Here is a 144,179-nt window from a genome sequence, read left to right as displayed (position 1 = left end):
AATCCTTTTGGAAATAATAATCTGGTAAAGTATCTGCAGGTTGCAAGTCACTTCATGCAGTGCTATTTCCCAAATGCTAATGTGTAAATATGAGTGTCCTGAATTGCTTCCAATCAACACTTTCGCAGAGTGGCAAGACAGGATCTTATTGCAGATAAGAAGTGTTCTGCTGATGGTGCCTTTCTTTTCATTAACAGCCTATCTGAATCGATGGGGGACGGGAGAGGAGGGGAATACAAAGGAGGCAAAAGAAGAAGAGGGGGGAAGGAAAGTACTTTCAGAAAACTGGCAAGAAAAAAGCAGGTCTTTGAGCTTCCTCAAAAGCCCAAGCATAAGGGTATTTTTTTATGTCAGTTGCTACTGGAAGACGTCACACTGTGCACCAGGGTGAAACAATATTTTTATCTCTTCACTTTCACTTTGATCCATAAATCAAACCTGGTCAACAACTCTTTCAAGTACGTGTATTCTTAAAAATATTGACGTAAATAACTTCATGAAGGCTATACTAACTCAAAAACCACTTCTTTTAAAATCACCTTGGCAGGAAGGCATTCAGTAGGCAGTAGTATAAACAATAACAAATAAGAAAGGTTCGTGACACATTACTGTTATGTCACATGGCTGTAGGAGAAGACAAAGTGATCATCCTCTTAAAAAGTCTGCCTGCCATAAACCAAAAAGTAACACCTTGTGAAACTCATTGGAGAAGAATTCTTGAAAGAGAATAAACATAACAACTTACTTCATGCCTCCTCTTACTCAGATGTGCACTGCACTTAGAAGAATCCATCTGTGATGTTGCACTCCATTATGTTTTATGGAAATATGCTTATAATGTAACTGGAATATGCTTTATGCAAAAGGTCTCATGTAAGGTATCAACAAAAGTTATAACCTATTGAATATATTCCTCTTATTTGTATGTATGTATCATTCTTGTATCTGAAGCTAAAAATATGAAGTATAACTCTGAGGTCCTATTGTAATTATGCAAAATGTGGGCCATTAAAAGTGGTTTAGAATCTTGATGGCTCCCATTGACTAGGACAATTGGTTGTAGATGGCTCTGTTTACTTGCAAACCTTCCTGGGTACAGTGCGGGCCAGCCCTGGAAGAATGAAGGCTGGGGTCTCACAGGACATGTGAACATGTCACCTGAACTGGAATCCATATTAAACCTGGTGCTTTTCCATTTAGAAGGAAGGGTGGGAACCCAGAGAGACAAAAGATTCCCATCTGTTGCCAAAGCTGTAAAAGAAGGTGGAACAAAACAAAAGGGGCTGCAGTCATGAGAACACCCCTGCTTTTCACCTAAAATGTCTGCTGGAACTAACAAGGGCTGTACCAGGGTAAAGGGTTGGGCCCAAACTAGGAAGATGTCTAGTGTGTGAAAGAAGCTTATTGAAACATCTCTGAGGGTGAGATTTTATTTGTACTCAGTTTCTTAATGTATTAGGCTTAGACTTGCGTGTTTTTGCTTAATTTGCTTGAGAGCTTACTATGTTCTGTCTCTTATTACTTGAAACCATTTAAATCCTACTTTTTATACTTAATAAAATCACTTTTGTTTATTAATTAAGCCAGAGTAAGTGATTAATACCTGGGGGAGCAAACAGCTGTGCATCTCTCTATCAGTGTTATAGAGGGTGGACTATTTATGAGTTTACTCTGTATAAGCTTTACACAGAATAAAACAGATTTATTTGGGATTTGGATACCATTGGGAACTGGGTGTCTGGGCGCTGGAGATAGGTGACCTGCTGAGTAACTTTTGGTTAAAATCTGCAGCTTTGGGAGCATGGACCAGACCTGGGTCTGTGTTGCAGCAGGCTCGCATGTCTGGCTTAACAAGGCAGGGGTCTGGAGTCCCAAGCTGGCAGGGAAAATGGGCTCAGTGGTAACTTCAGCACATCAGGTGACAGTCCCAAAGGGGTCTCTGTGACCAAACCTGTCACACCATCCACACAAAGCTCATGGCCATTCACTACATCGTGCATGTGCTTTAAAGCAACTGAACCCCGAAGGAGGGGGTGATTTAAAGTATCCTGGTTTAGCTCATAGCTTTTCAAATTACCTCCCACTGCCCAACACTGCAGCAGTGAGTTGGCTTAAAGCACATTACATCCTCAGAAAGCACAACGCTCCCACCAGTCTTGTTTCTGACTCAGAAACCAATAAGCTACCTTTTTTGTTATAAAAGATGATAGCAGGAAAGCAGAATGAAAAAGGCCATCTGTCTCCTTAAATCCTACAGTTAGCATTACTATCAGTTTTAAAATGGGGTCTGTAAACAAGGCAGAGTGGGGGGTTGCATGTTTGTCTTCTCCCAAAGATTCCCAGATCAAACTTGATCAATATGCAAATAAAAGGGCGTTTTCTTCCAATTGCCAGTCCTATGAACTCACCCAGGGAACTGGAAAGTCAAGCTGTTTTTGTTTCCAGTTCACACATCATCACTGGTAATAAAGGTTTTGCAAACCACGTTTAACTCTTAGTTGTCTTTTTGTAATTTTATTGTCTTCAAATTATGCTTTCTGTTATACCTACACCAGACTAATTGTGTTGAGTAAGTATGACTGAGAGAATACTTTAAAGTTTATCAGAGATGAGCGTGTCTGGGTGTTAGGCCTATGCTCATGCACCCAACTTCTACTATATTTCTGTCAGGAATAGTTGGGACCAAATCTTTAACAAAAACATGCAACCTGGCTGGCAATCTCGGGAGACAGGTTGAAAATGAATGAGCATGGAAACCCCTTCACTCCAAGGCAATCAATATCTCTCATTATGTCAGTGTTGAGGTATACTGATGAGGCAGGACAATGAAGCCCATACATGCAGAATCTGTCTCCAGGGCTGCCAGTCTGGCACATTTCATGAACACTAATTTCACTTTTAAAAACCCACAATTATCTGGTTTGTAGGCAAGCACTCAAAAGCTTGTCTCTGTCACCAACAGAAGCTGGTCAAATAAAATATATTACCTCACCCACCTTGTCTCTCTGTTTTATAATTAAGCAGACTAGAGGACCAGAATGAGGCAAAAACCACAGAAATCCAGTTGATCTTGGTGCTTATTTTGGATGCACAAGCTCCACAACACATTATATATGCCAGAAATCCATGAAGACAACAACTCATATGTATTTGTTCAGGATTACAGACTTGGATTGCCGCTGCTAACTTACTTATAACTACTGCCATTGCAAATGCTTGCCAGAGAGACTATCTTCTAGGGACTATACATTATTTTAAAAAAAAGAATGAGAAGTACTTGCGGCACCTTAGAGACTAAAAATTTATGTGGGCATAAGCTTTTATGGGCTAAAACCCACTTCATCAGATGCATGCAGTGGAAAATACAATAGGAAGATATATATACACAGAGAACATGAAAAAATAGGGGTTGCCATACCAACTCTAATGAGACTAATCAATTAAGGGCTATTATCAGCAGGAGGAAAAAAAAGTTTAGTGATAATCAGGATGGCCTATTTCAGACAGTTGACAAGAAGATGTGAGTAACAGTAGAGGAAAAATTAGCAGGGGGAAATAGTTTTTAGTTTATGTAATGACCCATCCACTCCCAGTCTTTATTCAAGCCTAATTTAATGGTGTCCAGTTTGCAAATTAATTCCAGTTCTGCAATTTCTCGTTGGAGTCTGTTTTTGAAGTTTTTTTGTTGAAGAATTACAACTTTTAGGTCTGTAATTGAGTTTCCGGGGAAGCTGAAGTGTTCTCCGACTGGTTTTTGAATGTTATAATTCTTGACATCTGATTTGTGTCCATTTATTCTTCTGCGTATGTTTGGCCAATGTACCTGGCAATGAGGCATTGCTGGCACATGATGACATATATCACATTGGAGATATGCAGGTGAACAAGCTCCAGATGGTGTGGCTGACATGATTAGGTCCTACGTTGGTGTCCCTTGAATAGATGTGTGGACAAAGTTGGTAACAGGCTTTGTTGAAAGGATAGGTTCCTGGGTTAGTGTTTTTGTTGTGTGGCGTTTGGTTGCTAGTGAGTATTTGCTTCAGGTTGAGGGGCTGTCTGTAAGCGAGGACTGGCCTATCTACCAAGATCTTTGAGAGTGAGGGATCATCCTTCGAGATAGGTTGTAGTTTTGTCGATCCTTGATGATACGCTGGAGAGGTTTTAGTTGGAGGCTGAAGGTGACAGATAGTAGTGTTCTGTTACTTTACATTGCCAACTCTGTCCACATATCTATTTTTCCCTACTGTTACTCACACCTTCTTGTCAACTGTCTGAAATAGGCCATCCTGATTATCACTACAAAAGTTTTTTTCCCTCCTGATGATAATAGCCCTTAATTGATTAGTCTCATTAGAGTTGGTAGGGCAACCCCCATTTTTTCATGTTCTCTGTGTATATATATCTTCCTATTGTATTTTCCACTGCATGCATCTGATGAAGTGGGTTTTAGCCCACAAAAGCTTATGCCAAATGATTTTTTTAGTCTCTAAGTTGCCACAAGTACTCCTCATTCTTTTTGCTGATACAGACTAACACAGCTACCACTCTGAAACCTGTACTTTATTTATTCTCCAATGCTTTAAAATGATACGGTGCCATTCAATTTATTGGTAGGCAGTTTTCCCAAATGTATTCAAATTCATCAAATTCAACAGTTTCATTCAGCATTTAAGTGATTTTTATGGCAGGAAATTCACAAGCACACTTTGGGAACCTGACTTTTGAAAAGGAGACTTCACTGAGTCTCCATGTTATGTCCAAACATAAAAGTTACCATTGCAACAAATAATACCTGTAGCTGATAGTTCTGACAATGTTAAGCTTCTTAAAATAAAACAAATGACTTTAATCTACCCTCTTCTTTATATTCCTTTAGGCATAGAGAGAACTAGTATGGTCATCTTTTTTGATTCATCGCTCTTTTTACTGGTCAGCTGCCAGTACATTCTGAGTCCCAGATGTTCAGGATATAGTAGTATATCACTAAACAAACATATTTCAATGCGCAAGGAAGAGGGGATATTTTTAAAGATTACAGAACTAAAGTTCAGATGTTATATCATTTTAAGCATGCAAAAACTCATCCTTACATCGATAAATAGGGTATTAAGAGCTTTATGAAATTTAGCAAGACTTTTAAGAGTTCCACAGATTTCCACGGAAGCTGTTTGTGAATACTTATTGTTAAATTCAGATTACTGACTACATGGCATAATCTATAGGAGGTTTTATGTTGTTGTTTTTTTGTAAACCAAGGCATCACCTTAACAGCAAATGTTTTTGTAGTATCCTAACATTGAATATGGCTTGTAAATTCCTATCCATTTTATTCTGACTTTATGTAACAATACTATAAACGTTGCTTGGAAATATAATAATGTAGCTAACCGCAGGTTTAGAGAAAAGACTAAGGCCCAGATTTAGCAAGGTACCTAAGCATGTGCCTAACTTTAAGCTCTTGAAGTCAATGGGGTTACTCCTCTGCTTAAAGTTAGACATGTACTTAAGTAACTTAGTGAATCAGATCCTAACAAAGCATAACAATTTGAATTCATGTGTTCAAATCTAGTCATCTTCTCTGTTCCTCCTTCTCTTTAGCTCCTTCAAACAAACAGAAGCCAGTGGTTTGAGCATTGGCCTGCTAAACCTAGGGTTGGCAGTTCAGTCCTTGAGGGGGACATTTAGGGATTTGGGGCAAAAAAATCTGTTTGGGGATTAGTCCTGCTTTGAGCAGGGGTTGGACTAGATGACTTCCTGAGGTCCCTTCCAAACTGATATTCTATGATACTTCTATGAAAATTCAGTTGTCAGAGAGTTTAATGTGTAGAACACTTACTACAGAAAATCTTGCCTAACTGACTGCAGCATAACCCTTCACAGTTTTAGTCTTAGAATACTGTGAGGAACATTCTAAATAGAGTGTACGTGTTACCTGAATTTCTGAAGAATAACGTGGGTTCAAGGATGTAGAAAAGCAAATGTATTCATTAGAACAGAGCTGGGTTTTGAGAGCAAACTTGTGCAAACAACCGCCTTTGAAAAAGAAGGTCTAGACAAATACAGTAATTCTACGTGATACATCAGTAAGTAGCATTCTGAAGGGCCAGCAGCCTCATTATTTTGTCCCTAATGTTTTAAACAAAAGAAGAGTATCTGCAGTATTTATTACTGCATCTCTTCTTTATTACTGGCATTTAAAAAGTGGAGGAGAGAGAAATCCTGCTCCAGTCTTCAAATAATTAATGCTGTCTGGCCAGCATTGGGCAAGAAAACCCTTATTTCTATTCCAAAAGAGCTAACTGGGAAAGAAAGTGTACTGTAACTGCTGAACCTTCGAAGTCTCTAAAATCCTATCTAAGTGATGTTAGGCTCACCACAACAGCTGGCTGCCCCACAGCCAACCAGACACATTTTATGAATATCTAAATTGGGAGATTGATATACAAGATTTTGTGATGCTCAGTGACACTACTGTATAATCAAGGGAGCAGTGCTGCTGAGATCTGAAAGTGCCAAAGGCAGAAGACATTTAAACAAAAATCTTTTTTGTCACCCATGGGACAGATGGAAACGTTTTTATTTTTACATATCCTCTGAGTTGATGATATTTCTCTTACTGTTTATTTGCACTTTCCAGAGAAGAAGGCTGACTTGCCAGCTGCAGTTGTGTTACTTAAAGCACAGATCAGCAGGAATATTCCTTCTTCTTTTAAATGCAGCGCAGGACTCTGTTAGATGCTCCTGAATATGTGTAGCAGGACTTTTTTGTGGGCAACAATGGCAGAAACCCTTAAGCAGCAGTAAGTACAGATATCTCACCATTCTAGGCAAATATTAAAAATTAGAAAACAGGAGGAAGGGTGTGATATGGAGTGGCCAATGTACTATCTCCAAGCAAAGTACAGGTAAGGAACATGGATATAATAAACACACAGTACAAGGTCAACTGACGGGGATACATTACAAGTGCATAACAGTGCAGAATTCACTCCTGAACTCATGAAAAGGCATTTTTTCTCTATTGTCTATTTGACTACAGAAATTATTCTACACACATGATATTTGACAACACTAAAACCTCTCCCGGGAATCCTTAGATTTGGTGTATTTTGCAACCTATTGAATTTACAACCTCTCTCTTATCTAACCTAAGATTATTAGTGTTCACAGTAATATAGTAACAGGCAATTCCTCTCACTATGGACCTGATCCTATGGAATTTAACATGAGTTATGCTATTGATTCTAAAGGAAAAATCACTGAGCCCTGAATTAGTTATGCATTAAAGCAGCACTTATCTGCCTCTCAGACATTTCAGACACTGTGCTGTCTCCTTACTTAACTCTCCCAGCACCTAAACTGCAATTTTGAAACTGTCTGATTCTCACCTGATCATTCTAAAGTCAGCAGTTTGTTTCTGTAGCTAATTTAATGTGAAAACACCCCTTAACAACTCACTCTTAAAATGCCCTTAGTAACTGCCAGCATACAATATTTAAAACTGTGTATGTTGGAAAAAATCTAGTTCTTAAGTGTAGAGGTTGTTGTGCACAGAGTTCTCATCAGTTCCTCTCAAACTTTTTATTCTTGAACTCTCAGCAGTAATTTGAGCCTTGTGGGTGTAAGTGCTGCAAATCAAATAAAAGTTCCAAAATAATGTTTTCGTCTACAGAGAGCATCCTTGAAAATATAATCAAGGGAATTCTGGTCAATTTACCTTTCTGTTTACCTGCCTGCCAGCCACTGATAAAAAGGCAGTCTATACTCAGTCCCCATTACTTAAACTGTTCAGCTATGCCAGCATCCCATTAATGTTAATCCATTAATTTCATCTAATTTTGCCAACATGAATCTATTCTACAGGAGAGGAGGACTGACAAATAATGGCACATAATTATTGTTTGTTGTTTTCAAGGAGTTATGCTGCTGACCTGCTCCCTCTCTCGCAGTATCAAATGTTTCTCTCACTATAGATCTTCTTCTCCCAATGTGTAGTCAGTCCAGGTCTTATTTCCCATTGTGTTAGATTACTAGAAGCCCAATTCTGCCACCCTTCCTCATGTCAAGTAGCACTTTACCACATGAGCAGTCCCATTGAAGTCAATTGCGCTGTTCATATAATAAGATGTTACTTAACCTGAGTCAGGGTCACAGAATTGAGCCTTATTTGTATAAATAGGGCCTGATTCTAACATAGCGCAAGCCCCATTTGCAGTGTTCTGGCAATATAAAGGAGTCTTAAAGTGAATACAGATGTAATTACAGACAGCAATATAAAAATCAGGCCAGCTTATATATGCACATTATGAATGCACTTTGAGTTTGAGAGACCAGATGATGTGAAATACTAAGAGAGTGAGGACAAAACAGAGCATGTCCTTATAAGGAGTTAGATGATGAGTGGTTGAATGGATGTGAGAGACCAAAGCACTGGGAGTTTAAAACAATACAATAAACAGTCAGTGGTATTTACAGTAAGCAGAAAGACAAAAATAGATACAATCCTTAGGTAAATTAAAGAGGGAGACAATAGAATTCCTAGATTCCAGTAAAAGAAAAGCATCATTAAAAGTAAGCATCATATTATAAACAAAATAGGTTCTGAAAGAACCAGAGCAGTTTTCTACAAATAATGCGCAATGTTCTATCATTTACGTGAAGACAAAAGGGTTAAATACACACAAAGTGCAAGTTTGTTTCCATTCTGGGGAAAAGACTGAAGGGACTCAAACAGCAGCTGCAATTATTGAAGAAAACTAGAGATAGGTTATGGAAAGAGGTATAATAAGGAGAGACATTATGGGTGGACATGAGGTTAGGAGAAAAAATGGCAGGCTGGAAGCAGTATGATGGATGTGGAAGATAAAAGAATAGCCAAAAATGAGTCTTTGGAAAATATGAATGGAAAAGTTCAGGCTTGAGTTGGAGGCTGATCAGATGGAAAAGGAATGAACAGTGAGTCCTCTGACCACTAGCTAAGGGTTAATGTTTTACCTGTAAAGGGTTAAGACAGGGAACCAAACACCTGACCAGAGGACCAATCAGGAAACAAGACTTTTTCAAATCTGGGTGGAGGGAAGTTTTGGGTGTGAGTTCTTTGTTCTTTTTCTTCGGTCTGACCCTCTCGGCTCTGAGAGTGATTTTGCTATCTCCTGGCTTTCTAATCTTCTGTTTCCAAGTTGTAAGTACAAGGATAGCAAGACAATAGGTTTATATTGTTTTCTTTTGTATTTACATGTGTGTAGTTGCTGGAATGTTTTAAATTGTATTCTTTTTGAATAAGGCTGTTTATTCATTTTTCTTTTAAGCAATTGACCCTGTATATTGTCACCGTAATACAGAGATATTTTTAATGTCCTTTTTCTTTCTTTTTTTATAAAGCTTTCTTTTTAAGACCTGTTGGAGTTTTTCTTTAGTGAGGACTCCAGGGAATTGAGTCTGCAGCTCACCAGGGAATTGGTGGGAGGAAGAAATCAGGGGGAAAAATCTCTTTGTGTTAGATTTACTAAGCCTGACTTTGCATACCCTCTGGGTGAGGGGGGAAGAGAGATTAGCTCTCTCGGTACTTGTGTTTCCAGGACTGGAAACAGGGAGGGTGGAATCCCTCTGGTTAGATTCATGGAGCTTGCTTCTGTATATCTCTCCAGGAACCCAGGGAGGGAACACCTGGAGGGGAGGAGGGGGAAGGGAAATGGTTTATTCCCCTTTGTTGTGAGACTCAAGGAATCTGAGTCTTGGGGTCCCCCAGGGAAGGTTTTGGGGAGACCACAGTGAGCTAGGCACTGTATAATTCTTAGCTGGTGGCAGTGATACCAGGTCCAAGCTGGTAACTAAGCTTGGAGGTTTTCATGCTAACACCCATATTTTGGACGCTAAGGTCCAGATCTGGGAAGAAATGTTATGACATGGTGTGCAGCGTTGTGGGAAAGATAGAATACAGAAGCCAGTAGGAATATTATATTTTTCTTTCTCTGCTAGGGGCTTTTAAGCACAGAGGGTTTGGTTTTAAACAGAGCCAGAGAGAATTTTTTTTTCTGTTCTCTCTTGCAGTTTTTGGCTTGCATATTAAGCAAGGAACCATTAAGCTGTGACATAGGGTCTTTTGTTAGACTATAGCACTCCCATTGAGAGTCAAGTACCCAGCACAATACACATGCAAATAAAGTAGTTTTTCTGGTTGACTTTACATTTAAAAGATTAGCTAGAAAATAAAAGGCACTGTTGCTAGGCAGACCCCAGGAGGCAACAGAGAACCTGCATTTCAGGCAGTAAACACCAGAGGGCGCCTCAGCACAAGAAAGCAGGAACCACGAGTTCCAAGGAAAGCCTGAGACAGGAGCGAGCACGGCAACAAGCCATGGAAAAAGAAAATGAACATTGGAGACAGATGGAACTAATTAATGCAGAACTAGCCAAGGAAGAGGCAGCCCACAAAAGAAAACAACAAGAAGAAGAGGCAGCACACAAAAGAAAACTACAAGAAGAAGAGGTGGCCCACAAAATAAAACAAGCAGAAGAAGAGGCAGCCTACCGCCGAGAAATGGAAAAACAACAAAAAGAAAGTGAAGAGAGGGAAAAACAGAGAAAACATGAACTGGACTTAGCGCAGGCTGGGAAGCATGCTCCAGCCAATCCTAACAACCCTTCGCCAATTATGGTTCCACATCCCAAGAAATTTCCCACCTACAAGGCAGGTGATGACACCGAGGCCTTCTTAGAAAATTTTGAAAGAGCCTGTCTTGGGTACAGCATCCCTGAAGACCAGTACATGGTGGAATTGAGGCCACAGCTCAGTGGACCTTTAGCAGAGGTGGCGGCTCAAATGCCAAAGGACCGAATGAACGATTATAAACTGTTTCAAAACAAGGCCAGATTAAGAATGGGGATAACCCCGGATAATGCCCGTCGGCGTTTCAGAACCCAAAAGTGGAAACCAGATGTGTCATTTCCCAGACACGCCTACTACGTTGGGAAAAATTATGAGGCCTGGATATCCGGAAACAATGTTAAATCCTTGGATGAACTGCACTTCCTCATACAAATGGAGCAGTTCTTGGATGGTGTTCCTAAGGACGTAACACAGTACATACAAGATGGAAAACCCAAAAATCTCACCGAGGTGGGGGAGATTGGAGCCAGATGGATGGAAGTAGCAGAAAGCAAGAAAGCTACTGTCAAGGGGAACGAATACCCCAGAGGGCACACCGACAATAAACCCTACAACCGAGGGCAACCAAAGACCCCACCTACAACCCAAGGAAAGCCACAGACACCCTATTCTTCCACCTCACCAGTCTCCAGTAACTCACCTCAACCCAGTGACCAGTCAGCTGGAAGATGCTTTAAGTGTTATGAACTGGGACATATAAAGGCCAACTGCCCAAAGAACCCCAACCGAGTGCAGTTCATTACACCACCATCACACCAAAGATCCCCAGGCCCAGATGCCTCTCAAATACCATTGGAGCGAAGGGAAACTTTGAGAGTGGGCGGAAAGAAGTTTACTTTGGGACAGGCCACTTTTGGATAGCATGCACCTTGGCCTGTAGGGGGTTTATGGTTCCTCGAGCCACCTGGTGTGCCAGGTAAGTAACTCTGTTTTGGCCTATTTGACACTTTTTGGCCTTAACAGTTAGTCTGGCCTGCCTGATGTGCTCAAAGACCTTTTCCAGGTGCAGTAGGTGTTAGGGCCAGGAGTGTGAAAAAATGGCCACATCATTGAGGTAGGCAACTGCATATTCTCCCAGTACTGCTAATAGACCATCTACCAGCCTCTGGAAGGTGGCGGGTGCATTTCGAAGCCCGAAGGGAAGGACATTAAATTCATACACCCCCGCATGGGTGACGAATGCTGACCTTTCCTTGGCAGGTTCGTTTAGCGGTACTTGCCAGTACCCCTTGGTTAAGTCTATTGTAGAGATGAACTAGGCACGTTCCAACTTTTTTAATAGCTTATTGGTGCGTGGCATTGGATAGTTGTCCGGATGAGTTACCACATTTAGTTTACGGTAGTCCACGCAAAAGTGTATTTTTCCATTTGGTTTGGGTACCAGAACCACTGGAGATGCCCATGCACTGGTAGATGAGTGGATTAAACCCATCTGTAGCATGTTTTGGATTTCCTGTTCTATAGCAGCTTGGGCATGAGGAGACACCCGGTAGGGTGGGGTTCTAATTGGGCGAGCATTACCTGTGTTAATGGAGTGGTATGCCCCTTCAGTCCATCCTGGGGTGGCTGAGAACAATGGGGCGAAGCTAGTGCACAGCTCCTTGATTTCTTGCAGCTGCAGACGTTCCAGGGTTGTGGAGAGGTTCACCTCTTCCATGCCACCGTCTTTGTATATAGGCATCTAAGATACTGGTTTGATCTTGCCTCCCAGCTTTGCCCTGACCCTCCTTTCTCTCTGCCATTATAGCCCGTGCTCCCTCGTGTTTCCAACCCATCTCCCAGGTCTTGTTCTCCACTTACCTGTGGGGTTTGCTCACCTGTCCCCGTCGAACCTAGTTTAAAGCCCTCCTTACTAGGTTAGCCAGTCTGTGCGCAAATAAGGCCTTTCCCCTCCTCAAAAGGTGAAATCCATCTGTGCCTAGCAGTCCTTCCTCGACTAGCATCCCCGTGGTCGAGGAAGCCAAAGCCCTCCTGGCGACACCATCTTCGCAGCCAGGCATTCACCTCCACGATGCATCTGTCTCTGCCCGGGCCCCTACCTTCGATAGGAAGAATCGAAGAGAATACCACCTGCGCTCCAAACTCCTTAACCCGTACTCCCAGAGCCCTGTAGTCACTCTTGATCTGCTCAGTGTCACATCTCACAGTATCATTTGTGCCCACATGGATGAGTAGCATGGGGTAGTAGTCAGAAGGCCGGATAATCCTTGACAATGCCTCTGTAACATCTCGGATACGGGCCCCTGGCAGGCAGCATACCTCCCGGGATGCACGGTCAGGGCGACAGATGGGTGTCTCCGTCCCCCTCAGCAGAGAGTCTTATCAGTGGTGGCAGCAGACCTCCCAGCCTTAGGGGTACGAGGTTTGGTGTCCTTAACTGTTGGGGGTGATTCCTTCTCTCCTGTATCAAGAAGAGCATAACAGTTATCTATTACCACAGCAGGAGGGTTCGCAGCAGGGGTGGAGCACTGCCTGGTGCCAGAAGTAACCAGATGCCAGTGTCCACCCTGAGCCATCTCCTTCTCCACTGGTGTGTCAGAGACACCCTGAGCCATCTCCTCCTCCACTGGTGTGTCAGTAGTCCTGTGAACTGGGACAGCTACGTCAGCTGTCTCCACATGGATACTGTCCAGGAATTGCTCATGGATACGGATGTTCCTCAGCCTAGCCACCTCCTCCTGTAGCTCTCCCACCTGCTGCCTGAGAGATTCCACTAGTAGACACCTTTCACATTCTATGCCACCCCCAGCCTGGATATCAGTAAGTGGAAATTGCAAGTTACAGTCTTTGCAAGCTGTCATAAACAGATAGCTAAGGGTTAATGTCTCTTTCACCTGAAGCACCTGACCAGAGGACCAATCAGGAAACCGGATTTTTTCAACTTTGGGTGGAGGGAATTGAGTGTCTGAGTCTTTGTCTGTCTGCCTGCTTTCTCTGAGCTTTGGAGAAGTAGTCTCTACTTTCTAGTCTTCTGTTCCTAAGTGTAAGGACAAAGAGATCAGATAGTAAGTTCTATGGTTTCTTTTCTTTGGTATTTGCATGAATATAAGTGCTGGAGTGCTTTGATTTGTATTCTTTTTGAATAAGGCTGTTTATTCAATATTCTTTTAAGCAATCGACCCTGTATTATATCATCTAAATACAGAGAGAGCATTTGTATGTATTTTTCTTTCTTTTTATATAAAGCTTTCTTTTAAGACCTGTTGGAGTTTTTCTTTACCTCAGGGAAATTGAGTCTGTACTCACCAGGGAATTGGTGGGAGGAAGAAATCAAGGGGAGATCTGTGTGTTGGATTGCTAGCCTGATTTTGTATTCCCTCTGGGGGAATAGGAAAGTACTTTTTGTTTCCAGGATTGGGAACAGAGAGGGGGAATCTCTCTGTGTAGTTTCACAGAGCTTGTGTCTGTGTATCTCTCCAGGAGCACCTGGAGGGGGGAAGGGAAAAAGGATTATTTCCCTTTGTTGTGAGACTCAAGGGATTTGGGTCTTGGGGTCCCCAGGGAAGGTTTTTCAGAGGGACCAGAGTGCCCCAAAACACTCTAATTTTTTGGGTGGTGGCAGCAGGTACCAGGTCCAAGCTGGTAACTAAGCTTGGAGGTTTTCATGCTAACCCCCATATTTTGGACGCTAAGGTCCAAATCTGGGACTAAGGTTATGATACAAGCCCACACCAGAATCTGGGTAAAAGCATCCATGCTTTGGTGCTCTGTCTGGCTACAGGCGCAGGTGGAGGAGACAGAAGCAGTGCTGCCACAAGTGTTGCGGATCCTCCTCACCATCGTAAGCCTCCCTCTGTCAAACTCTCAAATTCCCATCTGCAGCTCCCTGTCCACTTCGCTCTGCTTTAAACAGACAGGTTTTGGATGTGGCTTGGATTATAGGTTCAGGGGACCAATGAGTCACAGATGAGACCGACAAGGGACCCCCACTCCCTTCTTCCTCCCCTTCCAAACTCCCTTGCGAAACTCCCTGTTAGCAGCTCCTGTTCGCTAAGCTCCCTGGTCACTTGTGCGCAGCTTTATAAAGCCCTGGCCTGAGTGAATGCCTCACCCACTAGTTAAGGCTCAGCCAATTACCGAAGGCTTCTAGCTTTCAAACCTTCCTTGGTAGCTCCACCTCCAACTGCCAGCTACAGCACACGGTCCTTCAAACAAACAAACCACCACAAGAACCAAACAGACTGACAAACACAAGCTCAGCACAGCAAGTAACCCCCAAACACAAACACACACATTGCAGACAGTCACTTACCCCACAGATGCTGTATGTGCTCCTCCTTCACCTGGAGAACTCCCTTGCGAAACTCCCTGTTAGCAGCTCCTGTCCGCTAAGCTCTCCTGGCTTTCTAATCTTCTGTTTCCAAGTTGTAAGTACAAGGATAGTAAGACAATAGGTTTATATTGTTTTCTTTTGTATTTACATGTGTGTAGTTGCTGAAATGTTTTAAATTATATTCTTTTTGAATAAGGCTGTTTATTCATTTTTCTTTTAAGCAATTGACCCTGTACATTGTCACCGTGATACAGAGCCTATTTTTAATGTCCTTTTTCTTTCTTTTTATATAAAGCTTTCTTTTTAAGACTTGTTGGAGTTTTTCTTTAGTGGGGACTCCAGGGAATTGAGTCTGCAGCTCACCAGGGAATTGGTGGGAGGAAGAAGTCAGGGGGAAAAATCTCTTTGTGTTAGATTTACTAAGCCTGACTTTGCATACCCTCTGGGTGAGGGGGGAAGAGAGATTAGCTCTCTCGGTACTTGTGTTTCCAGGACTGGAAACAGGGAGGGTGGAATCCCTCTGGTTAGATTCACGAAGCTTGCTTCTGTATATCTCTCCAGGAACCCAGGGAGGGAACACCTGGAGGGGAGGAGGGGGAAGGGAAATGGTTTATTCTCCTTTGTTGTGAGACTCAAGGAATCTGAGTCTTGGGGTCCCCCAGGGAAGGTTTTGGGGAGACCACAGTGAGCTAGGCACTGTATAATTCTTAGCTGGTGGCAGTGATACCAGGTCCAAGCTGGTAACTAAGCTTGGAGGTTTTCATGCTAACACCCATATTTTGGACGCTAAGGTCCAGATCTGGGAAGAAATGTTATGACAGATGTGGAAGATAAAAGAATAGCCAAAAATGAGTCTTTGGAAAATATGAATGGAAAAGTTCAGACTTGAGTTGTAGGCTGATCAGATGGAAAAGGAATGAACAGAGAGTCCCCTGACCACTGATCAAAATGCAAACACAGGAAGATAAAAGAGAGTATGTGATTCTAACTAGTGAATTAGTAGTGACGAACATATCTTGGTCTGCGAATGTGACTCATATGGGGGATATTTCAATATACCTGAAGGTAAATTCAATGGGAAGAAGATATTTGGCTATAATGGGTTGCAAATTACTATAGATTTAAGCTTAAGAATGGCAAAAATAAAATGCAATATTGGCCTGCATATACAGTTCCTGGTGATACACTAGAATCCTGAGAACAATTCTGACCATTGCAATACAAGAATGATGCTCACAAATTAAAAGAAATAAGAGAAGAGCAACCAAAACAGCCCTGGGGCTGGAGGCACTAATTTGAGTAAAGAATATAATAGCTAAATATGTTTCATATTATTAAATGATGAGTGAGGGACATATGATAACTCTGTACAGGTACATGAAGAATATGAGCTTTAGAGGCTTGTGCAAAACTTTCACAGTAAGGCTTTTCTGGTTTCTGGGTTTGAAGCAAAAGGCAAAATTCTAAGAGATTCAAGCAAGTATCTCATCTTAGTGAGAGGTCTGTGCAAGATTTAGCTGTCCCTGAAGGCTCCAGCCCCACTTCATTAAGGTCACAGGACCTATGGCTGTCTTCACACAACTTTCTCTCCTAAAAAAGGCCCTACCAATCTTGATCTGTTTTGGGTGCCCTCTGGATAAAGAGGGAGTAGCCCTTGCATCTCTCACCTTGAAACCTTGTGTGAGGCTGGATGAATATTTTGAGGTGATCATTTGAGTCATTCCCCCATGAACAAATATTTTTGTTAGTGCCAACAAGTAGACTTGTTACCCCAATTGACTATAAAAGACTTGTCCAGGAGTGGGAAGCCTGTTTTCAGGCCCTAGCCTGATTACAGCAGCAGAAACAGGACTGTCTTGGGAAATCTTCTAAGGAAACAATTAGGGTGAAATCTTGCCCTCTGTGACAGGACTCCCTTCTCTACCCTTTAGGCCACCACAAACAGGTTGGACACTTTCCAGGTTTATAAGCACCAGCCTGACCCAGAATATCTGTCTACACTGCAGCTTTCTAGCCCCACAGCCTAAGCTCCACAAGCCTAAGGGGGCTAATCATTAGTGTTTTCTTGTAGTGTACACATACCCTCAGTGTCTAATAGGTTTCTCTCTTTGAAAGCATCCCCATGTGCTTGGAGAAGGAATGGGAGGTAGAAGTATTATTGTACCTTAATGTAAAATTACATAATATTACTTTTATATTTCTCCATTAAAACTGGTAATAGCTTAGTGGACTTGATTTGGAAAATTTAGTTTAACAGGATTAAACAGGAGGAAAAGAACAATTTCAGCCTAGGTCAGGGTGGTACCTTTTATTTAACAATGCCTTTAGACCACCGTGGGATGTTTGTGTGTCTAAACAAACCAGCTTGATGTGAGATTTTTTTTCTTTTAAAGGCCTTTAAAGAAATGGAAAGGAAAACAGGCAAAAGGAAAAATATAGATTGTTTAAATGTCTTGGAAAGTGGCCAAATTGCTAGATGATACTTAATTGGAAACATAGCAAATGATGATGAACAATGCAATCAAGTACAGAAGGATTTAGACTAAATCCCTAGGCAAGCAGACAACACAGGCAGTTAAATGGAGATAATTTAGAATGAGACTGACAGCAAAAAACAAAATGTCTGTTGAACAGAAAAATGCTACAGCATTCTGATTGAGCTACAGAGAAAGAGAGATTCAGGATTTTTTAAAAGAAAACTGTGTTAGGTTGCTACAAGTCAGTAACGATCCTATGCCATTAGTTGTTAGACCCCACTACACTTCTATAAGCAGAGCTAGTTAACATATCCTAAGGTCAAATTCTGCTCACAAATGCACATTTGTAGTTCCCAGTGAGAATAGGAGATGGGGGCATAAATATCCGAATACGCAATGTGGCCCGTAGAAAAGTAATCACTCTTTTTGAAGTAGAGTATAAGTACTGAAGGTGAGTTGGAAATCTAAAAAGTTATCATTTACATAATGTAACTGACAGCAGAATGTGATCCTGTGTTCTTATATCCAATAGGCTTGTGTTTTCATTAGAAATCCTTTTTTAAAATCACTTCAGTGAAGTCATTTATTAACCAATGCCACCTTTTTACGATGCGTTTGGGTGACTAAGATGTTTACATAGTATTTATATTATTTTTTATATTTGAATATACTTTATATTTTAATTATATTGCCTTTTTGATGATAATTCTTTCATTTTCATATCTGTCATATGTGCGCTAATATACGGTAGTTACAGCTTTCAACAGAGGTAGCACAATGTTTTTTTCAATAACAGGAAAGAAGCAAATTTGTTAGCAGGGTGAAGTGTTTGCATATTGTTCTGTCTTCAACAGAGTTGGCTCTGCCCTGAGACACAGCCCTGGGGATTAATGGGCTTGCCCTCCAGCAGAACCCTCAGCACATTCTGTAGGGGTAGGGGAGATAATTTGGAGGAAGAGGAGACTGTCTTTTAGGGAACCTCACAGAGATTTCCTCTCCTTGCTCCCAAGTTAATAAAGACAGTTAGAGTTTACTGGAATCCCTGTTTTCTCTTATGAGGATTTACAAACTCAAACTTGAGATCTAAAGAAAATCTAATACCAGTTGTGATAGAGAGAAAAGGGGGTTGGGGTCCTTTAAGCCACCCAGACAGCTGTGCTACTTTATCTTCCTCCGTGAGTCCAGACAGCGTAGTTACTCCATAACAATAGGGTATTAGCTTGGAAAGAGCTAGTCCCTTAATTTAGCACAGTTTTGTGAGAACAGTTTTCTTTCACTGTTGGAGAAAGATAGAAAAATAGTACCCTTAGTGTGTTATTGTGAAGAGAGTGTAGTGATATCTGCAGTAATTCCCTGCATGGTATTGATGTTATAAATTACAAAATAGCAACTCAGCAAAGGACACCGAGATGTACTTTAGGAAACTATAGTGAAACTAGACAGACTTTCAATCCATCTATCAAAGTGACTGCAGATGGCATTTCAAGGCAGGGGAAACAATAATAAATACTATAAAAGCAGACTCATCTGTCTCCGGATTACATTAATAAATAATACTTTAAAAAAAAATCAGTGCTGACCTGCTGGTTCTTGCTAACATATGTTTCTTCATAACTCCCGGTACAGGATGGGGTCTACAATATGCTCTTCAATAAAGAAAACTGTCAGTTTTACAAATGCACATCTGTGAGGTTTGAAGCAAGAATGGACTTTCACACAGAAATCAATCATGTTATGGTTAGTTACCCTTTTCATCACTAAGAGGACTGGCAGTAGAGCAAACATCTGGTCCAGACACATGGATCTTTAATCAGACAAGGTAATAATTTGTTTTCCAATTCTCAGTAACAACAAAATATATAATCAATGAGCACACTCAAGAGTAACCTTTCTCTGCTTTTTTTTTGTCTTTATGAAAATTCATTTATTTAGGGCTACACTAAAAAGGATAGGTTCAAAAGATGCAACTGCAAAATGTGAGTGTACCCAGTATATGATTATTTGCTCATGAAAATTGGATAAATGCACACATGTAGTCTGCACAAGCTGCTATCTCAGGTACACACAGTAAGATGCCAGGGCATGCTTGACCCACCAAGTGGGAAGAGCAGGACCTTGCTGTGTGGTAGTGGTGGCAATTCAGGTAATGACATGTGTAGATGCAGGGATCAGGCAACAGTCCAAGGGTGGAGCCAGAGTCAGAGTAGAGATCATCTTTAAATCAAGGAATTGCTGATGATGATGATGATATGATGATGATGCATGTCAGTGACCCAAGTGAATTTGGCCCACTTCTTGAAGAGGGATGTTAAGGGGGAACCAGGTTGGAAAACCCTTTAATGTATTTCCTGTTAAAGTTTGCAAAAATCAAGAATTGCTGTTTTCCTGCACAGTTGAAATTGCCTTCCACTCTGTGATTGCCACTACCTTGCAGGGGTCCAAGGCAAGTCCTGCTAAGCAGATGATATAACTCAGGAACTCCGCTGTGTCCTGGTCAAGTTCACATTTTGGGGGCTTGCCTTTGAGATGATTCTGACTAAATTGATCTAAAATGATATATTCATGGCAGTTTTGGAGCTCTTGATTGTCAGAGAAGATGAGACTGTCATCTAAAGAGATGACCACAAATTGATCAAGGATATCCCTAAAGGCATCACTCAAAATGCTGGAAGGTAGAGGAAGAGTTACGGAGGCCAAACGACATAATTAAATATTCAAAGTGGCCATACCTAGATCATAACACCATCTTCCACTCATCCTCTTGTTAGTTTCTGGCTAAATTATACTCTCCATGCAGGTCTAATTCTGTGATGATCTGGGCTGAGCAGAGACTCTCCAGATCTCATTAAGGGGAAGAGACTATCAATTGCATACCATGATTTGATATAGTTCTTAGTAATCAATGCTAGGTTGGATAGAGCCGTTGTTCTTGGCTAAAAAGGGTGCCAGCTGGGGAGGTGTAGGGACAAATAAATCCCTTCTGCGGGTTTCCTTCTAAATATTCCTGGAGGGCTTGTAGCTCTGGCTCAGAAAGCACATAAATGTTTCTGAAGGGAAAATCCATTCTTGGAGGCAATTCAATAGGTCAGTTTTATCTGAGATGCATTGTCTACTTTCTTTTATCAAACATCTTGGAAAATTCCAGGTATTTGACAGGAACGTTTGGTGTGTCTGGGCTCACTGCTTGCCTCTCTGGGAGTCTCAGAAGCTGGAGCACACCACAGAGTGTTGTAAACTGTGGACAAGAGATAGGGATGCATTCTCATTGGCACCACAGGGAGCATAAGAGCACCATTCTTGATTGCCAGCTGATTAGGGTGTCATGGGCAACAAGCCAAAGGGCACTAAGGACAACTAGTAATGTGGGGCACAGATCACCCTGAATTGCATGATTTCTGGGTGATGGCTTCCAGGGGTGCTGTTTGATATGTTACAGGTCCTGAAGAGAGAGGTGACCTGTTGATGGTCTTGACGAGCTTGGGGAAGTCCTTGGGGAGAGTAGGACTCAGATGACCCTTGACAACTTCTTGGTCAATGAAGTTAACAGTGACGCCCGAGTGGTCCAATGCCTCAAAGCAGAGCTTGGGCATTGCAGGGTGTCTGACATGGAGGGGAACATGAAGTGTGTGTGGGGGGGTGCTGATTAGAGGTTGTCAGGATTCCAGCAGAGTGGTGGCAAAGCAGCTCCCAGTGGGGCAGAGCCAAGTATGGATCCAGTTCCAGGCCTGATGCTGGGGCTGGGTCCTGGAGTTTCCCAACTCGAGGGGCAGCACCTCTTGGCTAGGCAACCTGCCACAAAATGACTGGATTCCCCACAGTCAAGCAGAGTCACAGAGCCCACTGCCGGTTCTTTTCATCAGCAGAAGGCAGGGTTGAACTTGGTTCATCTGCATTGGCTCAGGGTGTGGTAAATTACCTGAAGTTGCCTGGGCCAGAAGGGTCCAGTTCAGTGAGGACTGGGGGATGTGCTTCTTTTCCTGGTCTCATTCTGTTAGCTGGTCATCAATCTTGATGCACAGATTCAATCAGGGTCCCTTGGCTAGGCAAGGTTTCCACCTGAGCTAATTCATCTTTGAATAGTATCATTGAGTCCTTGCTGGAAGTGGTGTCATTGTGCGGCCTCATTCCAATGGGTATCAGCTGCAAGGCATGAAAACTTGGCTGCATATCTGGCAACAGGCTGGGACCCTTGTTGGGGTGGCGGGGGTGTGGCGAGCAGCCTCTGCAAAGCACTGTTAGGGCCATCAAAAATACCTGCCACTGCCTGGACAAACTCCTCAAAACATTCAAGAAGAGGGCTAGATGTCTCCAATAGTATGGAAACCCATGCCAGGTCCTCTCTGGTAAGCAGGCTAATCATGAGCCCTGCTCGAGACTGGTCTGTGGGTCTGATAGCAGTCACAGTATGAACAGCAGGGTACATTGATTCAAGAAACCCTTGAATTTGGTCCAGTTCCCAGAGATCTCATCCAGTAGGGGATCTTTGGGCTTGCAGACAGTAGGTGTGCAGGTCATTGGGGCTATAGCCACTGCCTGGGCTTGCACCTGGGACTGGAGGGCAGTTGCATGGGCCTGCATTTCATGGGAATACACTTGGACCTTCAGGACTGCATTCTGCTATTGAATGCAGCAATCTGGGCCTGCGGTTCCTGTAAGGCACCTTACTAAGTGCGTAAGGCTGAGTTGTGCTCCTGCAGTGGTCATTCCAGAAGAGAGCTCCCTGTCATTAAGCCCATTAAACTACATCTGATCTTTTGTGGGCTGCCTATCTAGTGGGTGGAGCAGGACTTGCCTGGTGATTGTGGTGGCAATTTGGGTAATGACAAGCATAGGGATTAGACACCAGTCCAAGAGTGGAACCAGAGTGAGGGTCTAGGAACCAAGCTGGAGGTCAGAACCAGAGTCAGAAGTCAAAGCCTCAGATGAAGGATAAGCCAGAGAAGTAGACAGAGACATAGCCAGGAGTCAAAGTCTAAGCCAAAGGATAAGCCATAGTCATAGTCAGGGACTGTCATAAACAGATAGCTAAGGGTTAATGTCTCTTTCACCTATAAAGGGTTAACAAACAGTGACCTGCAAACACCTGACCAGAGGACCAATCAGGAGACAAGATACTTTCAAATCTCGTGGAGGGAAGCCTTTGTTTGTGGGTTTGGGGTTTGGCTTTGTTCTCTCTGGGTCCTGGATGGGGCTAGAGGTGCAACCAGGTTTCTGCCTATCTCCCTGCTACAGTCTCTTATCTATTCAGAATTGTAAGTAAGAAAAGGCGGTCATAGTCTTTTAATTTGTTTTTTTTTCATTTGCATATATGTACTTGCTGGAAGTAGCTTGAATTGTATTTCTGCTGGAGAAAGTTTCTTTCTATTGTTTATAAGTTGAAAGACCCTGTAACTTTTTACCATCTAAAGTGCAGAGATAAACCTTTTACTTTTTTCTTTCTTTTTTATTAAAAGTTTTGCTTTTTAAGACCTGTTTGATTTTTTTTCTCCTAGTTAAGGTTCAAGGAAATTGGTGGGGAGAAGGGAAGGATAAATTTTCTCTTTGTGTTATATTCACGCAGCTTGTATTGCCTCTGGGTGAGGGGGAAGGTAACACTCCTCTCGGTGTGGTGATTGCCTAATTCAACTTCTTGAATCTCCTAGTGTTCCCAGGGCGGGAAGGAGCTGGGAGGAAGAAGGGAGGGGGAAGGGAATGGTTTATTTCCCTTTGTTGTGAGACTCAAGGAATCTGGGTCTTGGGGTCCCCTGGGAAGGTTTTGGGGGGACCAGAGGGTATCAGGCCCTAAAAATTCCTGATTGGTGGCAGCGCTACAGAATCTAAGCTGGTAATTAAGCTTAGAGAACTTTATGCTAGTACCCATATCCTGGACGCTAAGGTCCAGATTTGGGAATTATACTACGACAGGGACTTAGCCCAGAGTCGGAGCCAGGAGCCAGAAACCAGAATGGAGAAGGCAGGTTGCGGCTGGATCAGAAGCAGGAATGGGGCTGAGACCAAGGCAGAAGTATGGCTTGAAGCAAAGACTGGAAACAGGCTGGAGCAGGAAACAGACCTGAGAGCAGGATAAGCACAGCTGTGAGCATGGCATGCACTGACCAGCTGCTGTGCTGTAGCTGCTGCAAGGCTCAAATAGTAGATTGCTGGCTGCCCTGCCCAATCAGGAAGCCCAACCATTTGGAGAAGGCTCATTGGGCCTAGTTGAGCTTGCTGGATTGCCTAGCAACCAGGCTGGGAGCCAACTGTGCCCTTGACACATATATACCCAACCATACTGACAATGCAAACACTGCTTTTTGCAAGTGCAGCACATACATTATAGTTTTCATCTTTAATATGCTTTAGCTATGCATTATTATCCCCATTTTAGTGATGGAGAAACCAAAACAGAGTTAAGTGACTTGCCCTAATCCACAGAGTCAGTATCACAGCCAGGACTAGTAGAAAATGTTACTCGTATGCTTTCTTCCATAAAAATGAATTGCATTGGTATTTTTAATATGAATGTTAAATATCTATTAAAATGCTATCCCAATTTGCCATGGATGTATGGAGAGACCTAGGGCTCTCTTGAACATGGAATATTTTGAATGTCACTCACCTAAACTACAGAAGTTGCTCGGGAACAAATTACCTCACCCTTTTGTTTCACAGAGATGCCTTACTTAGGCTTTCCTTTCAAATCATGAGAACAGAGGCTGAGGTTGAAACTCCCATAATCCTTTAGAGGGGAGTAATAATGTGTAGATTTTACTACTGATGAGAAGCACTAGCTGGACAACCTGGAGAATTAAGTCTTTCAGTAATTCACACAACAGGTGCAAGGGGACTGTGAATCCTGGATTCCTTGCTAACACTAAGCACTCACACACACCTCTACCTCGATATAATGCTGTCCTCAGGATCCAAAAAATCTTACCGCATTATAGGTGAAACCGTGTTATATCAAACTTGCTTTGATCCACTGCAATACGCAGCCCCGCCACTCTCGGAGCGCTGCTTTACCGTGTTATATCCAAATTTGTGGTATATTGGGTTGCGTTATATTGAGATAGAGGTGTGGTAGCATTTACCACCTCTCCTTGGCTAGGAGACTCCATCCCATCCTCATAGACCTGGCCTCAGTTATACACACCTTTGTTACCTCCCATCTGAACTACAGCAATGCACTGCACCTAGGCATGAAGCCGTCAGTACTGCAGAATGATATAGCATGTGTCCTTAGCAGCACAGGCTACCACAAGCACAGCAAACCTGTCCTCTGCTCTCTACACTGGCTTCCCAGAGTATATAGAGTCAAGTGTGAGGTCTTGGTACTTATTTTCAAGGCACCCAATGGCTTAACCATCATCTAAAGCTTCAGGATGAGGACCATGGTCAATAACTCCACTCCTCAAGCACAATAGAACTTTCTTGCCAAAAGGGTAAACTTATCTGTGTAGGAGACACAGCTTTCTTGGGGTTCAGTCTGAGACTGTGGAACAAACTGCTCAGGAACTAAAAACCGTCGCAAAGCTCAGCACCCTCCTCTCTAAGTGCAAAGCACACTTCTTCAGCCAGGAATTTTCTATCATATACACATAGCAATGTGTTAAACAAAAATAAATAAATAAACCCAAATCCTACCAAAACAAAACACTGCACTGCAAACACAGTTTCTCCCCCTGAGGATGTGATGACAGACAACACAAATCACACATGACAAATATTAGACATGTCACTTAACATATTACTAGAAGGCAGTTGGATGAGGTGACAAAAGGTGGTATTAGAACCTGAATAGAGCAGAACAGAATAGAACAGAATCTAGACAGTGGGGGACAAGCTTTCCCACAATGCCCAACAATGTATTTTAACACTTTCCTGAGGGGATTATCATCAAGGCGGAGAAGATGATTTTATCGCTGTGAATAATCCTCAGCCTCTTCTCAGACTGCCCCCAAAGGTGTTGATTTAAGTATTGCTCTTTATTATGTAAACATCTGTCTATTAAGAACCAGAATGAGACAACCAATTCATTTCACATAAACCACTGAAGAGTCTTTAGATGGTCTACTCCTATTGACAAGGGTTGGGAAAGAATCATAACCCAATGAGAGACTCTTTATGACATTGCTAATCCCTTGTGCCCTTCACTCCTCCAGACCCTATCATTTTAACACTTACAACAAGGAATGAGGTTAATGAAAAAAAGATGGCTCTTGGTACAGTAATTTTATTTCCTATCAAAGAGGATTGTAATATTTCGTTAAAGTTCAGTTTTAACCATATTTTGCATCTAACATTCATACCCCAAATTATTTATTGCTCAAGCAGCAGCTTAAGTCATTTGAACAAATTTGTGAGCAATAACCTTTACCTCATTTCTTCAGATCTTTGCAGTAATTTCATAGGTGCTAGTTCTTTTCATTATTTTCTAGCTCATCACCTTTAGTATCATTTTGACTCAGAGCTCATTTCTTTGATGTATAATAATTTGTTGTAAGAACATAGAGTATCAAGAGACAAGAAAACCTTCATCATTCAACATGAAAAGTGAATTGGATTTGATGATCAGAAGGAAACTGAAACGAATTATTTATGATTCATCTCAACTATTTCTCTTTCACATAAGTCAGATTGCTACCATTTAAATTACAATGCTGGATTTATTTCACTCCAAAGAAATGCCATTTTGTTTAATACCAAAGGAAGACAAGTATGGAGGGTTCCTACATTGAGCACCCATTCCAGTTCTATTAAAGACAATGGGAGTTTTAGGCACTGTCGGAAGCAGGACTGGGCCATGTGTGTTTTAAAGCTATCTAGATGTGGTGCACATATGTGGAGGTATGTACTCACACCTAGTGTGAAGAAGGTTATTTGTGTTTCATTACTGTTTAAAAATATTCTTATTTCCTATTGTCTTAGCACCAACATGTGCTATGCCTACTTACATAACCTGTGACAGATTTGATGGTAAAAAAAACTCAGTCTTTCTATAATGATGCAACATCAAAGTCCCATTTGTCCACTTTTTTCATTCCCATCTCCATGCCTTTCTCCACCCCATGCTCATACCTGATATGTCCTCCTATTTTCAGTCTGCCCAGGCACTGTAGTTTCTTTATTCAAAAACATCTTTCCTTAAGACTAATTTCTTCCTCAGTGCTCTCAAAAAGTTATTCAGTTTTGTGAGTGTCATCTCATCACTGGATGATTGAAATGATTGAAAAGGTATTTTGCAACATGAACCACACAGCAGTGCTTCTCAGCCTGCCCTCAAACTGGGACTTTCCTACTTGAGACTCTCTCTCTCTCTCTCTCTCACTGCATGCAAAACTGTCACAGCTGAGATCAATGGACGCACTCAGGTGGAGCTGTTTAAAAGAGGGAATCTTTGTGTAATGTCATCATCATTGTCAGATATTTTGTATGGTTACAAAAATATGCAAATCCCAACACCGAGTAATTGCTTGATCTTCCTGTGGTAACCCTTGTCCTCCCTCAACTTGTTTTGTTCCCCTCTCAACTGTCTGTTACCATCTCTTTCTCATCACATCTAAAAGAAAATTGTAGGACTGGTAGAAGAGTGACCACAGTTTTTCTGTGGCTTCTGCAAATCATGTAGCACACTTTAGGGTCTGCAAAATAAAGAGTAATAATAATAATAATTAATAATATCATCCAGCCCCACAACAACCTGGAGGTTTCTGTTCTGAACTGGCATCCCCACATGCACCCACAATTAGGCACCCAAATACAATAGTAAAGGATGAAATGTAAAAATGTAGATAAATACAGAGGGATACACGTGGAATTCTTAGGAGCATGGAGCCATCTTTTAGGGAGTTCACATATATTAAGTGCCTTTTAAACTACTTGGTGTGCTTTTGCATAAAATTGTATATGTTATTCAAAGTCTATTAAAATAATCCCCAAAAATGAAATTTTGGGCCACATAATGCCTCTATCGTGGACAGAGTGCAGAGAGTTTGGCCCTCTGGAGCCTATAGAGACAGATGTATAGATATGTATTTCAAGTGTAACAATATTCCAAACTGTTCTTAATATATTATACAGGCAAAAGAAGTGAAAACTACCACAATTCTGGCACATGAAACACAAAGGAAAGAACTCAGTGCACCTACACGCCAACTCCAGTGTAAAAGCTACTTGTTGCGGCATAAGAATTCTGGAGCTGAGGGAAGCACAAGATGTGCTTATTTGCATATCACTATGCAGCATGCTCATCCAGGGCAGAGCTGTTTCGCAGTGCTGGCGTGTGAGCTTGGAAACAAATTAAAAGCTTTGGGTATTGTTAAAAACAATGAAACTCAGATAATTTGCATGTTACCATTTATAGGACTGCATTGGTAAGGACACATAGAAACAGCTAATTTTAACAGCAATCATCAAACTTTAAGGTTGAACTCATGTATAATGCATCCAAGTTCAGTGCTACTTTAGATTCAGAACAAATAGCCTTGAAAAATAATTCTTTGTAATAATACTTTGCAATGTTGTGACATCTTCCATCCAGGTCTTAAAGCATTTTGCAGACTATTCTCACCACACCTATGTAAGGTAGGTTAGTAATATTATTCCTATTTTCAAGACTGGCAAACTAAGCAGAGAAATCAAGTGACTTTCCCAAGGTCATGCAGGAAGCCTGTGGGACAGCTGGGAATAGAGCCCAGATGCTCTGATTCCCACGTGTTTTAACTATAAAATCATTCTTTTTAGATCCCCTGGGAAGTGGGGGGCTTTTTATACCTCTCATAGGCCAATTAAGTAAATAATTGTGTCACAAGAAGTACCAAGCTGCCAAATTTTATGAGGGAAAACAATAGTCCTACCATACAGGAAGTTTCAAGGAATCAAAATCTTTGCCAAATTAATATATTTCTCAGGGCTTCACTCTGCCCAGAAGCTACTACTGAAAATGAACAGCCTGTTCTCTGTACACTTCACAATGACCTGAAAAGGAAAGAAAGTGGATGTGTCAATGTTTTTAAAATAAAGAACATTTCAAATCACTTCTTCTAGCTAAGCGCAAACAAGATTTTTTAACTAAGATCTTCAAGTGTCTATAATAAGGTCATTATTGCACCTGAATATTACTCCTCAATCAAATTGCTTCCAACCTCTGCCATAATAATTTGATTTAGATTGAAAAGAAACAACAATAGCCTACTTTCAATTGACAGTGATTCTTTATTCTCCACTCCCCACTTTCGCTCTCAATTCTCTTTTCCTTTAATATTTACTACAGGCAAAAATATTCATATTCAGAAATTAAGCATCGCCAATTTGCTACAAGTTGAATTTTGTCTCTTCACACAAATTGAAAGGAAAAAAACAAATTCTACTTCCCTCCCTCTCTTTTATTTAAAGCAATACATCTTCAAAGGAAATAGAAACTGAAGATATATCTTGTCATTCTGCAGCAGCAGGATAGTGGTGATGCAGTACCATAGTGCAGTTATCATTCAAGAATTCAAAACGTTACATGGTTAGTGTACTAAATACTATTGTCTAGTGAAAGTGGGATACCAAGGGAGTATTGAAAAGGAATCCACCTATTGTCAGAAATACCTTTTCCCTTTCCAAGAAGGATAACTAGGTACTAAAAGAAGTCTCTCTGCTTGGCAATATCTAGCACTATTTTGGGGTATTTTATAAGAATTAAGATATGTAATTCATCATAGTGCTTCTATATTACTATTACTTATCTAAACATCACTATGAATAATTACTGATCATTATTATTTATTCAGGTACTTCCATGTGACACGTTACAGATAAATTCATGTAGTTCCATAATAACACTTTACAGATAAATAAATTATTCCTATTTGCATAAAGCACAGATGAGTATGGCCCGGTCTACACTACAAACTTATATTGGTTATAACTACATCACTCAGGGGTGTGAAAAATCCACACACGTGAGTAACATAGTTATACCGACCTAATCCCCAGTGTAGACAGTGCACCTCTCATCAACATAGCTACCATCTCTTGAGGAAGTGGATTAACTACACCAATGGGAGAAGCTCTGCCATCAGCGTAGTAGCGTCTTCACTAAAGCACTACAGCAGCACAGCTGCACTGGTGCTGCATAGCTCCACGTGAAGACAAGCCCTATTTGTGTTGTGCACAAAGTGCATAATGCTTTCTTTTGCACTCTCTTGGTCCTAGTGCTGCTTTGACTCTGAAAGACCAGTCTCCTGAGCCAGGTTAATCCTATACTAGGTACAAATGCCCCCAAAGCACTTAGTATTTGCAGAAAGTTCCCTCCTGCATGTTGGATTATACTGTCTGTTACGCTGGCAAACCAAGCACCAGCTCTTGCCAAGGCTATCGGTCTCAGCCGAGCACTGACAAATTCATTGCTAGAAACCAGTCTGTTTCACCTCTGTGTTAGTATGATTATTGGCACTGAATTTATAGCAATGTGTTTAGTTTTTAGATTTTATGAAATGGGCATTGAATTTATAACAATATGTTTAGTTTTTAGACTTTATGAAATGCTTGTAAATTCCTGGACGCGTTACTCTCACTTACAATATCTTTATCACATGTGATAAAGTACTATTTAAGTTTTTGCTATATAACTGTAAAAAATGGTTGCTCTGAAACTGTGAACCTGGGATCATCTCCTGCTCATCAAGAAGGCTACCAAAATGAAACGGGCCATTGTGGGACATCACAACGCAAAGACTTTGTTAATTGCCCCATCACACTAATAAAAAGGCTATGTGCTAAAGGTATGGTCCCATCAGCTTGAATTCTGGAAGAAGGAAATAAAAATAGTTGACAAGAAAATTTTTCACCTCTTCACTGTTTGGACTCTCACAGGGCCAGAGCTACAAAACAGATGCTCAGATCCCCAAGGTCAACCTCGATTAGCTCTAAAACACATTCAAATATGACAGACTACTACAGCTCTGTCGCCTTTTAAAAGCATAGACCGTAACTCATTTGTGTATATATGTCTGCCTGCTTTAACCTTGTAATAATTCTCATTTCTTTTTCCTAGTTAATAAATCTTTAGTTAGTTTATTATAGAATAGGCTACAAGTATTGTCTTTGGTGAGAGAGCTAAGATACAAATTGACTTGGGGTAAGAGACTGGTCTCTTGGGACTAGGAGCAACCTGAATATTTTGTGATCTTTGGTGTATAGCAACCAACTATCACTAAGTCCAGTTTGTCTGGGTGGCAAAATAGACTGGATTGTCTGTGACTCTGTGGTAAGACTGTTATAGGGCTTTAGGAGTTCATATTTGTTTCTGGGTTGGTGAAATCTAATTATAGAATACAGCTCCTGACTGGGCTTCTTGACAGTCTGGACACTCATGGTCATGAACCACTCCACAAAACGTGACATTGTCCAATTTACTTTTGAATATGCCCATAGTAGATGTAAGCTCTCTCCTGACATCTAGTGACGAGCTGAGGAAGAGGACTTCAGAGGCCAACCTCATTTGCATGGACACACTCACCCTGCCTGGGTACTAAGCATGATGGGGATACTTTGCCCAAATGATCACTTTTGGCTGCTGTTGGATCACAAGTCACTTTATTATTGGGGCAGGGGTAATAAAGGGTTGTTATCTTTGTTGTGTGAATCAAGGGGGTCAGAATGTGCTTGCATGCCCTGATTGAGGGGTTCACACTCAACTAAACTACACTCACAAGGCAGGAGACAGGGGTGCCAAAGCCCAGTGAAGTTGAGAGAGGGTGAAGAGAGGTACTTGTATCTGGTAGTGCGGGCCCTGCCTAAGCATCCTAGACATCATTTGACCCTTCCTCTCTCCAATGTGTAATAACAACATTGATTAAGACTCAATTGAGAATCTTTTGTTGCCGGCCAATAGAGCTGAAATCACTAATAACCAGGTCTAAGCATTAGACTTGCTTTGGGACAGTGTCTCTGATGCAAAAGACTGCCTAGTCTGCACTAGCAGTGAGCAGTGGTGCTAGAACTAGAGGGACTGGGGGCCAGGGCCCTTACACTTCTTGAAACTGTACTGGCCTGGCCCATCCACTTTTCGCTGGAGTGGACCCTGCCCCCTTCCCCTCCTCTTCCGCCCAAGACCCCACCTCTTGGCCAGGCCAGCATTAAGCCCGAATGGGGAGCCCGGGAAAGTTGTGGGAGCCGTGTGAACCTTTCACCTGCCTGTGTTGCGGTGGAGGGGGGAGAGCTAAGAGCAACCCGCAGCCCTTGTCCTCACACCCCCAGGCTCCCTGCCAACCCAGGGCAGGTGGAGGTTCCACGACTTTGTGCTAGCTACCTGCAGCTGCCCACGTGGCTCTTCCTGACCCGGCTCCTGCTGGGGGGGGCCTCAGAGCCGCAGCCTGGCCATGATAAGAGCTGCATGGGTAGCTGTGGGGAGCCATGGACCCTCCACCTGCCCAGGGCATGGTGCCCAGGGAGCAGAGACACGGGCTGGAGGTTGCTCTTGATGGCCCCCCTGCAAGCTGGTGGAGAGTCCACCATGGTTCCCCACAGCTTCCTGCATGGCTCTTATCATGACCACGCTGCGGCTCCAAACAGCCAGGTCAGGGAGAGCCACGCAGGCAGCTGTGGGGATCCTGGGTCCCTCCACCTGCCCTAGGCTGTGGAATCAGGGGGCAAGGACATGGGCAGGGGGCTGCTTTTGCCTGAACCTCACCCTGGGTTGGGGTGGCAGGCTCCACAGCTCCACTCTGGCTTCCAACTTGGCCAGGGGTAGGTCTTCCAGGGGAAGAGGAGAGGAGGAATGGGGCCTCGAGGGTCAGGTCAGGGCTCCCTGCCCCCTACCACTTTTGGGAAGGCTCCAGCACCCTTGGCAATGAGGATCCCTCATGAACAACTGAAATCACTGAGCTGATATCACTGAGCACTGTATTAAGTGGTGGGACCTCATGACATCCCAGAGAGAGTGGAGTGGTGGGAGGATGGCTAGTGGAGTGGCTAGCAGCTGAAGGGTAGAGCAGTCGGCAGAGCAGCTGATGACAGAGCAAGTGACTGGACAACAGAATAAGCAAGATGCCTCCCCCCTGACCGTAACCAGGGTGGGAGAGGAACTTACATAGGTGCACCTCTGAACTCTGGGTCTTCACTGACCAAGGACAACAACTGTGAGTGGGGTACAGTGGAGAGAGAAGGGAGGTGCACATTAAAGGAACTTCTGGTCTTCAGACTTAAGAACCTGAGGGAAAAGGACACAGCTCTACATGCTTTGGGATGTGGGTTTTGCTCATGGTTTTGTTTATGAATCCTGCTTGTGGCATTTTCCCAAGTTAATGCCAGGTTACTTTTCCCCTTTTTATTGAGAGTTTATTTTCTACACTCAGACTCTGTGCTTGCCAAAGGGAAAGTATTGCCTCTGAGAGGTGCCAAAGGGGTGGTGTGAATTTGTCCCAGGTTACTGGGTGGAGGCTTGAACCGGTTCTGTGTTGCATTGTTGAAAAGGACCCTCTAGCTATTGAGCCCAGACCTTGTTGCTACCAACTCCAACTGGCAGAAGGGTTACATAAAGATATCACTTTTTGTAGTCTCCAACATTTCTGATGGGATAAGACCTAACATGAGTGGGATCAGGTACTTAAGTGCACAACAAAACATTCCAGAATGGACAAATACCTTCCAGACAATCACTTGTAAATTTAATAATTGGTTTTGTCATTCATAACTCATTCAGTAACTGAAATGCATTTTATTGCCACAAGATGGCTCAGTCTAGTTTTCACTGAAACACATTGCATTCCTTCTGTTTTTAATAAACAGTTTGAAACAAAACAGTTTCAAAGACTACAGTGATTGTTTTGCAGGCTGAATCTGCTTTACAGAGAACACTCACTGGAAGTGAAAACCAGGACAGGAACACAAGTGGGGCCTGATTCTCCAAGGCCCTGCACTTTAGACCTGATTTTAAATCTAGAGGAGTCAAAGGCAAAACTCCCATTGACTTTATTGGGGTGCAGGACAGAGCCCTATGACACCAGCCCTGATCCTGCATTCCTTAGCAACCAAAAATACCACTGACTCCTGTGGATTTTTTTAATGTTAAAGGAATGCATAATCAAGCACCTGAGGCGGTTTTAATGCCTATTTGAGTTCATGGAAAGGCCTCAACTGATTTCAGTGCACTTTGAATAAGGCCCCTCGAGAATATCTTCCTTATTATTGCTGTTCACAAACTCTGACCTAAATCAGAGTTCTTTGGTAAGCTAAATTTTTTTAAAGTGCTGCTTTATAGATGACTAGACAAAAAGCGATGCCATATTAGGCCTCTAGGATTAATGTTATGCAAAATACTAGGCTGAAAATGACTTCATTTAGATATGCACCATCAAACGTCTCAAGAGTTGAAAACTCATCTGTTTCCAAATCATAGAGCTGCAAGAGAGGCTGCAGGGAAGATGACAATTCCTTGGAGGTTAGATTGCTGTGGGACATAGAAAGAAAAAATTCAAGGTTGTTTGCAGAGCAGCTGGAGACAGCCGGAGTACTGGTTCTGGGCCTGAGAAACAAGCACTAACTAGTGGGATCGCATTGTCATGCAGGTTTGGAATGACAAGCAGTGGATGCAGAACTTTCGGATGCGCAAGGCCACATTCTGGATCTGTATGCAGAACTCACCTGAGCCCTACAGTGCAGGGACACCAACATGGGAGCCGCACTGAGAGTGGAGAGGTGAGTGGCTATTGCACTGTGGAAACTTGCAATGCCAGAGTGCTACCAGTCAGTCAGGAATCAATTTGGAGCCTGGAAATCCACCACAAGGGCCGCTGTCAAAGAAGTATGCAGGGCCATGCTACACAGGACTGTGACTCTGGGCAATGTGCAGGACATAGTGGATGGTTTTGCAGCAATGAAGTTCCCAAAATAGGGTGGGGAGGAGTGATAGATGGCAAACATATCCCTATTTTAGCGCCAGACCACCTTGCCAGAGTACATCAATGGAAAGGGCTACTTTTCTATGGTAATGCAAGCATTGGTGGATCACCAGGGATGCTTTGCCAACATCGGTGTGAGCTGGTTAGGGAAGGTGCATGACATGTGCATCGTTAAGACCACAGGACTGTTCAGAAAACTGCAAGCAGGGACTTTCTTTCCCAACTGGTGAATTACCACTGGGAATAGTGATCCTGGGAGACTCAGCATACCCCTTGCTCCCAGGGCTCATGAAGCCATACACAGGCCACCTTGACAGCACCAAGGAGTGCTTCAACTACAGGCTCAGCAGGTGCAGAATGACAGTTGAAAGAGCCTTTGGCCATTTGAAGGGTCACTGTCATTGTCTCCTTACAACAGGGGTAGTCAATAGGTGGACCACAGGCCAAATCTGGACCGCCAGACACTTTTGAACAGACCCCGAAATCTTTTTATTTACTTATCATTTTTTAAAATTATTTTCTCTGGAATCTGGACCTGGACTATACCTTGACCAAGAAATTTGGACCTTGACAAAAAATAATTGACTATCCCTGACTTTCAAGATTGGACCTCAGTGAAAAAAATATTATAGCTGCCTGTTGTGTACTGCATCATATCTGTGAAACAAAGGGGGAAACGTTTCCTCTGGGTTGGAGGATGGAGGTGGAGCAGTTTTCTGCTGAATTTGAACCGTCGGTTATAAGGGCTATAAGAAGATCTCAGTGCTGAGCTATATAGCTCAGGGAGGCTTTGAAAGACCATTTTAATAGGGAGCCAAAGTATGTGTGTTTCTGTAGTGTGCTCTACCTGGCCTTGTTCTTTTGCAGCACAGTATGAATCTTGCAGTGAGTGCTGTGTGTGTAGGAATATAATCTTGTCTGAGAATGATGTGATGGGTTCTGTGACAAAATGAAGTAACAGGAAATTGGTGGGTGTCAGACTTGCTCAGCACCAGCCAGCATATGTTGTGAACTAATAAAGATGAATTACATTCCAAAAAATAGAATTTTATTCTGTAACATGAACCAAATAGAAAAAGCGTAGAACTTTAGGAACTTAATAAATTAAGGGAACACAACTTATGAAAGGGAAAGAACATTTACTTCCATTTCAGCTACACACACACCAACTATGTCTTTCACAGGTCAGTGTACGTGCAGCTGTGATTGTCATTAATGTCCCATAGTGTGGAGTGGTAGGGGTAGTGCAGTGGCCCCTGATGGCATGTGGAATGCCATGGGGAGGTCCTGACATTGAGTTGTCTATGGGCTTGTGATGGAATATCTACCCCACACCGGCATGAAAGAGGTTAATCCCAGGAGGGAGCAGTGCAGGTAAGTCCTCTGAGTGGCTTAGAGCAGCTTCAGGCCGCAACCAATCACAGAGGGGTTGTAGAGAGTAACCAGTCAGGACTCAGCAGGGCTCATATAAAAGGAGATACAGGGCTAGAGTCAGGCAGTCATAGCCTTGGGTTCCAGGAGTAAGGACTGTGTTCCTAGCAGGTAAAAGAGGTGCTAGCACCATGAATAGGGCTGTTGCTGGCACGGACCAGCGAGAGGGAGCTCCTAGTTGGCTGCTAAGACTGAGTAGCAGAGGCTCTGAAGTAAGGGGGAAGAAGGAGCTAGGGCATGGGGAAGTGACCCAGGTAAATGTACTGAACAGTTGGAAGGGACGCAGCATGTGGCTGCCAACTACAAGGTCCCTTGGTCAGGACCTGGAGTAGTGGACAGGCCCAGGTCCCCTCCCCATTTGCCACTGAGGGAAGTGGCTGGACAAATGGACTGCGAGGTACTGACCCTCAAAAAGGGGAAACACAGACGGTGACACAGCCAGAGGACTGAGTCATGAAGAGGACACATCAGCTCCTGGAGAGACTGCCATCAGAAGCAGAGACAGAGTGATGGGGTGCAAACCATGGACAGGAGGGCATCATCCTTGAGCTAATCCCCATAGCAACCAGGAGGAGGCACCAGTCCAGTGATGAGTGTTGCAACCCATGACAGGGTTACAGAGGGAAGCGAGCACAGGATTCTTGGACCTGCAGGTCTACCACAGTCCTCAGCATCTCTCTTTGCTGCCTGAGAAGCCCCATTATGTCCTGCTGCATCTCCCTCTCCTTTTCTTGCTTAGAGACACAGACTTTCTCCATGTTGTCTGCAAGGATGATCCTATAGACCCTGGTCTCATTCTCTGATGCAGTACAGGCTTGCAGAATCTCCTGAAACATATCATCCCAAGTCCTCTTTGTGTTATGCTTATAAGAAGCACACCAGATTTTTTGGGTGGGGGAAAAGGCAATCGTTGTGGTTTTTTTGAATTGTAATTTAATGTTTTTGTTTAAAATGTTTTGTGTAAATTAATTTTGTTTTGTATGTAAATAAAATATATATATAAAATCCTGTGTGCTTCTTATAAGCATAACATTTTTGGTGGAGAAGACATGCACTGTGATTGTTGAAAATACTGCTAAATATTGCTGAAGGGTATACCATACATATAAAGTGATCGATCATTCAGGTGTGCACACCCCTGGTTGTAGAAGTGCCAGGCAAATAATATCTGCAAATATTTGGGTATTAATGCAACTTTTAAAACAATAAAAAAGGTCCTTGCTTGACACCTACAAATATAAATATTTGCAATATGTTTCCAGCATATGTAAGCCTGATTTGTTCTTAGGTAAATTATTAAAATTGCTCACTAACAATCTACAAAAACAAAAATAAGCCCGCTCCAAAATCCTTTGGCTACCCTGGGTTATGGGTCAATAGGCTAAAATATATATATTTATATATACACTAAATAAATAAAGCCCTCAAAAATGGGTGTGCTTATCCCTACCTGTCACCGCAAAACCATACAGCAAAAAAACACATAATTAAAAACATACATATAAAACAAAATAAAAAGGTAACTCTGTTTTTACAATAAATACAAAAACAATTAAAAAAAGGGTCATTGAAATGTCTCATAAGAATGGCTGTACTGGGTCAGACCAAAGGTCCATCCAGCCCAGTATCCTCTCTGCCGACAGTGACCAGTGCTAGGTGCCCCAGAGGGAGTGAACCTAACAGGCAATGATCAAGTGATCTCTCTCCTGCCATCCATCTCCACCCTCTGACAAACAGAGCCTAGCAACATCATTCCTTACCCATCCTGGCTAATAGTCATTAATGGGACTTAACCTCCATAAATGTACCTAGTTCTCTTTTAACTCTGTTATAGTCTGAGCCTTCGCTCCTCAGGCAAGGAGTTCCACAGGTTGACTGTGCGGTGTGAAGAAGAACCTCTTTTTATTTGTTTTAAACCTGCTGCCTATTAATTTCATTTGATGGACTCTAGTTCTTATATTATGAAAATAACTTTTCCTTATTCACTTTCTCCACACCACTTTTATATACCTCTATCATATTGCCCATTCCAAGCCTCTTTAATCTCTCCTCATATGGGACTCATTCCAAACCCCTAATCATTTTAGTTGCCCTTCTCTGACCCTTTTCTAATGCCAGTATATCTTTTTTGAGATGAGTAGACCACATCTGTACGCAGTATTCAAGATGTGGGTGTACCATGGATTTATATAAGGGCAATAAGACATTATCTGTCTTATTCTCTTCTCTATCCCTTTAATGATTCCTAACATCCTGTTTGCTTTTTTGACTGCCACTGCACACTGTGTGGATGTCTTCAGAGATCTATCCACCATGACTCCAAGATCTCTTTCCTGATTAGTTGTAGCTAAATTAGCCTCTATCATATTGTATGTATAGTTGGGGTTATTTTTTCCAATGTGCATTACTTTACATTTATCCACATTAAATTTCATTTGCCATTTTATTGTCCAGTCACTTAGTTTTGAGAGATCTTTTTGATGTTCTTCACAGTCTGCTTTGGTCTTAACTAGCCTGAGCAGTTTAGTATCATCTTCAAACTTTGCCACCTCACTGTTTACCCCTTTCTCCAGATCATTTATGAATAAGTTAAATAGGATTGATCCTAAGACTGACCCTTGAGGAAAACCACTAGTTACCCCTCTCCATTCTGAAAATTTACCATTTCTTCCTCCCCTTTGATCCCTGTCTTTTAACCAGTTCTCAATCTATGAAAGGATCTTCCCTCTTATTGCATGACAACTTAATTTACATAAGAGCCTTTGGTGAGGGACCTTGTCAAAGGCTTTCTGGAAATCTAAGTATACTCTGTCCACTAGATCCCCCTTGTTCACATGTTTATTGACCCCTTCAAAGAACTCTAATAGATTAGTAAGACATGATTTCCCTTTACAGAAAGCATGTTCTTTTGCTCAATTTATGTTCTCTTATGTATCTGACAACTTTATTCTTTGCTATTGTTTCAACTAATTTGCCCAATACTGACATTAGACTTACCGGTTAATTACATGCCAATAATAAAATACTAAAAATTTCCAAATCTAAAAAAGCCTAACAGCCTATCATTCGTACAACATTTTTACAAACTGGTCCCCAACCTCTAAAAGCATGTCATCTATTATGTTTCACCCATTACTAGTTGTGTTAATATTGTCCTGTGTTTGCTTGCTAAAAATGTGTTGTATGTGCTATTAAACAAAAAAAGTTTGCTAAATTACAGCCACAAGCTCAAATTGTCTTTCAGTATATTGCTGTAAAATAATTATATAAAATATGACCCACTCAAGAGTTGTTCTTGAGGGCTCAAAAATATGTAATAATAAAATTTTATGTTTGTATTTTATATAATTTAAAATAAATAATGATAATGCTATAGCATATATTAAATATATTGGTGTATATTTTAATCATATCCTGCCAGCCACCCTTTTTGAACAGCAAAAAGGAATTATCTAATGGGCCATTTGATAAAAATGCATCAGCCAAAATCTGTGTCCGTGCTAATTTCAAAGCAATAGCAAACCTTAAAGGGTCACCAATTTGTTGTAGGTTTAGCATTTTAAAATAAATTTTAAAATGCAATAATTGTTTCTCTTTTGCATTGCAATTTAATGTTCCTGTTCAAAATGTTCTGTGTAAATTAATATTGTTTTGTATGTAAATAAAAAAAGTTAAAAAAATATAAAGGCCATCATTAAGACAAATATCCAAACAAAAAAAACATAAAACCAAACGCAAAAGGTTGCCCCTATTAAAATATAAAAAAAGCAAATTAAGAACTCTAAAAATAAAACAAACACCTATCAATAAAAACAAAATTGCTATAAAAAACACTCATCAAAAAACAATCAGTTTTGCACCGTTATGCTGTTATTCATTGATCCCAATTAAAAAAAAATAAAACCACTATATAAACAAAGTGCCTTGCCATAAAACTTTGGGTTCATCCTGCCAAGACTTCCCCAAAGCATCATGTCACAACCAACGGAACCCAACTCCTCCCAACGGTGTTCATCTCTAAACTAGTAACTATAACATCAACTAATAAAAGTGTGTATATGTAATGTAATTAAATACATATGCTAATTGTTGTATCTTCAATAAATGTGGTGTATTGCCTTTTCCCCTAAAAAAAAATCCTGTGTGCTTCTTATAAGCATAACATTCGTTCTCTTCCTTATCTGGCTCAGGTGTTCTGCGAGTGTGAAGGGGGAGACCCTGAAGGCCACAATAGCAGCATCTGCAGATACAACACACTAAGGTATCTTTGTCAGTGTATTCATGACAGATATACTGACCTTACTCCCCTTGATCCCCACAAGTTGTAAGCAGAACATTCTCATGTCTCATTGGGATTGATACAGCACGACACCAGTCACAGCACCAGCCATGGTGAGTATGGCCCATCAGAGAGGCTGGGGGTTTGAGGAAATGAGGAGGGGATAGCTCACAGGCATGAGTATATGTGTACAGGGCAATGGGGCTGCATAATAGGTAATATTTCACTCTTGAGGGTAACAGAAGCAGAGAGCACAGCTGCTGCTGGTGTTCCAATGCCACACAGGCACATATGCTGCTTGCCTGTGTACTGCAATGGTGTTTGCTGAAGTAATCGCTGAGTGGTATTAGAAAGTGTCCTACCACGGTGGAAGAAATAAAGCAGCCCTCCCCAGAAACCTTCAGCAGAGGACTGCAGAGTATCTCCACGAAAGTTTCATTGAGCTCTCTGTGAAGGATTCACAGGATTCCTGGTACACATGAATAAACTGCTCCACTTGGCCCCCTCTGCCCAGCTCTAGAGGGGAACGAAAAGCAGATAGCAACTCTACCTCTCTTGGTTGTTACGTTACCTTTTCTATCACCTGTAAAAAAAAAAAGAGTATATCAACAATGTGTCCTGCTACTTCGCAGGTTCCATCTCTACGATTTCAATGCAAACTGCATACTTACCAGAGGTTCCTTCCCCTGCATCAGGCTCACCTGTACTTGACTGTCAGGACTGGCTGGACTACACTGGATTAAAAAAAAAAAAGAGATCCTGGCTCACTGTCAGCTTGATCCTTATTGCGTGTCCCCCATACTTCTCCTCCTCTTACTTGTCCACCTCCTCCTTTTTGATGTTAATAGCAGGGCCCTGTGACTTGGGCTCCTCCAAAGTATCCATAGGGCACGGTGGGGGGAGGAGGGCGCGGAGGAAGTGAGGTCTCTGGTGAGGATGGCATGCAGCTCTTTGTAAAAGCAACAGGTCTGTGGCTCTACAACAGATCGATGGTTGGCTTTCCTTGCCTTCTGATATGCTTGCTGCAGGTCCCTGTTGTAGCCTTTCTCCCACATGCCCAGAGCAATCTGCTCATAGATGTCCACATTTCTGTGGGTGGATCAAAGCTGAGCCTGCACAGTCTCTTCTCCCTACAAACCCAGGAGAGCCAATGCCTCCTGCGTACTCCAGGCAGGAGTGTATCTGCAGCATGTAGCTCCATAGTCAGCTGGCCAGTTGCACACAACTATGGAGAGCTGCTAGGTGTGGTACCCAAGCCAGGCAACCAGGAAAAGGAATTTCAAAAATGTGCAGGTCTTTAAAGGGGTGGGGGGGCAGCTTCCTGTCCACCTGGTCCCTGGGCAGCAGAGTTCACAATGGTAACTAGAACAGTCACTATGGGGCATTGTGGGACAGCTTCTAGAGGCCAGTAACAGTTGATGTAAATGACCTAACTACATTGGCCTTGACTCTACACCATGCAGGGAGGTGGTGTTTTTAAATTGGCGTAGCAGGGCAGTTACATCAGCGGAAGCTAAATTTAAGTGTATACACATTCTGAGACAGTTTCTCAGACCTAAAGAAGACCTCTATGTAAGCTCAAAAGCTTGTCTCTCTCACCAACAGAAGTTGGTCCAATAAAAGATATCACCTGACCCACCTTGTCTCTCTAATATCCTGGGACCAACATGGCTACAACACCACTTTCTTTCCTTTAGGAGCTTACCTATACCACTAAATATTTGTTTGAGGATTTTATCACCTGCAACAATGAAACACAATGTGAAGCACATTTCTGATAACCTTCTAGCAGATTTGGTTCAGCAGTGCATTTTTTTTTAAAAAAGGAAATTATTTAAATCTAGAGTATAACATAAAATAAATAAGAAAATCCAATGTAATAATCCAATATAAATCATATGACTAGAAAAGAAATATTTAAAAAATGAGGTGGAAAGAATATCAGATTGAAAAGAAATACTTCTAACTGAAAACTAACCACTGTAGCAGTCATTCAAAAATGCCTTTAAAAATCTATTAGACTGTACTCATAACCTGGCACTGTATGCCTTGCCAAGTTTGGGGGAATTGCTGAAAGAAGACATTTCCATAAAATGCATAGCCCAGAACTGGCTCCAAAACAGCCAAATGTACTAATCTAAGAAACTAACCCAAAGTGAAAATCAAATCCTACAATTTCTACACCCATAATGTGAATGGAAGAAAGATTACATTATCCAGTTATAACACTGGTCCCTGGAGCCAGTAAATACTGACTTCCATCATGCAAGTAACTTTTTGTACACACATCCTGTATGATGGCTGTAGACGTGCGGACTCAGCCCTGCAGCACCTCCTGCTGGTGACGTCTGGGAATTAGCTCATTCCAGCTCTGGAGTGCCCTCTGCAGGCTGGTGATCCATCTGTCCTCTGGCCCCCATGTCCCTCCCTGGACCCAGTGCCCTTGTACCTGGGGTGCTACCCCCTGGCAGTAACTCCTTTCACTCAGGGTCTCCTCCTCCCAGGGGAACCCCCACCCACTATCCCCACTTTGCCTCAGTGTATGGCTACTGCCAGTCATTATCTAGACCCCAAGCCCTGGGGCAGACTACAGTATCAGCCTACTCATCACTGGCAAGGAGGGTTTGGACCTGCTGCCTTGGCCTACCCCTGGGCTGCCCTCTGCAACCCCCAGTACCTGTTGCCTTCTGCTAGGCTGCAGCCTGGGGCTTTCCAGGCAGGAGCTCCCCAGCTCCTCTGCCTTTTCCCAGCCCTGCTCCACTCGGGTACCCTATGTCTAGCTCCCTGCAGCCAGGCCCTTCTCCCTCTACAGGCAGAGGGAGACTGTCTGGGCTTCTGGCTCACAACTTCTTATAGAAGCCAGCTGGGCCTGACTGGGGCTTGGCCACAGCTGAGCCTACTTTCCCCAATCAGCCCAGGCTTCTTGCCCCAGCCACAGCCCTCTCCTGGGCTGTTTTAAGCCCTTCAGGGCAGGAGCAGGGGAACACCCTGCTACATGGCCCAGGAAATAAAAACTAGTGTCTTGCCAGCAACACTGTGAGTCACACTTTCATTATATGGTACCAGAAGAAAATTTAATCTTTGACAAAAATGGGGTAAATGTAATGGCCTGAATCCCTGCTTATTTTGAATTCTTGTATTTCTTTAAGATTGTTACTCATCTATTAACTGCACCTTCCAGTCGTACCCATCTACCAGTACTGGGCCCAAAGAAAAGAAGAACTCTCAGAACTCTGAGGGTATGTCTACACTACGGGATTATTCCGATTTTATAGAAACCAGTTTTTTAAAACAGATTGTATAAAGTTGAGTGCACGCGGCCACACTAAGCACATTAATTCGACGGTGTGCGTCCATGTACCCAGGCTAGCATCGATTTCCGGAACATTGCGCTGTGGGTAGCTATCCCATAGTTCCCGCAGTCTCCCCTGCCCATTGGAATTCTGGGTTGAGATCCCAGTGCCTGATGGGGCAAAAAACATTGTTGTGAGTGGTTCTGGGTACAGCCTTACCCCTCCCTCCATGAAAGCAGCAGATAACCGTTTTGCGCCTTTTTTCCTGGGTGAACTGTGCAAATGCCATAGCACAGCAAGCATGGACCCTGCTCAGCTCAAGACAGCAATCATGGATGTTGTAAACACCTCACGCATTATCGTACAGTCTATGCTGAACCAGGACCTGCAAAACCAGGCAAGGAGGAGGCGGCTACGGTAGCGCGGCGACGAGATTGATGAGGACATGGACACAGAATTCTCTCAAACTGCGGGCCCCTGCGCTTTGGAGATCCTGATGGTAATGGGGCAGGTTCTAGCCATTGAACACCGATTTTGGGCCCGGGAAACAGGCACAGACTGGTGGGACAGCACAGTTTTGCAGGTTTGGGACGATTCCCAGTGGCTGCAAAACTTTCACATGCATAATGGCACTGTCATGGAACTTTGTGACTTGCTTTCCCCTGCCCTGAAATGCCAGAATACCAAGATGAAAGCAGCCCTCACAGTTGAGAAGCGTGTGGCAATAGCCCTCTGGAAACTTGCAACGCCAGACAGCTACCGGTCAGCAGGGAATCAATTTGGAGTGGGAAAATCTACTGTGGGGGCTGCTGTGATGCAAGTAGCCAAAGCAATCATTAAGCTGCTGCTATGAAAGATAGTGACTCTGGGAAATGTGCAGGTAATAGTGGATGGCTTTGCTGCAATGGGATTCCCTAACTGTGGGGGGGCGATAGATGGAACCCATATCTCTATCTTGGCACCGGAGCACCAGGGCATCCAATACATAAACCGCAAGGGGTACTTTTCAATGGTGCTGCAAGCACTGGTGGATCACAAGGGACGTTTCACCAACATCCACGTGGGATGGCCGGGAAGGGTTCATGACACTCGCGTCTTCAGGAACACTACTCTGTTTAAATGGCTGCAGCAAGGGAATTACTTCCCAGACCAGAAAATAACAGTTGGGGATGTTGAAATGCCTACCCCTTGATGTCATGGCTCATGAAGCCATACACAGGCAGCCCGGACAGTAGTCAGGAGTTGTTCAACTACAGGCTGAGGAAGTGCAGAATGGTGGTAGAATGTGCATTTGGCCGTTTAAAGGCGCGCTGGCGCACATTACTGACTCGCTCAGACCTCAGCCAAGCCAATGTCCTCTTTGTTATTGCTGCTTGCTGTGTGCTCCACAGTCTCTGTGAGAGTAAGGGGAAGACCTTTATGGTGGGAGGGGAGGCTGAGGCAAATCACCTGGCCGCTGATTACGCGCAGTCAGACACCAGGGCAATTAGAAGAGCACACCAGGAAATGGTGCGCATCAGAGAAGCTTTGAAAACGAGTTTCATCATGGGCCAGGGTACGGTGTGACTGCTGTGTTTGTTTCCCCTTGATGAACCGGCCCCCTTGATTGACTCATTCCCTGTAAGCAACCCACCCTCCCCCTTCGATTACAGCTTAAAAATCCTGTATTCTTTCATTATAAAAAGAGGGAGAGAACTGACAAGGTAGCCCGAGTGTGGTTTGGGAAGAGGATAGGAGGGAAGGAAAAGGCCACTAAAAAAATTTCAAAATAATGACAGCCTTTTGGTTGGGCTGTCCATGGCGGTGGAGTGGGTGGGTGCACGGAGCCTCCTCCCACACATTCTTAGTCGCCTTGGTGAGGAGGATATGGAACATGGTGACGGGGGAGGGTGGTTACACAGGGGCTGCAGTGGCTCTCTGTGATCCTGCTGTTGTTCGTGAAGCTCCACCAGACACCGGAGCATGTCAGTTTGATCACGCAGCAGCCCCAGCTTTGCGTCATGGCTCCTCTGATCTTCCTGCCGCCACCTCTCATCTAGAGCGTCCTTCCTGTCCTCACGTTCACTGGCATCTTTCTTGTAATTTGATACCATGTCCTTCCACTCAGGGCCGGCTTTAGGCCAATTCCACCAATTCACCCGAATCGAGCCCAGCGCCCAGTGAGAATCTCTTCCCTAGCTAGAGGCAACTTTTTAATTTTTACTCTCCTGGTGGCACTCCGAGTCTTCGGCAGCACTTCTGCGGTGGGTCCTTCGCTTGTTCTGGGTCTTCGGTGGCACTTCGGCGGCTGTTCCTTCAGTGCCGCCAAAGATCTGGAGCGAGTGAAGGACCCCCGATGAAGTGATGCCGAAGACTCGGAGCACCGCCCAATGAGTACAAGCCCCATGTGTTTTTTTTACGTGGCTTTTTTTTTTGTTGTCTTCCCTGCTGGGGCCCCATCGAAACTGTTCGAATTGGGCCCTGCACTTCCTAAAGCTGATCCTGCTTTCACTCATTCAAATGAGCTCTTTCATTGCGGGTCACTTCCATGATTTCCAAGAACATTTTGTCTCACAACTTTTTTTTCCGCAGCCTTATCTGAGATAGCCGTCGGGATGGAGTAGAGAGGCTTGAAAAATTTGCAGCTGCATGAGGGAGGAAAAAAAGGGAGAGAAGTATTTAAAAACATACATTTTAGAGAACAATGGTTATACTCTTTCATGGTGAACAACACTATTCACCTTACATAGCGCATGTGATTTCTCTACAAGGTCGCATTTTGCATCTTAATATTGAGTGCCTGCGGCTCTGGTGTTAGAGATCTCACAGACGCAGGTCTGGGTAGCAGAATTCATCTTGCATGCGGCCATAGAAAGCCATTGTCTTTTGGCTTCTGCAGCCTTCATATACACAGTGCCCTCCTTTCCCAAATACCAAGCAAAGCCTGTTCAGCGCTGCTTCTTTCCTGTTGACATGCAGCAGCAGAAACCACTCGCCCATCCAATTCTCTGGGATGATCACTTTACTCCTCCCCCCACCACGTGGCTGGTATCATGGAAGATCACTGCTATACACCCCTCTCCCCCCCCCACCGCGTGGCTGGTAGCAGGGAAGATCCCTGCTAGCCAAACACAAAAAAGCTCAGCGCCAATCACCCCCTCCCATCCCCCTGCTTGGCTACCTGCAAGGAAGGATTTCTTTTAAGCAACAGGCAAACAGACCAGTAGGAATGGCCATCTCTGTCCCCTTAATTAAATTCCTGAATTTCAACTAGGTTACCATGAACAATATCACTCTCCTGAGGGTAACACAGCAAGATAAAGAACGGATGTTGCTTGAATGCCAGCAAACACCTGGACCATATGCAGCTAGGCTTTGTCATGCAATGATACCAGATTACTTGCTACATGCATGGCGTGGTCAAGTGTCCTACCATTGAGGATGGAATAAGGCTGCCCTGTCCAGAAACCTTCTGCAAAGGCTTTTGGAGTACCTCCAGGAGAGCTTCATGGAGACGTTCCTGGAGGATTTCCGCTCCATCCCCAGACATGTTAACAGACTTTTCCAATAACTGTACTGGCGGCGAATGCATCCCAAGTCCTCAGGGCAAATTAATCACTAAAAAACACTTGCTTTTAAACCATGTTTTATATTTGCAAAGGTACACTCACCAGAGGTCTCTTCCATGGCTTCATTGTGTGGGATAGTGGTTTGGGAGGGCTGGGAGGGTAATTCCGTCAGGGTGAGAAAAAGCTCCTGGCTGTTGGGGAGAACAGAGTGTTGTGTGCTCTCTGCAAGCTCGTCCTCCTCCTCATCTTCCCCGTCAGCAGAATCCTCAGCCATGGCTGAGATTACCACCCTCACCTCGGAATCCACGGACGGGGTGGGGTACTGGTGGCGGACCCCCTAGAATTGCATGCAGCTCAGCGTAGAAGCAGCATGTTTTTGGCCTTGCCCTGGACCTTCCGTTTGCTTCTTTGGTTTTCTAGTAGGCTTGTCTGAGCTCCTTAACTTTCACATGGCACTGTACTGAGTCCCTGGTGTGGCCTCTCTGCATCATGGCCTTGGAAATTTTTTCAAATGTTTTTTCATTTCGTCTTTTGGAACAGAGTTCTGTTAGCACGGAATCCTCTCCCCATACAGCGATCAGATCCAGTACCTCCCATGCGGTCCATGCTGGAGCTCTTTTTCGATTCTCAGGAGACTGCATTGTTACCTGTGCTGATGAGCTCTGCGTGGTCACCTGTAGTGGTGAGCTCTCCACATTGGCCAAACAGGAAATGAAATTCAAAAGTTCGCGGGGCTTTTCTGGTCTACCTGGCCAGTGCATCCGAGTTCAAATTGCTTTCCAGAGCGGTCACAATGGTGCATTGTGGGATACTGCCCGGAGGCCAATACTGTCGATTTGCGGCCACACTAACCCTAATCCGACATGGTAATACCGATTTCAGCGCTACTCCCCTCGTCGGGGAGGAGTACAGAAACCAGTTTAAAGAGCCCTTTATATCGATATTAAGGGCCTCGTTGTGTGGACGGGTGCAGGGTTAAATCGGTTTAATGCTGCTAAATTCGGTTTAAATGTGTAGTGTAGACCAGGCCTTAGTTAAATATGAGTTAGAAACATGGGAAATGGCTGACCAGGAATGTGGAATGTCTTGACAGATTGATACATTGTTTCATTTTCCGTTTGCCTTAAAAAGTGTTTTCTTTCATCCTTTTTGTCCTGTGCGGGGGTCATCCCCTTATAAACTTCTCACTGAGTTGAGCACTAAGAGTTCAAAGGAATGCCCAGTCAAAAAAGGACCCTGGCTGCTCTGGTCAGCACCACTGACCATTAAAAGCCTCGCCCGCTCTGGCTCTGTGCGACTCCCGGAAGCAGCTGGCATGTCCCTCCAGTGCCTAGGCGCAGGGAGGCTCTGCGTGCTGCCCCCGCCCCAAGCACCAGCTCTGCAGCTCCCATTGGCTGGGAACTGCAACCAATGGGGCAATGCCTGTAGGGTGGGGGGAGCAGCACCAGATCCATCATGCCTCTGACCACGAGCCAGACATGCTGGCTGCTTCTGGGAGCCACCTGGGGTACGTGCTCCCCATAGCCTGCACTCTGAACCCCCTCCCGCACCCCAACCTACTGCCAGATCGGAACCCCCTCCCGCACCCAAACTCCCTCCCAGAGCCTGCACCCCACACCCGAACCCCATGCCCCAACCCAGAACCCACTTCTGCACTCTGAACCCCTCATTTCTGGCCCCCCCCAGAGCTGCACCCCAGCCACCTCACCCCCTTTCACACCCAACCCCCTGCCCCAGCCCCGAGCCCCCTCCCACACTCCAAGGCCCTTGACCACACACCCCACCCCAGAGTCATCTCCTGCACCTCAAACCCCGCATCCTAGCCCTCCCAGAGCCTGCAGTCCCAGCCAGAGCTCTCATTTCCTCCCACACCCCTGCCTCAGTGAAAATGAGCGAGTGAGCAACGGTGGGGAAGAGTGAGCGACAGGGGGCTCAGAGAAGGGGTGGGGCAGGAGCCTTGTGGAGGGGCAGAAGACTCGGGGAGGGGGCGGGACAGGGACCAGGGCAAGGATGTTCAGTTTTCTGCAATCAGAAAGTTCTCAACTTTAGTTCACCCAGAAAGGGTCCTTGATATTTTTAGTCCAGAGATAATGCATGGGGGTGGAGGCAGCATGTGGGGTAATGTGCTCCCCTAGAGTTGCTGCTTAGTTTATACTGAGCATGCTCAGTAACACTGCTGATGCTGGCTGCCCTCACTCTTCCCCCTCACACTATCAGCAGGCACCCACTGTGTCTGCTTTAGCCACTGGTTCTCAGCTATTGCTGTTTGGAAACTAGTAAAGGATGTTGTATGGCCTAGTTGATAGAACAATGGAAGAGCTGCGTTCTACCACTGGCCTGCTGCATGACCTCGGACAAGTCATTCACTGCGTTGTGCCTCAGTTTATCCATCTTTAAAATGGGACTAATGATACTTGGAAAATAGTAAATAGTTTCCACAAAAACATTTTAAAAGGATTTTTTAAAAAAAAAAAACACCTAATATTTTAATCAAGATTTTTCAGGGAAGGCAGGGAGCAGGGTTTCCTCCAAAAGGAAACCCCAATAGTTGTTTGTTTTTGAAAACTGAAAAACATTTGATTTTCAAAAACCAAAAGAATGTTAGTTTTCAGTTATTTTCAGTTTCTCCAAGCTACAAGCCCAAATCCCTTGTCAATATGCAACTACTGCTGTGTACTGGAGTCGGGGTTATTTCTCCTGCACCCTGTGGAAAAGAAGTTGACACACAGAAGAGCAGGTGAGAGCTTGACCTTTTTTATTTCTTAGCTCCAGTCATTTGATGTGGCTCAGGGTTCCAAAAGGTTAAAATCCCTTCCCTATTGTCATAGGTTTCACCCCCACTCTGCACTTTAGAGTACAGATGTGGGGACCTGCATGAGAACCCCTAAGATGAATTACTAGCTTAGGTCTGGTTGCTGCCACCACCCAAATAATTTACAACAGCTTCTTTATGAGTCATTTGGGAAACTCCGTCTTCCCCCCCCCCCAAAGTCTCTCCCTCCCAAGTACTGTAACCCTTCCCTGGGTAACCTTGAGAGACTTCCCCACCAATTTCCTGGTGAACACCGATCCAACCCCCTTGGATCTTCAAACAAGGAAAAAATTAAGTTCTTAAAAAGAAGGCTTTTAATTAAGGAAAAGGTGTAAAAGAAATACCTCTGAAAGATTAGCATACAAGCTACTCTCACAGACAACAGATTCAAAACACAGAGGATGTTCCCCTGGGCAAAACCTTATACACACACAAAAAAACCCCGATTATCCCTCTAATGCAAAAAGACAAAGTTACAAAAGGAAATAAACATAAGCTAATTAATTTCTTCTCCAATACTCACTACCCTGGGTGATTTTTTAAAATCTTTTTTACTCTGGCACACATCTTAATGGACTAAACAAAATAAGAACTTCCCTCCTTCCTCTTGAAACATTTTGTCCATTTATTGGTTCCTCTGGTCAGGTGAACTTCTTAACCCTTTACTGTCTGTTTATGACACCTATGGCAAACTGTCTATTGACTGCGCTGCCTGCTCCTACACCTGGCTGTGTTGGTACACACTGGAAGTCAGATTCTATTTCAAGTTAGCACAAGCATCAGCAATATAGTCTGCATAGCAAACAGCACTAGTAGTAACCCATAAGACTACAAATCCCAGCATACAATGCGACGCACGGGGCATACGTGCCCGAACACGCAATGCCGTGAGAAGAGTCTGCAGGTCCCAGCATGCGCTGCAGTTTTTGCCGCGGTGTCTGCCGGAAGCGGCCGACTATTTGTGGCCCCAATGCCTGCTGGGACTTGTAGTCTTAATGCTTTTCAAACTCGCTGCCAACAGTCGGGGGGCGGGCCAAGGCCCGCCCGCCGCAGTACCCGCTGTGGGGCCGAACCCCACAGGTACTGACCGTTACCCCGCCCCTTCCCTCGCGAACCTGGGCCTAGCCCCGCCTCCCTGTGCGCGAGGAGGGGGAGGGGCAGCTGGTGTGGCGGCGGCGGTCGCTGAGCGAGGGAGCGCGACGGGGAGCAGGTGAGGAGGCGCGGGGGTCCCCGCGGCCCTTGGGGCACGCGGGTGGGGTGGGAGGCGGAGTCTGTGCGCAGGAAGGGAGCCGAGCCCCCCGAGGAGCGGGGTATTGGCGGCCCGTGGGCGGTGGAACATGGGCAGCCCCCTCGCGCCGAGCGGGGAGAGTCGCGGTACCGTGACCCCCTGCCGGGCCGGCTGGTCACTGAGACCCTGGTCACGGGCAGCCCCTGCCCCCTCCCCCCCGTAGGGCCCTCGGGCGCTGGGGTGAGGGTAGCCCCCGCCGCAGCCATGGCGCGCGGTGCTCCGAGCCTGGCAGGGCTCGCCTGGGGGCTCGGCAAGCGCGCCCGCTCCACTGCCGCGCTGGGCTGTTGCTCTTCCCACGCTGCCTGGCCAGTCTCCCCTCCAGAGGTGGCTGCATGTTAGTGATGAGCGAATGAAACAAATCCTATATTTCATCGTCAGTGGGTGAGTATATTTTGCGTCTGGGCTGGTATATCGACCTGCCCTGTAGGGGGCTGGTGTTCAAGTTTTTTGGAAGTAGGAATCGCTTGTGGACCTGAATAATAGGTAAAGAACCTGCGGTCAGGTTCAAGGGGCCTGCCACTGGAGCCTCATTCTGCTCCCACTGAGGTTTGACTTAATGAGTTAGAAAAAATTGTTCCGACAACATACACCAGGTATGAAGGCCTAAATCTGAAGATAGTGCAGATACTGTAAATGCAAGATACTGTTTCTTATTCATAAAAGTTATATGCATTATAAAATACTCAAATTGCCTATATCAGCATTTTCAACCTGTACTTTGTGGACCCCTAGGAGTCCCCAGACTATGCCCAAGATTTCCAAACGGGTCTGCATCTCCACTTGAAATTGTTTAGGAGTCTGCAAATGGAAAAATGGTTGAAAAGCTCTGGCCTATGTGGTGTAAACTGTGTAAGAAAAAAACGTTCAAAATTATCAGGTTCCAGAGGGAAGGGAGATAGAGGAAGTTTTCTGTGTATCTTCTTGTGCTGTATAATTAGATGCATCTGATATGCCTATTTAGCTAATAGATTTGGAAAATGTTATGTTAAAAAAGAGCAGTTTGCACTCTGATGGTGTAATAGAATCTGAGTTGTTTCACGGTGCCAAATGTTCATTTGCTTGATATTTGCCGCACTTTTGGAATGTGTTCTAACAGTTTTTAAGTAATACAAACTAATAAGCAGATGTCAACTGATGACTGGATAAAGGGCTAGTGGTGATTATTTAGTTTTAAAAATGTAAATTATTCAGAGCCATTAAGACATGGACATAGCTAGCCTATGTGAGCACACTTTTTTTTATTGCTGATGCCTTTGTCTTGTTGATTAATAAGCTCCTGTATGTTTTTTACAACACTTCGCACAATTGGCCTGAGCTTCACTGAGTCTCTGAGCAATATCTCAGTAAACTAATAAATGGCTAAATGGACAGTATCCATTTAAATTTAGTCCAAAATTTATTTTTTGTAAAAACAAGCTTTTATAGAACCTAAGACCAATAGAGATGTTCCTAAATTCTAACAAAAATCAAGTGTTTGAAACCAGAACTCTAGAAGTGAAATTGACTAAAACAAAACTGACTTTATTGTCCAAACAGAGAAGCACTAAAATTAAACAGAGCATAAATAGTAACAAGTAAATTATTTTTTAATTCAATCTAAAGTTCTAAATAAAATTTTGTTTACAATATATGATTTTAAGTTTTGTTGTTTTTAACTTTTTTGTGTCTGGCTTTAGTGAAAAACATGCTGATTTTAAACTGTTAGCAGTATCTAACACATTTAAATACAGACAAATTCTTTCTTTATGGTGTGTTGAGTTTAGATGGTTTACTTCCAGGAGAGAAGAGTTGGGTGTTGTAAACATGGAGGCAGGAGCGATTGTCATCTTTGTTTTGAAGCATGTGATGATGCAGAGATTTTGGAATCCGGTTCTTTGATGGTGTTTGTTTAGCAGTTAATTATTTTCAGACAACCACTTCAAGGGTGACTGCTCTTTTCTTTCCGTTTAATTCTTGCTTTGTTGTTGGGGGTTGAACTATCCCAAACAGAGCTTTGGGAGAGGAACAAATCTCTTCTGAAAAACAGGGAAAATCCAGGTCTCTCTGGATAAGATGGAGAAAAGTTGTTTACTTTGTTGTGGCGCTAGAAAGAGTGTACTGAATGTTTTGCTGTATGCATCCGTGAAGTAGCTGAGGTGTAATGATTCCACTGCTTTATTGTAATGAAATATGAGAGTAGTATTAAACTTTAATACATTAGATGAGTAGCTCATTTTAAATGATCCTTAACCAGTCATCCTCAGTACATCAATGTGAGCCTCTTATCTGTCAAAATACTTTTAAGCAAGTAGCAAAACAATTTTTTGTCTGTTTTTTCTTCTTCCTTTTCATGTGTTGTGTCAATCCAGGTAAATGTGTAGGAGCAATTACTTTAAGTTCAGTTGAGATTTTGGGCTGTCACTTTTGTATTGTTTTCTTTTGCTGATGATTTGGCTTCCATACAGAGATTCTAGTTTATTATTATAATTTTTAACTCTGCCATTAGCAAATCATGACAGATCAAAATGTTTTTGTTGTTGAGAATTTAAAACTATGTAACATGATCTCCAACTATGAAGTAGTGTGTTCTTGCACAATATGTATCTTTAAAGTCAGGGCACCTGAAGGAGTTAAGAACATAAGTACGGCCATACTGGGTCAGAACAAAGGTCCATCTAGCCTGGTATCCTGTCTTCCAACAGTGGACAATGTCAGGTGCCCCAGAGGGAATGAACAGAACAGGTAATCATCAAGTGATCCATTCCCTGTCATCCATTCCCAGCTTCTGGCAAACAGAGGCTTAGGGACACCATCCCTGCCCATCTTGGCTAACAGCCATTGATGGATCTGTTCTCCATTAATGTATCTAGTTCTTTTTTGAACCCTGTTGTAGTCTTGGTCTTCACAGCATCCTCCGGCAAAGAGTTCCACAGGTTAACTGTGTGTTGTGTGAAGAAATACTTTCTTTTGTTTGTTTTAAACCTGCTGCCTATTAATTTCATTTGGGGACCCCTAGTTCTTCTGTTACAAGAAGGAGTACATTACACTTCCTTGTTTTTCTCCACACCAGTCATGATTTTATAGACTTCTATTATATTCCCCCTTGGTCATCTCTTTTCCAAGCTGAAAAGTCCCAATCTTATTAATCTCTCCTCATACGGAAGTTGTTCCATACTCTTGGTCATTTTTGTCGCTCTTTTCTGAACCTTTTCCAATTCCAATATATCTTTTTTGAGAGGAGGTGATCACATCTGCACTCAGTATTCAAGATGCGGGTGTACTATGGATTTATATAGAGGCAATATGATATTTTCTGTCTTATCTATCCCTTTCCTAATGATTCCCAACATTCAGTTCGCTTTTTTGACTGCCACCACACACTGAGTGGATGTTTTCAGAGAACTATCCACGTGACTCCAAGATCTCTCTTGAGTGGTGGTAACTAATTTAAACCCCATCACTTTATATGTATAGTTGGGATTATGTTTTCCAATGTGCATTACTTTGCATTTATCAGCACTGAATTTCATCTGCCATTTTGTTGCCCAGTCACCTAGTTTTGTGACATCTCTTTGTAGCTTTTCACTGTCTGCTTTGACTATCTATCTTAACTATAGACTTAACTATCTTGAGTAGTTTTGTATCATCTGCAAATTTTGCCACCTCACTGTTTACCCCTTTTTTCAGATCATTTGAATATGTTGAATAGTACTGGTCCCAGTACAGACCCTTGTGGGACACCACTATTTTTCTCTCTCCATTCTGAAAACTGACCATTTATTCGTACTCTGTTTCTTATCTTTTAACCAGTTATCAATCAATGAGAGGACCTTCCCTTTCATCCCATGGCAGTTTACTTTGCTTAAGAGCCTTTGGTGAGGGACCTTGTCAGAGGCTTTCTGAAAATCTAAGTACACTGTATCTACTGGGTCCCCCTGTCCACATGCTTGTTTACCCCTCAAAGAATTCTAGTAGATTGGTGGGGTATGAGTTCCCTTTACAAAAACCATGTTGACTCTTCCCCAACAAATTATGTTCATCTATATGTCTGACAATTTTGTTCTTTACTGTAGTTTCAACCAGTTTGCCCGTTACTGATGTCAGACTTGGGGTATGTCTACACTACGGGATTACTCCGATTTTACGGAAATCGATTTTTCGAAACAGATTGTATAAATTCCAGTGCATGCTAAGCACATTAATTCGGCGGTGTGCGTTCATAGAACTGAGGCTAACGTCGACTTCCGGAGCATTGCAGTCTCCTCTGCCCATTTGAATTCTGGGGTTGAGATCCCAATGCCTGATGGGGCAAAACACATTGTCGTGGGTGGTTCTGGGTACATGTCATCAGGCCCCCTCCCCCACCTTCCCTCCCTCTCTGAAAGCAATGGCAGACAACTGTTTCATGCCTTTTTTCCTGGGTTACCTGTGTGGACACCATACCATGGCAAGCATGGAGCCTGCTTAGCTCAATGCAGCAGCCATGAACGTTGTAAACACTTTGCGCATTATCGTGCAGTTTATGCTGAACCAGAACATGCAAAACCAGCCAAGGAGGAGGCGGCGGCAGCGTGGCGACAAGAGTGATGAGGACATGGACACGTAATTCTTTCAAACCGGGATCCCCAGCAGTTTGGAGATCATGGTGTTAATGGGGCAGGTTCATGCCATGGAACGCTGATTCTGGGCCCGGGAAACCAGCACAAATTGGTGGGACTGCATAGTGTTGCAGGTGTGGGATGATTCCCAGTGGCTGCGAAACTTTCATATGCGTAGGGCCACTTTCATGGAACTTTGTGACTTGCTTTCCCCTTCCCTGAAGCGCAAAGACACCAAAATGAGAGCAGCCCTCTCAGTTGAGAAGCAAGTGGCGATAACCCTGTGGAGGCTTGCAACGCCAGACAGCTACCGGTCAGTCAGGAATGAATTTGGAGTGGGCAAATCTACTGTGAGGGCTGCTGTGATCCAAGTAGCCAAAGCTTCTGCTACCAAAGGTAGTGGCTCTGGGACATGTGCAGGTCATACTGGATGGCTTTACTACAATGGGGTTCCCTAACTGTGGGGGGCAATAGATGGAACCCATATCCCTATCTTGGCACCGGAGCACCAGGGCAGCCAGTGCATAAACCGCAAGTGTTACTTTTCAATGGAGCTGTAAGCACTGGTGGATCAGAAGGGACGTTTCACCAACATTAACGTGAGATGGCCGGGAAGGGTTCATGAAGCTCGTGTCTTCAGAAGCACTGCTCTGTTTAAATGGCTGCAGGAAGAGATTTACTTCCCAGACCAGAAAATAACCACTGGGGATGTTGAAATGTCTATAGTTATCCTTGGGGACCCAGCCTACCCCTTAATGCCATGGCTCATGGAGCCATACACAGGCAACCTGGACAGTAGTAAGGAGCAGTTGAACTATAGGCAGAACAAGTGCAGAATTGTGGTAGAATGTGCATTTGGATGTTTAAAGGGTCGCTGATGCACTTTACTGACTTGCTCAGACCTCAGCCAAACCAGTATTCCCATTAAAAGCAGCAGAGAGTCCTGTGGCACATTATAGACTAACAGACGTATTGGAGCATGAGCTTTCGTGAGTGAATACCCACTTCGTCGGATGCAACAATATTTCCATTGTTATTGCTGCTTGCTGTGTGCTCCACAATCTCTGTGAGAGTAAGGGAGAGACATTTATGGTGGGGTGGGAGGTTGAGGCAAATTGCCTGGCCGCTGCTCATGTGCAGCCAGACACCAGGGCAGTTAGAAGAGCACACCAGGAAGCGCTGCGCATCAGAGAAGCTTTGAAAATCAGTTTCGTGACTGGCTAGGCTATGGTGTGAGAGTTCTGTTTGTTTCTCCTTGATGAAAACCTGCCCCCTTGATTGACTCATTCCCTGTAAGCCACCCACCCTCCCCCCTTCGATCACAGCTTGCTTTCAAAGGAAATAAAGTCACTATCATTTAAAATCCATTAATTGATTACAAAACTAGGGAGAGGACTGACAAGGTAGCCCGGGTGGGGTGTGGGAGGAGGGGAGGAGAGAAGGAAGGAAAAGACCACTTCAAAACTTGTTGAATGACAGCCTTTTTGCTTGGACTGTCCACTGGGGTGGAGTGGCAGGGTGCATGGAGCCTCTCCCCCTCCCCCACGTTCTTGGGTGTCTGGGTGAGGAGGCTATGGAACATGGGGAGGCAGGAGTTGGTGAAGGACCGTTATACAGGGGCTGCAGCGGCACTCTGTGATCCTGCTGACCCTGAAGCTCCACCAGGCGCCAGAGCATGTCCGTTTGATCCTGCAGTAGCTGCAGCGTTGCATCCTGGCTCCTCTGATCTTCCTGCTGCCACCTCTCATCTCCAGCGTCCCTCCTGTCCTCACGTTCCTTGGCCACTTTCCTGTACTGTGATATTGTGTCCTTCCATTCATTCAAATGAGCTCTTTCACTGCGGGTCGATTGCATGATTTCAGAGGACATTTCATATCGTGTGCATTTTTTTCACCTCTTTATCTGAGATAGCCTTCGGGATGCAGGAGGGAGGCTTGAAAAATTTGCAGCTGTGGGAGGGAAAAAAGGGAGAGAAGTATTTAAAAAGATACATTTTACAGAACAATGTGTGTACTCTTTCCCGGTGAACAACACTAATCACATTACATAGCACATGTGATTTCGGTACAAGTTCGCATTTTGCATCTTAATATTGAGTGCCTGCAGCTTTGGTGTTAGAGATCACAGGCACAGGGCCAGGCAACAGAATTCAGCTTGCATGCAGCCATGGTAAGCCATTGTCTTTCGGGTTCTGCAACCTTCATAAAAGCAGGACCCTCCTTTCCTATACCAAGCAAAGCCCGTTGAGTGCTGCAGATTTTGTGTTAACGTGTAGCAGCAGAAACCAAACTAACTGCCTCCCCCCCTCACCCCCCCAGCATCCAATTCTCTGGGACGATCACTTTACCCCTCTCCCTACCACAAGGCTGGTATCAGGGAAGATCCCTGCTAGCCAAACGCAAACAGCTCAGCGCCATTCCGCCCACCCACCCACCCCGCTTGACTAACTGCGGGGAGGATTTCTTTTCAGCCACGGGCAAAGAGCCCCATAGGACCGGCCACCTCTGTCCCCTTAATTAAATTCCCATATTTAAACCAGGTTACCGTGAACGATATCACTCTCCTGAGAATAACACAGCAAGATAAAGAATGGATGTTGCTTGAGTGCCAGCAAACACCGGGACCATACACTGCCATGCTTTGTCATGCAATGATACCAGATTACTTGCTACAGGCATGGTGTATAAGTGTCCTATGATGGAGGATGGAATAAGGCTGCCCTGCCCAGAAACGTTCTGCAGAGGCTGTTGGAGTACTTTCAAGAGACCTTCATGGAGATGTGTGCGGGTATGAAGCGGAAATCCTCCAGGGACGTCAACAGACTTTTCCAGTAGCTGTACTGGCTGCGAATGCATCCTAAGTCCTCAGGGCAAATGAATCATTAAAATACGTTGCTTTTAAACCATGTATAATATTTACAAAGGTACACTCACCAGAGGTGCCTTCTATGGCTTCATGGTCCGGGATGCCGCCTTGGGAGGATTGGAAGACTACTTCAGTCAAGCTGAGAAAAAGATCCTAGCTGTTGGGGAGAACGGTGTGCTGTGTGCTCTCCGCAAGCTCGTCATCGTCGTCATCATCATCTTGCCCGTCTGCAAAATCCTCAAGCATGGCGGAGAGTACCCCCTCCTCAGAATCCACGGTCAGGGGTGGGGTAGTAGTGGCGGTGGCCCCCCCTAGAATTGCATGCAGCTCAGCGTAGAAGTGGCATGTCTGCGGCTCTGCACCAGACCGTCTGCTTCTTTGGTTTTCTTGTAGGCTTGCCTGAGCTCCTTAACTTTCACGCGGCACTATAGTGAGTCCCTCTTGTGTCCTGTCTCCATCATGCCTTTGGAGACTTTTTCAAATGTTTTGGCATTCCGTTTTTTGGAAAGTAGTTCTGCTAGCATGGAATCCTCTCCCCATACAATGCGCCTTTTAAAAATTAAAGATTATCTTTTGAGGGGGCACTTAACATGATTGCAAATTCCATGTAATGGTGTTTTAACTGTTATCTTAATGTAACTGTGGACTCCTCCAAATACAGTATTTTAATATTATATTAATTGTAGAAATATTAAGAAAGATGGTCATTTCAAAGTATTTTTTGTTTTGTTTCCAGATATTGTATCCTTGAAAAGAAGAGAATGAATCTTAAATTCTTGGACCACAAAGTGTAGATTTGCTGAAGTTTTCTAATGAAGAATGGCAACTCCCTACGTTCCTGTTCCTATTCCTATAGGAAGTTCCTCTTCCAACTTTACAACAAACAGAAACCAAAGAAGTTCTTCCTTTGGGAGCATCTCAACAAACTCAAATTCTTCAAAAGGGCAGCTGGAGGACTCTACCATTGGTAATTTTAAAAAGATGAGTGTGCCTGAACAGATTGGCTCCACATCATCTATATATAGTAGCCCACTTGTTAGGACTAAATTTACAGGTGTGGACACATCTATTGAATACTGTACTCAGCCTATGGAAGATGTTGAGCAAAATACAGACTCTGGGAGCTGGGAAGATCGACCTTCTACACCTACCATACTGGGGTATGAGGTGATGGAAGAAAGGGCAAAATTCACTGTAAGTTTGTTTCAGAGAAGTGCAGTTCCTCCTGTAAAGATAATGGGATCATTAATTTTATTTCATAATGCTTTTCATTTAAATAATTAAACCTTCCATTCAAGGATCTCAGAATGTTTTACAAACTTTAATTTAGCTTCAAAATACTGCTGTGAGGTGTCAGAATAGTTTCCTCATTGTACAGAGGAGGAAACTGAGGCACGTAGGTTTTCTTTCCCAGAGTCTGACACTCTGCAAAAGAACCCAGTTCATTGCCTCATAGATTCCAAGGTCAGAACAAACCACTGTGGTGGTCTAGTCCGACCTCCTGTATAACACAGGCCCTCTGAATTAATCAAAAATAATGCCTAGAGCATATCTTTTAGAAAAACATCTAGTACTGATTAAAAAATTGTCAGTGATGGAGAATCCACCATGAGCCTTGGTAAATTATTCCAGTGGTTAATTTAAATTACAAACTGTTAAAACTTTACACCTTTTTTCCAGTTTGAATTTGTCTAGCTTCAGCTTCTAGCTATTGGATCATATAGCTTTCTCTGCTACGCTGAGGAGCCCATTATGAAATACTTGTTCCCTAGGTAGCTTGCCATAAACAGATAGTTAAGGGTTAATGTCTCTTTTACCTGTAAAGGGTTAACAAACAGTGAACCTGAAACACCTGACCAGAGGACCAATCAGGAAACAAGATACTTTCAAATCTCGGTGGAGGGAAGCCTTTGTTTTGTTTTTTGGGTTTTGCTTTCTTCTCTCTTGGTCCTGAAAGGGACTAGACGTGCAACCAGGTTTCTTGCCAATCTCCCTGCTACAGTCTCTTATATATTCAGAATAGTGAGTATTAAGTAGAAAAGGCAGTTATAATCTTTTGATTGTTTTCTGTATTTGCAAATGTGTATTTTGCTGGATGGATTTTGACTGGTAGTTGTGCAGGGGGGAGACTTCTTTCTAATGTTTATAAGCTGAAAGACCCTGTAATATTCCATCTTGATTTTACAGAGATTTCTTACTTTTTTCCTTCTTCTATTAAAAGCTTTTCTTTTTAAAAGACCTGTTTAATTTTTTTCTCTTGTTAGGGCTCAAAGGAACTGAGTGCACTCACCAGGGAATTGGTGGGAGAAGGGAAGGAGGAGTTGGGGAGGAAAGGTGAATTTCCTCTGTATTTTAGATTCACGGAGCTTGAATCTGTCTCTCTCTCCCAGATAACCCAGGGAGGGAAAGCCTGGGAGGGGGAGAGAAGAGGGAGGAAAAAACCTGGTTTCTCTGTGTTGTGATTCAAGGAGTTTGAATCACAGTGATCTCCTAGTGTACCCAGGGCAGGAAAGATCTGGGAGGAAGAAAGGAGGGGGAGGGGAAATGGTTTATTTCCCTTTGTTGTGAGACTCAAGGAATTTGGGTCTTGGGGTCCCCAGGGAAGGTGTTTTGGGGGACCAGAATGCCCCAAAACACTATATTTTTGGGTGGTGGCAGCCTATCAGATCTAAGCTGGTAATTAAGCTTAGAGGAATTCATGCTGTTACCCCATCTTTTGGACTCTAAGGTTCAGATTGGGGAATGACATAGCTACTTAAGACTGCAATCAAATCACACCTTAACCTTCTCTTTATTAAGATAAATAGACTGAGCTCTTTGAATCTCACTGTAAGGCATGTATTCTGATCCTTTAATCATTCTCGTGGCTCTTTCTGAACTCTCTTCCAATTTATTGACATCCTTTTTGAATCGTGGTTACCAGAACTGGCCACAGTATTCCTGCAGCGGTCACACCAGTGCCAAATATAGATATAAAATAACCTCTTTACTCGTATTCGAGATTCCCCTATTTATACATCCCAAGATTGCATTAGCTTCTTTGCCCCCAGAAATAAATCGGGAGTTCATGTTCTGCTGATTATCCACTCTGACCCCCAAATATTTTTCAGAGTCACTGCTTCTCAGGATAGTCCCCCAACCAGGGAAGTGTGGCCTGCATTCTTTGTCTGTAGATGTATATATTTACATTTAACCTATTAAAAGGCATAATGTTTGCTTCTGCCTAGTTTACCAAGCAATCTAGATTGCTCTGAGTCAATAACCTGTCCTTTTCATTATTTACCATTACCCCATTTTTTGGTGTCATTTGCCAACTTTATCAGTGATTTTGTTTTCTTCCAAGGTCATTGATAAAAATGTTAAATAGTGTAGGTCCAAAAACCTGTCCTTGCGGAACAGACCTGGAAACACACCTACTCGATCCTTTCCCATGTACAATTATATTTTGAGACCTACCAGTTTTTAATGCATTGAATGTTTGCCATGTTAATTTTATATCATTCTAGTTTTTATTCACAATGTGCGGTACCAAGTCAGATACCTTACAGAAGTCTAAATGTACCCAAACTTGTAAATTCATCAAAAAAGATACCAAGTTACTTTGACCAGATCTATTTTTCATTAAACTCTTGTTGGTTTAAATTAGTTACAATACCCTCTTTGTATTCCTGTTCAAGTCCTGTATCAGCTACTCTGTTACAATCTTTCCTTCTTTCAGGTCAGACATTCCTTGGGGAAAAAACACCAAGCAAGTGACAGAATCATAGCTATCAGGGTTGGAAGGGACCTCAGGAAGTCATCTGGTCCAACCCTCTTCTCAAAGCAGGTCCAATGCCTAACTAAATCATCCCAGCCAGGGTTTTGTCAAGCCTGAACTTGAAAACCTCTAAGGAAGGAGATTCGACCACCTCCCTAGGTAACCCATTCCAGTGCTTCACCACCCTCCTAGTAAAAAAGTTTTTCCTAATATCCAACCTAAACCTCCCCCACTGCAACTTGAGACCATTACTCCTTGTTCTGTCATCCGCCACCACTGAGAACAGCCAAGCTCCATCCTCTTTGGAACCCCCTTTCAGGTAGTTGAAAGCAGCTATCACATCTCCTCTCATTCTTCTCTTCTACAGACTAAACAATCCCAGTTCCCTCAGCCTCTCCTCATAAGTTATGTGCTCAAGCCCCCTAATCATTTTTGTCGCCCTCTGCTAGACTCTTTCCAATTTTTCCACATCCTTCTTGTAGTGTGGGACCCAAAACTGGACACACTACTCCAGATGAGGCCTCACCAATGTTGAATAGAGGGGAATGATCACATCCCTCGATTGTGAGCAACAGCCCAAAATGCCATTAGCCTTCTTAGCAAGAAGGGCACACTGTTAACTCATATCCAGCTTCTCATCCACTGTAATCCCTACGTCCTTTTCTGCAGAACTGTGGGACCAAATGGCTAGGCAGCTAGTCTGTAGCAGTGCATGGGATTCTTCTGTCCTAAGTGCAGGATAAGTAGCTGTAGGAGAGATTGTTCGCATTTTAAGGTCTGAAAGATAATTTGTCCTCTTTAAAACAAGCATTAAAAGACCGACATGTTTTTTATCTTTACAGCTGTTGAAGAACTTGCTAAAATGCCAAAACTACATGTTTTGTAGCTTCTTGTTTTGCCAGTGTTAGCCCCTTTAAAACAGATCTGTTGTGTTCCAAACACTTCAGTATGAATGCGTGAACAATAAGCTGCAAACAATCACGTCTGGCATCTCATGTCAAAATATCAGCTTAACTGTTCTGAAAATTATTTATGGAACGTGTGGAATAGCTGCCAGCTGTAATTCCCTTGACATCCCATTTAGAACTAAACAGATGAAGAAGGCATTTACTTCAGTGGATGTGGTTGAGGCACTTCACTGAGACTTCACATTCCTGAAGATTGTGACACCTAAGTGAAAATAATCACTTGTGGTTTAGAGGCCAATGTGACATAATGTGTACAATTTCCTAGTAATGGTCAGGAAAATAATATTAGTCACAAAGCAAGTAGATGCAAATTAGATGGGGCTGGAAATCGGTGAATGGAGATTTTTTTTTTTCCTCTCTAATTCAGCTTCAGTTTCTTCCAGTTAATAGTGACTGGAAGTTAATGCCATCAAACACTTAATTTTCATTTTTAAAATATATATTTTTATGAATCTCTTTGTTAGAAGTTTTTTCACTTACAGTATTTTAAAGGAAGTTAACATTTATTTCAGTGACTTCATACATTTCTCAACTTTTAACATTATCCTGACTATCATTCCAAAAAACACATTAGCAAAATTATGTCACATGTAAGTTAGTTTTTAGGTTTCTAATAAATATAGCTTCAAAACTGTTGTGACAGAATGAGTGGTGCTGTTATGCTAACAAGTAAATTTGGTCTGAAAAGATGCTAACAGTGAAGTCGTTATAAGAACAGCCATGTTCACTTCAGCTTCTTTTAAAATACAAAGATAAAATCATCAAATGCAAAAGGACGAAGTAAGGTATAAATAAATGCCTCTATTCTGTAACACTTAAAGTCATACTTAATTAATATAAATATTTTTACAGGATCGGGGCCAAAGTTTTTTTTTAAAAAATACAAACATGGAGAACTTAACAAAAGAGAGACTTGACTTTGGACTACAATACATCTTTTAGTTTGGGAATCCTATCGTATGTGCCGTAGATATTATATTTACACTGATACTTAATTTTTCAGGTTTTTTTGCTCTTGCTTAATACCTTGCTTCTCTTTTCTATAACTATTGCATTTGAAAATGTATAGTGGGGAACTATTCAACATCTGTGTTTCATGTTTTCAATATGTAAGTGAAAATCGAGTTACACCTATATATACTATGTGCATTAAGTAATCATTGAATCAATCACTGATAGGTCACATCAGCAATCAGACCTGTGAGACCTTCTTAAAATCAGTAAGGTACAGAGGAGGAAGAGGGAAGGGGATGGAAGCCCAATAGAAATAGCTTTTTGAAAAGTTACCAGGAAGACTTTCTTGCTATAGTGGTCACATACTTTGTTTTAATATCTGGTATTCCCTAAAATATAAATAGCCTTGAATTTCCATTGTTTGTAGTTTTTAAAATTCAATAACTCCTGCAAGAATTGCTTTGCAAAAGTTAAACTTCATTTTTATTATGGAACACTTTGCTGCTAAAATTTAGTATAAATTTATTGAAATACTTTACTGTTAAACACTTGGTTTCATATAGTAAGGTGGCTAAGCCAAATGATTATTTTTAAAATATAAATCTTTTGTGTCTAGCACATAAAACAATGCAAGTAAAGTTGTAAACCAATTATCAGTTGGAAAACTCAACATAAGTCTTGGAAGATATGAGGGAAGGGAGAGTTAAATGATAATCTTGGAAGATGTTGACCCAGAAAATATTCAGGATGTAGACAGATTCTTTATTTTCTGCATATACGTAAGCAGTCTGTCCTTTTGCATAACTCTGACGGCAGAACTCTACAGTCTTTTAAATGGCTTTGTGGACTTGTTTTTTATGCTTATTTAATTGCTTGCAGAGCATTTACATAAACTGCAGTAACAATCTCTAAACATGTTGAAAACACAAACCAATTGTCAGTTATAGTATATACATATGAGTGATTTTAGCTTTCCTAACCTACAGTTCTCTGTCCTTATGTTTTATCACATCAGCAATTAGTTTGTATTGGTGTCTTGGTTTTGCAAATGAATCTTGTATCATTTGTCTGAATTACAGGATAAGAACTTATATTTTTAAAGCACTGTACGATGCAACTTACACAGAGAAGTGATTTCTATCAGTCTCAGGGCTTCAACATATCGAATTCTATACTCCTAAGAAAGTTGGGTTTTTTAAAAAATTAATTAGTAACTATAATAAACATAGGGTATGCCTATGCAGCAGAGAAAAACTCACAGCTGGCCAACTCGGGCTCACAGGATGCTGGTCTGTTTCATGACAGTGTAGACTTCTGAGCTTGGGCAGAGCCCAAGCCTTAGGACCCTGCAGGGTGGGAGGGTCCCAGGGCTTGGGCTCCAGCCCAAGCTTGGAAGTCTACACAGCAGTGAAACAGGCTGACAAGCCCAAGCCCAAGTCTGCGACATGGTCTAGCCACAGGTTTCTCTTTACTGTGTAGACATATCCATAAAGACCTGTTTATAGATTTTTTTTGTATTTTCTTTTTCATATCATTCTGTGTATTTATTTTTAAACCATAGTACAACTGTGTCGTGGTATAATTCCCCACTCTGAACCTTAGCGTCCAAAAGATGGGGTACCAGCATGAATTCCTCTAAGCTTAATTACCAGCTTAGTACTTGTAGCGCTGCCACCAACCAGGAATTCCAGTGCCTGGTACACTCTGGTCCCCCCAAAACCTTGCCCGGGGACCCCCAAAACCCAGTCCCTCTGGATCTTAACACAAGAAAAGTAAACCCTTTCCCTCACCGTTGCCTCTCCCAGACTTCCCCTCCCTGTGATTCAAACTCCTTGAATCTTAAACAGAGATCACTGTGATTCTTAAAACAGAGAGGAAAATTCACCTTCCCCTCTCCTTCTCTCTCCCCCTCCCAGACTCTCCCTGAGAGAGAAAGTAATCCTAACACAGAGAGAAAATTAATCTTTCTCTCCCTCTTCCCTCCTTTCTCCCCATCAATTCCCTGGTGGATCCGGACCCAGTCCACTGGGGTCTCACCAGAATAAAAAAACTAAGAAAGAAAACCAAGAAAGAAAAAACAGGAAAAGTTATCTTTGTAAATTTAAGATGGAATATGTTACAGGGTCTTTCAGCTATAGACACTGGGAATACCCTCCCAGCCTAAGTATACAAGTACAAATTAAAATCCTTCAAGCAAAATACACATCTGAACTCCTTCCAGCCAAATACACATTTGCAAATAAAGAAAACAAACATAAGCCTAACTCGCTTTATTTACCTAGTACTTACTATTCTGGACATATAAGAGACTGTATCAGAGAGATTGGAGAGAAACCTGGTTGCACATCTGGTCCCTCTGAGCCCAAACACTAACAGCACACACAAAAACTTCCCTCCCTCAAGATTTGAAAGTATCCTGTCCCCTGATTGGTCCTCTGGTCAGGTGACAGCCAGGCTCACTGAACTTGTTAACCCTTTACAGTCAAAGAGACATGAAGTAATCCTGTTCTATTAACCCTTAACTATCTGTTTATGACAAACTGTCTTCAATTTTACCTTTATGAAGGACCAAATAAACAAAAAGTAGTCTAACTCTCTGAGAAGGATTCACATAGATTTCTCAGAATTGAGAGTTATTAGCTACTGAGACTATAGCAGAAATTGTATTTACCAGGAAATGAAGAATCTGCTATAAAAAACTTGAAGTACTGTAAAATTTCTTATACAAGGGGAAAAAGATGGTTAAGAAAAATGCACGAAGAAGCAGAGTATGTATAGGATATCTCTCAGGGAAGAATTGTAAACAATTAAAATTCCAGAAATGTCTTGCTTCATGTCAATTTAACCAAGGAGCTGTATCAACCTGTACTGTGCAAAAAAAAACAACAAAAAACCACGACAAAAAACCCTGAATATTAACTAAGCTTTTCATTATTTTTCCTTACACTAGGAAATCAAGGTTGTAATCTTGGAGTACTGGAAGTATCTTCACATTGTTTGTTTTTACTAATAAACTCCTGAGTTCTTGATTCACTGTAGATCTTCAAGTACTTAGCTAGTATATATTGTAGATCAGTGATACTCAACTTATTTTCTTTTGGACAGTGTTTAATATATTCTATATTACAGCACCCCTTTAGCTCCATACCATGCATTCATGCATTTTTCTGTACCATTATCTCTGCCTCTGTCACTTTTTTTCCTACCTCTTTCCTCTCCTCCATATCCAAAAAGGTTGAGTCTCCTAATCATAATGAAAGGTGGAAGAATACTCCCCTGTTGACTGCAGGGAAGGGACAATCTTGAGTAGCCTGCAGGGGGAGTACACAGTGCATGGGAAGAACATGAAGGTTCATGCATGCATTGTAAAGGGGCTTCCACCCTTGAGGTCTGTTGCCTTGCCATTGGGTTGGGATGCGGGAACGAGCTAGTCAGCTCGTTCTCATGGAAGCCCAACTCTCCTATTTAGACTTCCCTAGGCTTTTCAAAAGCCTCTTCCTCCATTGTGGATAAGGCTAAAAGGGACCAGTTTCCAAAGGTAAGTGAGACCCAGGATTTCACTGGTGGTCATTTTGCTATGGGGAAAAATGGGAAACCTGAAATCTTTAGACTAAGGTCTTCCCTTGATAACTGTTGCCTCCCATGCAGGAGAGGTAGAGACATTCAGAAATGAGGTGAGTCCCAAAGGTGGGCCTACTTGGGTCTACCCCCAAGTTATTGGTTGTATGTTGGAAGTCCTGAACACCAGACTGGACCCACTTAAATATTTGGTGTTTGAGAGATGGGGAAGGGGCACATTAGTGTTAAAGTTGTGGCTTGCTGCTTAAAATGAATCCTTTGTGCCTCTTGTTCATTTGCCTGCATGTCCTGATCAAGTGAGGTTGTTGTGATTTAATGACACCACATCTGAGTCAAGTGATCAATTACTGCAATTTTGATACTGTCAGCTCGGTCACTCTGAACTAGTATGTACATTATTGGCTGGTCTGTCTCCTCCAGTCATTTGGGAGGACAAAAACTACCAGGCTGAATAAAAATTTAAGCCAAAACAGTGATTGTCTTTTTTTGGGGGGTGGAAGGTAGGGGAGGGGATTGTCCTGCAGTACCTACATGTGTGAGTATGTGCAGCCAAGTTTTCAAACCATTATTCAGTGCAGATGTGGATCTTTTACGTGATACAGAGTTCAAAATTAACACTGCCCCAGAGCCTGCTTGGTAGCATCAATGTTATGTTTAAGAGGGAGATTGGTCTCATGGATTAGTAAAAAGTAAAGCTGGAATACAGGCTAATTCCAACAGACCTAATTAGTTATAGCATGTTTTATTGATGTATCTTTGGTACCAGAGGTTTCAACTTTGGTGGAAAATACTTTGGGGGAAATCCTGGCTCCATTGAAGTCAATCAGAGTTTATAATTGACTTCACTGGAGCCAGGATTTCACGCTTTGTTCTTAGAGAGAAAGGAATTACCCTTTTTTTCCTTCCCTTTCCAAGTCAGTCTTCCTTTCCTTAGTTTCCCCTTCATGATCAATGCATGTTAATTTCCATTTAAATGTTATGAGAGAACTTTTAAATGTAGGGGTTTTTAATCTGTAGAATACCTTTAGCTAATATTTTTGGTTAAACTTGTTTCATTTATATCATCCTTCCACTTTCTCGAATAGGAGAGTGGTTATTTCAGCCTTCCAATCTTTGAACTATAATAGGAGGGTGCCCGTTTGTTCCCTTTTCTGAAGCTATGCTATTGATTTTTACATAATAGGTTTACAAAATACTGGTAAAGAGAAGTCCAGAGGAAAGTTGGGTGGTTTTCAGAAGGTACACCGACTTCTCCAGGCTTAATGACAAGGTGAGTAACAAGTTTAAACTGGCAAGTTCTCAAATGATTTTGTGTGATCTATTTTCTGTTGTTTCCTTTATTTCTAACTTTGCTTTATCTTATGTTCACCTTTCTGCATCTGCTTTTGCTTTTGATTTCTTTGCACATATAAAGGATTAGTGTGTTTATATTACTGACTGGAAAACACTGGGATTTTCACTTTTAGAAAATTAATGGAATTTTTTTTTCAAGTGAAACTGTTTTAATGCTTCATAATACACTGTATTTACCTGAATGCAGGGTATTTAACTCTTAATAATTAAACACTTGGATAGAAGTGGGGTAAGACCTATGTAGTTTCTCATAGAAGAATGATAGAGTATTTATCTATCCTTCTCATCTTCATAGTGTCTCTAATGTAGTAGAATCATATTGCTCAACGGTTAGATCTGAAGCTCCTGATTTATATGAGCTCCAAAAGTATAACATATGTTTATGGGAAATGCTTGTCTTCTGTATTTGTCTTTAGAGACTTGGGAGTTAATAGATTCCATAAGTATTGATTTTTTTTAATTATAAGAAGCTGATATAAAAGTAAAGGCTAGTACAGGATAGAGCATGTATAGGCCAGCAACTTAACTTTGAACTTTATAGAAATAATATCCTTTTACAGTGAACTTCTTATGTTTCTGCTGGACAAGTTTGTTCAGTGTTTATAGAACACAAATAGTGGGATACATGAAAATTTAAGAGTATCAGAGTCTACAAAGAGAAATTATATTTTCTCTTTATTCTCAAGAATAACTGTTCACATTTTGTCTTTTACTATTTGTCATTTCTATTTCTTCAGTATGTTTATTGATGTTTCATTTTTATATTTCTAAATACATTGTAATTTGTCTTTTCATCCTTGTTAAATTTTTGTTCTGTTCTTTCTCTTTGTTCTTTTTCTCCTGATCTAACCAGTCAAGAGATTATTTAGGCACATGGACCCAAAAAAGCACATTTAATGTTTAATGTTTAAGAATGTTTAAACTAGAAGACCACTGAACGTGAATCAGTTTGTCATCCTGGACAAATTTCAGAGCCTTAATTCCATCTTTCTCATTCTGTGCATTGCTTTGGCACTAGCTAAAGCCTGATCATACCCTCTCCCTTCACGTTTTCTCTTTCCTTGGCTGTGGTGTTGGTGGTTTCAGTTCAATTGCTAGTAGCCTAGTCATCCATCTAACAATTAACATTTTGTTAGTCATGTCAAGACAAAGGCCAAGAATTGATAAGCATAGAGATTTAACTCTCAACACTCTTTCTCTCCAGGTCAAAACTGATTTGTTTTGGTGGAGAAGCTTAATCTTATTTTGTAGATGGGGGACTGTAGGCATTTTCTGGATGCATTACAAAAAAATGTTACTTAGTTAGGATATAGGTTGTCAAAGTTGGAAACTAAGACTAAGCTGTCACATGATATTGTCATGGGAGTGAGTTTGGATGAATGTGAGTGAAGGCCATTAACATAAAGCCTTTACTTTGAAGTTACTAGTTTTTTTTTGTCAGCATCATAACATAATAAAGATATTTTTGTTTGTTTTAAAGGGAAAACTATTTTAGTGGATTTTTTGTCTCATTCCACTTGCAGAATTTCACACCTTTCCAATGAGTACTTTCAAATTTTTTTTTGCATAATTTGGAATTTTTCTTTATGATTTTAATATGTGAATCCTGTCAAAGTTTTAGGATTAGAGTACTTTACAGCAAGCTAAATTTGGTACTCTAAGGATATACAAGACTTAAAAGAAGCAGAGAGAAAAAGAAGTCTGCCCACTCATATTTATAGATGTTTACTCAGCATGTATTAATACTAGCACTATGCTCTCTGGATATCTGAGCTAAAAAGCTATACATGCAACACGGTTCAAAAGACATGATGCAATACACAAATCCGCTTAGGCTGTGGATTGGGATGATGGCAGAAACCAGAGATAGTCACAGGTATATGTAGCCTTCAGTTTCCTAGCAAAATAAAGATAACATTACACTTACAAAACCTCTGACCTAGGTTAATACTGAGATTCATGAGATAGTTGTAATTTCCCTGAAGTTAAAAATGAAGGTTTCTAGTTGAAATAAATGTGATATTTATCATAGAAGTAGACTGTTAGGCAATATTTTTTGCTTTTATCATGGAATAGTTTTTAACTGCTTACTGCACTGAGTAATTGATATGTGTGATTGTAAGCACAGAGACAGATCTCTCTGCAGTAGTGCATAGGTGAATCACATTGAGCAGCAGGGTTTGGATAAAGGAATCTGCACAACTTTGAATGTGTGAATCTAATATTCACCATACCCAATGTCCCTTTGTTCTGGGCCCACCTCATGCTTATATTTCTGTTTAGAAAGGACATGCAACAAATAGGGTTTCTAGACATCTGGTTTTCAACCAGAACGCCTGATTGAAAAGGGACCCTGGCAGCTCTGGTCAGAACAGCTAACGGGGCCGTTGAAAGTCTAGTTGGCTGCAGTGGCCAGTGCTGTGCAGCTCCCAGAAGCGGCTGGCATGCCCCTCCAGTTCCTTGGCGCGGATGCAGCCAGGGGGCTCCGTAGCTGCCCCTGCCTGTAACACAGACATGGCCTCAAGCACTGGCTCCATAGCTCCCATTGGCCAGAAACCATAGCCAATGGGAGCTGCGAGGGTGGCGCCTGCGGATGGGAGCAGCTTGCAGAGCCCTCTGGCTGCCCCTGCTCCTACCAGCCAGAGGGATGTGCCATCTGCTTCTGGGAGCCACCTGATGTAAGCGCTGCCCAGAGCCCACACACCCTCCCGCATGCACGCTACCCCCCTGCCCCAACCCTGATCATTCTCCTGCACTCTGAACTCCTCGACCCCAGCCCGGAGCCCCCTCCTGCATCCCAAAAATCTCATCCCTGGCCCCACCCCGGAGCCAGAGCCCTCACACCCTCCCACACACCAATCCCCTACCCCAGCTTGGAGCCCCCTCCCACACTCCGAATCCCTCAGCCCCATGTGCCAGCCTAAAGCCTCCTCCTGCACCCCAGAGCCCGGACCCCCACCTGGAGCCCTTACCCCCTCCTGCATTTCAACCCCCTCCCCCAACCCAGTGATCAATGGAGGAAGGGGAGGTGAAGTGAGCTGGGGCAGAGCCTCAGAAAAGGGACGAGGCAGGAGGTGGGGCCAGGGTGTTTGGTTTTCTGCTGTCAGAAAGTTGGCAAACCTAGCAACAAATGACCACTTGTGATTATTTTCAGTTCAAGACCATTATGCATGGTTGAATAAGTAATGTTTTATCATTTTGTACAGTCAGTTGACTTTCATATTTGATTTTTATATTTGGGTAAAATAGTGTAAAAGTTATTTCTGACACTTCGAAAACATTTCATTGCTGTGTGAATATGCCACAAAATATTTAGCACTGGGATTTTTGCTAGATCTGTGTATCTTGAAATGTTAATGCTCTATGCCAGAAGTGCCTCATGTATGTGTCAAAATTGATTGGCTGGCCTGAAAAAGGGATGACTTGCATTCCTCTGGGTTTGTAATGGCTTTTATATATTTTATTTGTATAGCACCTTTCATCCCAAAGAATCCTAAAGTGCTTTACAAACTGTATGCAATACCAATGAAATGTTTGATGCTGTAATACTTTAGCATTCGCACAGTGCTTTATAACTCCTAAAGATGTACAAAATTAAAGCATTAAAACACAAAAGTGAGGTGAGTAACTCTTCCCATTTTTCAGATTGAAAAATCGAGAGATCAGTTGACTGCCAAGGGCCAAACAATGAATGGCAATGCTGTGATTAGAAGTTTACACTATAGTGTGGCTTAGTCATTTTATATGTGCCAAATATTCATGTCGCTTGAGTTAATGGGTATGGAAGGGAATTTCTGATTATTAAGAGAGAAGCTGTTTAGTGGCTTATCTAATTGAGTATGTCAGTACATACACTATTTGTAGTCTTCCTTCATTTGTCTTTGGTTTCTATTTCAGTTAAAAGATATGTTTCCAGGCTTTCGATTGGCACTTCCACCAAAGCGCTGGTTCAAGGATAATTATAACCCTGACTTCCTGGAAGATCGACAGTTGGGACTACAAGCATTCCTGCAGAATTTAGTAGCTCATAAAGACATTGCTAACTGGTATGTGACTGTTCCCCCACCACCACCACCACCCCGCCCATGTACTCTAATACCTAGAGTTGGCCTCACTAGACTCTAACAAACTAGCCCATCTATTTGAGCAGGAAGGTATGGAATTTTGTTGGCAGTTTGATGGCTTATGCTCTGCAGTCAACCGTTATATAGATTTTACTGCATCTTTTTAATCTCTATAAAGAGGAAATTGTAGTATATTCTATTTTAGATGGTTAATAAAAAACTGCACATTTAAAAAAAATAAATATAAGACAGATTACAAGGCATGTTTACTCTGAGAATATTTCTCTGTGCTGAATATAGAATTAATAAATAGCTTTTAATTTATATTAGAATGAGACGATGTTAGGCTTTCACAGTTTTATGGGACTACAGTACCACACCACAATCACTTCCAACAATGTGCATAAATTTGAGATGTTTAAAGTTATGTAACATAGTATCACTATGCAAGGTAATTTTATTAGTGGTATAACAACAGGAGTATTTCTATATTAATTCTGGGTTTTCATAATACAATAAAAAATTTCTAGAGTCCCACTGATATGAGACTTTTGAATTGAGGATAATTGTACCCTCTTCTTGTGAAGCAAAAGTAACTAACAAATAAAATTTTAAGATTTTGTGGGGGAGTGATTGGGGAAGGAGAAGAGATTGAAGTGCGTGCTGGGAGGGAGGAGTACAGATTAGAGAGCCTTTGCACAGTAGCATACATTGAAACAAAGGGAGTCTCCAAAAGAAAGGAAAATGGTGTCCATCTCTTTCACCTTCTCAGGGCTTTGCACGTAGAAAGGAGCCATCGAGTTGCTTCCTTAGACTGTATGAATGTTATCATGTGCTCTTCCCCTCAGCCCTTCATAGCTAAAAAAACTGCCTTTTTAGCTCAGGTTAATTAACATGCCTTAGTATCAGAGAGGTAACCGTGTTAGTCTGGATCTGTAAAAGCAGCAAAGAATCCTGTGGCACCTTATAGACTAACAGATGTTTTGGAGCATGAGCTTTCGTGGGTGAATACCCACTTCGTCAGATGCATGTCTGCATGCACCCACGAAAGCTCATGCTCCAAAACGTCTGTTAGTCTATAAGGTGCTACAGGATTCTTTGCTGCTTTAACATGCCTTAGCTATCTTGAGATAAAAAACAGCAGTGAAGACCAGGCACTTCAGTTTTACCATGAGGTAAACAGCCCTATGCCCCTGCCAGCAGTTAACCATGGCAAGTTTACCTCATGCTAAAACTGAAGTGCTTTGTCTTCACAGTGTTTTTTACCTTGGGATAGGTAAGGCATGTTGTTTACCCTGAGGTGAAAAAGGCAGATTTTTTTTAGCTTTGAAGACAAGCCCTTAAGGCTTGTCCGCACTTGAAATGCTATAGCAGCACAAAACTGTAGCACTTCAGTGTACTAGACAGTACCTGTGCCAATGGGAGGGCTTCTCCCATTAGTGTAGGTAATCCACCTCTCTGAGAGGCAGTAGGTAGGTTGACAGAAGAATTCTTCCATTGACCTCGCACTGTCTGCGCTGGGAGTTAGGCTGGCGTAACTACACCATTCAGGGGTGTGGATTTTTCATATCCCTGACCAATGTAGGTAAGCCAACATAATTTTTTAATGTAGACCAAGCTTAAGTCTCCTTATCATAAATATCTTTTTGCAGAGAGTGCAAAAATTTCTATTGTGTGTTTGGCTGGAAGGCATCTTGTTCCAAAATCTTTTTTGGGATTGGTCCTAACTACGTGACTATTTGCATGATAGCTGTATTCCACCAGAAAAATGGAACTGTTAACCAATAGGAGAAGGCATGTTAGTTTAGGAGACAGCAGTTTCACAGAAGCTGGATCTAACTATGGAACTTGCTCCCACAAGAGAATACTCATGGCCTTCACTGCTTTCAGAACTAAATGCAAAGCCTTTTTAGCTTAGTTTTTCCTCAGTAAGTTTTTCCTATGTAGACCCTGGTGAGGAGAGTGTTAAACTAATCAAGCTGTTAATCAAGCTGAGAAGTAAGACTTATTTCTATTTTTAAATAGTTGGGTGGTATTCAGATTGTAAGGCAGTGGGTACTATTTAAGTACTTAAATTGGCCACCATGATGGCTGTATCACAAGAACCTGAATAAAGTAACTTTCCTGCTGGTCACCTCAGTCTGCAATCCAATTTTATGCACTCTGTAGTATGCTGTGCATTCTGGGATACATTTTTGATCCAGAATTCATGGTATTTGAATTGACTGTTGGATCTTATGTTTAGAATGTGCACGTTTATAAAAATGCTCTGAGGCTTGTTTGAGAATGTATGTGTGCACAATTAAACAGTCACATTCTTTCAACCCCACCATCATGAAGAAATTGCATGCAAAACCCTTACTGAAAGTGTTTTTCTATGAAGTAAAATCAGGAAATTTAGTTATGGCTCTGACAGCTGTTACTTGGTCAAGTTGTACATCTGTCTTTAAATTCAGTGTGGTTTTTGTGAATCTCTTGTGTTTTGCTTGCCTCTAGCTGGTTGAGTCCCACAAAACTGCAGCACTGGTTATTATGCTGTGCAAGTGTCTCTTAGGCTTGATCTACACTTGAGTTTTATTGAGGTAACTATTTTAATTAAGAGTGTGGCTTTAAAAATTAACAACAGAATGATTACACTAGGGAAAGCTCTAGTGTGCCTGAAGTTATACTGGTGTAAAGGAATAACTACACCATATAAAGCGCCTGTATATTGGTAGAATGGTTCACACTATGGGTGTTGTACTGGTAAAACTATATCTGTATTAGTTATGGCGGTACAACTTTCTAGTGTAGATAAGCCCTTACTCTGCTGCCACGCATCTGTAGATCTATCAAGGGTCTGACATCTCACAGTGACTCTCATATTTAATAGGTCTGTCATGCATCTTAGAGAGAGACATGTTTCACTACAGGATATCCTATAGCCTAGTGCAATGTATCACAAGCCAGGAGACCACGAGTTGTTTTCTCAGCTTTTCCACCAACTGCTGTTAATGTTTCAGCACACTTCACAACCCATATTAACCAAGATCTTATGTCCTATCAAAGGGTCAATAATCATTATTCACACATTTTACATGTAAGATACCTGAAAAATTGCACAAGATCACATCACAATCCAGTCTCAAATATGACAGATCCACTTGGGCATGCTGACTTTCAGAAGGAATATGCCAGATGATGAGCTATGACTCTACTCCCAACACCAGGAATCCGGTACCTAACATTCCAGTATTGTCTGAGAGATGTGTAACTACTGGAAAACTATGTGACATGTCGTCTTCTAAAGGTTTGTCCATAGCTGAAATGGAAGAAATTTGTGCTGTGGATTTTAAGGTCATGGGCTTACATCCTGCCGATGACTCATATTGGAGGTTGAGCTCTCCACCTACAAAACTTAACATACTCCTGCAAATCCATGTAATAAGGGAGAAAGGAGTCTAACCTGCTAAGTAGGGGACTCAGCTGTGCTTTGTTCTTCAGAGGCAGCAGCATCTCTCTTGTCCCGCCACCCTACCCTAGGGGGAGTCTAAAAGGGAATCACTCAGTTTCCTGCTGTTGAGGTTTGTAGAATAGCTTTACACATGTGCTTGCTTCATCTGCCTCCCCCGCCCACCAAATGCAGCATAATGCAGCTCCATCTTTCACTTGGTACTGCTGCCTATTTCTGTTTTGCCTGTTTATAGATAAGTAATAGGATGGGGGTGGGGGGGAGAGAGGGAATCATGTAGTAATAGCTGGCAGGAGAAGCAAAGGGCCTTGCAGAGGGATTAAGAGGGTGAAGAAAGCTACAAAGGGAGAGGCTATTCTAGATTTGATTTTTGACAAATAGGGAGGAACTGGTTGAGAATTTGAAAGTGGAAGGCAGGTTAGGTGAAAGTGATCATTAAATGTTAGAGTTCATGATTCTAAGGAATGGTAGGAGGGAAAACAGTACAATAAAAGTAATGGATTTCAAGAAGGTAGAGTTTAGCAAACTCAGGTTGATTTTATAGAAGTTGATTTTTTTTAGAAATCGATTTTATACAGCAGGTTGTGTGTGTCCCCCCCCCACCCCCCACCACTAAGCGCATTAAGTCAGCGGAGTGTGTCCACAGTACTGAGGCTAGTGTCGACTTTCAGAGCATTGCACTTTGGATAGCTATCCCACAGTTCCCGCAGTCTCCACTGCCCATTGGAATTCTGGGTTGAGCTCCCAATGCCTGATCGGGCAAAAACATTTTCGCAGGTGATTCTGGGTACATGTCGTCAGGCCCCTTTCCCTCCGTGAAAGCAACAGCAAAAAATCATTTCTCATCTTTTTTCCTGGGTTACCTGTGCAGATGACATACCGCGGCAAGTATGGAGCCCGGTCAGCTCACTGTCACCATACGTCTCCTGGGTGCTGCTGACAGACACGGTACTGCATTGCTACACAGCAGCAGCTGCAGCTCCTTGCCTTTGCAAGTTAGCAAAGACGGTTAGTAGTTGTACTGCACCATCTGCCGCCATCTCCTGGTTGCTCCTGGCTGACCTCGTTGAGGTCAATCGGGAGCACCTAGGCAGACCTGGGTGCTCCTGGCTGACCTCGGTGAGGTCGGTCAGGGGTGCCTAGACAAAAATGGGAATGACTCCAGGTCATTCTCTTTAAGTTTCGTCTAATAGAGATTCAGTCCTGCCTGGAATATCATGCCAGCTGGAGGCTTCTGCCTCAGGCTGCTTTCCTAGCCGGCAGCACTGTGCAGTCTCACTTACCCCTTGCTTCCATGGCTCATGAAACCTGGACAGTAGTAAGGAGCATTTCAACTATAGGCTGAGCAAGTGCAGAATGGTGGCAGAATGTGCCTTTGGACATTTAAAAGCGCACTGGTGCTCTTTGCTGACTAGGCTGTTTGCGATTAGATTAGAAAAGCACTGGTGTGACTGCTGCAGGAATACTGTGGCCAGTTCTGGTAACCAGGATTCAAAAAGGATGTTGATAAATTGGAAGAGTTCAGAAAGAGCCACGAGAATGATTAAAGAATCAGAATACATGCCTTACAGTGAGATTCAAAGAGCTCAGTCTATATATCTTAATAAAGAGAAGGTTAAGGTGTGATTTGATTGCAGTCTTAAGTAGCTACCTAGGGAACAAGTATTTTATAATGGGCTCTTCAATGTAGCAGAGAAAGCTGTAAGATGATCCAATGGCTAGAAGCTGAAGCTGGACAAATTCAAACTGGAAAAAAGGTGTAAAGTTTTAATAGTTTGTAATTTAGTTAACCATTGGAATAATTTACCAAGGCTCGTGGTGGATTCTCCATCCCTGACATCACAGAGACTTTGAAAACCAGCTTCATGACTGGCCAGGCTTCGGTGTGATAGTGGTGTGTGTTTCTCCTTGATGCAAACCCGCCCCCTTAGTTGATTTTAATTCCCTGTAAGCCAGCCTTATAAGCCATGTTATGAGTTGCCCCTCCCTCTGTGAGAGCAACGGCAGACAGTAGTTTGGCGCCTTTTTTCCACAGATGGCATACCACGGCAAGCATGGATCCCACTCAGATCACTGGCAGTTATGAGCACTGTGAACACCACGCGCATTATCCTGCAGTATATGCAGCACCGGAAACTTAAACAGCAGCCGAACAGGCGACTGCAGTGCGGTGATGAAAGTGATGAGGACGTGGACACGAAGTTCTCTCAAAGCACGAGCCCTGGCAATTTGGATATGGTGCTAATGGGGCATGTTCATGCTGTGGAACGCCAATTCTGGGCCAGGGAAACAAGCACCAACTGGTGAGACCGCATAGTGTTGCAGGTCTGGGATGATTCCCAGTGGCTCTGAAACTTTTGCAAGCGTAAGGGCACTTTCATGGAACTTTGACTTGTTTTCCCTGACCCTGAACTGCAAGAATACCAAGATGAGAGCAGCCCTCACAGTTGAGAAGTGAGTGGCGATATCACTCTTGGAATGCCAGACAGCTGTCGGTCAGTCAGGAATCAGTTTGGAGTGGGCAAATCTACTGTGGGGGCTGCTGTGATCCAAGTAGCCAATACAATCGCTGAGCTGCGGGGAATGTGCAGGTCATAGCGGATGGCTTTGCTGCAATGAGATTCCCTAACTGTGGTGAGGCGATAGACGGAACGCATATCCCTATCTTGAGGCCGGACCACCAAGGTAGCCAGTACATAAACGGCAAGGGGTACTTTTCAATGGTGCTGCAAGCACTGGTGGATCACAAGGGATGTTTCACCAACGTCAACGTGGGATGGCAGGGAAAGGTACATGATGCTCGCATCTTTAGGAACTCTGGTCTGTGTGAATGGCTGCAGCAAGGGACTTACTTTCCAGATCAGAAAATAACCATTGGGAATGTTGAAATGCCTATAGTTATCCGTGGGGACCCAGCCTACCCCTTAATGCCATGGCTTATGAAGCTGTACACAGGCAGCCTGAACAGTAGTCAGGAGCTGTTCAACTGTAGGCTGAGCAAGTGCAGAATGGTGGTAGAGTGTGCATTTGGACGTTTAAAAGCACGCTGGCGCAGTTTACTGACTCAGATCTCAGCGAAACCAATATTCCCATCGTTATTACTGCTTGCTGTGTGCTCCACAATATCTGTGACAGTAAGAGGAAGATGTTTATGGCAGAGTGGGAGGTTGAGGCAAATCGCTTGTCCGCTGATTACGCGCAGCCAGACACCAGGGCAGTTAGAAGAGCACAGCAGGGTGTACTGTGCATCAGAGAAGCTTTGAAAAACAGTTTCATGACTGGCCAGGTTACAGTGTGAAAGTTCTGTTTTGTTTCTCCTTGATGAAAACCCACCCCCTTGGTTCACTCTACGTCCCTGTAAGCCAACCGCTCTCCCCTCCCCCCTTTGATCTCCACTTGCAGAGGCAATAAAGTCATTGTTGTTTGAAATTCATGTATTCTTTATTAATTTGTCATACAAATGGGTAAATAACTGCCAAGGTAGCTGAGAGGTGTGGGGGAGGAGGGAAGCACCAGGTGGGGTGGCAGAGGCAGGGAGGAGGGAAGGACAAGGCCACACTGCACTTCAAAATTTACTGAATGCCAGCTTTCTGTTGCTTGGGCAGTCCTCTGGGGTGGAGTGGTTGAGTGGCCAGAGACCCCCCACCACATTCTTGGGTGTCTGGGTGAAGAGGCTATGGAACTTGGGGAGGGGGGCAGTTGATTACACAGGGCTGCAGCGGCGATCTGTGCTCCTGCTGCCTTTCCTGCACCTCAACAATACGCAGGAGAATATCAGTTTGATCCTTCAGTAGTCTAAGCATTGCTTCCTGCCTCCTTTCATCACACTGATGCCACCGATCATCTTGCTCCCGCCACCTCTCCTCTTGCTCTCGCCACCTGTCCTCGCATTCATTTTGTGCTTTCCTGCACTCTGATAGTGTCAGCCTCCAGGCATTCTGCTGGGCTCTTTCAGTGTGGGAGGACTGCATGAGCTCAGAGAACATTTCATCACAAGTGCATATTTTTTTGCCTTCTAATCTTTGCTAGCCTCTGGGATGGAGATGATACTGGGAGTGTTGAAACCTTTACAGCTGCGAGAGGAAAGAAAGGGAGTGTAGTATTTAAAAAGACACATTTTAGAAAACAATGGGTAGACTCTTTCACTTTGAACCAAGCTGTTAACATTACATAGCACTTGTGCTTTCTTTACAAGGTCGCATTTTGCCTTTTATATTGAGGGCCTGCTAGCTTGGTGTGAGAAATCACACACGCAGGGCTGGCAGGCAACAGAATTTGGCATGTAGGCAGACATGGTAAGCCACAGTCTTTTGACTTCTTTAACCTTCATAACGTGGGGATGGTTTCAAACAGCAGTGCCTTCATTTCCCATACCAAGCACCTATTGAATTGGCCATTTAAAATGGGTTGGCCATTTAAAAGGAGGGGCTGCAGTTTTCGGGTTAACGTGCAGCACAAACCCAACTAACCCCCCCCCACACACACACACCCCCACACCCAATTCTCTGTTCAGCCACAGGCAAACAGTCCAGCAGGGACGGCCACCTCTGAATGTCCCCTTAATAAAATTCCCCTATTTCAACCAGGTGACCCTGGGAGTACATCCAGGAGAACTTCATTGAGATGTCCCTGAAGGATTTCTACTCCATCCTCAGACACATTAACAGACTTTTCCAGTAGCTATACTGGCTGTCAATGCATCCCAAGTCTTCAGGGCAAATTAATCATTAAACACGTTTGCTCTTAAACCGTATATTATATTTACAAAGGTACACTTACCAGAGGTCCCTTCTCCGCCTTCAAGGTCCAGGAGCCCACCTTGGGTGGGTTGAAAGGGTACTAGATCCAGGGTGAAAAACAGTTCCTGGCTGTCGGGGAAAACAGTTTCTCCGCTTGCTTGCTGTGCGCTATTTCGACCTCCTCCTCCTCATGATCATCGTCCTCATCCCCAAAATCTGCATCCCTGTTGCTTGAGAATCCATTGACAAAGTCCATGCACAGGAGTGGGGTAGTTGTAGGGGCACCACCTAGAATGACGTGCAGCTCATCATAGAAGTGGCATGTCTGGGGCTCTGATCCAGAGCGGCCGTTTGCCTCTCTGGTTCTTTGGTAGGCTTGCCTGAGCTCCGTAAGATTCACATGGCACTGCTGTGGGTCCCTGTTATAGCCTCATTCCTTCATGTCCTTGGAGATTTTTTTCAAATATTCCAGCATTTTGTCTTTTGGAATGGAGTTCTGATAGCACGGATTCGTCTCCCCATAGAGCAATCAAATCTAGTACCTCCCATTCAGTACATGCTGGAGCTCTTTTGCAATTCTGGGACTCCATGGTCACCTGTTCTGATCAGCTCACCATGCTGGCCAAACAGGAAGTGAAATTCAAAAGTTCGTGGGCCTTTTCCTGTCTACCTGTCCAGTGCATCTGAATTGAGAGCGCTGTCCAGAGCAGTCACAGTGAAGCACTCAGGGGTAACTCCCAGAGGCCAATACTGTCGAATTGCGTCCACACTACCCCAAATTCAACCCAGCAGGGTTGATTTCAGTGCTAATCCCCTCGTCAGGGAGGAGTACAGAAATCAATTTTAAGAGCCCTTTAAGTCGACAAAAATGGCTGTGGATGGGTGCAGGGTTAAATCAATTTAACGCTGCTAAATTCGACCTAAACTCGTATTGTACACCAGGGCTCAGGTAGTTGATAGGTAAGATCCAACGGGAAGCAAGTCTAAGGAGATAAACAGTTAAAGAGAGTTGGCAGTTTTTTGAAGAGAAATTAAGGGCACGAGCAAACGATTGCACTATCTAGGAAAGATAGGAAGTATGGCAAGAGATCAGCCTGGTTTAACCAGGAAATCTTCAGTGATCTGAAACTCAAAAAAGAGTCCAACAAAAAATGGAAACTAGGTCAAATTACAAAGGATTAATATAAACAAATACTACAGGTATGTAGGGACAAAAATAAAAAGGCCAAGGCCCAAGACAAGATTAAACTAGCTAGAGATAAAAAGTGTAACATGAAAACATTCTACAAATACATTAGAAGCAAGAGGAAAACCAAGGACAGGATAGGCCTGTTACTCAGTTGGGACGGGGTGGAGGGGAAACAATAACAGAAAATGTGAAAAGGGCAGAAGCCTAAAGTCTAAACTTACTAAATATTAATAATTATAATGTTAATATTTAAAAAATTTCAGGGGTTTTTTTTGTTTTCACCAAAATGATTAGTAGTGATTGGACATCTAACATAATGAATGCCAGTGAAAATGAGGTGGGATCAGAGGCTAAAATAGGAAAAGAGCAAGTTAAAAATTACTTAGACAAGTTAGATGTCTTCAAGTCGCTAGGTTCTGATGAAATACACCCTAGAATACTCAAGGAGCTGACTGAGTAGATAGCTGAGTCATTAGCGATGATCTTCAAAAAGTCATGGAAGACGAGAGATTCCAGAGGACTGGAAAAGGGCAAATATAGTGCCCATCTGTGAAAAGGGAAATAAGGACAACCCAGGGCATTAGACTAGTCAGCTTAACTTCAGTACCCAGTAAGATAATGGAGTAAATAATTAAGCAATCAGTTTGCAGAGAGCTAGAAGATAATAAGGTGATAAACAATCAGTGTGGATTTATCAAGAACAAATAGTGTCAAACCAACCTAATGGCTTTCTTTGACATAACAAGCTTTGTGGATGGGGGGAAGATTTGAAATATCTTGTCTTTAGTAATGCTTTTGATACTGTCTCACATGGCCTTCTCATAAACAAACTAAGAAGATACAACCTAGATGGAGCTACAATAAGGTGGGTGCATAACTGGTTGGAAAACTGTTCCCAGACTAGTTATCAGTGGTTCGCAGTCATGCTGAAAGGTGCATATTGAGTGGGGTCCCGCAGGGATCAGTTCTGGGTCTGGTTCTGTTCAACATCTTCAGCAGTGAGTTAGATAATGGCATAGAGAGTACACTGATAAAGTTTGTGGATGATGCCAGGCTAGAAGGGGTTGAAAGTGGTTTCAAGGATAGGATTAAAATTCAAAATGATCTGGGAAAAGTGAAGAAATGGTCTGAAGTAAATAGGATGATATTCAATAAGGACAAATGAAAAGTGTTGCTTCCTAAATGGAATAATCAGTTGCACACACACAAAATTGGAAATGACTGTCTAGGATGTAGTACTGCGGAAAGGGATTTGGGGGTCATAGTGGACCGCAAGCTAAATATGAGTCAACGGTGTAACACTATTGCTAAAAAAGCAAACATTCTGGGATGTATTAGCAGGAGTTTTAAAAGCAAGACACGAGAAGTCATTCTTTCGCTCTACTCCGTGCTGATTAGGCCTTAGCTGGAGTATTGTGTCCAGTTCTAGGTGCCACATTTCAGGAAAAGATGTGGACAAATTGGAGAAAGTCCGGAGAAGAGCAACAAAAATGTTTAAAGGTCTAGAAAACATGACCTATGAGAGAAGATTGAAAAACTAAGTTTGTTTAGTCTGGAGAAGAGAAGACTGAGAGAGAATGCAACAGTTTTCAAATGCATAAAAGGATGTTACAAAGAGGAGGGAGAAAAATTGCTTCTTATCCTATCCTCAGAAGTTAAGGAGATGGGCTTAAATTGCAGCAACTGGTTTAGGTTGGACATTAGGAAAAACTTCCTAACTGTCAGGGTGGTTAAGCACTGGAATAAATTGCCTAGGGAGGTTGTAGACTCTCCATCATTGTCTAGCCTGCTCTTAAAGATCTCCAAACACCTGTCAGGGATGATCTAGATCAATGGTTCTCAAACTGTGAGTAAGGACCCAAAGTGGGCTGTAACCCCATTTTAATGGGGTTGCCAGTGCTGGCTTAGACTTGCTGGGGGTCCGGGTCTGAAGCCTGAACCCCACCATGCCGGGCTGAAGCTGGAGGGCTTCAGCCGTGGGCAGTGGGGCTCAGGTTACAGGCCGCCTGCCTGGGGCTAAAGCCCTTGGGCTTTGCCCCCTCCCCCAGCCCAGGGTGGTGGGGCTCGGGCAAGCTCAGGCTTCAGTTCCCCATTTGGGGTTGTGTAGTAATTTTTGTTGTCAGAAAGGGGTTGCGGTGCAATGGAGTTTGAGAACCCCTTGTCTAGATAATACTTAGTCCTGCCATGAGTTCAGGGGAGTGGACTTAGATGACCTCTCATGATCCCTTCCAGTCCTATGATTCTATGTGATAATCTGAGAGGGGAAACTCCCTTCCCCATTATTGTCTGAAAGGGTAGGGATAAAAGAGAGAGGAAGAGGCTCTCATTTCCTTCTCCTTTCTCTCTAAAGGTCCTGTTTGGGGGGGGAGGGGGATGGGGCAGTGAAACTAAAGTTAAACACCATAGTAATACAAATTAAAATGCATTCACAAGGAAGTTACAGTAAATAGTAGACATAACTTCTAGTTTCTTAAAATTTACAGTAGAAAATCACAGGACTTCCCATAAGCTGCTCTACAGAGACACCAAGGAATTGATATGACCTATTGTAAATAGAAGTATTTATATAGCAGACTGAGTACTTAAATGTAATTATTATGCTTTTTGGTTATCCTCTTTCCACACAATAAGAGCTTTACAGTATTTGTCACATTATTCTAATCCCACATTTTGTAGTGTAATAGAATTACTACCAAAATAATGTTGAAACTAGATACTTTAAAATACATTTGGATTGAACTTTGTGAAATCAAGGGTGAAGATATTAGAGGACAATGATGAGCTGAAGTGCTTTTATGTAATAATGCTTCCGCGTTAGCCATATGCAATCTCATTCAACACAGCTCAGATCTTATGAAAATAATGGTTCAACCAGATAAAGATGGACTATAGAACCTTGTTAAAAGAGGGTCAGCTGTTTAAACAGTCAACTAAACAAATTGACACATTGCTCTAATATGGTTGTTTTTCAAGCTGGCCCAACTTTGAAGTTGAATAACTGTTTTTACATGTGAAAAGTGTTGGACTGATTTTTATTTTTTCTGGAAAATTAATAGATCACTCTGTAATCCAATCAGTTATGGCTGGAGCAAATCTAAAATTAGCAGTCGGATAAGATCCGGCCACAATTGATAGGATTACATAGTGATTTCAAGTACCATATGAATATTTAAGACTCAAAGTTCTTAGGAAAAACTATTTTAATTGCAGAAAACTCTGGACAAATAGTTTACACTGGTCATAATTTGAGTGGGATGGAGGCTTGAAAATTAAAGCCTGTAATGGAAGTCTGGATGCAGTCTTAACTTCAGAGTCAATATTGAGTCTCTAACATGGTCTCCAACCTCCACTTAATCTAGATAACAGCCAACTGATTTCCCAGAGAGGAATTGTTTACTGTAGTATATGGGGTACTGCTGCCTACTGTGATTTTAAAAGTGAGGTGATTGGAGCAAGTGGGAATTTAAACTACATATTGGCAAAAATAATTCCAAAGAGGGAGAGGTCTCTCGAACAGGAAGGTGGAAGCAACAACAACTAGTCATTCAAAACTGAGTTGAAAAAAGCATTTAGGAACATACTTGACAATCCAGCAATGAAATGGAGTATAGTAGTCTTGTCCCACTACACTTGTGGACTGCAGAGTGAAAAACTGAAAGAAGAAAAAATAGTGAAATAAATGGTTAAGCATAGGGTGGAGAGTGTGTTTCTGCATTTCTTTTGGTTGCCAGTCTTAAGTAAAGTTGATTAATTAGACAAGTAGGTGAAAAAAACTTGTTCCCATTAAGTTTTACATGTGCTGTTCCACTGAACCTGTTCCTGTGTTTCAGATTTCGGTGTGGTTGAGAGAAGTGGAAAATGGCATTCCCTGCATGCAGCCTGTAGGGAGTGAAGGGGGGAATATGAAATTAGGGGCCCAGACTTGTGTTTCTACTGCACCAATTTTAGATTTAGACACTTAAAGGGTGTAAGGAACTGCATTCTTGACATTACTTTAATCCAAGTTAAAGATGATATCATCTGTAGCAGGGTAAACCAGAACCCTGGAAGTCAGGTCTTGGCAAGTCAAGGAAGGAGAGAGATTTGAGAAAATGTTTTTTTAAGTATTTAACTTATTTAATATTAATATTTTTTAATTTTTTCTTTTTTCAAGAAAGGTACAAAAGCTATGCAGTTCAATGAGCATGCTCAGCACTCAAATTAATAATTACATACACTAAGACAAAGGAATGCAGACATTATCTCTTGCTGTCAACTTCTAGCTTCTGGTTTCTGGCACAGGAAATGTCTGGCTTTTAAAGATGAATGTGTATTAATTACAAATGTCATCTATAAAATATAGGTTTTTGTAATGACATAACATAACCCACTTATATGCAATTCATCCACGTAACACCAAACTTGGTACCTGTAATTTTTTTTACTGTGTATTGGTTAATGGATTGGGATCTTAAACCAAGATTCTGCAAATAGATCATCTTTGTGTACCACTGTATCTGTAAAGAGCCCCATTGATGTAACTGAAGAAGAGCATTCCTAGAGGGATCCATGTGTAGGTTCTAGCCCAGTGGTCCCCAACCTTTTCGTCTGCCGGGCGCCAAATGAAGGACCATGGCGGCTGTGGAGCATCCACCAAAATGCCGCCAAATTTCTGCGGCGTTTCGGCGGCAACGCCTCTCAATGATGTCATTTGTTAGCAGCAAGTGGCGTCATCAAGAGGCGTCGCTGCCGAATTTCTGCAGCAGTTCAGCAGCGATGCCTCTCGATGACGCCGCTTGCTGCTGACAATCGACGTCATCGAGAGATGTCACCGCCGAAATGCCACAGAAATTCGGCAGCATTTCGGCGGATGCTCCACCGCCGGCCAGGACATGGGCACATTTAGATGCCCCCATGGGTGCCATGGCGCCCACGGGCATCACGTTGGGGACCCCTGTTCTAGCCCTTACTAAATAGTACTGTAGTGATTTTAGTTCAACTTTTAATATTTATATTATATTATATTATATAGATATATAAATAAAAATAACCAGGAGAACGTTACTGTTAAATAGTTAAGGTGCCTGGGAAGTAGCATGTCAATTGTCATCAAAATGATAAATTTCTCTCAAGAAGCTCAGAAATTCTCATTTTAAGCTAAAAACTCTCCTATATATTTTTAATTCATGACTTATGCATGGATGTAAAAGCTTATGAGAAATTCATATAGTATCTAAGTACTGTTACTGACTAAACACACAAGCATGGCTCACATAAAAAGAAGAGTATATAAACACTTATGTATATTGGCGGGAATAATATGAAAGCATTGATTCCTTTCATTAACAAAATCATTAGTCATTTGCAGAAACCCTTCAGTTGTGTTCATATTTAGATATTGTTGCATGTTTCTTTTACACCTCAGCTCAATATATATATCATTTTTTGTTTTTTGGTGAAGCCTTGCAGTGAGAGAGTTTCTTTGTTTGGATGATCCACCAGGTCCATTTGATAGCCTAGAAGAGAGCAGGGTAAGTGCTATCTAATATCATGTGACAAGAACAAATAGCAAATATAGAACAGTAATCATGTTTGTATTTAGAATATTGTAAAATATTGGCGGAATAAAGCAGAATGTTACAACTAAGACATTTGTTTCCCATCTGTCATTTTTCTTGTGTAGCTGGGATAGACTTTCACTCTTCATAATCAGAAAGCAGTAAATGCTTATGCTTAATTCTAAAACTGACCAACCATTTTTGAATGATCTGGGCCCATTAATAATCTTTTGTCCTCTTCTATTGATACAATGATCCCTAAATGTACTTTGTCCCCAGGGGTTGCTACAGTATACTGGTTGTTGGCACATGTGAAGTGGGTAAGAAGATAGCTAGAGTGTTAGTTGCAAAGATCTAGTTTAGAGTATGACAAACTACAGGATAAAGTTACTGAAATTGTATGTCATAGTTGTACAAGTTAGTTTTCTGGCTTCACAGTAGCATCGGCAAAGTCCCAGTCAGCAGGAATATTCCAGGTGGTGAACAGATGGTTAATCCAGGCCATTTACATTTAGTAAAAGAATTGCATGTTTCTCATGTTGAGTTACTTTGCAGATAAAATAACTCTGATTCAGATTGAGCTGTCTGTTGTGGCAGCAATCTTCGTTGGCTTGAATTTCCGTTCAGTGAAAACTTCAGCAATGCAGGGAGCACATTACTTTGATGCATTGTAATTTATGCTGTCAGTTTGTTTCTGGATGCTGTCTGAAGTGATGGTTGAGACCTATAAAGCCATAAACAAATTGAGGCATGGCTGTCCAAAGCTATATCTGCATTGGGGAATTTTAAAAGAATCTCACTGGTTCAACTGAACTCATATTAATGCTGGTGGACGCTAGACTGTAGATGCAGCTCTTTCAGCCAGACTCATTTTTACCACCTGAAGAAACTTGGAACCCAGCTTCTGACCATGTCTCTCTGGGCATTGTTGTGCACATCTTCAAGGATTCAGTGTATCATTTTGTATAGTATACACTTTCATTAGAAGATGGTGAAATCAGTTTTCGTGTTAACCATTTGATTGTAAACTCTGAGGTAAAAACAAACCATTTTTAATAATGCAAACTAATTGAATGACTAGTTCATGCTCATTAAACAAGCATTTTGTTCATAGTGATAATGATCATACACATATTTTCCTGATAGGTATTTCAAACTTGGATTCTGTTAGCGCTAATCTACCTGCCAGCCTAAGAATTTGCATAGTACACTTACTAGTGTTTAGTCCCATGCAGATTTCAATAATTTTTTTGGGCAGCAGGTATGCTGTCTTTAGTGGAAATCCATATTCCAGGGTTATTTTTGTACCCATTTAGCACAATTAACAGCTGCTTTGTGGAATCTTAATTCAGTCTGTACGTCTTTCTTTTTTTGTGGACTATTTATGTGACACACATTTAGGTGCATTAGTCTAGCTTTTGTAAGGAATTCATATAAACGTTTTACACTATTTGTACATATATGATGGCCAATTGCTAAACCCTGAATACTCTGACCTTCTGCAAAATGCAACAGAATCCACATAAATGGCTTCCTGAAATGGAACGCCTGGTTAATTGGAGTCATTGTTAGGGGTTCACTGAAAATGTTCATTGTGAAAGTTTCATTGGGTGCTGTTTGTTTTCTGGAAAACTATTCCTGCTATGAACAGATGTGAACAAAACTCATGGTAAACTGACAATTTGTTTCTAATGGCCTAGGTAAATTAAGGTGAATTTACTATACCATAGTCAATGAGATGAATTAATTTTTAAACCATGAAGTAATGTAAAATCAGATATCTTTTCATGTATAGAAATGTTTTTGAATTGGAGATACATTGTGTTTTGTTTCAAATCTATATAATTGTAAATATTACCACCAATTTCATTAATTGTTATTCAGGGTTGGATTTGTATGTTGAAGCAAAATACAATATCTTTCCAAAACATATTTTTACAGGTGACTTTTAGACCTCTATTGTTTTTCAGAAGTGCTAACACTATCTTAACTGTAGCATACACGTAGCTTTACTAATATTAACCATATTACTTTTGACTTTAATAGGGCATAATCCTGTCTAAAATGTTCACATTTAATAAGTCCAGTGAATCAGTGGTTAACTGCACGTAATATAAACCAAAAAGTTCACCTCTGAGTTGGATGGTTTCATTATTTAGTGAAGATACATACATTATTAAATCAGAAGTGCTCATTACTGGTGGCAGACTTACTGCTAACAGTAATAGAACAGTAGGCTTGATGCCAAGATTTATACTGTATCCTGCACTAAATGGATATATAGCAGTTTACTTTAGCCTTACACATTAAAGCTGGAGTGAGTTCACTGCGAAATTCAGTAGGGTGTACATGCAAGGATTACCTTGCAGAATGGGGGCCTACTTTGTCAATCCTGTATTTATTTTGCAGTTGGTTAAATAAACGTCAGTGGCTTGACATAGCAAAAGTATTTCAGTTGTGGTATGGTGTAATAAATCGTTCAAAGCCAAGTTTCATCTTTTTATTAAAGACAAAAGTACAACTTTTAAAGCTCACTAGACAGCGCTTCAGGGGATCAATACAAAGAAAAGCAACTATAACCCTGTAACTATTGTACATTTTTAAAAGAAAAGCCGTAAACTCAGTCCACTGTGGTGACAGGCAACTAACCTTGACATATTTTCTTTTAGGCTTTTTGTGAAACTTTAGAGGAAACTAATTACCGTCTCCAAAAAGAACTTATTGAAAAACAAAGGGAAGTGGAATCATTGAAGAAATTATTAAGTGAAAAACAACTTCATATAGATACTATAGAGAAGAGAATTAGGTATGTTGTGGCTTCAATATTTTCAAAATTTCACAGACTGATATTAGTAGCTATCCAGATACATCAGTCAAGTGGCCGCTCAGAAGGCAGTGTTTTAAATAATGCTTTCTCATATATTGAGGGGCTAGCTAAGGAAATATTCTGTTTGGTTTTTAAATCATTTAGAAGTTATAAAGTTCCCCTATATTTGAAAGTCTTTGACATGGCAAAATGATTGCTTGATCTACTCTTGTGGTTTTTTCTCTTGTATTTCATATGTTTATAGTTTTAATTTTGTTGCTCTGAGGTGCTTGGTATGCTGTAGCAGATAGACAATTTGTGGTGCTGTTTCAAACCTCTTTAAATCAAAGAAAGTGGCAGATCTTCATAATAAAATTTTATTGTGCATATCTGCTAAAGTGTGCAGCAGACCCAGGGGAGATGATGTTGGAATATTGAGAGTTCTGCAGGACCTGCTGAATCTATCATTCTGGAATTTTTATTTGGAAAGAAATGGGTCCTCATAGCCATGTTAGAAGCTTTAAAAGCTCTAGGGATGTGTGCTATGGTATATACAAATTCACTAAAACAATGAATATGGTGTTGGATGCATGACTTGAATTTAGTCATTAACACAATAAGAAAATAGTTTGAGGAAATGTTACTGCAGCTATTGCAAGAAAAGATTAAGAAAACTCACAAACAAGCCACCAGTCACAATAAACAAAGATATAAATATTATGCTTTTTATAGCTTAAATTTCAACCAGTCTTAAAATATACAGTATTAAGATTGTTTTTTCATATTATTCATTAATTCCTTCTCATTCTTGCCTCCATCTCTTCTCTCCAATTCAAATTTATTCTTTTCCTACCCATACAAACATCTCCAATCCCTACTCCTACTTTTTTTTTTAAAAAAAGGTAAAGCTGTTTTCAAAGTAGAGTGTTATGAAAAGAAACTGAAGTTGGATGGGAAACATTTAAAATTTGTTTGAAAACAAACAGCTTTGTACTTCATTCGTGTTACAATTAAGTGCCAGATGGAATATGCTCTGGGGACAATCCATAGTCTCATGGAAAAATATCCATTTTTAGCCAGGATCTGTAGTACACGAACTTGCCACTGACCTAGTAACTTTTGTCCCATCATGCTTCAGGAAAGACCAGTTGGTGTTTCATTGTTAATGAAATACTATCCTACTTAGGCAAACTTGTGAAAAAATCTGTGTGTTTGTTATATCCACCAATACCAGTTATTTTCTATCACTGGCAATTTTCTATGACCTGTGTTGTACAGGAGGTCAGACTAGATGATCACAATGGTCCCTTCTGGCCTTGGAACCTGTGAAGGAGAGATTTAAAAAATATTGTCTAACATTCATCTGCATTTGTTGCTAATCTCTTACCTGAAGTCACAGCCCTCTGAGGCATCAGAATCATTTTGCAGTTTGAAGGACAGAGGATTAGTTTCAGGTGAGGAATAAGCAGCTGGAGCAGATGAGCTGCTCCAAAACAAAGATCCTATGTAAACTATGGAACTTTCTAATAATAAAAGAAACAAGAGAGGTAAGTAGAGGGAATGATAGTTGTTTCTAAACATAATGTCCCATTTAAAATGAACCATTAGTGGCTCTTCAAGTGTTGATTCACTACTGAATGTTTTGTCATAAATATATTGGCTGTGTTCTACATAAATGTCTCTCTTGAATTTGCTGTAGGGATTTGTCTTTAGGAAATGGGAAAACGCGCAGAATATCAGGAGAAGAAAGCGAGTGCAGTGGTGAGGTGGAGTCTTCTGCAATAGAAGCAGACCAGGGCGCCTTGAGAGATGGCAGCTGGTAAATGCAACTTTATTTTTTAACTTAAAATACATTAAGTACCTGATTGTATAGACATACTACTCATCTTTTTGCACAAAACGGTTTACTGCACAATATTAGCAGCTGTACACCGTGTTTGATATGAACCCTGGAGAAGAGGAAGCGGTAGACTTGCAGTGAGTAATAGTTATCTAGTTTTGCAAATGTTTTGCAGATGACATGAAATTAATACAGAGCAACAAACTGGTTTCTGTATGACATACTTATTGATCTGTTGTTGCAGCTCTGATAAAGAGAATCATGAGACGTGCTGGAGTGGCTCATTGGCTGAAAACTCTGTACCAGAAATTGAAGTTGCTGAAGTAGCATATACTGCTGATGAAGAAGAATAAATTAACAGCAGCTGTCATTACCTTCAAAAGTTTCATAATGCTTGGGACAGACTATTTGTAGGTAAAAGCATGCAGTAGCTGTAAAGAATTTACAGCAAAGAGCAAGAATGCACACAGTTATTGTTTACATAAACAAATCCTTACAAATTATTCACATAAGAAATATACTCATTGCTGTTTTGATTCAGTTTTTATCCAGCCTTTATATATTTAATATATTATACAATCTAATTAGGGCTAAATTCAGCTATGCCTAGATTCTTAAATACTGAACACAGAAGATCATGATGATTTGCTAGGGCAATGACTACAGCTACGTATGTGTAGTCACCAGTCACATGTGACGTGTTATGTATTGCATGTTGCTACAAATGTGATCTATTTAATGTGTTTATCTGTTTGTTTGTTTGTTTTTTTTTCAAATTCTTATATAGTCGTAAATTAATGCTCATTGACGTAAAGATGAACACAACTTGGGTTCAATAAGACTATAGGAGCTATCATGTTTTTAAAGTTCTAAATGAAAATCATTTTTCTGGAATTTTAATGCAATAAAATAAGACTTGCAGTGACAAAGGAAAAGCATTTATGAAATGGGATTATCATTGGACATTTTAATAAAACAAACTTATAGTCGTTGCTGAAAGGAGTGAGCCATGGGAACCCAACACATGATGTATGTTCATCCCATTGTAGCATATTGTAATAATTGATTTAGTTCAGTAATGCGTCTTTAAAATCCCATACCTTTGTGTCACACCCACTTAATGATAAAATCAGTAATGTTGCCTTTTATCCAGAACACTACCTCTTACCTTCTTGCTAATGCATACATACTTTGGTTTTTTTTAAAAACCAATCTAGATTATATGTAGATGACTGAATGACTTGTTAAAAAAAAAAAGCCATATTTTTTCTTCACATTCATAATTAGGTTGAATCTAGTTGCAATGTATTTTTGTTTCAATATATTGTACACATGGGAATAGTGCTACAGAACATTCTGTAGCCTATTTTTCAAAATGTATTAAGCCAAGTGATGCACTTTATAATGATTAAGACTCGTTTGTGCCAAGTTTAGTTGGCTAATTTCTTTTGAGAAAGGAGAGTTGCAGGGAGGGAGAGAATTATGTTGTGCCTTTTTGTATTTTACTTATTCATTACTACAGAAGTTTGCTATAGTACTGTGGATCAGCTTTATGAAATCTTTCATACAGCTTGTTTCTGTTCTGTACATATTTACTGAAAGTGCCTTGTTTTTCTCTGCTCTTCTAGTGGGAAGAATGCCCACCCACCCGCCTCGTATCACTCACTCCTTTGTTTAATGCTGTTAACGTGCAGTGTCTGTGTGCTGGAGTTTTCAAAGCTAACTTTGTATTTCAGGCTGTATATATAATCTTTATGCAGAACTGTATGAACCCTTCTGAGGAAATAAAACTACAGACATCACATCAACTTTCTTTATCTGTTGGTAGAAAGATTTTCAGTACCTTGTGAGAGAAAAGTATAAAAATCTGTCTGAAAGACAAATCTGCAGTGTCTCATTTATGTCATACAGTTGTTCAACTTCTAGTCTAAACTCAGTCATTTTTGTACCAAAATTTAATGGCGGCATGAAAATGTAGGAATGCTGCACAACATATCAGGAAACGCACTGTGCTTCTACTGAAGGTAAAATAAAAATGATTTAACAGTTTGAATATCCTCCTGGGATAGCCTGTAAGGCATCCAGAGAATTCAGTACAATTACTGACTTCTAGTACAATTTACAGTTGCGTATCTTTTTTTGATAACTTGTCATCAAATCCCAGCAATCACTTGTTTAAAAAACAGGTCTGAACTAAATGTACTAAAATAGTATTGGTTTTAGGATTACAAATGTTTTTAAAAAAATCTTAAAAGAATTTCACTGATCATTTAGACAACTCTATTTAAAAATTCTCCACTTATGTTAATTTTCTGTCTGCCTTTTCGCATTTAATGAATATAAGCCTAAATACAAACATTTTACAAAGCAGTTAAATGGGAGGGTCCAGAGTTGTGGGAGATTTTGTTTTGCCCTGCCTTCTGTAAAGATTGTAGTACAGTAGAACACCAGAGTTACGAACTGACCAGTCACCCACACACACCTCATCTGGAATCAGAAATACTCAGGCAGCAGCAGAGACCAAAAAAAAAAAAAAAGAAAAAAAAAGCAATTGCAGTACAAAACTGTGTTAAATATAAACTACTGAAAAAAATTAAGGGAAAGTTTATATAAAAAAAAAAGTTTTGACAAAGCAAGGAAACAGTTTGTGCTTGTTTCATTTAAATTAAGATGGTTAAAAGCGGCATTTTTCTTCTGCCTGGTAAAGTTTCAAATATGTATTCAGCCAATGTTCAGTTGTAACTTGAAAGAACAACCATAACTGTTTTGTTCAGAGTTATGAACAACCTCCATTCCCAAGGTGTTTGTAACTGTGAGGTTCCACTATATGCCTCTGTTCTTATAAACTAGGCTTTAATTGCCATATCTTGTATGCAGCCTCTATTCCCTTTGAGCACACATCCAGTTGGTACCTCTCAGATACTTATGTGGATTGATGCAGTAGGTTTTTAAATCAATTATTCATACAGTGCATTTGAAATGTACTGACTAAGGCTTCCTTGTAATAGTCAGACCCAGCTAAACAAAAAATGCAATTTTGTGCAGCAAATGCTTAGTATCACCTCATATAAGTAGCATACAGGGAACGCCAGTGTAGTTACACCACTGATGGAAATACAAAAGTAATTCCTTTTGGAGTTGTGCAACACAATGTCAGCTTGAACATCACTGTTAGCTAGTTTTTATACCTATTTGTTTCTCTAAAATTCACTTTTTTGTAAAGTACTTTGCAAGCTCAAATACCATTCAATACCCTTATTTCAAACATTCTGATTCTAATACAACAAAAACCAGCTGGCAGTGGTCCAATTCATAAGGAGTGAAGTGTGGATTTTGTTTGTTTGTTTGTTTGTTTGTTTGTTTGTGCTCTCAACAATTGATGCAGCACACAAATTGAAATCCGAGCAGAGTCAACTAATTAGATGGATTACAACCCAATAATGCCCTTGTCTCTGTTTTGCCAGAGTTGATACACTGTATCATCTACTCCAACCTGCAGGTTGTTTTCTATTAACATTGCCAAGCCCATATTGCTCCCAGAGCTAATATTCTTCCTTTCTGCATTAGTGCCTGACTACTCTTTCCTACCTCAATCACCTCATGCTTATTTAGTGAGTCTTGCTTTTATTTCAAACTATTTCTCACCTTTATCTATAACAAGTTGGATTTTTATTTCTGTCCTCTAAAGTATTTGCAATCCCTCCCAGTTTTGCATCTCTCTAATTTGATTAGTGTACTCTAATGGGCCTTCTAAAATAAATGAATGAAAACACTGAACAGTAGTGAACCAAGACTGGATCCCTCTGCAACTCCACTTTGTGCCTATTCCACTTTGACAATGAACCATTAATTACTGTGAGCAAAAATACTCCTTTGGAGTCTGCTCAAGGGAGGGGAGCAAATGCACAGTGAAAGCGGGGCTGAAATGTACAAGCGAGTGGAGCCATGCAGCATGATCCTCTTTACAAGCTCCTGCTGCCTTCCCTGTGGCTCATCTGTTTGGAACTCCACAGCATTTGGGTGGCAAAGGCATAGAATGGGTAGGAGTAATAAGATGCAGCCACTTTATGTGGTACGTTCTCTGAAATCGCAATTTCTGAGAATCTATATGAATGCACTGCTTAGAGCAACAATAAATTCCATTCCCAGTTTGGTTTCTACTTCTTTCTCTTTATTGGAATTAGTCCATGGCTTCAGCCCACAACCCAGTAGCAGTATGGCCAGCAGTTGGCTATGTATCTAGGAGAATTGGTGGTAAATGAAGCTTTCAGTTCAAAACTTCATAAATGTTTTCCTGGGTTTTTGCCTCCATGACCATTTTCCAAATAGCCCAAGTTACCAGTGCATGGTGAGTTCTGGGAATCCCTGCACAAGTCCAGTACCTTGAAATCTCTGCAACTGGGACCAGAGTTTTTGTTGTTTTTAGGGATTGTCAGGCTCAATCCAGCGTGAAGGTCAGATCACCTAACCCTGCCATGTAGCCATTAATCTCCATGTGGGGTAGTGTGTTTGCTTTTCCTTGGTTTTCATGCCAGTCCTGCTTTTAATTATTTCCCCTGCCCCTTCATCCTTTTTCTCTCTGTTTATCATTAGTTCACCTGCACCATCCTGGAGCTATTTCCTGGAGATTTCTGAACAGTGCTGTAGGACATAATGTTCATCGTTACGTACTTCACTATAAAGCTTGAGATTTGACTTTAAGAAGTTCTTAGTTATCCTGGTCTGTATCATTACATCCACATTTCTGTTTGTTAGTCTTGGACACCAAATAATGTGACCGTCTAGAGTAAATGGAGACAGTAAGTTCAATTAAATCCTACAACATCCTATAACAAGTGCTGTTCTGGGTTGGAAACATTCTATCCAGGTGAGCAAAGCTTTCGGCTGGTTTTTTTTTCAGTTTTGATTTTTATCTTCTTTCCTTTTAAATTAACAGGATTCAAATGTTTGTTCTTTCTAGCAAAGGTGAAAGTGTTTTTGTCTGTCTGCCCCTGCTCTCTGTAGCTCCACTTCAGTTTCCCTCTGAGACTGAGAGGATGGATCAAATGTTGCCAATCATGATAAACTCTTCCCATGATATTTCCTTTATCTGTTAAATGTAGCCTTTTATGTTCCAATGGGATTAGGTTCTGCTGTATGTCATAGTTTGTCATTTAGAAACCTGTACCTGAAATCCTGGAGTTTTTGTCTATAAAACCTTAACCCTAACTCTCTGGGCATTTGTTTTTATTATGTGCTGCTTTGTCACAGCCATGTTTGCTGGGCACAGCTCTATATTTGGCTTTTTCTTTGTATCTGTTTAAAGGAAAATAACCCAAGCCAGGGCTTTTAATATATTTTAGAATTTGTAATCCAAAAATTGACCTACCTTTTTTATCTATGTGAGCATGATATACATTCCTAGGAGTTTCCCTGCAATGCTTTGTGGTATTTTTGAAAAAGGCCAGTACTTATGAACAGCTCTAGTTTAATCAACAAAATCCTCACCCTGAAGAAACTCTAGATGATGTGATCTTTTAAAGTTTCTCATTGGAGTCTGCAGCTGATCAAACCATCTCATTTAAGGGGAATAGTGTGTACTGCTAGCAGCAAGTTCCTCCTGTTGGATTACAAACTGGTTGAAGGGGGGGAGGGATAGCTCAGTGGCTTGAGCATTGGCTTGCTAAACCCAGGGTTGTGAGTTCAATCCTTGAGGGGGCCATTTGGGGATTGGTCTTGCTTTGAGCAGTGGGTTGGACTAGATGATCTCTTGAGGTCCCTTCCAACCCTATTGATCTATAATTGCATTTTAGACTGTAACAATCTTGGATAATTTTGTTATAGATTAGAGAGAAGAAAATTTGTCTCTTTAAATTTTGCCTGCTGTTCCTAAAACACATTCAAACCCCTTCTAAAATCAACCATCTCTGAGTCCCAATGCCAAAGTGAGACAGTTAATACAGAGAAATATGTAATGATACCCCAAGACACATTATTTATAAAGCAGCACTTTTTCCGTTGGTTGGCACAAACACTGCAACTACCATCATATCTACAATGTCAACATATATTTTGATTCCGAAACCAAACAAAGGAGCGCCACAAGATGGGGCTTTATGCAGGCTGCCTATGCTTGAAGCAGAAAAGGCTTTTGAAAGGAAGTGTTTTAAAATGTCATTTAAAGGTGGTAAGGGAGGCTCGCAGCTGTGGAGGAGGAACAGGTATCACAATGTATGCCTGCATTGTAGCTCTGCTAAATAGCGCCCATTGAGTATAAATTAAAGGGCATAAGGGGAAGAAATTTTGCTCCCACTGTCACTCTGAGATCTAATGGCAGGTTTGGCTTAAAATTAGCTTGTCCTAAAGAACAGCTGGCCCTAAAATTAAAATTCTTGCATAGCAAAGTGTGTATAGGAGGTGTGTAATTAAATCCCCATCCACAGCAAGGCTTCTGTTTCTTCTTTTACCTCACTTCCAAGCACACAATATTCTCATTTTTCCTGTCCCTCCTTTGTTTGTGTGCATGGATGCACTCATATCAAACCTGCAGCTACATGTATGTATTGTATGACAGACCAGGTAACAGCATGCTTGCTTTTTTAAACCCTTCTCATCCCTTACCTCAACCACTCCCCATCATTTGTTGGGCTAGACACTAGGCAAACAGAGCAATAGATAGCCCATTGTTATTTGTACTGCAAAGATTCTAGTGCACTTTGAGGCTTTGTAGAAATAATCTGACTGGTCTTTGGGAATAATGAGCCAGACAAAAAGCCAAGCCCAATGAGAGCCATGAGAAGTGGGGAAAATGTTCAGGCCCAGCCAGATTGAGGTGCTGTGATGAGAGAAGCTCTGCTTGAGAGGGAAATTTGAATCTGTCTTTTCCAGTCCCATCGCTATTAGCTGTGGGTGGACCACCTTCTTCCTCTGGGTGAGGGACACTTCCAGCCAGATTGTACCCTTACGCTCCAGCAGACAAGTCTGTGCAGGCAGCAGGGAGTGCATTCATCCCTGGCTGACACTTGGCCTTGTGTGCACGAGGGGAAGTTGGTGCACTAACCACCATGCCTAACTCTTTGTGTCTGTTACTTTTCCATTTTAAGACCTCCAGAGTAAGGCTTTATCTACATACAGCACCCAGTACTATGAGGTCTCATCGTGCATAGGAGCTTTGGGTGCTACCATAATCTAAACGTTTATTAATAATAATAGCCTGCACTTGTATTGTGCCTTCCACCCAAGCACCTCCAGGTGCTTTACAAACATTAGTTTATTATATTATTCTCCACTTGGAGGAAGGGGTAATTGAGGAAGAGGGAAATTAAGTGATTCACCCAATGTCACAGCACGTCACTGTGCTACTGCTGAACCTGTAGCCTGAACAGCAGTTAAAATTAGATAACACACTGATGTGAGGAAACAGTAGTCTGTGTACAGGAAAATTGTCCTTGGAAATCTTGACTGAATTTTTAATGTCTGCATGTTCTTGTTCATAAATTATTAGTTTGTTCTGGATTTTATTACTCTTACCTTGTAGAAGAAGATTAAACCTAAAATGCCCTTGCCTTCTCCTCTTCATCTGGTGATGGTTCTACAGACTAACAAGAGTGGCACAGATACTTTTTCTGTGATGTTAAGAATGACTTTATAGACCAAATACCCTTTAATTATTTTCATTTCCATTTATAATTATACAGGTTGTCAAGCATTGCTCATCTGGCTTGTGTGTAATTGGAACAGGTCGTGTATTGACGTTTTAATATCGCATTACTGTTGGCATATGTAAAAGTGTTTTTAAATAGTTTAAGAAACAGTTGTCAGCTATGGCAAATTCCCTCCAGGGCTTCATGACTCAAACATCCTAGCGCTCCTTCCCTGCCTTCATGTCTAGATAATCCCGAACATGCTCAGTGAGGCTCCCAGCAAGGTTTTGTGGTTGTCAACTCATTATTTTAAGGGCTTTCTTCTTTTCCTTCTTCTTTACGTACTATTTATGTAACAGGAGTACTTAGAGGGCCCAACCAGCGCTGGTGCCCTATTATGTCAAGTGTTCTACATGCACATACCGAGAAAGATTCCGTGCCCTGCCCTTGCTGGGGTCAGTTGACTCAGGCTCACGGGGTTCAGGCTGTGGGCTAAAAATTGCTGTGTAGATATTCTGGCTCGAACCGGAGCCCAAGTTCTGGGACCCTCCATTGTTGCTCAGCTCCAGCCCCAGCCCAAATATCTACGAAGCAATTTTTCAGCCCAGAAGCCTGAGCCCTGTGAGCCTGAGTAAGCTGACAGGGCCAGCCATGGGGTTTTTATACCTCTGCAGGCAAACCCTAAGTGCCTTGGTTCCTCATCTGTAAAAGGGGGATAACAGCAGTTCCCTACCTCATGGACATGGTGTGAGGATAAATACATTAAAGATGGTGCAGTGCTCAGATACTACAGTGATGGGGGGCAGGGCGGCATATAGACAGACAAGCAGCATCTCAGTGACTTAGGTTCTTTTTAGGATTAGCCACAAGCAGCTAACATATTAACATGGTTTTGGATACACTTATTGTCCCAGTCTAGACCTGGCCTTGTCCAATTCTCTTCATATATAGTTTAAAAGAAAAGAAATTTTGGAAGGAGTCAAAATGCTGTTATAACTGAGAAGTTGACATCATAATGGACTTGCTGCTGCTGCTCCTGCTCCATATTCTAGGGGGGCCTGCACCTCCCACAAGTCTGATCTGGGTTACCTGATCCTAATTCTAATAAGAAATAAACAGGCAAAAAGAAGCTCTTGGGGTTCAGTTAAGGGTGATCAAATCAATAAACAAACTCATGTGCAATGAAGGAATATTAAGCAGTGAAAACTTGAGCGTGTTGGTTACTAATTAACTTTAGATTTTACACTTGAAAGAGTCTGTACATGCAAAGAATTCCCCTAGATGCTGTCAAGCATAAACATTCTCTTTGTAGAGCCTGGAAATATTTAAATCTTTTATTTAGCAAAGCCTTTGTGGAGGCTGATGTTTTCAAACCCGGGTGTCTGAAGTTAAGCACATAATCAGTGGCCTGATTTTCAATTGAGCATCCCTGGCTCCCATTGCAGAGAAATCAATCACAGAAGAGTCAGGATAGTCCAAAAGTTAAGGGGACAGATTATTTTTTCCTGAACTGTGGAGTTCTCAGCTGTTGGCTCCTGCACCTACTGTTCCACCTGGCACAGGGAATGGTTGAGAGGAAGCAGATCTTGGCACAAGAAAGACTCCAAACCAAGGTTTCTAGGCCCAGCTCATCAAAGGTATTTAGGCTTCTCATTCCCATTGATTTCAGTGGAAGTACAGAGCCTAAATACCTTTGAGGATCTAATCCCCAGTGCTGTTCGGTAGCTGTGATAAATGAAGGCCGGGGACGTAACTCCCTTTTACGGACAGCCAGTTAGCTATAAAGTCCCTCTCGGTGGCTGTTCTCTGCTTACTTTACCTGTAAAGGATTAACAAAGTTCCCCAGGTAAGGGAAAAGGAGCGGGCACCTGATCAAAAAAGCCAATGGGAAGGCTAGAACTTTTTTAAATGGGGGGAAAACTTCCCCGTTTGTGTGTTGTGGTTCTGTGGGAAAGAGCAGATACACAGAGCAGCAATGCTGTAAGCAGCTTTAAAACCAGGTATGAAAAAGCATCAAATCGTACCTCAACCCTGCTTATCTGAAACTCCAAATGTGTAAGTAGATCAGAAATGTTTAGAAAGAAATGATTAGGGTTATTTCTATTTATTTCTTATGGCTAATGGACTCCTCTGTGCTAACCCCAGGTGCTTTTGTTTTGCTTGTAACCTTTAAGTTGAACCTCAAGAGAGCTCTCTTGAGGTTCAATTTTTGTAATTTGTTTCTTTTAAGATCTAGCAAAAAGCCTAAGTTCCAAATGTATTTCCTTTCTTTTTGTTTTTAATCAATTTAATCTTTTTTTTAAGAACAAGATTGAATGTGTGTGTCCCTAAAAGGTTTATGCATATATTGTTTAATTAGCTGGTGGCAACAGCTAATTTCCTTTGTTTTCTTTCTCAGCTCTTCCCCGGAGGGGAGTGAAAGGACTTGAGGGTACCCCACAGGGAGGAATTCCCAAGTGCTCTTTCCTGGGTTTAAGGTGGGTTTTTTTTGCATTTGGGTGGTGGCAGCATTAACCAAGCTAAGGTCAGGGAAAAGCTGTAACCTTGGAAGTGTAATACAAGCCTGGAGTGGCCAGTATTAATTTTTAAAATCCTTGCAGGCCCCCACCTTCTGCATTCAAAGTGCCAGAGTGGGGATTCAGGCTTCACAGTAGGCCACAGAGCACATACTATGGGCCAGAGCCTCAGCTCACATATATCCATATAGCTCCATTTAACAAGGATCTGCCCTGTGAGTATTAATATTTCTTTTGTGAAATGTAAACAATAGGGTGTTACTAAAAATGTGTTTTATGATATATAGGACACGCCTCACAACCAGGTTAATGTTGCTAGGACCTATCACATCTGGAGTTTCTGGATGTGTGGTTGATTTTTTTTTCTAGGTCAGATGAACCCTGAATTAATGCAAATTAGGGTTATTTTGCTAACAAAGCTCCCAAACTATTGGGAGCCCAATGTTTAACTCCGGTTTCACCCTCCAAAGGTAAGAGGTGATCACTGCCACCTGTGCTTGGCTATTAACTTCTGAAGCTATTTTACTTTACTCTGCAGCCCACATGTAGGTCAGCAGTAACCCAATCAATCCATTTAATCTATTCCACTCGCATACGATTTCTCGCACATACTTTGTTTTAGCAGCAGTGATCTGAAACAAAATGAGAACCATTGGATCATTGGGATTTAACCCTGCCCTGGCTGTATGCAGTGTTGTTCCCAGAACACTAGAGAAATCAAGTAGTTGTGGTAACATCTTTCATTGGACCAACTTCTGCTGGTGAGAGACAAGCTTTCGAGCTTACACAGAGCTTTAACCATGGTTGGCATTTAGTTTTGGCTCTAATGTTTAAGAAGGCTGCACAGAGGGCTGAGAGAAGCTGTGCAGATTACTAGATAGAGCAGAGGCTCAAAGAAAAAAGGTTTCAACTAAGTTTTAAGCTCTGCCACCATCACCATTTGTAGCCTTTAGTAAATCAGATCACTTCTTTCTGTGCCTGTACCAAGGGGATACATGTCTTACCTCCCTCTCTCCTGGGTAGAATGAGGATCAATTAACACTCATAATTTGTGAATATGAAGTGTTGTTTTGCATTTGGCTGTTCTATTCTATAGATGCCAGGCACAGTATAGTCCCTTTAAAGCCTGTTTCTGCCTAACCACTCTTGTCCTTCATGAAGAACATTTTACATCCTTTACAAGGCATTTCTGGTACTGTAATACATTTGGATGAGGATTTTTTTTAAGGGATACTGCAAGAATTCTGAGGTGTGACAAAATAATCTTTCAAGCAAATTAAAATTAGCACTAAGGAATTCAATAAACCATTTGCCCAGCTGTAATTAAAGTTGGGGCTGGGAGAAAGAAAGCTAAGTGTATCCATTTCAAAGTGACTTCGCAGCCTAGGCTCTCAAGTCATGTAGGCACTTTTTAAAAAATTCAGCCTGAAAGTCAAGGAACTAACTCATCAAATCTTGGCTAGGTCTCAAATGCTTACCGGAGGGCACCCCAGCAAACATATGCATGGCTGGGTCTCCTCTTTGCACATGTTAAATGTGCAGAATGGGAAACCAAGCAGGGAGATGGAAGCAAAACAGGTCAGTAACTATAGGCATAGTTGAGCTCTGAACCAGAAAACCTTTTTCTTCTTTTTAAAATTTACATTCGTATATGCAATGACCTTTTCTTTGCCAGATGATCAATTAGTGAGATTGAAATAAAGTTCTGTCTGAAAGCAGGAGCCTGCTAAGTGGATTTCAGTCCCCTAGCCTGTTACCATTCCTATGCTGAATACAGAGCTCCACCTACCGGCTAACAAACTCCTTTCCCTCCAAATCCTATGCAACCACGACTTTGGTGCAGCTTACAAGACCAACCTGCTTTGCAGCTTTATGATGACTAAGGTGTTGCAAATTCAAAGAATATGTCAGTCATTTTAAACAACCCAATTCCATATCCAGTAAATCCTGGCTGACCTAGGTTAGTTCAGTATTAATTAAACTAATGATCTCATGCCAAAATGTTCCATTGGTTAGATTTAACACAGATAACAACCTAGGGAGTCATGTAATACATCTGAAGATTTAGAGCCCATCTAAAATATGTAACATTTAATCTTTTTAGGAAATAGTACTGAGTGTAGGGATCCAGATGACTCCCGTTTGACTTAACAGAGCTTCCAAATGATACTTCCCTCCCCCTGATAGAAGAGCAGATTCTAGGTTTTTTTTTCCCTTTGATTTCAAGTAAGGAAAGGCACTAACAGCACTGATAATTTAGTGCTCTCAAGGCTATTGATGTGTTTTTTCAAATAAAAAATTACTCTAGAATCTTTAACCTCTCAATTATCTTCTGAAATTAAACCAATTTCATTCCCACCAGCTCACAACTACCTGAGTGAACAAATAAGTATGTTAGTTGCAACATGCTGTGATTGAAATTGATTTAAGAAAATATTTGGTGTGCATCTAAGATTAGGCTTGCGATATTAACGGTCTCTTTAGAAAAAGCCTCCTAACTATTTCCTGGCTTTTGAAAAGGAGGGATAAAATTAGCAAAAGTGCTTAAGTCCCATTGATTTTTCTCTCAGTGTCTAAATCACTTTTGCAAACTTTACCCCTGGTGCCTAGAGCCTGTGAGCATAGTATTATCAGGAGACCTTTTGTGTTTTATTGTTGCAGCCATCAGTAAGAGTGTTAGAAACTAGCAACTTTTCTTAGCTGTTCTGTTACCCAGCCCTAAACCCTGGTGTTAATTGATGCATTCTTCACATATAGCAGGTGTGCTCCATGTAAATTTATTCCTACCACAAGCAGGGCCGGTGCAAGGATGTTTTGCATCCTAGCGAAACTTCCACCTTGCACCCCCCTCCCGCGGCAGCTCCCCTACTCCGCCCTGAGGCAGCCCCCCACCCCAGCTCACCCCTGCTCTGCGCATGAGCACCCCAAGCATACCGTGGCTGGTTCACTTCTCCCACCTCCCAGGCGTGCGGCACCTAAACTGATTGGCGCCGCAAGCCTGGGAGACGGGAGAAGTGAAGCAGCTCACCCCCGCCCCGCCTCCTCCCCAAGCACACCGTGGCTGCTTCACTTCTCCCGCCTCCCAGGTTTGTGGCACCTAAGTGAAGCGGCCATGGCATGCTCGGGGAGGAGGCAGGGCAGGGGTGAGCTGGGGTGGGGAGATCCCCTGCGTACCGCCCCCCCCACTTGCTGCAGGTGACCCTTCCCGCGCTCCCCTGCCCCAGCCCCTCTGCCTAAATGCCGGTGGCGACCGAGATGGCCGAAGAGCCGGCCACCGCGGTCGCTGCTGAAGAAAATGGTGCTCCCCAAATCCCAGCGCCCTAGGCGACTGCCTAGGTCGCCTAAATGGTTGCACCGGCCCTGACCACAAGCATTTACTTGGTGCCTGTCACTATGGTATTAAGGCTTGAGAGATTCAAGTTCTTGGTGTAAGAGACTAAACACGCTCCCCAGCTGCTTGCAGCTTTATGAGTGAACTGGGAATCCAGGATTTCATTAAGTGGGTAAGGCTCGGCAAGAAGATTGCCATGGAGAGCATATTCCAGCTGAGCAGACCCGCTCCTAAGAAAGCTCTGCCCTCAGCAGTACTGGATTACAGTACTCAGTGAGAGATAGGAATGGGCAGACTTGGGTTTGTCTCATTTTGAACCCACTCAAGTAACGCGACTTCAAAAACTCAACTCAAATATTAGCAAATATGAGCTTTGTTTAGGAGAGACTGTGGGAGGGAAGGAAGTGAGGAAAGGAGAGAGAGAGGGAAAAATCTCATTAAAAATATGCACAGTATACACCTACACACCAGGCCTGGGCAATTAACACAGCTATATTAAAAAAGCATTAGGGTTGCAAAGTGAAGAAATGACAAATTTAAGATGTTTTGAGTAATCTTTAATTCTTCCAAGGCAGCCAAGGGTGTTTTCAGGCACTACATCATCTAAACTATCCAACTTGATATCCTCCCTTATGTGATTCTAAATTGGATTGTTTAAAACTTTCATGTTTGTGTTGACCCCTATTTAACTCTAATGAACATTTTGGAGAAGGGTCATCTTTGTGGATTTGACAAGTGAGATCTGAAAGGCAAATAATATATATTTTGGAAGCAACCTCTAGCAACTTCAGAAAGAGGGAAAACATGCATCTGTCCATCTCTTTCAGGCTCTCTTTATAAGTCATAAAAAAAAGGGGGGGGGCACAAATCCCAATTAAACAAGAGAACACCTCTGCATGTCTTCCTTAAAACTCCAGGAAAGGAGAGTATGGCTTTATAGGAACTCATTTTAATTCAGTAGAATTTTCTCTGCAGGGTAGAAGGTCCCTAGGAATGTAGCCCATGCATCACTTTAACTAAATATATAATTTAACTGAATTGCTTTCGGAAAAACTTTTCAATTCAAAACTAGTTTTGGGAGACCCCCCCCACCCAGACACTCCCAAAATTGTTCACAAGACTTGAACCCTTAAACACCAAAAGTTTGCCCAGCCCAGATAACAGAATTAAAGTGTAAGGAGGACAGGTTAGGTACCATAAGATAAGCAAAAACTTCTATAGAAGAATTAAGATATCAACATTTTTAATTTACACAAACAGCACAAACTTAACATTTAATTATTTTTACAACAATTATTTCCCTTTTTGAAAATACTCAGATTAAAGTGTAAAAGCCCAGTTTAAAAAAAAGTTCCTAAAGGAAATACTGTTCTGAATGAGTGGTGGGGGGAGGGAGGGAAAGCCTGCGTGCCGAGTCCTCGCTCCTCCCTCCTGCCTAGGGCAATCAGCTGGCTTGTGGTGTTTAGGGGGCAGGAGCGAGGACTCAGCATGCAGGCTCCCCCTCCCTCCTTGGCAATCAGCTGGCTTGCAGCATTTAGAAGGGAGGGGAGAGAGGAGCGAGGATGCAGTGTGGGAAGTAAAGGGGGAGGAGATGGAGGGAGGAGAAGAGGTAGGTCAAGAATGGGGGCTGGGGGGGAAAGGAGGGAAGGGGGCGGGCTGAGGGTTGAGCCCCCTCCAGCCCCTGGTGTTTGCAGAGTAGGGGAAGCTGCTGCTGCTGCGCAATATGCTTCTCCGAGCCTACAGCACCTTCAGCCTCCTTGCCTGCCTCATCTCCAGTGCTAGTGGGCTGTGCCTGTGTAGGGTAAGGCGGGGGCACCTCCCAACTATAGTACTGTACTGTATGTACAGTATGTTTGTAAACACACAGCACGTGCACACTACTCCCCACAGCATAGTATTAAATTGCTTGTTTAAAATGTACATAATGCTTTTTATCTGGCAAAAAAAAGTTTCCCTGGAACCTAACCCCCCTATTTACATTAATTATTATGGGGAAAATGGATTCGTTTCACTTAATGTTGTAGTTCCTGAAAAATGTGACTTTAAGTGAGGAGTTACTGTACCGCTATTGAAATAACTGGAGCTACAGTTACCTCTGAGGAGCTAGTCTTCATGTGCAAATTCAGATCCAATTGAAAACTGCCTCTTTCTTTTTGAATGTATGTCTCTCTTCTGTGTCAAGATAGCATTTGTTTAGTATTGAAGCAGAAGGACTTGCTAGAGCCAACCTGCTACTGTAAGAGTTTTCTCCATTAACTTGGGCATATCTTACAAGCAGGATTTTAGAAGCATAAGAGTCTATAGTCTTTGAAGGTATGCTGGGGATTTCTGGAGTTTGAGAACTACACTGCATGGGGGAGGAAAGCCTTTTTCATTGTGTCACAAGGACGCTGACTCCCTACCTGCAGTGATCAAAAAGTTGCTAGTTGTTAATATCTAGATACTTATGGGAGGCTTGGATCCAATAGAAATGAGTGATGTACACAACTAGACACAGAGAAAGCTTTCCAGTGCAGGGACCATGTCTTTATTTTCAAAAGAAATTAAATAGCAATACAAATATCTCTGGTTACTTCTAAAAGGTACAATCAAATGTACATTGTATTTAATTAGTGTTAGTCAAGCACTTTGAACAGGTTAAGTGTTAAGTATTGGAAAACTACTAACTTGAGAAAAAACAGATATTATGGGCCAGTCTTTCCAAACCAAGCATGTAAACATATTGGCACTGCCTAACTTATGTATAGAAATGCCAGAGGTGTGCACAGTGATCAGATCTGTGCAAACACATGGCCAGTTATGCACCTAAGTAGTCCATCACTATTGCCCAATTTATCCATAACTTAGGTACATTGACATATATAAGCTTGCTTAATCTTGAAAATGTGACTCTCACCAAATGCATAGAAAACAGATCTTAACTCAGACGATTAGTTATTTTAATAAACCCCTTAGTCCCAGCAGCTTCTCATCGGTATCTTGTCTTGCATTTTAGAATGCAATACAATTGAATTACACTGTTACTGTATTAGTTTCCATAATAAATTTAGAAGACTATGCTTTAAAATATAAAATACACTGTTTTAAAATAGAGACCTACAAAGTTCCAGCTTTCTTTTTCTTGCTCCAGAAAGAGATTCTTTCTGGTGCTTCCCAGCTCTGCAACAGAGTTGCACATGCACCTGGTTTTCTCTAAGAGCTTGTCTACACTTACCGAGGATGGACACTGGCAATCAATGCATAGGCCATCCACCAATCGCTTTCCCGTCGACTCCTGTTCTCCACCTGATCTGGAAGAGTAAGGGGAGTCAATGGGAGAGCATCTCTCATTGATATCGTGTAGCGTGGATCCCGCAGGAAGTAGATCTAAGCTACATCGATTTGATACACTATTCATGTAACTCAAATTGCATCGCTTAGATTGACTTTTCCCTTTAGTGTAGGCTTAGCCTTGCACACAGACCTGATTCTCCATTCATACCTACATAGACCAAAAGTAAGTCCAGTGAAGTTATACTAGTTCTGGACTAGTGTAAGAGGAGAATCCAGCCAGTCTTATTTGTAACTTCAGAATCCACTCCATTCTATTAACAGGTCTCAATCCAGCAAGCTGTTGAGCACTCTGGCCTTCATTCAGGAGCACACACATAAACACATGCTTAACATTAAGTACAGAAGAATGGGTGACTGAAGTCATTTGCTGGTGTGAGGCCAAAGTGCTTGGCACAGAATCTTAAGTGGTTAATCTGCTGCTGCTACAAGGATAAAGAACCCCCGTTGTCCACTGTTTCCTGGCTGGCCTGATTATCAATTATAATTTTTAAAACTAGAAACCCAGATCAGTATTACTTTGATTTCCAGTACTCTAGGACCCCCCACCCCCCCATGTAAGTGTTTCAGTATTTCACTGCGGACGGCAGTGGGTTATTAAGTCAGAAGGTCTCATTTACTTTGCTTGTTCTGATTTCTCAGCATACACAGTACTTCAGCACTCAAAATAACATTTGTCCCATTAGACTAAAAATAATCAGTTGTGCAACACTGTACATGAACATCACATCTAAATCACTCACATTCAAAGAAGTGAAAGAAAGAAGTTAAAAGAAATTTCAAATATTAACACTTCGATACAATTTCCATTCAAGTCTCAGTACAGGAACTGAATGCTTGGAAACCAATGTTATTTTGAAATCACAGCATTACAAGTCCCATTATGACAACTTTTAATCTGTAATATGAAGTTATGACTCCTCCTGGAAAAGTTAAGTTGGGAGGCATATAAGCAGTAGTTAGGCCACATCTCCTCTCGGTCTTTAACAGAGTTAACTGAATCAGTTTTAAACCAGCAGGGACCTAGATTAAAACTAATTCTGCGCTCTAGTTTTCCCCTAGTTACACTTGAGAGCCAAACCATTTTCACTGAATGAGCCTGAACTGATTTTAAACCTTGATTATAACTAATTATATAAGTGTATATGGTGATTTACAGGGGAAAAAACAAAACCAAACTCACCAAAGCCTGTCATAGAAGATTCTGCCCCAAGGAGCTTACAATTTGGGACCCTGATACTGCAAGATGCTCTGGGTGGGTGATCTGTGCCCATATGCAGCCCCATTAGGTCCATGTGCTCGGAGCAGCTTATGGAAGCTGTTCCACTAGCTTTCAAATACTCTGAGCCAAACTGACCACTGCTTGTAAGCCTTTATGACTTTACTACATTTCAAACATTCACTCCAGCAGTGAATTTGGTCATGTGTGTACATAGGGGCCTTAGTGTCTCACAAAAATACTCCATAGTAAAAGCTCTTTTTTTAATAAAAATTCCAACTGGATTCTTCACTGTAAAAATGATACAAGACTGGCCAAGTCCTGAAAATCTCTTTAAAAAAACAGAACATTTAAAAATAGTATCGAAGTTAAGTCATTTTTTTTAAGATCATTTGGCCCTACTAAAGTAAAACAAGTGATCAAATTGGGTCCGACTTGTTAAGCATATAAAACATTATTGCAACTCTTTACACCTGTATCGTAAGAAACCTGTTGTTCTAAACACTGCAGTCTGATGTTACGAAGCCCAAGCCGCCAGCTGCTTCATATCATCTTCATCTTCCACTTTCTTCCTGGAGGATGCTACAGTGAGAGATTAACAGTAATCAGTGACTCAAGTAACAGCCATTTTATTCACTGACAGCAGGATTTGTGTAACGCTAGTCAGCCTAGAGGTATCTCAAAGCAATTTATCAAATAGTGAGCTAAATATGGTAGCCCAGGGAGTAGGCAGACTAAATGCACAGCCATTATGGTCTCACCAGTAGCTCACTTACAGCCCTGGATATTATGGGTCTGATTCAACTCCCTGACTTCAGCGGGAGGTATTTTGAGCTCTAAACACTGGAACAAGGTGGAAAAAACAAAATCAGTGGATAAATGTTAACTCAGAGTAAATGGTTCAGAATGACTCTAGTAAAAGGGCTGTGTGCCTGGTTATTAGCTACTGCTTAATTTCAGAATGAGATTGTTCAGGAAGCAAGCGTGGCCCATAAGGAAAGGAACTGAAGCTAAGTCTCTAAATTTATATGAACTTTCATTTCATTCGCTGGTAAATACAATATCTATGGCAAATTTCAATCCACTGTCATGCTAAGGAGAAGGAGCTGTGTTACTGAAATGTTCTGAATCCAGGTCAGCCTCCTATTTCAAAAGAAACAAATGGCTGCTTTGCCAGAAAGGGGGAAAAATAACTTCTCATTTCTGGGTTACCTACCTATATGATTCACTGGAAAATACCGCCGCACCTATGTTAAACACCAAACAAATGCCAGTGGACATGCATCTATTTACACCTGCAGATAATTTGGTCCTAAATGTTTCCATGAACCAAACAAAACACCCCCATTACTTAAGGTGAACAGATGAGAGGCCTGAAATATCAGGACACGGGGTAGGGAGTCGCCAGCAGTGGAGCCAAAAAAGAGCTGCTGGAGCATGGGAAAAATTGGTGGGCTGAGCAGCCGCCATATAGCTGATTCACACAAGCCTGGGAGGGAGGAAGAGGAATGCAGTGTGCTTGGGGAAGAGGCGAGGCCAGGGTGGGGATCTGGGGAGGGATCCAATAGGGCAGGGAGGGAGTGGAGTCGGGGTGGGGCCGGGGCTGAGTTGGGGGCACAAGCCCCCTCCGTCTGTGCGCCGGAGTGCAAAATATTGGGACAATTCACATCGTGACCAAACATCAGTCAGGATGCGGGACAAACAAGGAAATATTGGGACGTCTGATCACCCTTCCATTACTTCATGTGAGAAGGCCCAACAAATGGATAAGAAGTCTACATTAAAAGTTAAAGCTGAGTTAAATGCTTCATTTGCGCTTTCACTCTCTCCCTCTTCTCTCTCAGGACATGGCTTAATTATAAGAAACTTAAAATGGCAGGCAGCTTACCAGGGCGGGAAGGCAGCGATGTGGATGGGACACTTGGCAATCTGACATCCGTCATTTTCTTATTCAGTTCTTCTTGCTCCAATTCCTCCAATTCTGCCATCAACTCATCCTGAATGCAAGCAAGACTCATTTGCAAAGTTATATTTCAAGCAATAGGTTCATTTAACATCAAGGGCATCCTAAACCACAATCACTAATCAAAGAACCAGTAGGGACATAGGACAAGAAGGGATCTCTTGGGTCATCATGTCCAGTCTCCAGCTATCTCAGGCAGCTCCGTCCTATAATACATTTCATAAATATGTCAAGCGCCATCTTAAAACCAGGTAGTTTGTTTATCCCCACAACTCCTATTGGACGGGTGTTCCAGAACCACTCACCTCTTGATGGTTAGAAACCACCTTCTAGTTTCCAGCCCAAATTTATTCATGACCAAATTATATCCCATTTGTCCTTGTGCCAACATTGTCCTTTAGCTTAACTAGCTCTTCTCCTTCCCTGGCATTTATCCCGATGTATTTATGGAGGGTTGTAATATCCTCTCTCAGCCTTGGTTTTGCTAGGCTAAATGAGACCTGCTTTTTTAGGGTTTGTCTATACTGCAAAAACAAAAAATGGTGAACCTACAAACCTGGATCAACTAACTCTGGCTTGCAGGGGCTAAAAATAGCAGGCTGCAGCCCGGGTTCTGAAACCGAAAAGGAATGTCTACACTACTGTGGTTAGCCCCATAGTGCAAGCCTGAGTCAGTTAACCCGGACTCTGAGCTTTGCTGCTGCAAGAGTTTTTATTTGTTTTGTAGTGTAGGAGATAGGTTCTCTATTCCCCTGATTATCCTAGTATTTCTTCTCCGCACCTGTCAGTTTGAATTCATCTTTCTTGAACATGGGTGACCAGAATTGTACACAGTACTCCAGTGAGGTCTTATCAGTGTCTTGTATAACTGCATTAATACTTATCCATCTCTACCAGAAATACCTCACCTGATAAATTAAAACTGTTAGCTCAATGGTAACAAAGAGGATGGGAAAACCCAGTGGTGTGTTATATAATACAAATTAGTTTAAATTTCAGAATGAAAAGTCATTTGAAAAAAAATTTAGAAACAGTAAGTTTCTCAAAACTGACCCTTCTTCTGTGAAAAGTTTTGCCAATGGACATTTTGACGGAATGTTTTGACAAAACAGTCCGAACAGGCTCTAATTAAGAAAGGATTACGATGATCATTTAATCTGATCACCTGGATAATACAGGCCACAGAACCTCCCCTCATAATTTCTGCATCAAGACCATAACATCTATTTGAGCTACAACATATCTTTTAGAGAGACATCTAGTTGTGGTTTAAAGATTTCTAAAGAATACCGATTACGTTGCCTGCCTTTTTACTTAGCAGAAGTCAATGGGGAAACAAAACAAAATAAAGAAACCTATTGTTCTTTAACAAGTCACCAAAATGCTAAATAGTGAGGACCTAGGCCAAAAAAAAAAAAAAAAAAAAACCCCACAAAGGAAGCATATTTTTTCAGGCACATATTAAAATCTTTTTATATAGATATTATTTATATATCTATTTGCAGGACTGGAATGCTGTATGCTTGCTTTCAGCTCAGGTGGAAAAGGTGATTAGTTATTTTTACTGCTTTGGACACTGTTTAAACAATTCTTAGTGCTCATCATTTCAAAATCAATATATAAAAATCTTCCAACTTGCCATGGACTTTGAGCCTGATTCCAAGAGGCGCTGAGTGCTTTCAAGAATCAGTTGCTGCCTTCCATTGATTCCAATGCTTATCACTTCATGGGATCAGATCCTTAGGCCCGCACTGAGAATTAGTATTTTTCACATTTGAAAAAAAACTTGGTTTAAGAATAAATAAGGGCCTGATTAAGTGCCCAAAGTCAACAGGAGGCCTCCTACAGGCATTAGATAAAGCCCTGTGGTCTAGATTTTCAAAAGGTTAGGTGCCTAAAGATGCAAACAGATGCCTATTGGGATTTTCAAAAGCACTAGAACAGGTTATGTGCCTAACTCCCATTGGAGTCAGTTAGAAAGTTTGGCATGTAACCCACTCAGGCACTTTTGAAAATCCTATAAGGTGCATGTGTGCATCTTTCAGCACCTAAATACCTTTCAAAGTCTGGCCTTGAGTGTTTAGAGTTGCACACAGTGCAATGTGTCATACGGATACTGACGTGCAGTGCTCAAGATAAACACACACTTGACTGAGTGTCTATCTTGAGCACTGCAAACCACACATTTCAGTTATGTCCACACATACAGGGTAAGAACATGGAGAGCGAGTTTGAGATCAAACGTCTTTTAAAAATATCTAAATACATTTTATAAATATGATTAAATGTATCCAAGCAATTTTATAGTCACAACTTGCATGGGGAAAAGGCTAAAAACAAATCACCACACAATAAAATCATCACTGTATTAGGCTGGTACATCTTTTATCCTTGACTTCATTGCAATACTAACCTCATCAAACTCATCACCAAACCCAACTCGGTTTGAAATAGCTTCTGAGATCTCCTGGGCAACTGCTTGCTGTTCAGTGATATCGTCCATCAAAGAATCAATTTTGTCTAGGTCCCTAGAGAAATAGTATTTAAATTGTTTTTAAAATACACATTCTTTGACCACATCTGCCTTAGGAAAACCTAATCTGAAAAGATTCTGGTCCCTTTACTAATAAGAACCCTGACTACAGAAAGTCTCCAATTTAAGGCACCAATTCAGCAAGGTACTACGCCCATGCTGATCTTTAAGCATGTGAGAAGTTGACAAGTCAAACATGGCAGATGTTAGTCCTGTCTCTTAATGAACTACAGTGGTGGGGGGGGGGGGGCGGGAGTACAAGACCCCATATTGAACAGAACTGATTTTACTTCGACAGGCTTGAAGCACATGAGTAGTTTTGCTAAACTGGGGTCGAATTAGAACACCTTTAAAAACCTGAATTCCACAGCCATTTAGAGACTTCGGAGAGAAGACTCCATATTGCTCTGCTAAGTGCTATTCTGCTGTTGCTTTCTCTGCCCTCAGCACCTCCCAAAGACAATTCAGACCTAATAATAACATCCCTGTGCACTTCGTAGGATGGTAGGGCAACCTTTGAGCTTTGCTGTTGAGACAAGCTATTTTTCTTCTAAATATCACATTCCACTATCGGAAGTGCTCCCAAACATTAAACATTAACAAAAACAAAATCAGAACCAGGTGTCTCAATGAAACTAAAACATTTAATCCACACAGTCAGAGAGCGAGTTTTACAGCCTGAACCCCCTACTGTGGAAGTGGACAGAATGCACTTACATATTTTCATGCACTTTTTTCATTGCTTGTGCAGCATAGCCCATATTCTTGAACACTTCTGTGTTGGTGTGGGAATTTTCCAATGCTTCCCGCTGGAACTCGATGGTGGAGAGCGTCCCATCAATTTGGCTCAACTGTTTCTCGTACCTCTTTTTTCTCTTCAGGGCTTGTAATGCAGCTATTGTGTAATCAGAAGGGACACAGTTAACTCCTTTTCAAACTGAAATGCACATACGAGATTCAGTGACAATGAACAGTGTAAATGGAACAAAGTATAATTTAGGAGACCCTGAGTTAAGAATTCACATTCTCTTGCCTTATTTTAAGCTGTTATCTATAAGCACTGGCACATAAACAAAGGGAAAACAGGACCTACTCCATAAAATGCACTGCTCAGTGGCCTGCCTGCCTGCTCTGCGATTGCATGAATTGACTCTGGGGAAATAGGTTAGCAACTCTTGTGCATCAGAGAGAAGCAGCATTGCCTGGAGTCCAGAGGCAGCTTCTTCCTTCGCTGCAGGTGGCCCTGAGTTTCACCATGTCAAAGCATAAAGTAGGACAAGATGGGAGGAAAAGGAGGAGCATCAGAGAGGGACTGAAAAACAAAACGGAAAGGAAAAAATAGGAGAAGGAAGGAAAAGGAGGCTGGAAAACAGGAAAGAAAAACAGGAAAACCAAAGAAGATGGAGAAAGAAACTATCACATCACTGATGGTGTCTGTCAGTGCTGCTCCTTGAAGGTCACATTCCTTGGAAGTGCTGCTCTTTGAAAGTGGCAGGAGCAATAGAAATCCAGAGTCACCTAGCCAAATAGGTCAGTTAGCTGGGAGGGTGGAGTCAGATTTCTTTGGGGCTCAATATGCTTTCGATGGATCTATTTGTCAAAAAACTGTTGTAGGGGCCAATCCCTGACCCTTACATCAAGACCACCAGCAAGGTTCAGCCACTCCCTACTATCTTTGTGACTCAGCAGAAATAATGTAGATAATATTTTTACTTCAAGGTCCCAGAGACACAGACAAAGTTTTCATCTCAAGGCCAAAAGACCAAAAACATCAAGACACTTGATCACGGCCTTGGATAGGCCAAGAGACTACTTACACTTGATCTTATAATACAGCAACAAACAGGATTTTTCAGTGGGGGCACAGCAGCATAAAGATACCATAAGGCATAAGCAAAACCACACACAAGAAAAGATGGCCCATGCTGGGGTTGAGGAGGGGTTTCATTCAAGCCCTGGGTGTGGACATCTTCTTCCCACGGGTATTCTCCCGTCTGTCTTTCCAGCAACCTGTAGCAGGTTGGTCTGCCCCTTTAAAAACAGACATGGGGGATTTATCAGATCCAGCTGGGAAGGGGTCAAGTTATCCCTATAAAGCAGGGGTCTCCAACGTAGTGCCTGTGGGCACCCTGACACCTGCTGAGGTGTCTAAGTGTGCCTGCGTTCTGGCCGGCGAATAAGCATCTGCTGAAATGCCACCAACAAGTAGCATCATCCAGAGGCATCGGCAGCGATGCCTCTGGATGACACTGCTGAAATACCACCGACAAGCGGCGACACCTATTGATGTTGCCGTATTTCGGCGGATGCTCGTCCGCTGCCACAGTCCTCCATGGATTGTTGTCTGGTGCCTGTCAGATGAAAAAGGTTGGGGACCACTGCTATAAAGGGCTGAGAGAATTCAGTTGAAGGGAGATCTGCTGGAGGGAGGTTGTCTCCTGAGACTGGCCCTGGAGCAGAGAGAGGTGCAGAGTGAGGCACCTGCAGCCGGTGTTGCTCAGGGAAAGGGTCTTGGGCGTGGTGTTAGTCCTGCCTGGGTTGAGGAACAACCAGCAGCTCTACACAGCCCTTCCTCATAGACACTTGTGCCAGGAAAGGGATGTAGTTAACTCCTTGTATATTATGGACCAAGTGGTCCTGCACTCTGTCATGCTCTTCCTTCCTTCTTGCTCATATCTCATTTTTGAAGCTGCTGCAGGACTAGAAGCTGACTGTAACACTGCCCATCACTGGAGCGATAACTAACTAGCCACCAAATGCCTGACTGATCCCCATATTTGGGGTCCAGAAGGAATTTTCCTCCAGGGCAGATTGGCATTTGTCCTCATACAGCTTCATTCAGACTGCTTGTCTGAGGTAATGCTGAATCTAGATACTGTGGCACCTACGCCTACAGATGAAGCCAGGCCCCTTACATAGGTGCAGAACAGTCACCATGTGTAGCAGTGCACTGAAATGTACTGTGTTTTACTGATGAATGCCTTGCACTGTGCCTTATCAGCTGTATGAGGACAAATGTTTGGGTAGATTCTGTAATACTAAATATCTTGCAATGCCTCCAGCAAAATGTTTTGGGAGGAAGAAATTGTAGTTACATCCCCCCATTCAAACGTACCCAAAATTGGAATGTTCAAATTCAAGATCCACCCACTCTTGCTAGGCTGGTCCAGTGACTACAAATGTACTGAATTGGGATGTGTCTCAGCTGACATTATATTGAAAAAACCTTTGACAGATGGCACCAGAATTTCCACACCTATGTACATACTATTTCAGCTTCACACTGAATCTTCTCCCCAACACACATACACACACTTGCATGCATTTTTCATGCTGTTTTAGTGCCCTCTGCTCCCAAAGTGCAAAGCACTTCTGCTCTCCTGCTTCAAAATCACTCACTCAACACTTTTTAGGGGCTACTTAATCATGGATTAACAGTTTTAAGGCCAGAAGGGTATTCTAACCTCCTGCATAAGATAGACAGCTTTCAACTGCTCTGGATAAAAGATTTTTCACTATATAATTTTATTTTATGGTGCCATGTGGCAGAAAAGTACATATGAATTTGGGAGAAATGTCTGTTGTGAGGGAATATAAATTAATAGGACAAAAAAGGCATTTTTGAGCTGTGGAACTTAATGGTGTTAGTTAGGGTGTCTATATTTCCCCATGCTGAATATGAGACACTTGATAAAATTACTCATGTTCAGTGGTGAGCTGAAGCCGGTTCACATGAACCAGTTGTTAAATTTAGAAGCCAGTTTAGAACGGTTGTTAGGGTTACTGTATGTCCGTATTTTCCCCACACGTGGCTGGCTTTTTGGTTCTCAAATCCCTGTCCGGGAGGAATTTCAAAAAAGCTGAACATGTCTGGGAAAATAGGGAGGCATAAGAGGACCTCAAGAGGCTGCAACTTACAACTCCGGCGATCTGCAGGGGCACAGAGGTGACGAGCGGCATCCGAGCATGCAGCACGGGAGGGTGCCTAGGGGCCAGAACAGCCCCGTGCTCCCTGGGAGCAAGACCCAGGCTGGGGAGAAGAGGGTGCTAAGCCCCTGTTTGAAGGGCTGTTCTGAAGCCTGCAGGTTCAGGGCATGAACAGGCTGGAAATCACTTCCTGCTCCCCTGCCACTCCAGAACTTAGCTGAGGGGCAGAGAGATTTCCCCATGCTAGCGCTGTGTGGGACTTTGGCACATGCAGGGCTTGGCTCTTCCTGGCCAGCACCCCAGGCCAGAGGGTCTTGGGCTATTCTAGAGCACTGACCCAGACAGTGGCAGTAGGGGGACAGAAACAGTCTGCCCGCCAGGCTGTTGGTGAACTGAGCGTTTCGATCAGTCTCCATACAGTGCTGGGAGTGTGACACCTTGCATCTTCACCCCACTACCAGCCTTGCACACCCACCCCCATCGTTGGCCACCTGACCCCGCTGCCCCAACTCACCGCTGGTGGGCAGGTGGCTGGCAAGCAGGGATCCGGCAAGCAGCAGGACCCACCAGTACTGCGACGGGGACAGAGACAGAAAATATGGGATCATTTGCCTGTTTTTAAGAAAGTCAGGACACCCGCAGGAGGGCTTAAATATGGGACTGTCCCTTTAAAAATGGGATATCTAATCACCCTGGTGTTAGTATTAGTGACTGTTCATACACACGACAGATTAGCTGTACATGCAGAGCAGCAATTTTCGAAATCCAGAAGGTTCTGGGTTGAAGTTGGAGGTGAACTCCTTCCAAGTAGAAGCCGCAAGAGAGAATTCTTTATTTTCACACATTTATAAAAGCAAGCAGCTAAATATAAACACACCATCTTTATTAACTCACTGAATTTAGCTTTCCCACAATGCACTTACGGAATACGTCACTTTGTAACAAATCACTTTATTCACCTCTTCCACATTACTCAAGAGATATTGTGACAGCGCACCCCATAAGGCTTTATGGAAATATGCTTATGAATGTATATATGACATAACTAGAACATTTTATTCTATATATGTAACATGTAAAGTTTATGATCTACTGAATATATTCATCCTATTTGTATGCATGTGTCATTGTTGTATTCAAAGTTATGAATATTGGCTATACACTTGTCTGATTTTAAAAAGCCTTAGTAAAGCATTTGGTCAGCTTCTTGAGAAAGGAGTGTGCAAATTAAGTGTCCAATCAAGAAACACTTAACGAACAATCGAACTTGAAAGGCTCCAATCCACACAAGAGTCTTCCTGGAGACATTCAAGATAGCATGTGGGCAATAGCTGCTGCCTGTAAAAACTTAGTCATGCATGGACATGTGACTTGCCCATGTGACACCAAAACTCTATCTTGGAGCTGGACTTCGCATAGGAGAGAGGAGGGAAGTCTCCACCCACAAGAGAGAGCCCATGGGAGACCCCTCCATTTTGTCTTCAGCTGGCTCAAGAGATAGCTGCTCCACCTCCAAAGGATGCCTGGAAGAAACTGAAACAAAGGACAGTAACCGCAGGGTGTGAGAGTGATTGCTGGACCCAGACTAGAAAGAGACTAATCTGTAAAAGGAGCTGGAACACCGCTGAGGGTGAGGTTTTATCTGTATTCAGTTTTCTTACTGTATTAGGCATAGACTTGCATGTTTTTGTTTTATTTTATTTGGTAATTCACTTTTTTCTGTCTGCTATTACTTGGAACCACTTAAATCCTACTTTCTGTATTTAATAAAATCACTTTTTACTTATTAATTAACCCAAAGTATATATTAATACTTGAGGGGGTGGTAAACAGCTGTGCATCTCTCTCTATCAGTGTTATAGAGTGCAAACAATTTGAGTTTACCTTGTATAAGATTTAAACAGGGTAAAATGAATTTATTTGGGGTTTGGACCCCATTGGGGAGTTGGGCATCTGAGTGTTAAAGACAGGAACACTTCTTAAGCTGCTTTCAATTAAGTCTGCAGTTTGTGGGACGTGGTTCAGACCTGGGTCTGTGTTTGTGGCCAGCAAGTGTGTCTGGCACAGCCAGGCAGGGCTCTGGAGTCCCAGGCTGGTAGGGAAAGCAGGGGCAGTAGTCGTCTTGGCATATCAGTTGGCAGCCCCAAGGCAGGAGCAGCGCCAGGGTTTTTGGCGCCCTAGGAGGAGGTCCTTCCGCGCTCCCGGTCTTCGGGGCACTTCAGCAGTGGGTCCCGGAACGAGTCAAGGACCCGCCGCAGAATTGCCGCCAAAGACCCGAAGCGCGGAAGGACCCTCTGCTGCCGAATTTCCGCTGACGGTGGCAAAATGCCACCCCCCACCAAATCCTGGCGCCCTAGGCGACTGCCTAGGTTGCCTAAATGGAAGCGCCGGCCCTGCCCCAAGAGGGTTTCTGTGATCCAACCCATCACATATACAACATTCCCATGCCCCCACTTGATTAACCCATATTTGTGAACTGAATGCCACATTTACTAGTTATCACATTGCCCAGTATTACGTGATCATGTACATAAGAGGCAGTATCGCAATACATAGAGGCAAGGGAGTTAAAGCTTTCAAATCTGAGATTCACAGGGATTTCTAAATTTCGTAGATTCCAAGTCTCAGATATAATGTTCAATTGATTTAGGGCTTTTTTTTCTCTTACTGCAGAGACATATGACTCCTTAAACATCTGTAACTGTGTTAGAAGTAGATGACAGCATTGTATTGAAATTCTCCTCAGAAATGCTACTGTATAATAACCAACCCAGCTATAAAGGAATAAATGAATAAAATGACATCAAAAAGCAAAGAAAGTGAGCAGAGGAGATAAACTTACTTCACAGAATGAGTCTGAGAAAGGATGTTTTTACCATTCCAAAAATTTTGGAAAAAGAATCCAGTCAGGCAGGAAGACTCAAAGTATAATCTGAGGAAATATATGTAACATCAATTTAACCAGAAACAGAACGGTTTTCTTCAGGAAACAGCAAGCTCTTACATTAAGACTAGTTTCAGAGTGGTAGCCATGTTAGTCTGTATCAGCAAGAGCAACAAGGAGTCCTTGTGGCACCTTAGAGACTAACAAATTATTTAGGCATAAGCTTTTGTGGGCTAAAACCCCAGATGCATACAGTGAAAAATACAGTAAGCAGTATATATATACAGCGCATGAATAGATGGGAGTTGCCTTACCAAGTGTGAGGGGTAGTGCTAATGAGGCCAATTCAATTAAGGTGGAAGTGGCCTATTCTCAACAGTTGACAAGGGGTGAACACCAAGAAAGGGAAAATTACTTTTGTAGTGCTAACAAGGCCAATGCAATCAAGGTGGATGGCCATTTCCAACAGTTGGCAAGAAGGGGTGAGTATCAGCAGAGGGAAAATTACTTTTTGTAGTGACCTATACACTCCCAGTCTTTATTCAGGCCTAATTTGATGGTGTCCAGTTTCTAAATTAATTCCAATTCTGCTGTTTGTCACTGAAGTCTGTTTTTTGACGTTTTTTGTTGTTGACGAATTGCCACTTAAGTCTGAGTGTCCAGGGAGACTGAAGTGCTCTCGTACTGGTTTTTGAATGTTCAATTCTTGATGTCAGATGGGTCACTACAAAAAGTAAATTTTCCCTCTGCTGATGCTCACACCTTCTTGTCAACTGTTGGAAATGGCTGATGTCCACCTTAATTGAATTGGTCTCATTAGCACTGACTCACTTGGTAAGGCAACTCTCTTCTCTTCCTGTGCTGTGTATATATACCGCTTACTGTATTTTTCACTCCATGCATCTGATGAAGTGGGTTTTAGCCCATGAAAGCTTATGCCCAAATAATTTGTTAGTCTCTAAGGTGCCACAAGGACTCCTCGTTGTGTTAACACTAGTCTGCTCCTCAGAAGTTCTGAGTACCTGCAGCTCCCAGCGAAGTGAGTGGCAGCTACCAAGGCTCAGAAGCTCTCAAAATCAGGTGCACTATGCTTCAACCTGTGTCATGGTATAAATCCCCACTCTGAACCTTAGCATCCAAAAGATGGGGTACCAGCATGAATCCCCCTAAGCTTAATTACCAGCTTAGATCTTGTAGTGCTGCCACCAACCAGGACTTGCAGTGCCTGGTACACTCTGGTCCCCCCAAAACCTTCTCAGAGGGCCCCAAGACCCAGACCCCCTGGATCTTACACAAGGAAAGTAAACCCTTTCCCCCACCGTTGCCTCTCCCAAGTTTTCCCTCGCTGGGTTACCCTGGAAGATCACTGTGATTCAAACTCCTTGAATCTAAAACAGAGAGGAGTGCACCTTGTCCCCTCCTCTTCCCCCCTCCCCAAGAGGTAATACAGATTCAAGCTCAGTGAATCTAAAACAGAGGGATTCCACCTCCCCCCATCCCTTCCCTCTCCCTGTCTCCCACCAATTCCTTGGTGAGTACAGACTCAATTCCTTTGAGCCTCAACAAGGGGAAAAAATCAATCAGGTCTTAAAAAGAAAAGCTTTTAATAAAAGAAAGAAAAAAAGTAAAAGTTGTCTCTGTCATTCAGATGGTAAAGGTTACAGGGTCTTTCAGCTTATAGACACTAAAGAGAAGCCTTCCCCCCAGCACAAATGCAAATTAAAATCCTTCCAGCAAAATACACATTTGCAAATAAAGAAAACAATCAAAAAACCTAAACCACCTTTGTACTTATACTTACTATTTGAACAGAAAATTAGAGAGCCTGTAGGTATGTCTGGTTACTCTCAGAACCCAGAGAGAACAACAGACAAACAAACACAAAACAAAGACTTCCCTCCACCGAGATTTGAAAGTATCTAGTCTTCTGATTGGTCCTCTGGTCAGGTGGTCCAGGTTCCCTGCTTGTAACCTTTTACAGGTAAAAGAGACATTAACCCTTAACTATCTGTTTATGACAACCTGAGTGTGGCTCAGCAGAGTATCTCCTGAGGTGTGAGGTATCACTTGGCCTGTCTAGCTATACTACTTACAGGGTCTCCATTACCGTACTCTCAGAGCACTTTGCAGTCTTGATTGCATTTATCTTCACAGCACCCTTGTGAGATAGAGAACTGCTGTTATCTAGAGCTGCATGAATAATGGATTTTCCAGATCATGGGTAATTGCAGGGGGAAAAAAAGAAAGATTTTGGATCCAAACCAAAAATATTTTTTTCAACATTTCCAGCACAATGGAAAAATATAAAAAAGTTTCTGGTCAAATGAAATGTTTTGTTCTAACAAAAGTCAAAACGCTGCTTTGACTTCAACCATTTTTAAATGATTGTTGTTTAAGAAAATTAAAACTCTGAAACAAAGTTGTTTTGAACCAAAAAACTAAACACACTTCATTATGAAAATGTCAAACTTTTTTTGTTAAATCTTTTGCCCCTAGTAAGTAGCAATGCAACAAATGAGGGAAACTGAGGCATACACAGACTTCATAAAAATATTACAGAAAATTTCTCACTTCATCAGAGTAGGTATTTGGCACAAATCTGTCTATCCTTAGGGCTCTCAAATTAAGAGGTATGTTAGGCGGTGAGCAACCTGTGCCTCCCACAAGATCTGCTCTGTAAGAGTACTGATTAATTTAGCTATATTTTACCCAGTGGGTCAGATTTTAATCTCACACTGGTGCAAATAAGGAGTAACTTGAGAAGCCAATGGAATGACACCTGCGTAAATCACATCAGGATCAGGCCCATAATTCTTAAAAACTTGTGGGAGAAGATTGTGTGTATTTGTTACAAATAGCACATGTCAATTGCGTGCCTGATTCTTCTTAAACAAAAAAAAAGGATAAGAAAAAGGACTAGGAATGCTGTCTGTGACATGGTACAGTAAGAGTGCTGGGAACGTTTCCCCACACAGCTCCGCCAATCCACTTCAATCCTCATCTGACATCCTCCCTGCTATTGGAATTATGGACTTGTTTTGTGGTAACATGAAACTGTTGCATCATTGTTCAGCATCAGTAACCTTATGACAACTAAGTCATTTACAAGGAATGCCAGAACACCAGGCATGCCCAAGTGCATCAACACCACATTTGCAGCAGGCTCTATTAGTAATGTCCTAAGATTGTTATTATCCCATGCCTCTACCTAGGGTTTGTCATCACTAATCTGCTGTATGACTTTTGACGTTCTAGCTAAACTTTGTTCCTAGTCACAAAAGAAGATTATTCCCTTTTCACTTATTCAATTTCTTTTCAGTCAATTCTTAGTGTTCATGGAAGGTGCCAGACTGATACCACAATCTAATTAAATAAATGCAGCCTAGGCCACAGCTTTGCAGACTTCCCCAGCCTACCTCCCCAATGGATCTCAACTCTCAACTGGAGATATGACCTCTAGCCATGAGAAGGTTGTTTCAATCTATATACTCATTCAGTCCTTGGTTTCTCTGCCGATATTGTAGGTGGACGGTGGTTTTTGTGATGTGGAAACCACTCCACAAAACACAGCACAAAGAACACCAATGCATTCATGTGGGCAAGCACATCACCATCAAGTAGTAACCACTTTTGGCCACTCCTGACTTGCTGCTGGGTTTGAACTGCTGATATAGAAGTATGAAGAGAATGCAATGGTAATTGACATGGAGCTTGCATCTTTCCAATAACTTCACCTTCCTCCCCTTTCTCAAATCTATTCAGTTTCTAAAATTATATTTTAGATCACTTTCTATCCTTTCAATTTCTTTGGTTCTCTGAGTGCTGAAAACAAAACAAATAAATGTCAGACCACAGCAGGGGTCAGTAGGTGTACTGCAAATTGACTCAAGTCAATGGAGCTAACGGAGGATGTGGCACAATGTGTCTGCAAAGAAATTCAGTACAAATAGGTGATTGTATATGGTGCACAGAGAGACTGCAAAGCTGTTGTGGAAGGAAACAACGTTTGTAACGAAAGCACCAACACAGAAAGAATTCCAAAAAGTTGCACTTGTATCCTGGCCGGAGAGAAAACCTCTACAGTTAGTGTAGCTGCAATGAGATATTAACGTGGAAAGGTGGAAGTCATGTATGATTACATTTGTAGCTACTTTCAGACTAAGATGCAGGAATTAGTTGTATTTTCAACAATTATCAGTGAGGAAGATGACAGATTCTAATATCTTTCTATTTGCATAGCTATTTTATTATAGTTCTTAAGTCACATTTCTTGGGCTGGCTGATGTTTCGCAGTCTTCTCAGGAATCCTATGAGCTCATGAAGAACCGGGGCCTGAATAGGACCTCACTAATATTAGTGTAGCTAAGCTCAGACTCACGCACCTGGAATCTAACGAGGTCATTCCTATTCAGCCAGTGTGCATTCTGTATGGGATGTCCAAAATTCTGCAGTATGCATCTCAGACACGCCTATTTTAGGTACATAAAGCTTCTCAGATCATGTGATTACAAATGAAATTGTCCCCAATGCTCACTCCCCCCCCCGAAGTATTAACTCCAGCTAAGCAAAGTAAAATCCAACTTGTACTCACTCAGTTTCTTATAGTTCCAGTTCATGTAACAAGATTAATTAGGTATTCTCTTTCATCCTTTCAACTAAATATTTTGCAAAATATACCATAGTATATTGACTAGTATGTTATTAAATATCAGTGATAATTAAAACATACAATGCTTGAAACAAATGAAAGGAATATATTTGGGGAGATAGTACATTTGTTTTTTATTATTTGTTCACTAGCTAATCTGCAAAATTCAGTCATTTACCGCTGTGGTTCTCAACCAGGGATACCTGGGGGCAGAGGTGTCGAGTTCTATGGGCCTGTGGTTCCCATGCTCCAATAATATGAGAGCACAGGGGTCCAGCTCCACCAAAGTTTGGAGCTAAATCTCCCTCCTGGCCCCGCCTGCCGCCCTTGCATGCCTCCCCCAGAGCATCCCTCCAGACCCCGGCTGCCATTCCCAGGCAATTTAAAAGGGCCCGGGGCCCCCGCCACCACCAGCAGCACAATGGGGCTAAGGCAGCTTCCTGCCCACCCGGCTTCACTTCCAGCATGTCCCTGTGGCCCCGGGGGGGGGGAGGGGTCTCCGTATACTGTCCCCGCCCCAAGCTGCCGCCAGTGGGAGCTGCAGGGATGGTGCCCGCAGGCAGCAGCGCGTGGAGACCCCTCTGGCCCCTGCCTACGAGCTGCTGCCAGAGGGGAATGTGGGTCACTTCCAGGAGCTGCTCAAGGAAAGTGCTGCACCCCTCTTCCGCACCCCAACCCCATGCCCCAGCCCAGACCCTGCACCCAAACTCCCTCCCAGAGGCTGACCCTCCAGCCCCTCCCGCACCCCAAAGCCCTGCCCCAGCCCAGATCCCACACCCAAACTCCCTCCCATTGCTCATCCCCTGCACCCCCTCCTGGACCCCAACCCTCTACCGCAGCCCAGAGCCCACACCTCAATTCCTTCCCAGAGCCCAGCCCCTGCAACCCCACCTCCAGTCCAGAGCCCACCCCCCACCCCCAACACCCTCCCTGAGCCCTCCTCAAACTCCCTCCCAGAGCCTTAGGCAGGGGAACAGGACTTGGGCCTCTTCTGGGCACCACCAAAAATTATACAAACCTGCCACCCTGGCCTGGGGATACACAGAGGTCTTCCAGAGGGTGCATCAACTCACCTAAATACTAGCCTAGGTTTACAACAGACTGCATAAAAAACACTAGCTGAGTCAGTACAAACTAAAAACAGACAAAATGAGAAAGTAAGCAATTTTTCAGTAATAGTGTGCTGTGACATTTTCGTATTTTTAGATCTGATTTTGTAAGCAAATAGTTTTTAAGTGAGGTGAAATTTGGGATACTAAAGACAAATCAGACTCCTGAAAAGGATACAGTAGTCTGGAAAGATTGAGAACCACTGATTTACAGTGCCTCAGTCATTTGTGCAAGGTTCTATTGTGTTGACTTAACTGTATAAGAACAACAGGAAAGCGAGTAATCTACCTAGTAGCCCTTTTTAATTAAAATCTTTAACTCCTGATAAGAGAGAGAGAAAAGTACAGTTAAAACTAAAGCACAGCAGACTACCCTTAATAAGCAGCCTTCTGTGAGACTTCGCTGAAGTATCCTCCTATAGATTTAAATTACATGACATTAGCCTTTAAATTATTCATCAGTAGAAAGATCAAGTAAGGGAAAACCCACCACTGAGATTGCCTACTTATCATAGCACAATTTTAGTGGTATATTAAATTTCAGATCTAAAAAGATCTTGTCAAATCCAAAAGCTTGTCTCTCTCACCAACAGAAGTTGTTCTAATAAAAGATATTACCTCACCCACCTTGTTCCTCTAATATCCTGGGATCAACGCAGCTACAACAACACCGCATACAACATTGCCTCTCACAGTATTTGGGGAAGCGGGAACGTGTTTCAAGGCAGTGGTCTTGTACTGAAGATTACTTTATAATTTCAGCACCACAGTTGGCTCAAACAGTTAAAAATCCCATCACTGAGCTGTTAAAAATGGACTTCTAAGCTAAAACACTGGAGTTTAAAGGGGCTAAAATTTCTGAAAAAACAGCTTGTTGTAACTCTAGTCAACTTATTGCTATGGGTGCTCAGATTTCCTTGCTTTTGAAATTCAGTTATTTATCAAGGCAACAGAAGGCCTGCTCCTGCACTCTTGGAAACTAATGTGATTTTTTTCACTGATTTCAATAGGAGCAGGATCAAGCCCATACTATCCCGCTGCTACAATGCTGATTTCTTCCCAAAGAAGAAGATGGTTAGTGATTAAGGCCCTGTGTAGAGAAATGTGGGGTCATTTCCCAGTTCTACCATAGACTTACTATCATTTAATCCATTTTTACACATCTATAAATGTTTCCCCAACCTCCCCGTAGTGTTGTAAGAATAAATCTGTAAATAGTTGGGAGATTCTCAGGTATTTCAGCAATGGAGGCTACTATTTTTCTGCTGCATGGTTGGTGCTTTATTTCATCTCCCTAAGGCCAGACTGTGCTGCCCTTATTTACATTGAGCAATCCTTTGCACCACAAGTACGTCCCACTGATGCCAGCAGAATGTAAGGTGCAAAGTACTATTCAATATTCATAAGGGCATCACAATCTGGCCCATAGTTAATAAGTTATTTAAGGGCAAGATAATCTGTTCTACACTCACAATAATTAAATTAAGCTGAAAAGCACTGATTACACAAAGCTTTTCTTGTACAGCACTAGTGTACAAACATGAAAACGCACCTCCTCTGACTTCACACACCCAACAATTGTTACTGTTTAGCTGGAGAGGCTCTAGGAAGTCATAAAAGAAGCCAAACACCATGTACCTGCAGGTTTAAAAATAGATTAGACTCTAGCATGAGCCCAGTACTCTCCTACAAGACCTTCCATCTTGTCTTTTCCCCCCCCTTCTGTACCAAAATATGGCATATAAAAAGGAATACAGTGAAGATTGATACATAGCTGGTCTCTACGTGGAAGTATTTAAACCGCAGGATATTAAACATTTAAAAGGCCATGTTGATGGATTAACTAAAATGAACCTGTCCCTGTGCTGCCCTATATACACACAATCCAAAAGAGAGAGAACTACACCCAAATTCATCTGCTTCTGGTGTTGCCATGTGCAATACAGATGTAGCTTTCCAGTCAAACGAGCGGACGTGTCTAGCAGGCATTTCCCCTGAAAGCCAGTCATCTCTCTGCATCGCACTGCCCTGCAAAGCCCACCAATGCCAAGAAGCAGCCCCGGCCCGAGAATAGCAGCTGGCTACGTTTCCCCTCACCGCCCACTTCCCAACACCTGCCGTACAGCTCCCACCAGGTGCACAGCGGCAGCTTTTGCAGGCCCCCCGTAGGGGCGGGCTCTCCTCGCGGGCTGGCCAGTGCCGGGCGGTGGCTCTGTGTGTAGGGGCGGGGGCCGGGCTCACCTCGCTTGTTCCTGGTGCCGTGCTGCTTGGCCGCGGCCAGCTCCCTCTGGATCCTGGTCTCCAGATACTCCTGCTTCTTGGTGAGCATCTCCTCGGTCTCCCGCAGCCGGGCTAAGGCCTCCTGGGGCGTGGGGCCCGCGCGCCCCTTGGGACGCCCGGGGCCGCCGCCCTTGAACAACTTGCCGATCTTACTCATGGCGGCGGGGCTGGGGGCAGTGGCGGTCCGGGCTCGGCGCTGCAGCCCCTGGGGTCGCTCAGCGAGCCGCCAGCGGCCCGGGCATTTCCCGACTGACCGACCTGAGCAGCGCTGGGAGGAGGCGGAAGCTGCCGGGCAGGGAGGTGGCGGGGCCATGTGACGCTCCCCACACCTGGGCCAGGTGTCACCGGAGACTCCGCCTCCTCTGAGCCCTTTGGATCCTCTCTGCGCATGCGCCTTGGGCGAGGTGGCTGCCCAGGGTGACCCCCTGCCCGGCTGCCTCTTCCCCTGGCCCCAGGCAGCTGACCACGTGCGGGACCATCGAGGCGATAGCTCTGCCCCAGGCCAGGGGCCAGCGTCCCCCAGCTCCAGCTGTTACTGGGGGGCTCAGGCTGCCTGCCCTAGCCTGGTTCAGTTATGTTCCCCGCCATTGGCAGCACCATGGATGGTAAAAAGGAGCCTCAGCCTCAGGCATCACCTCTCCCATCCTCGCTCCTTCACAATCCCTGTGCAAGACAGATGGGCGATTAGTGGGGGGAAGGGGTCAGAGAGCTGAGCAGAAGAGGGGATGGGCAGATAAGCAGCCCTCAGTGGTGAAATAACAGGTTGAGGACTATTTAGAAAAGCTGGACATACACAAGTCCAGGGGCCGGATGCACTGCATCCAAGCGTGCCGAGGAAGTTGGCTGATGTGAGTGCCGAGCCGTTGACCATTATCTTTGATAACTCATGGTGATTGGGGGAGGTCCCAGACAATTGGAAAAAGGCAAATATAGTGCCCATCTTTAAAAAAGGGAAGAAAGAGAACTCAGTCAGCCCCACCTCAGTTCCTGGAAAAATCATGGAGCAGGTCCTCAAGGAATTCATTTTGAAGCACTTGGAGGAGAGGAAGGTGATCAGGGACAGTCAACATGGATTCATGAAGGGCAAGTCATGTCTGACCAACCTGATTGCCTTCTATGATGAGATAACTGGTTCTGTGGATATGGGGAAAGCGATAGACATGATATACCTTGATTTTAGCAAAACTTTTGATACAGTTTCCCACAGTATTCTGACCAGCAAGTTAAAAAAGTATGGATTGGATGAATGGCCTATAAGGTGGATAGAAAGCTAGCTAGATCGTCGGGCTCAAAGGGTAGTGATCCCTCAATGTCTAGTTGGCAGCTGGTATCAAGCGGAGTGCCCCAGGGGTCGGGCTTGGGGCCAGTTTTGTTCAACATCTTCATTATTGCTTTGGATGATGGGATGGATTGCACCTTCAGCACGTTCACAGGTGACACTAAGATGGGGGAGAGGTAGATATGCTGGAGGGTAGGGATAGAGTCCAGAGTGACCTAGACAAATTGGAGGGTTGGGCCAAAAGAAATCTGATGAGGTTCAACAAGGACAAGTTCAGAGTCCTGTTTAGGACAGAAGAATTCCATGCACTGCTAAAGGCTGGGGTCCAACTGAATAAGTGGTAGTACTGCAGAAAAGGACCTGGAGATTACAATGTACGAGAAGCTAGATATGAATCAACAGTGTGCCCTTGTTGCCAAGAAGGCTAACGGCATATTGGACTACATTAGTAGGAGCATTGCCAGCAGATGGAGGGAAGTGATAATTCCCCTCTATTCAGCACTGGTGAAGCCACATCTGGAGTACTGCATCCAGTTTTGGGCCCCCCACTACAGAAAGGATGTGGACAAATTGGAGAAAGTCCAGTGGAGGGCAATGGAAATGATTAGAGGCCTGGGGCACATGGCTTATGAGGAGACGCTGAGGGAACTGGGCTTATTTAGTCTGCAGAAGAGAAGAGTGAAGGTGGATTTGATAGCAGCCTTCAACTACCTGAAGGGGGTTCCAAAGAGGATGAAGCTCAGCTGTTCTCAGTGGTGGCAGATGACAGAACAAGGAGCAATGGTCTCAAGTTGCAGTGGGGAAGGTCTAGGTTGGATATTAGGAAAAACTATTTCACTCGAAGGGTGATGAAGCACTGGAATGAGTACCTAGGGAGGTGGTGGCATCAACATCCTTAGAGGTTTTTAAGGCCCAGCTTGACAAAGCCCTGGCTGGGATGATTTAGCTGGGGTTGGTCCTGCTTTGAGCAGGGGGTTGGACTAGATGACCTCCTGAGGTCTCTTCCAACCCTGATCTTCTATGATAAGAAGCTGAGGAGGAGGAATAACAGGTGAGGGGGTGGATGAGCAGGAAGAGGGGCATTGGGAGAAAGTTGCTAACGTTGGTTGGATGTATTCCTAGACATAACGACACAATCCTTAATTAAAGATTCATTTTAATTCCCGGAGATTCCAGGACAATATGTACATGCATATGGGCTGGAGGAGCACAGTGTGGGACTGTATGCACATATATATATATACGGCTTGAGGAGCAGACTAGGAAGGTGGAGGGAACAGAAGAGCAGATCAACCCTGGGTGCAGAAAGATGGACAACAGCTGCCTCTGCACCTGATGGGGGCTGGCAAGCAGATCAGTGGATTAACCCTGGATTCTAAAATGATGCTGAACACAGTTTGCCTTTGGTTATGCTTGCAGTTAAACCATGTTCAGCAACGTTTCAGCTGCACTCATTGCTGACCCCTGGGTAGTTTTCATAGTGTAGAGTACAGATGGCACAGTGCTCCAAGTTCAGTGCTGTGGAGGCTCGCCAGTTACAGTAGGCCTAGTCGTGGTGTCACACTGCTCCATCATCACGTTTCAGCTGACCCATATGAGGAACAATCTGTGTGCATAATCCCTGTGGTCACATATGCCATGTTATACTAAAGACCTGTTAGGGAGCAGAGCTGGCACAGAGCAAAGCATCTATTTATTGTGCTCTTATCTATTCCTTTCTCATGAGCTATGCACAGATCTTTGTAGATTTGAAACATGCCTTTACTGATAGTCACACAATCTTTAATAACATTGCATAATCAGAATCTTATGCAATACAGTTATTTATTACTATTCACAATATTCTTCACATGCTCTTCTCTGCAGAAATAGTAGTTTTATTATTCCTGAACAAAAACTTCCATTTTCACAACTTCAGACCAAAAGGGTAAAACAAAAATTAATGAAATAGAAAATAAATAAGTTTGACTTCCACAATGTTACTTGAAAGAGATTTAATAACCTTATTCTTAAGGCTGTAAATGCCCAATTCAAGTTTATTCTTTACATTCCAGTAACATCTATAAGGTGCTAGTATGACCGGGGTCCCAGGGGAGCCACACTGAGGTCACTTAATTAGGGTAAACTGCAAAGAATGGGGCAGACAATCCCCAAAGCTAGTGGATATTCCAATACATAGATTTACCAAGCCAGCACAAAGAGCTTCTATAATACCTTACTAGTTACCCAGAAGCCAACAACACAGTTCCCTTAAAGCAACCCAGCCTCAGGCCTCTACCTAGACACCCAAGTCAAATATGATGAGGATTACTGAATATCTTATTCATCATAAGAAAGTTCTACCAATCCCAAAGGATCGGACACATTACCTCCCACATTAAGAAATATTCCAGATCTTACCCAAATACACACTTACAGCCAATCCTTATTAACTAATCTAAAATTTATTAAAAAGGAAAAGAGAGAATGAGACTTGGTTAAAAGATCAGTATACATACAAACATGAGTACAGTTCTGAGATCAGATTCATAGTAGAGATGATGAGCTTTGTAGTTGCAAAGAGTTATTTCAGAAATAGTCTATACATTATAGTCCAATGTTCATATTTCAGGTGATCCAGATGGAACTGGAGATCTCAGTGTTACAACTCAAGCTTCCCCTGGATAAAGCATCAAGCAGATCTGAGATAAAAAGGATCAAGACCCAAGGCTTCTTTATACAGTTCCAGGCCTTCTCTTGACAGCTCGGAGTCCGTAGGCGAACAATAGGCAATCATGAAGACTTTGAAATAGACCTGTTTCCTAAGCATCACTGGTAATTAGTTATAGGGATTAACGTAAGGCAATTGCCTGTTTTCCACCATTCGGAGGTGATTGCTATACATTTCAAAGAAAGATGAATACAGTGATATCACTATTTATAGTTCATTTAAATATTAAGATTTCCTTTTGATCTCTGAATTAACAGGATACAGCATAGGCAGGGACTGTTTGATTACATTGTTAACCTCTAACAATATATATGTAAACATACAAAACACAAACATTATCTACCAATATGTCCCTAAAGGTTGAATTTGGGTCATTTATCCTGCAGGATGCTTAACCCTTTCTGGCCACTTGTCATAGCTAGGCTTTGTCCACACCCACATACAAATACACAGTCCTTGTCCCAAGCCATTAAGAATCTAACTAAATAAAGCTTTCTAAAAAGTTTCTCAACAGCTTGTGCAATTTTTCATTTTCCAGCTTCATGCTGTAATGAGTGTTTTTAATAATTATGGCTTTTTCTTATATAGATCAGTAGATTTCAAAGCACTTCACCTTTTAATGTATTTAGCCTTACCACGCCTGTATGAGGTATGGAAGCATTATTATTCCCATTTTAATGGTGGGGAAACTGAAGCAGAGAGGCTAAGTGACTTGCCTAAGGAACACCAGATGTGCATGATGGAGCTGGGAACTGAACACTAGTCTCCTGTACCCAAGTTAGTGCCCTAACCAGCAGACCATGATTCCTGTCAAAGGGCAAACCACACACATAGGGAACTTTTTCAGAAAGATGACCACTCTTATTTTGGTTTCACATAGCTAAATTGCCAAGAATGTCTTGAAGATTCATGGATCCAATAAGAGACACAACAGAGGACAGATTAACATGTCTGCCCTCTGACTTCAATGGAGCTCCTAATACAAGTACTAGATTTGGCAGCAAGCGTTCCCGGAAGACATATACCAGATATTAATCATGTTGCTTAGTGCACTGCTGGCACATGCTCAGCTACTATGGTGATGAGGCTGGTGTAAGAACCTGAATAAAATAGGATTGGGCAAATAGGTTGTAAATTGATTGGGACAGGGACTTATCCGTATTCAAAGCACCATGGACATGTAAGGTGTTCTATAAGTAAATAATAAAAAAGAGAGTTGTCCTCATTCTTTCCCTTTGCACTTATATACTTATGAAATTAGGCTCCGTTCTGGATTCTAAATTGAAATGAAAATGTAGATGCAAAAACTGAACAATTGTCCTTATGTTAAAAAAAATGTAGATTTAATTTATAAACTGCACAAGATATTTTAATACAGTTTCAATTTTTCTGCCTCTTATCTCCATCTTTAGCAGTGTACTTTCAATAACCACTATAAAAGTGCTTCTATATCTTTGACACACTTTGGTGTTAGGATAGTTCCTAACTATGTGTATATACAGCAGCTAGCATAGTATGACCTTGTCCTTGATTATGGATTTTAGACATTACTGTAATACAAATGGCTAAATAAGTATTTAAAGCAGGCCTGGTAAAATGTTGGTAAATAATTCAAATCAGATAGAAATTATAATTTGTCACTGCATAGGACACAGCTGATACAAAAGTACTTTGGATACTGATTTTGAAAGAAGATTTAAACCAGAGGAGCTGCCAGCATGGGGCTGCCCAGCAGCTCCATAGTCTGCTCCTTTCGCCACTGCAGTTCCCAGGAGAGCCCTGCAGTTGAGGGCTCCCCCGGGAACCACAGCAGTGAAAGGAGCAGAACGTGCAGCTCCTCTGGCATGGCTGTACTGCCCCTCGCCCTTCCACGCAGCCACGCAGCTGCGTGCCTGTGTCTCCTGTCTGGGGTCTGTACAGCAGCTCCACTGGAGGACAGGGCTGGGGGTGATACAGCTGTGCCGGAGGAGCTGAAAAAGATGATACAGTGCATATAATGCACTTGGACTTTCAGAAAGCCTTTGACAAGGTTCCTCACCAAAGGCTTATAAGCAAAGTAAGCAGCCATGGAATAAGAGGGAAGGTCCTCTTGTGGATCAGTAACTGTTTAGAAGCTAGGAAACAAAGAGTAGGAATAAATGGTCAGTTTTCACAATGGAGAGGTAAATAGCGGTGTCCTCCAAGGACCTGTACTTGGACCTATGCTGTTCAACATATTCATAAATGATCCTGGGAAAAGGGAGTGACCAGTGAGGTGGCAAAGTATGCAGACAAAACAAAATTACTCAAGACAGTTAAGTCCAAAGATGTCTGCACAGAGTTACAAAGGGATCTCAAAAAACTAGGTGACTGGGCAACAAAAAGGCAGATGAAATTCAATGTTGATAAATGCAAAGTAATGCAAGCTGGAAAACATAATCCCAACTATACAAAGAAAATGTTGGGGGTCTAAATTAGCTGTTACCACTCAAGGAAGAGATCTTGGAATTATCATGGATCGTTCTCTGAAAATATCCACTCAATGTGCAGCAGCAATCTAAAAAGCTAACAGAATGTCAGGAACCATTATGAAAGGAATAAATGATAAGTCAGAAAATATCATAATGCCACTATATAAATACATAGTAAGCCCAAACCTTGACTACTGTGTTCAGTTCTGGTCGCTCCATCTCAAAAAATATATATTAGAATTGGAAAAGATGCAGGAAAGGGCAACAAAAACAATTATGGGCATGAAACAAGCTTCCATATGAGGAGTGATTAAAAAGACTGGTGCTGTTCATCTTAGAAAAGAGACGACGAAGAGGAAATACAATAGAAGTCTATAAAATTAGGAATGGTGTGGAGAAAGTTAATATGGAAGTGTTATTTACACCTTCACATAATACAAGAACTAAGGATCACCTAATGAAATTAATAGGCAACAGGTTTAAAACAAACATAAGGAAATATTTCTTCACAAAACACATAGTCAACCTGTGGAACTTGGTTGTGAGGCGATGTTGTGTAGGCCATAAGTATAATGAGTAAAAAAAAAAAAAATAATTAAATACATTCATGGAGGTTGGTCCATCAGTGGCTATTAGCCAAGCTGGTTGCAGGTTCTCCTAAACCTCAAACTTCCAGAAGGTGGGTTTGGACAAGAGGGATGGATCACTCAAAATTTTTCTGTTCTGTTTATTCCATTTGAATCATCTGGCACCGGACACTGCCAGAAGACTGGATACTAGGCTAGCTGGACTATTGATCTCACCCGTCATTTATACCTTGGTATTTCACCTTTGGCATTTACTCTGCTGAGCTCAAAGAGTGGCAGAAAAGAGGCATGACACTGAGGCATCTATGGTCTCAGTCCCACTTTTAGACTAGCCCAGAAACTGACCTCTCCCCAGAGACAGACTGCAACCCCCATACACAGTCCTCCACCACAAGCCCAGCCTCCCAGGAACGGCGAGTTATATAGGCCTGTGGTGCCCATGCTTCAGAAATATTCAGGGCAAGGCTCCACCAACTGCCCCTGTGCGCTTCCCCCAGATCATCTCCCAGCCCCGCCTGCCGCCCCCAGGTGATTTAAAAGTGCCCAGGGGCCACCACCACCAGCGCAGTGGGACCAAGGCGGCTTCCTGCCCACCCTCACTCCGCATCACTCCTGGAAGCGGCCATACGTCCCTGCGGTCCTAGGGTGGAGGTGTCTCTGCATGCTGCCTCCGCACCCCTCCCACACCCCAAGTCTCTCCCAGAGCCTTAGGCAGATGGGAGGGATGGGGCAGGACTTGGGCCCATTCTGGGCACCACCAAAAAATATACAAGCCTGCCACCACTGCCAGGAACCCCTCAGCACTGAACACCCTTCCACAAGACATGGCCACCCTGACTCTTCCAGCCCATGCACCCCCCCCCCCACAAACTCCACACCCTATTCCTTGCACACACTCCACCCCACAGCCCATACCCACTCCCCATTCCTACCCCACACCCTGCCCACTGCCCGTACTCCTCAGCCCCATTCCTCACACACACCCTGCACATACCCCTCTTCAGCCCCACTCCTCGCACGCACCCTGCCCACACCCCTCTTCAGCCCCACTCCTCGCACACACCCTGCCCACTACCCATACCCCTCTTCAGCCCCACTCCTCGCACACACCCTGCCCACTACCCGTACCCCTCTTCAGCCCCACTCCTCGCACACACCCTGCTCACTGCCCATACCCCTCCTCAGCCCCGCTCCTCGCACACCACTGCCCACACCAACTCTAAACAGCCACCACGCCCCAGCTCTCGCCCTCACACACCGTACTGGACTAGACCTCTCCCCTTTCCCCCGCGTCACAAGGTTTCTCCCGCCAATCCCCGCGGTGGGGCAGTGACGTATACACACAAGGACAATAACTCCGCCCCTCCCGCAGTCGCGGAAAGGAGACCTCCAATATCCCAACAATCCCTGCGCAATAACAGTGACTGAACAAGCCGTGGCGCAGGCGCAGGGGGTGCGATGGCGGAGCTGGCGATCGGGCAGCACTGCGGGGCGGAGCACTGCGGCCAGCTGGGTAGGCGAGGGGCACTCGGGGTATTAGTGTAGATGGGGCTCGGATGTTTTCCTATTTCATTGTCCGCAGGAACCACTTCCGCTTGGGCGGTGCGGCGAGCGCGAGCTGTCTGCGGCTGAGCTCAGGAGGCGGGACACGCCGGAGAGGGGCGGGGCTTGGGAGTCGGGTGCTGTGAAGGGGCGTGGCCTGTCTCGAGGTGGGCACGGCAGGTAGCAAGGGCGTGGTACCAGCTCCGAGAGGCGGGGCCTGGCGGGAGGAGGCGTGGGCGTGACTACGTGCGAGCCGCTGACCCTTGGTGGCCCACCTCAGCCACGCTCCCTGTGTGTCCCTCACCCCCATACCCAGAACAGTTCAGTCCGGCCGCTGGGTCTGAGGCCGTCCTCCCTCGGCCCGCAGTAAGTGTCACTTTCACGGGCAGTCTAATGATCCTGGGGGTGTCTCTCCTCTGGGTGAGGTGCTGCGGTGGCTGCCTCCAGGAAACCCTAGTATGGTTCAGCCATCAGCAAACCCATCATGCCCATGAGGGGCAGTGAGATGACAAGAACAGGGCTGAAGTAGTGTGTGAGTTAGAACATCAGGGTTGGAAGGGACCTCGGGAGGGTCGGGAGGTCATATAGTCCAAATCCCCCCCCCCAGGGGACCAATCACCAGACTGATTTTTGTCCCAGATCCCTAAATGTCCCTTTCAGGGATTGAACTCACAAACCCTGTGTTTAGCAAGCCAGTGCTCAAACCACTGAGCTATCCCACAACCTGCCAGCTTTTGTCCACAAGAGGTTGAGGCTCCTTGCAGCTAAGTTGCCAGTGTCAGCATGCGAAGGAATTTTTTTTGGAGAAACATGTTAAAACCATGTTACTCTTAAAAGGTGGCATCTGAAGCATCATTAAGGAAAGGATGCCTTCACTGGATATAGTTTTTGTTTCATTTACCAGAATGTTTTCATTTACCAGAATTTCCAGTCTCATTTGATGGGGATTAGAGCAGGTGCACTGAATTGTGTAGTGGGCCAGAAAAAAAACAGTTTACCTTAGCAGATTCATTGTTAATGGGGCTGATGGCCCTTTCCCTATTCCTCCTGGTCTGGCACTTTGAAATCAGTGCCATTCCAGTGCCTAATGAGATGTGTAATAGTACCACACAAGTTAGGAGAGCCATAGAGAGCTTTGTGGCCGCACTTTCTGCAGTTTCTTTTAGAACTGTGGTACTTATATATGTTTTGTTTACACCAGCATTTTTTGGGAAAACTCTCACTGTTGCTGTGTTAGTGTAGATGGGGCTCAGATGTTTTCCTATTTCATTGTCTAGCTTTGTTCTGAGCTGTGTTAGATGACACATTTGTAAAAACATCTATCTCTGTTTGCTCTAGTGCTACTACCATTGGAGCTGATGTGGTATGGTGGCAGTGCAAAACTGGGAGATTTTCTGAAAAATGCTAGTTCAGGAATAGCCATAAAGACAGCGTAAGCTGTGAAGAGAAGTACACTCTTGTTAAAGGTTGGCAAAAGGTCAATTTGCAAATACCAGATTTCATGGGTAATATATATAATAAGACCTTGCATTCCTATAGCACCTTTCATCAAAAGTTCTCATAATGCTTTACAAAGATAATTAGGGAAACATCACACCTCTGTATTATGAAATCACATTTGCGGATGCGGAAACTGATAAATAGAAAGATATGGGGTGCAGTTGTGCAACCCTTATTCATATTGTAATCATTTACTAATACGAATAGTCTTGTTGAAGTCAGTGAGACTACTTTCTTGAGTAAGTGCTCATCATTATGAGTAAAGGTCACACTGAACTAAGTGACTTGCCTGAGTTTATGCAGGAAGTGAGCAGTAGAATCAGGAATAGAGCCCAGTAAACCGGACTGATGCCCAGTACCATGACCTAAGTACTAGACATGGTTTCACCTCTGTAAAATATAAAGCATTCATATATGACTGATTGCACCAGTCATTCTACGTAATAGCTTAAATATCTAGATTTGCCACAGAATTAAGGGATGAATATATATCAAAAGATGAGATTGGTTTGTGCATCACCTTATAATAGTTGTACAAAAACAAAGATTCCCCCTTGTACTCCATCAAACTGTAACTGGGATACTGATCAGGGTGATCTTGTCATAAATTATAAATTGGCTGACACTGATAAAATACAGCTTGCTTTTTTGTACAGAAGTACACTTTAAATTCCTACTCCTAGAATATACATGAATGCACTTCATTTTACCTCTTATTTTTTTAGTAGCAGTAGCAAACTAGAATATACTGTGCATGTTTTAAGATGTGCTACAAAAAAAACAACAACATTGTTAAGTAGATTTAACTTTTTAAAGTCTTTTTGAGTCTGTAGAATTAGCAAATTAGACTTGGTCCAATTTCTTAAATATTAATGCAGGCACTGTATGAAGGGCTGAATGTAAATTGGTTTGAATGCTTTGGTAGGGAAGACATTTTTGCGTTTATTTCTTGTGGGCATTGGTACTTAACCATATACATATTTAGATTAAAAACTATTAGCTAAATAATTACCTTAGGTAATTAAAAAAACTCTCTCTTTTGGTTTCAGATTTTCTGCCCTTTGTATGTGATGGCTGTTCAGGAGTTTTTTGGTAAGACATCATATAATGTATGATCTTAGACACTTAAACTTGAATCCAACTACCAAAAAGGAAATGTTACAGTATTTTAAGCTGAATAGAAAAATCAAGGAGGGTGTCACTGTTGATTTAGTAAAAAAGGAGATAAAAAGTTATTTGTAGCATAAATTCAGGAACAGATATATCATGAATTCTTATTACTGTCCTATTTTATTTCTCTGGGTCTTTTGTGAATGAGGGCAGTTAGACAAAGAAGATGGCCATACTCCATAGGGCATATTTGGTCTTCAGCTTGTGCTTTTGGTACCTCCGATTTAAGTCAACGGGAAGACTATTTTTGTACGCAGCCAGATCAAAACAGAGCTATCTCGCTTAGAGTTCCCTACGTTGGAGTTAAAATTCTTGGAATGTATACTATAAATTTAGCTCTTTTCTTTCCCAGTTAAGTTGTCAGATAAAGCAGCTCACTGCTTATAGGCTTCTTACGCTTCTTATTGCTTTCTGGTAATATATGGTCAAACAAACTCGTTTAACTTTCTGCTTCCAGTTCTGAGAATCTTTATAAATAAATGTTCTGTATATATATTTGATGTGACACTCAAATTAGATTAGATTCTGATGTTAGTCTTCCTCAGTCTCTCCTGTTGAAGATGTTCTACTTTGGAGAAATAATTAAATAGTCATTGGGTCAGAGAGAGGAAGTGAGACTGTCTCTCTAGCCTGGTAATTAGAGCACCCATCTGGAAGATTAGAGACCCAGGATCCAGAACCTCTGCTCTGTTGACTGGGTCTACCACATCCTGGGTGAGGGCTCTAGCCACTGGGCTGAAAATTATAAGGGAGGCACACACCTCCAGCCTCCTTCCTGGATTTTGAATGTATCTCAGGCTGGTAGGCATGCTCAGAGGGTGCTTACCGGATTGGACTATGCGAGAAAGATAGGTGCTTCTCCATTACCCCCCATTTGTGGATTGCGCTGGGGTTTAGGGATGAGATTGGATGCACATGTCTAGAGGCAGAAACTTAGGCGGCCAGGGAACTTTTACAGCAAAAATGTAGGTGCTGAGTGAGTTTACGGTTAGGTAGTAGCTGAGTGGGGTTTTATAGATCACTGAGGGGCTTAAAATTGGGACTACTTCTGGGGCTTAGCCAGCTAAGTTGATTTGTGGATCTGGGCCTTAGTTTTAAGCATGTGAGTAGCCCTTTTCACTAAAAGTACTTTGCTGAATTGGGGCCTAATTTTTGAGAACTAAACCTTCATATGCTGTCAAGAGCAATATGACACTTTTAGTTTTAAAACCAATCCCCTTGGTGATAAAAATCTATATGCCAGTACAAGTTTTGTAAGAGAATGGTAGTTATTAAGTTGAAAATTGATCATAATGAAAGCCATGCTACATTATAACTTATCAAACACTTATATGGGCTCATGTTTTCTTTTTGCTTTTTTGAAATTTGGATAATGATGGGGACTTTTTTTCTTTTAACTCTAAGCCTTCAACATAGAAGCCGGGATTCTCATGGCTGTTCTGAGGTAAGTTGATAATTTGTGATTTCTTTGCAAGACATCAGAACCTCACCAAACCTGGTTATTGAGGATGTTCAATTCACATAGCTGCAAGTGGAGAACTTTTGTGTTTGTTTAAAGCTTGCAGGTCTCCCTTAATGCACTTTAAGTTAATTTACTGTTTTTCTGTAATGTCAGAATCAAAGCACTAAAGCAAGTTGATAAGGATGCAAGTTTTTTTCCTTACATATGTGTATCTACACTGCATGTTTCTTAATAATGTTTAGGTGAATATAAGAAGCGAGAGCATGAAATCGGATGAACATCGATCTTACCCATGCACTTATAGGGACTGCAATGGAAAAGAGCTTTTACCAGTTTTATGCCCCTACTGCAAGAAACAGTTTTGCTTAAGGTTAGCAGAGCAAAGTGTTGAAACACCTGTGCTCCGTTGATAACATATGGAACATCTAATGAGAGTTTGCTGTTCTATTGTTTATAGACACCGTCATCAGACAGACCATGAGTGTGAGAAACTGGATACCCCTAAACCTCGCATGACTGCTACCCAGAAGCTAGTTAAAGATATTATAGGCAAGTACCATAGGATATTTATTGTATTACACCTCTACCCCGATATAACATTGTCTTTGGGAGCCAAAAAATCTTACTGCATTATAGGTGAAACCACGTTATATTGAACTTGCTTTGAGCAGCCGGAGTGCGCAGCCCGCCCCACCTCCTTCACCCCCGGAATGCTGCTTTACCACGTTATACCCGAATTCATGTTCTATCTGGTCGTGTTGTAGCAGGGTAGAGGTGTATTTTCTTCAGTGGGCTGTTTGAGCTTTTGTATTAGTCTAGAGGTCCAGGCTTGTCAAAAGAATGAAGATACCTTGAATGGACAATGCCTGCCTGTGAGTGCCTATGTATAGCCCTGCTCCTATATTTGGAGACATTATATAGTATGTCAGATGTCCCTCAAGTGTGCCCTGAAATCCAGATGTGGCCCAGGCTGCCCTTTCCCTGCAAATAGAGGATGAGGACAAAGCTGAGGGAGACTGGATTTTATTGCTAATCAAGTCTAAATAGCAGTTTCTGTTGCAATGAAAGGTAAGTATTGTGATTGTGTGGATTAGTAAAAATATTAGGTAAAAATATATGCAGATTGGGTGCAAACCTTAGGCTGCTGGCATGTTGCCCGGGCAGCCGTCATAGTAGCAAAGTTTGGCCACAGAGTGGGCACTTATATGGCCCTGTGGGCTTGACCTACACTAAGGAGCACTGCCAGACATGGGTCCCCTGGCCACGTTATGTTTGTGTAATGGAAGGGCTGGAATAGTACCTCAGGGATGTTGTGGTGAAGCACATTTAGAAGCATCACTTTCTACATCTGTTCAGCTCATGTAGCTTATGCTCCCCCAGTGCTGCTCTGCAGCCACAGATCAGTGCAGAGGACGTGATCTCTTTCTGCTCCACCCCAGCACATTTCTCTGGCCCAGTTACTAATAGGGCTGTCGATTAATTGCAGTTAACTCACACAAT

At 42.5% G+C, this 144,179-nt stretch overlaps 3 protein-coding genes across 5 annotated transcripts in view; 2 read left to right on the top strand and 1 right to left on the bottom strand.

Moving 5' to 3' along the window:
- Positions 1 to 28,748: 28,748 nt before the first annotated feature.
- CHMP4C (charged multivesicular body protein 4C) lies at positions 28,749 to 130,277 on the bottom strand. Of its 3 annotated transcripts, XR_007772660.1 has the most exons (6): positions 129,941 to 130,277; positions 115,849 to 116,026; positions 115,012 to 115,126; positions 112,524 to 112,632; positions 110,600 to 111,217; positions 28,749 to 28,763 (listed from the first exon to the last, which is right to left on the bottom strand). XR_007772660.1 is itself a non-coding variant. In XM_050941369.1 (5 exons), exons 1-5 carry the CDS (start codon positions 130,134 to 130,136, stop codon positions 111,153 to 111,155), a joined length of 663 nt encoding a protein of 220 aa, XP_050797326.1. In that variant the 5' UTR covers positions 130,137 to 130,277; the 3' UTR covers positions 108,579 to 111,152. The 3 variants fall into 3 exon arrangements, 2 of the variants coding, with proteins under 2 accessions (XP_050797326.1, XP_050797327.1); XM_050941369.1 differs by lacking the exon at positions 28,749 to 28,763 and having other exon boundaries at positions 108,579 to 111,217; XM_050941370.1 differs by lacking the exons at positions 28,749 to 28,763; positions 129,941 to 130,277 and adding an exon at positions 116,949 to 117,784 and having other exon boundaries at positions 108,579 to 111,217.
- SNX16 (sorting nexin 16) lies at positions 50,645 to 94,419 on the top strand. Its single transcript, XM_050941161.1, has 8 exons — positions 50,645 to 50,860; positions 59,117 to 59,574; positions 68,822 to 68,908; positions 72,889 to 73,037; positions 87,875 to 87,944; positions 90,641 to 90,777; positions 92,477 to 92,596; positions 92,862 to 94,419. Exons 2-8 carry the CDS (start codon positions 59,200 to 59,202, stop codon positions 92,968 to 92,970), a joined length of 1,047 nt encoding a protein of 348 aa, XP_050797118.1. The 5' UTR covers positions 50,645 to 50,860; positions 59,117 to 59,199; the 3' UTR covers positions 92,971 to 94,419.
- An 8,156-nt stretch (positions 130,278 to 138,433) lies between the features above and the next one.
- ZFAND1 (zinc finger AN1-type containing 1) overlaps positions 138,434 to 144,179 on the top strand; it is an 11,902-nt gene continuing 6,156 nt past the window's right edge. The window contains exons 1-5 of the mRNA XM_050941506.1: positions 138,434 to 138,518; positions 141,097 to 141,139; positions 142,622 to 142,661; positions 142,922 to 143,049; positions 143,137 to 143,228. Of these exons, the coding sequence (XP_050797463.1) occupies positions 138,464 to 138,518; positions 141,097 to 141,139; positions 142,622 to 142,661; positions 142,922 to 143,049; positions 143,137 to 143,228 (358 nt within the window). The 5' untranslated portion in view covers positions 138,434 to 138,463. The remainder of the gene's footprint in view (positions 138,519 to 141,096; positions 141,140 to 142,621; positions 142,662 to 142,921; positions 143,050 to 143,136; positions 143,229 to 144,179) is intronic.

The sequence above is a fragment of the Gopherus flavomarginatus genome, chromosome 2 (genome assembly GCF_025201925.1).
Source record: "Gopherus flavomarginatus isolate rGopFla2 chromosome 2, rGopFla2.mat.asm, whole genome shotgun sequence".
Classification (NCBI taxonomy): domain Eukaryota; kingdom Metazoa; phylum Chordata; order Testudines; family Testudinidae; genus Gopherus; species Gopherus flavomarginatus.
Note: the sequence above shows the minus strand (reverse complement) of the source record. Positions and strands in the feature narration are given on the sequence as shown.

Coding starts and splice junctions, on each gene's coding strand:
- SNX16 (XM_050941161.1), top strand. CDS start 59,200: ATGGCAACTCCCTACGTTCCTGTTCCTATTCCTATAGGAAGTTCCTCT. Junction 90,778..92,476: donor ACTATAGAGAAGAGAATTAG/GTATGTTGTGGC, acceptor AATTTGCTGTAG/GGATTTGTCTTTAGGAAATG. Junction 92,597..92,861: donor GCCTTGAGAGATGGCAGCTG/GTAAATGCAACT, acceptor CTGTTGTTGCAG/CTCTGATAAAGAGAATCATG.
- CHMP4C (XM_050941369.1), bottom strand. CDS start 130,136: ATGAGTAAGATCGGCAAGTTGTTCAAGGGCGGCGGCCCCGGGCGTCCC. Junction 116,027..129,940: donor CGGCACCAGGAACAAGCGAG/GTGAGCCCGGCC, acceptor ATTACACAATAG/CTGCATTACAAGCCCTGAAG. Junction 115,127..115,848: donor AAAAAAGTGCATGAAAATAT/GTAAGTGCATTC, acceptor CTATTTCTCTAG/GGACCTAGACAAAATTGATT.